Source organism: Diadema antillarum, unplaced genomic scaffold, assembly GCF_040938485.1.
Source record: "Diadema antillarum isolate AM-2024a unplaced genomic scaffold, OU_Dant_1.0 seq00000807_RagTag, whole genome shotgun sequence".
Classification (NCBI taxonomy): domain Eukaryota; kingdom Metazoa; phylum Echinodermata; class Echinoidea; order Diadematoida; family Diadematidae; genus Diadema; species Diadema antillarum.
In genome coordinates this window covers 433,858-578,036 of record NW_027271688.1, presented here as the reverse complement: position 1 = coordinate 578,036, position 144,179 = coordinate 433,858, and the positions used below count along the sequence as shown (strand labels likewise).

General features: G+C 38.8%; 3 protein-coding genes across 3 annotated transcripts in view; all 3 read left to right on the top strand.

The window, feature by feature from the left end:
* Positions 1 to 55,058: 55,058 nt before the first annotated feature.
* On the top strand, positions 55,059 to 92,047 carry LOC139739583 (paired box protein Pax-5-like). Its single transcript, XM_071650187.1, has 9 exons — positions 55,059 to 55,285; positions 70,605 to 70,770; positions 74,076 to 74,273; positions 74,757 to 74,941; positions 88,499 to 88,674; positions 89,106 to 89,199; positions 89,708 to 89,848; positions 90,526 to 90,633; positions 91,602 to 92,047. Exons 1-9 carry the CDS (start codon positions 55,123 to 55,125, stop codon positions 92,045 to 92,047), a joined length of 1,677 nt encoding a protein of 558 aa, XP_071506288.1. The 5' UTR covers positions 55,059 to 55,122.
* Positions 92,048 to 110,798: 18,751 nt separating this feature from the next.
* On the top strand, positions 110,799 to 124,838 carry LOC139739551 (uncharacterized). Its single transcript, XM_071650155.1, has 6 exons — positions 110,799 to 111,720; positions 112,846 to 112,932; positions 115,103 to 116,589; positions 119,404 to 119,601; positions 121,604 to 121,711; positions 122,291 to 124,838. Exons 1-6 carry the CDS (start codon positions 111,159 to 111,161, stop codon positions 122,402 to 122,404), a joined length of 2,556 nt encoding a protein of 851 aa, XP_071506256.1. The 5' UTR covers positions 110,799 to 111,158; the 3' UTR covers positions 122,405 to 124,838.
* Positions 124,839 to 139,919: 15,081 nt separating this feature from the next.
* Positions 139,920 to 144,179, top strand: part of LOC139739561 (novel acetylcholine receptor chaperone-like) — a 6,085-nt gene continuing 1,825 nt past the window's right edge. Inside the window, exon 1 of the mRNA XM_071650165.1 lies at positions 139,920 to 140,086. Coding sequence (XP_071506266.1) covers positions 139,976 to 140,086 — 111 coding nt within the window. The 5' untranslated portion in view covers positions 139,920 to 139,975. The remainder of the gene's footprint in view (positions 140,087 to 144,179) is intronic.

The following is a 144,179-nucleotide window of genomic DNA, read 5'->3' as shown; positions in this document are numbered from 1 at the left end:
ATCTACAGGAAGACAGAACAAAGGGAAAGGATGAAAAGAAAATCGAAAACGGATGAAAGAGAGAAAAAAAGATTGAATGATATGTGTATCGAGGAAATAGTATATTCCGCACTCGACACAGAATAGCGTTGATGGTTGCTGGTAGTGCGGGACGGGCGTACTAATCTTAATTAAGGTAGCGACAGTGATGGAGGGTGATTATACCGGAATACCTCCAAAGATCAAAATCCTATTTGGATTAACGAAGGGTGATGGCGAAGATTAAGACAGTGATTGAGATTGACAGGAAAGATGATGAATCAAGTGCTGTAACACGAAAGATAAAAACAAACAACGTTAAAAACACTACATCCATGCAATATTCATACAAAAAAAATGTAGGTATTCATAATACGTATATCAAATTTGTAGGCAAATGCTAAGCTGAATTAGATATTCATTATAATGTGGCCTTATTTGCATATCAACTCCTCTCTTCAGAGGTCCTCTCTTCAGTCCCCAGGGGCCAGGCTAGTTGGTAGAAGGAAAGATAAACAACGGCAAAACTTAATAGTCCGTGTCACAATGCGGATCATCTCATGATGTATCAAGCACTATCTTCTTTCTACTCCGACCCCTATACTTTTTTTTCCATATCTGTTAACGTTAGCGTGCCATCACATTAACAATAGGGCCGTGTCCTTGGTCTTTACTCAAGGCTCTTGTTGTAATAACCCGTGCGGAAGGGGTTTTTGTGGGTCTTTTTTTTAACGATATGCACTACCGACGACGGATAGCTTATCACTTACTCATTGATTCTTCATCAGTTACAGAGGAAACTCAACATTCATTCAAGAAACCACATACGTGAGTGGAACAGAGAACATAGCAACCATTCCCATGCAGTACGAAAGGTGGTGGTAGTTGTGACGACTGCAATATTTCATCGCCAGACATACACGTTAATCATCTTCAGAATGCTACGTGACTGGGCTTAGGTTACAGCGACATGAAGTGGTGCTATGGTGATTCGGAGATATGATTAGTGCGTGGTTAAGACAATGTTGGCATCTTCTTTATCGTTTTAAAGAAGAGGTTATCTTCCTCTCTTCACAAAGATGAAGGATGATATGCAATTTTAGAGTTCATTAAAGTGATTGAGTCATGTTTCATAAAGATTCATTTATCGGTGGGAATGGTGGCCAAACAAAAACATGACCAGAATCGACAAACTACTAGTACATATATCGCAAATGTAACGCAACCATTCAACGTCACCATCATCTATAACATAAAAATTAGATAAACAAGAAATAAGTGCACAGAAGCATGTTATTCTCGTCTATATGCTACTGACAGGAATGTTTACTTATGGATGTGTATCACCAGTATAAACTCCATCGTCTGTTTAAACAGCATCTTATATTACATGTTGAGTCACCATAGATCTTTTAACTAGAATGTTTGAAAGTATAAATCATACACCAAAATATTTGTAAAAATAGTGTCTTATACAATATCAGTGTGAAATGTGATTGAACTTATACCATTAATTTCTTTCTATTTAAAGCGGATAGGAAGTTTCACTTTTTTGTTTGCTTGTTTTCAGCCCACTTATCAAGTGTTTTCTGCATCATGTTTTTTTTTTTGGTCTCTTTTGGGGATGGGACGTACATCTTATGTGTTCATTCGCAGAATCAGGTTTAAGCACATGGTTTCCGGTTTGCAAATTCGATTTTCGATAACTAGAGAGCTCAAATCTCCTGAGCACAGCCATTTTGCGTCCATAGAAACTCAAAGCGTGTGCTTCATAGACCTGACAACGAGTTGCAGACATTCCCTTATATTATGTCTCTGCCCGAATAGAGAACGACATGAGCCAGTGAACGAAATGATTTTTACGAGCTTTGGGTCAAAGAAATCATAGTTGAGAGAGCAAAAACCGCGACACTTAACGAGCTAATGTTGTTATGAAAATTTAGGCGGCATGACATCACTTTATCACTACATAGTTGGTCAGTTAAGCGTCCACCGAAGAAATCAAAATACAAGTCTCACCCGATTTGCGACGCATATGTTACAATCACCCTACACACACACACACACACACACACACACACACACACACACACACACACACACACACACACACACACACACACACACACACATACACACACACACACACACACGCACACAAAGAAAGAAAAAAAGAAAGAAAGAAAGAAAGAAAGAAAGAAAGGAAGAAAGAAAGAAAAGAGAGCTATGTTTCGCTAATTAATGTTATTACATGCAGTACGTCTCCACGATTCCGTATAGGCACAGCCTTCGGCACAATGATCTTTCGTGGAGTCAATGGTAACATCCGTGGGTGTTGGATACCATCGGAGGGGGAGGGGTGTGGTGAAAAGGGGTATATGCGTTGGAATCATTATCGGACCAACGTGATAGGTTGAATTACCTCGCAACTTTATTCATGATTCATGGTCATGAACTCATTGTCAGTGAGAATGGATGACAGACACCTATATTCAATTTACGATGACAAAAAAAGCGATCGTTTTTTCCACGTCACATAGCGTTCTTTTTTTTTTCTCACCTGGATACATTTTCATAGATTGGCCTCCACTTCTTCTATTTTATCTCAAGATATGATATTGTATCGACACCTCTTCAGAAAAACAAAGTTACTTGCACTAGGATAAATTGTCATTGCTCTTTACTGCCTTACTGCCGATAAATTGTAAAGCTTCTGATAATTGATTTTTTTTTAGATTGTCGTAGTCCTCACAGTTTTACCATTGTTATCATAATTATCATCCTCATAGATATATCATTATCGTCATGTCTATGATATTACCACAATTACCATGGAGGTAATGGAAACGCAGAGCTGGTAAACTACAAAACGAAAGAATGAGAATGCAAAGTATATACAAGATGATAAAGTGAATTGAGGCAAGCAAAAGAAAAAAAATACAATTAACAAAAACGTCATTGCTGGGAAATTATATCAAAGGACAGTGGGATAAGATAGAATTATTTGATAGGATGATGACACCCGCATAGAAGAACAAATCGCCTTTCTTTTTAACTATGTCTATCATTTTTTACCCCCTACTTCCCTCCTGAATCCTGGTAACAATATCTCGTCGACACCACCGCCAGACCCAATGGGCGAAGGGAGCTCCTTCTTTGGACTACGGGTGTTAGCTAGCGTGCGACGTGTGCGGTTACGGGGAGCTGACCGTATTATTCGGCAGCGACTCGCTTCGCGCACTGCTGGGGTGCAGCCGCGCATCACGAGAAAAATGATGTTCGCGTGAAAGGGGGTACGTTTATCCCGATGGCTGGTCTTGAACGGGTCCACCGCTGGCACCCCCTCGGTCAAGGCCAGCGTATAGCTGGTGGTTCGAAATCACTAGTCATCTGGATGCCTGATTTATTGATCACTGCCATTGCTCAGAGAGCGTTGTAGCGAAACGATCAGGGATGGAATAAGAAAACAACAGAAAAAGAATCAGGAACATTTGATACGTATCAACCACTGCTGTTTCAGGGGCCAGAAAGTAAATCAACTGTTTTGATTTCCATGTTTTCGCACCATTACCGGCTATTACGGTGTACTGGCATACGCCTACCGATACTTAACCGCTGACGTTTGGGATTATAGAGTTATCATTAGATGTAAATTTATCTGCCATCAACAATCTCGAATTATCTTTGAGTTCTTGTTTCCGATGGCATGGTAACAGCAGAATTTCCTTCATAATTAAACTTTGCTTACAAAATGGCCGCTGCGTGAGTAAAGGTATGTCTTGTATAGTTCCTTTCGTCACATGAAATTCCTTCTCGACTTTTCCTTTCATTTTGGGCAACGGCAACTCAGGTCCCATAGACCCACAGAAATTTATTGAATCGACCAATAAAAACATTGACAAAATGCGGAAAGTTTGTAACACCGATCATAAGGAAAGGAACATAAACCCTTTACTGTTTAAATGTGGATAATTATGTGCTTTTGCAAAGAGCAATAATCATATTCATAATACCTAACCCTTTGTTTTCTTCCCCCCTCACCTCCTCTCCTAATTCTAATTACATGTATGTACATATAAATATACAGATGTTGGTAAATATAAATATATATACGTATATTTGACCTACTTTTCGAATGATTCGAATTGTATAAGAAAGGAAGATGTCACATATACCAAACATGCACGCACGCACGCACACACACACACACATACACACGCACACACACATACACACGCACACACACATTTACACACACATATGGCACTATTCCCGAGGCGGACTCAAACGTTATGATTTGGCATGATTTTCAGTGCCAGGAAAATGGGGGGGGGGAGGGAAGAGGCGAGGAAATAATATGGTAAGACAAAATAAAATAATTAGGTTTCAGCTCACCGATGATGCGTGACTGCCCGCTATGGGGCTTTAGCCGAAACAATAGGTAAGACTGCATTTTCCACAACTGTAACGATAGCTCTATACTGTTTCATTCTTTTATCTTTGCTTTGTGAACTCGCATTATATGAACTCTTGAAAGCAGTTCTATTCACCCTCCATCTTGCCACATTATATAAAAAACTCCCTTTCTACCTATCCGTACATTTCTTTCTATATTTTTTCTTTCCTTCTATCTATCAATCTATCTGTTTCTCTCTTTCTATACCTTCTTCTCCGTCATCCTACCTTCTCTTTACTTTCTTCTTTCATTGTCTATCTTTGTTTTTTTCTTTTCATCACGCGTATGTAAGTCATCCCATCCTCTTACCTTGTGCAATGAAAAAATGCGATCAGTGGCATAAAAGAATCTTTACCCTAAAAATGACAATCATAATGATAATGCTCTGAGATAAGTCTTTGACAACTGTGTTTAATTCCGTCTTCATCTATAGCTTTCCTTGGCTGCGAAAGCTTTATATTGCCCACATCAGTCACATAATTAGTTCTTTCACATGTCATAATTGCATCTCCCAATTCTGAAGCAATGATACGAAACCAGGTTCATCAAGGTTCATAGTATTTCTCCCACAAAATCTGTAAAATGAAAAGCATATTCCCACTATTCCTCTCATCATTTCATTCCCATCGTCATCCTGCACATACAAAAAACACAGTGTTTTTCCACGTTTTGGTGTTTCATCAGACTGCTATCTTTGATGTGGGGAAGAGCCTCTATCCCCCCCCCCCCCCTCCCCGACATTGGTTGATGACATGAGAGATTAGTAAACGTTTAATTCTGAAAGCTTCTTGATGCAAGGAAAACGGGGGTAAGAAACAACAAGCCCAATTCCAGTTTTGGGTCTCGCCATCAAAGGCAGGAGCTTACCCGTTATCATTGATAACTTCGCGTGTTCTTTTCAAGCCATTGAAAGAAGCGGAAAGTAGGCTTGAGCGATCTCGGGGTAACTGCACTATTTCCTGAGCATCCGCAGTGTGGAGGTTGATTTTCTTCCCCCCCCCCCCTTCACCCCCTTTCCTTTCTTTTCTTTTCTTTCTTTTCATCCTCTCGTTCGGTTTTGTGAAACCGCGTGCTATTTAGGATAGGTTGTATCCCAGTGGCTTCTCGTGTTTTGTATAGTTGTGTCTTTTCTACTCATTCTTGCTGTCTTTTCGTATACCGGTGACTCTGACAATCCGTACCGGGAAGTCTCGGCGGCCCATGTAATGGCGTTGCGATGGTCGAGCTGCCACGTTCAGAAAGACAGCTCTTTATGCTTATGTTTTTCTTTCCCTCTACGACCCAACACAGCCTGCCGGGAGCTGTCAAGAGTCCCTCGCCGACTTGGTCGGCCGAAATTCACTCAGTCGACCGCTCGCTTTTGCTCTAAGCTTCATCTTCACATAATTATTTGCTGCGAGTTGTTATAATATACGGTCTTTCAATCAAACCCCTGCTCTTCATCTATAGCACTCGGCTTATCACGTGATTGGGAGGAAAATGTGTTCTATTGTTTTAACTTATGATCACTACTGCCATATACGAAATCCAGAAACTTACAAAGTGAACCACATTACAACAAGCAAGGACCAATATTCAACAAAAGCATTCATGACATATGCAACTAGTTATGAATACCCCGTTGGTGACATAAACTTGTACATAATCATAAGAAAACAGTTGAAACATAACGAATGGTTCCTAGTAGATGTGACAAGAAAAATTGAAGAACAAAGAAGTCTATACCCATTTAATGTAATCATTGTGGAATAATTCCTGAACCGACAATGATGCCAATTGTAAGAAAGTTCACTTATAGAAAGGTGGTAGCAAATACTTTTTGGATCGTTCAGTATAAGAATCACAATCAGGTATACCGTCTTGACCCTGGCCATTAGAATTGTGGTTATCAAGGAGCATAATGATAAGAAGTCCTTAAAATTAGATCGAAATTGATCCAACTCAAATATTACACAATCTGTGTAATTCTGAGGAAAATAGGAACAAACAAAAGGTGGAAATTCTTAAGGTTATACAATTTAATTTCATTTGCCACAATTAGATGACTGATAATCAACCGATGCTATAGTCAAACAATGCGTTGATTAATTCAATTAGGAAACATTCTCACGAGAGATCAGGGTGGATGTAGGTGTATGAACGAAAGATGAAACGGTACGCCGGGCGGTCTTGGTATCACGGCAGGGATCAAACACAACGTGTATTTAAACTTTTGCCCTTGGCCATGGATATGCAAAGCTACCCTTGCATGCATGCCGTAGAAGTGAATGATTGTTGCTTGAATTATTAGGCTTGAACTATTATTTTTTGTTCATTTCTTTCTGTTGACGAATGATTGGCAAGCCAGAGAATGTGAAATTGAAGACAATCGTTATAGAAACAATAGAACTGGAATAATGCAATTTCGAATAGTTTCAGAACGACCCACGTCAAATCTATGTGAAATTACCGTAAGTGATATGGTAAAGATAACAATGTGTGTTTGTGTGTGCATTTGTGGGTGTATAATATGTGCAGTTCTCAGGTGAGACTTCGATTCTGTACCGCAGAGCTTGTTTGTTTGTTACAAACATACTGGCTTCACTAACACGGTTGGTGAATATCAACATTTAAGCTAAGTAGCATCACCTTGATACTATACAGCTGATATCCTTGAATGAACACAGCTAGCATTGTTTACAAGGACCATGTTAAAGATCATATTATTATAAAGAGAGTCATTTGCACTAATACATCGTCAAAAGTTAACTGCGCCATACATCTAAACGGGATTTCACAGCTTTATTTTGCATATAGAGATACCTGCAAATATGGGCTTAGTGTTTATATTTTCCTCTCTCTGTGTGAACGTGTGCTTGTGCGTTTGTGTATGTTTGTGTATGATTGAAATTTCGGTATATCTTTCTGCAGACAACTTCGAGGAGAAGCACTATACCTAAGATGTATTGAAAGATGTATCCTTCCCTTGTATCACCAGTTGCTGAACAGGCTTCAATGAGAAGCTTACTCCGTAGAAGTAGAAGTAGAAGTAGAATTCAGTTAGAGAGAGAAACCAAAAACAGGGCAAAAACTTGCAACATACCGCAGCAATATATACCACTGCTTTCGACAATAACACAAAGCTGACTTTAAACGAATGCTGCATCATTTATGAAACTTGCAAGAGAGATGCATTAGTCCCTATGTGTTGATAAGGAAAGACAGTGTATTTTGTAAACTGTTATCTCTTTCTTATCATGTAAAAAACAAACAAACAAACATATATAGAGTATCGTGTATTCTGATAAACATATATTGCTTGCAAACACATAGACATTCAAACAGAATATTACCGTCAATGACATCAATTGCAATAAGTAATGATTTTTGTATAAAGAGAATCATTGACGTTCAGCAGCTTGTGAGTATGGTCAACGAACGAATCACAGTTTCTTTTCTCTCTTTTTATTTTTGTCTTTTTATCTTTTTTTTTATTTAAGATATAACACAATATCTGCCTAGCTACCCTCGTAATCAGGTTACATGAGACAATAACAAGCCGCTTTCCCTACTTGTACCATGAAGCCATAATCATGGTGTGGTGATTGGGTATATCAGTGATTCAGTTGCCTAGAAAAAACCTTATTGCCTTATTTTGATGGCATCTATTTATCTATCTATGTATCTATCTATCTATCTATCTATCTATCTATCTATCTATCTATCTATCTACCTATCTATCTGTCTGTCTGTCTGTCTATCTATCTATCTATCTATCTATCTATCTATCTATCTATCTATCTATCAATTATTACGTACATGTATCTAAATTTTTCTCTGTATATGTACATGATATGTATATATTTCTATCTATCTAGTTGCTTGTATATGTATATAAGTTTGCTTTACTCAAAAGCCGTGTTAGAATTTCACATGAAACAGAGTAATTTATGAGCCAAAGGACGATCATTTCTGTCGTTTGATATCAGCGGTAAAGAAAGACGGGGAAAGTAATACAATCGCTACGGAGTGCAATCTGCCGCCAACTATTCAGGAGAAGTTTTCTTCGGATGGTTAGCCTTCTAGAACACTCTAATGTTTGTCATGCACAGAACGCAGTCAGAAAAAAAAACTTTATTTGCAGAAGGCTATGGCAGTACTAGAAATGTTAGAGTTCACACAATTTGGCAACCACGTTGTAGTTTAGCAAGTGGTCCATAATGAACGATGGGGGGGGGGGAGGGGGGGGGCTCCTGATGGATCTTATATAACACAAGATGTAAAATCTCAAGTTAATTTCATTTTCATTTCATTTCATTCAGGTCATTTCATTCCATACTTTGTATTCGGGGAAGAAAGTAATAATATTCTGCTGCCAGAAAGTGATGTATTGTTGGTGAAGGGCCAGAAAGTGATGTATTGCTGATGAAGAAAGCATGAAAGATACAAGAGTAACTATGTACGTAAACTATGAGGATGGATTGAAGGGGGGGGGGTAATTCTACCAGTGTATGGTAAATCGTTCATGTCATTACCCCGCCATTCTGTCCCCCTTTTTCTTTCTAACTTTGTGAAAGAGATGGAAAGCCTTGCTGAGATCTTGTTCATATTGGAATCATTAGGGGTTAACGGGGCCTGCGCTTTAATGAAAAGAGGTTTAATTACCGTCTCATCGACGGCGGCAGCCAGCTCTCTTTACAACCGAGCCGTCCCGATAGGTTCGTATGGGTTTCCCATCGGGCGCCGAATTATTAGATCGGAGGCTGGGGGGATGGAAAGGCGGGGTGGGGGACAGAGAAAAACAGGGATATGATAGGAAGGAAATATTATGCATAATTTAGTAAATTCACCTATACTAGTTTCCGACGTATATCCGAGTCCTTTTTAACAGTTCAATGTGAAATTTTTGTTAAGTTTTTTTTCCTTCAAATTATCACCTTCGTGGTATATATTTTCTTGTACGTTCCAATTACGATATGTTTGTTTTGGGTGGGGTTTTTTGTGGTTTTTTTTTGGAGAGTTCTAATTGCAGTTGTTCGTTGGTCTTTTCATAATTCTTGTACTTGAAAACAATTTGGTTATCTGAGAGACTTTTCGAACAACTTTCCTTGCCTTTTGAAAGCGGCGGGGGGGGGGGGGGGGTCCAATGATGATCAGGTAAACGCTTCCCGGTACTGTATATACAATAAAACATTCTGATTGACAATGGTTTAATTCAGTTATTGTTATCTATTAGTAGTTTCTCCTTTCTGTTTTCCGAACCCCTTTTCGCGTTTTCATTTCTACGCATACAAGTTTGTTATGTCGGGTATCTTTTTATTTCTTTTTTAATGTATGTAAGCTTTGTTAATCTTGTGTGTATAAACAACGTACAGGAGCAAACACATTTTTTTTTTTTTTTTGGTGGACGTCAGCCCGAAAAACAATAATACTGACAATATGGTCGTATTTATCCAGGGCAGCCTTTCAGTATACCAGTATCGTTACCCCAGCACTACCAACTACCCACTTTTTACCCTGGTTCGGGAGGAGGGAGATTATGAGCACTTACAAGTAGTCGAAGCACTAGGATGAAGGCACTGGCTGAGATTCGAACCCGGGACCCACTACACCGTGGTGCTCCCATGCATTATCATCAGGACACTTAGACCTATAAATTATGTCGGTGCGTGGGTGAGTGCCTCTGTGTGTGTATGAGTGTGTGTGTTTTTTAATTTTTAAGCCTTTACACTTGATCTAAAACATCAAAACACTTTTTAAAACAATTTCGTTACCTTATTTTTCTCCCACTCGCGTCAGCTGTGCTGTCTCCTTCTGCACCTCGCACCCCTCATCTTGACTATAGTCTACCAAACCACATCCTCCTTATCCATTATGTCTCTTGTCTTTGTCTAGAATACATCTTTGTCTCTCCAGGAAGAGAAGGACTGAACTGCCTTTTGTTTGTTCAAGATAGAAGATCTCTGTTCAACCTTTCCTCTCCAATCATATTGGATGAGTTTGTTTTAATAAAAAACACAAATTCCTTCATGCGTTCATCACACCTGTCGGGTTGCAATTTTTTCGTCTTCTTCTACTCCTCCAATCGATATGAAAATGAATTCTACTCTCAAAATATATTGTTTGAGTCTTTTGTTTCTTTCACTTTGAGTTACCCCTCCCCGTCCCACCCCACCCAGCCCTCCTCCCCCTGTCTCCTGTTGACGAAAGTCAATCTCTGCCTCTGAAGACTCGCCCCCACCCTCGTCGGATCAAACCCACTCCCGACTCCCAGGACGGGTCCCTCTTCAGTGGTCACACGCATATACGGGCGGCGTTAATTACGATCATCTCTCTCTTGAAGACAGGCAACGACAATTACCCTTTGCCAGCTAGCAACCTGTCACCCTTTTATGAAGTATAAAATCTGATGTGAGCTTGATGGGGATACCATAAGAACTCATGACAACAACAATAACAACAACAATAACTAGTAAGAAATTTGTATTGGAGTTCGAAGGCAGAGCTCGCGTGTGATGGGTTGGTACTCGAAAATACACAGTTATTGACTCCGACACACCCTTGACAGCGAGAAAACTCGAACAGATTGGCACTGTTTTGAGAAAGAAAAGAAAGAAGAACTAACAAGACATTGACGAGGAAAACAGTTTAACTACTGTTGGATATATTCCACATTTCAATGTTTCGCCTAATCATTGTCCGTCCCTCTTCATTTATGCCCGGTTACAATGATCTTGATGATAACGCCAAAGATCAATCTTTGTATGTAGACCTTGATGAGTGAACGCAATTGTTACCAGGTGCCCAATTTGACACCCCTCGACCCATGAGTAACAATGGGCTCCTAACAATGCTATATGGGCGGTATAAACGACAAGGCAGATTCCTCGATAAGAGCAGCCCAAAAGATGGAGAGTTACTACCCTGGGCAACTGTAACGACCACATTATCATCATTTTCATTAATTATTACGAAGGCAAATGTATGGACCACGCCGTCCCTGACACTTCCGCCAACCAGGGTCAATGCCCGGATGCGTGCCCGGATACAGACTCCGCCTAAATGGGGAGTTGGGTGGTCACCAGCGTATAGAATCAATTGTGTGGGCAGTCCTCATGTTTTTTAATTCGATAAAAGGGCAAACACTTTTGCCTTTAGCTCACGTCGTCAGGAACGTTTAGAAGAAAAGCGTATATGCTTACCCTCGGGACTTGTACCCCCGTTTGCCCGTTCCTCTAGTTTGTGGGAAAAAATCGATGTTGTTGATGATCTCTTGACAGTACGGATTTGATTTTTTTTATTCTCAAATATGGCACATCATTTACATTTTTTTTTTGTGTGTGTAGCAAAATCATCCAGCATAATATATGCATATATGGTACTACACTTGACAGAACAGAGTAATCTATATAGTGGCAAATAATGGAAGATGTTAAAATGCAATGACGGATGAATTAGATTCTGATTGTAATTTTCCTCCTCACAGCTAAACCCAAAGGCAATTAGATCTTGTTTGTTGATCGCTTTAATCCGAAACAGTTCGAATTCAAAACAGAAACCATAAACAAAATCAAAACAAAACAAAACATGCAGTGGTTATGGAGATACGATGACAAAGAGAGAGAGAGAAAAAAAAAACGGGGTCTACTCCTGTAACTTGGCCCTTATCTGATGTAACATCAGAAACCGGAAAGAATATTTTTACCTTATGTGTTACTGCCAATCCTTTCATGTTTCTGTGTGCTTAAGCCTTAGTCATTGATTGCGACATCTTGACTATTGAATGTCTTTCTTTCTTTCTTTCTTTCTTTCTTTCTTTCTTTCTTTCTTTCTTTCTTTCTTTCTCTCTCCCTCTATCTCCAATGCAAATAATATCTTTGAAAGAAAAGACAATATGCCTTCGCAATGAATAGAGGCAATCAAATTGAGGAAAAGACGATTTGTATAATTATACCCATCTGCTTTTTGTTCACTGATAACCTTGACAGATTCGGCTTGTTTGCCCTTCTGTAACAAAGTTTTAGAAAGAGAGAGAGAGGGGGGGGGGGGATAGAAGGAGAGAAAACAAAGTAAGTGCCCTCATTATTTGGTAGCTGCTTCATTGTTCCAAACATTAGGATATTAAGCAGCGCGTTTCGCCTTACATTCGATCCTCGACTGCTCCTCTGGTCTCTTTGCTGGGGCCCCTGTAGTCCCACACTATCTTTCCGGCCGACTGTTCGCGACCGGTTCCGCCCCGCGGGCCGGACTAAAAGCTAACCAAGAGACCATAACGAGCTTTAAAAGTCAGGGCCTGTCACAATAGCCCACCATAAACCACGGGAATGGGTTCTCTCCTCCTCTGTCTCTCCCTCTCTCTCTCTGTCTTTATCTCTCTCCCTCTCTTTTTCTCCCTCTCTCCCTCTCCTTTTTCCTCTCTCTTCCTCTTCGTCAGGAGTAAACAAATTCACTGTCTGGAGGTCTCCTGTACTTTTTTCCTCTGTTTTTTCCCCAAGCGGCCGTCCTCAGATACAGAGGCCTTTTCGGGGCCCCACTTAATTGACAGTCCTACTCGATACATCAGTAGACAGCTTCAGGTCCAAACGTGGAGTTACATATGGTCCGATCAAGTCGAAGTTACCCTTCAACAAACTGTACGAATGACAAATTGAGTTGCATGTTCAGATGATACTATCACGGTAATTCTAATAGCGCTCCCAAGCTCTTGAACACCGCCTTTAACATGTGCACAAAATCAAACCGAAAAATGACATTTTTCTGTTTGTTTTCTTTCACGCCTGTATAGCTCCCTGAAGCCAATGTAATAAAAAATACAGTTGATCGATATGCAAACAATTTTTTCTGAGTACACCTGAAGTTGAAAGCATGCCCTTTCATTGTCTTTATACTTGCCCTTGCTCGCATTGGCTTAAAGTTTACAGAAGTTTTCGTCGTTGTTGTGGTTATTGTTGCTGCTGTTTGTTTACGAAGGAATGTACCAAAGCTGCGTGTGATCGTCACAATAAAAGCTGAATGAAAAAAAGAGTTAATGAATAAAATCACAGCAGGGTGTGACTGCTTTGGGATAAGGTTAAAAACAAAGGCGATCGTAGTGAGCTTGATTCTTGCGGCTGTCAAACTATAATTTCCAAGGATCTGCCTTATTGTCTAAGGGGTATTGTCAAGAGCTCCTCGCCTGAGCGTGAGAGGAAACAGCCACCTTGATTCCGGTTGACACTTAATTGTCGTCCATATTGCCTTATAAAACTTTTTTTTACCCCTTGCTCTATTTTGGATGACATACATAACTATGATGTGTTAATGAGCACGTTCCTCCACGCCTACTTTGACCTCTCTGCATGGACATGGAGCAATTCGGCCAGCGCCTCATAATACCTCGCCCCACGGGGAACAGAAGATTGCGAAAAGGTGAGAGGAGAGACATTATTATGTGGTCACTGGCGGGTTTTTGCTATTTATTTAGTCTTCTTTCCATTTCTGCTGTTTTGTTTTGTTTTATTTCTGTTTTGTTTTCGTGTTCTGGTGGCAGAGGTATCGGAAAAATATAAGTCGGTTTGATATGAGGGAAAGACAGAAGAAGAAAAAAAATTGTCATCTGTATCTCTTATAATAATCTGCTGTATTTCCCCCTCGATTCTTGTACTGTATTATGATCTTCTTTGTGAAGAGATTTGCTCGGCATAATTTCGCTTTAGACCTGGGCCGGTTGAGGACGCGTATAGCTTCTAATCCATTTCCCCCCCTCCAGCTCTTCATTATCGACGTGTAAAATAAGTGACGCAGATAACTTACCATTCATACCTCTCTTTTGGAAGTTTCTGCTAATGATACCCACTACAGCGTCGTTTTGGCTAGACATGGCGGTTGCCTTAATTTATGGCTTGTTTATCGCTACAGCGACGTTTCTTTTGTGTCGTGTCGTTGTCCCCCTCCTACCCCCGTCTCTCTCTCTCTCTCTCTCATCTCTCTTGGTCTCTCTATTTCTCTTCCTCTCTCTCTCATGTTGTAGTTGTCACATTGTTACATAATTCATGGGCAATTACTGTGCGTATAAACTAGGGGAGCGCGATGCGGCGGGCTACACAATTCCGTCGCGGCCCCGCCAGCGAAACAATCGTCATTAAAGCGCGGGTAATCACCGATCGTGGGCCAGTCAACCCAACGCACATCGAAGGTTGGGAGTCCAAGTCCGAAGAGATCTTAAAAACCCATCGAAATGAAAGTCATTGTTACATAATCCAAGTCCTATCATCTACCACTCAGTCTGTCTGATAATGTTTTGACATGATCGAAGTAAAGTTACGTAAAATAAGAGGAGAGAAACATGCTGTTGAAAAACAAAATCTGTGACTTACAGAATTTACAGTGAGTTATATACTCTTGCCAAAAACAACAATGTGAAATATACCAATCCCGGAGCGTTTTACGAGCATGATGATAAATCATTCAAAAGGGACCTTGGTAGTTACGGCATAAGTTTAGAAAGTTTTCTGCTTTAATGCTTCTTCGTCGGTTTATCCCTCGGGGTACTGCTCTGTATTATCTGTCTATCTATCTATCTATCTACCTATATATATATATATATATATATATATATATATATATATATATATCCCTCTCTCTCTATCTATCTATCTATCTATCTGTCTTTCCATACATATATTATATAATCTATATATATCAATCTATCTATCAATCAATCTAATATCTATCGATCTATCGATCTATCTATCTCTATCTATCTATCTATCTATCTATCTTACTCTGCTCTGTGGCTGACATTCTTGTCTCCAGCATTGTGATATTATGTGACAGAGCCAAGGCGAAGACAAGACAATATCTCATATAATAAGACGTGTCATTAAGCCCATAGGCATCTGAATGAACATCTAGTGGATGGTTTAGCAGAAACATAATCATCATTTTTTTGAGGGGGGGGGGGGGTTGCGAAACAAACAAAACCAGCTAGAGACAACACTAAGATACTTCAATGACCTGTGTGCAATGTGAAATGCATGCTGACTTATGTTGATTTATATCAACCTGACCATCACTGAAAAACGTGTGGCCACAAGAATATACACTGTATATGTAACCTGAATGTTTCTATGTTACTAATATGATCAACGATATACATCGCATGGAAACGTGCACGTTATGTTCAATCCAGGGGAGGGAGCATTCTAATACCTTTTGTTTAATTAACACCTTTTGTTAACCATATTAGCACTTAACCAGTGGTTGACAGATTATGTCATTGACAGAATCTTGGTTTTGAAGTTTTGTGTGTTGATTTATTTTTTGCGTGTCCAAGTACTCTGGAGAAAAATAGTAAAAAAAGATGAAATGCATGCCACACACTTTTAGACATTCTTTTAGCCTCATAAGTGATGGCAAGGGTAATTCTAATCAGCACAAGTCAACATGCATTAGCACTGGATGGTCATGCATCTACTACTGATGTAAAAACAGTGACGAAAGATAGAGAAAGTGCCATATTGGTCAATTGGACGGATAAACAAACCTACAAAAGAAAAAAAATGAGAGCAGAGGGGAAGATTTTAAACCAAAGGGGTTATAATTGCAGTGAATTAAAGGGAAAAGGAAATAATGAGCAAGGTATTAAGGGGATTATGAGAGCAGGGGATAGGGAGGGGGAGGAAAGAAAAAAGAAGAAAATGCATTTTGAACAGTGACAGCACGGAGAGAGGTGTTTGCTCCAGGCTATGGCTGAAATATTGATCATAAAATTGGATTAAATCGTCCAGGGAAGACTTATTTGAGGAAAGAGAAAGTTGTCGAGGAGGCAGCGCGCGCTACTGTACCCCATAAATATTTTAGCAATTAATTAGCAAATGAGCGGTGCCCCTCTCTATCCGTACTTCTATATATATATTCCGGCCCCCTTTTCATTACGCGCCGTCTTTTCAAATCACTAAAATGCTCGGCAAATTTCGGTTTCAGACGACAGTTGGGATATTGAACCGTCATTTCCTTCAGTTTTGTGTATGAAGTTAATGATGATTAAAATTGTTTGCTTGATTGTTTTAAACGAATATTTGAAAACGCGCTGAGCCCCATGTTTTTCTTATTCATGCTTGAAGCAAGTACTTTTACATTAGAGCGACAATTAGACTAATACACTGCTACCAAAATAGAGATTAGATGGACTGGTTGATTTCCTCTCATTTTACAGCCGAAATGTGCGACGAAAGAAGAGTCAGATCAACATAGATGTTGAAAATGCACGAAAAGAAACATTCGATATAAATCAATAGAATACCTATAACTCTTAAAGGATAGATGAATAAATAAAAAAAAAGAGTAAAGGCCCATCGACCTGTCCCTTATGGGATTCCTAAAGTCCCATAAACCTTTTTGAGGAATACCGGGTTACATATACAAGCATTCTATATATACACGAATTCTCACCTCAATATCCATCAGCACATCAAATGCTTGACTTGAAATGGGAGACCCGAGCGATAAAAGCATAAGATAGACCATGAGTGTTTGTGTAAGTGTCAAAACTTTATCAGAATTCCAAGGCCGCTGCTGCTGCTGATGGTGATGATTAAGATACTATAGTTGTTCCCGTGATCAAAACCGCCATCTGCCTTTCAAAACAGCTGACGTAGAATTTTAGGCAATTTCATATACACCGTCATCATCTATGTTTTCATAAATGAGAGCATTAACATTCTTATTATAACCAAAGGAGACACATAATGTCTAACTAAAGTAATCACCCGGGTAACGTAAAAACAGTACACGCGTGCCTTATACAGATATATTACAACTTATGCTTATAAAGCATTGTAATATTCCAGCTGTTTAACGCAGATTGAGGTACCAGTAAAACAACCGTTAGAAAAAAAAGAGCAATATTGATCAATTAGACGATTAGACAAATGGCATTGATATGGGTATGCAGGATCATAATGACACGATAAAATGACCATTTCATGAATTTGACTCCGATGGCGATGAAAGTTTTGGTGTGGAAACTAAGCTTAACTGTAGTAGTAGTAGTAGTAGTAGTAGTAGTAGTAGTAGTAGTAGTAGTAGTAGTAGTAGTGGTAGTAGTGGTAGTAGTAGTAGTAGTAGTAGTAGTAGTAGTAGTAGTAGTAGTGGTAGTAGTGGTAGTAGTAGTAGTAGTAGTAGTGGTAGTATACTACTACTTCTTACTACTATACGAATGATAAATAACAATGATGATATGCAACGTATCAATGACAACTATGATGATAGAAATCATAATATTAACATTAATATTTCATCGTAATTATCATTGTTCCTTTTGTTTATGATTGCATTCCATGCACCGCTCATTATCGCTTACGTTCCCAAAGTAATATGTGGTCTGTTTGTACCGTGTTTTTGTTTGTTTGTTTGTTTGTTTTTGCGTAAAGTATGGAAAGTATCATTTTATGAAATGCGAAAACAGCATGATATTTGGGGGGGGGGGGATAAAGCAACCGTATAATGATTCTCAAATTAAAGTGCTGCTATAAAAGGTATACATGTCATCTTAGCAAATTGAAGTAATCATATGCTAACGTGATTTCTGTCCTATTCTTTTTTTAAATGTGTTTTGAATGTACTGAATAATCGTTCAACATTTCACGTTATCACTTTTCCAGTCTGTCATGTGTTATCGTTCAAGAACATTATCTGTACCATGATTACGCTTTGAAATTAGGACGGTTACGGGACGCCGTTGGTTTTAAGTCTAAAATGAATCTAAATATGGAAATAATGAACGTGAATAGATCACGCCTGATTTAATTATTTACAAAGATGAAGGTGAATTAGGGAATGGGTGACAGGGAGAGATGCCTCGAGTAATTATTGCTACCATCAGGGGTCGTGTCTTATTTCACTTCCAATGCTTCTCCTCCTCCTCCTCCTATACCTGTATTTGATGTTCCTTCTTGTTTATCCCTTTGATTTCAAAAGGCGCTTAATTACTTCTTTTTTTTAACTTAGAACGTGACCAAGTCGGAAATAGTGAAAAGCGACGTAATTCAACTGACACCATACATTGTGAATTTAACAAAATATGGGATTTAGGTATTCAGCGCTTCCTATCGTTTTCACGCGCGCATATCATTTACAGAGAGTATCATGTCAATTCTGGTATTGGTGGTAATTTCAGATTGGGAATTCCCGTTTTTTTCCCCTTCTCGTGCAAAAGACAGACGTGAGAACCATCCTTAGAAACTGACTCTTAAACTTGTGATTAAAACACTAGTCCCTTATTATGCATACTGTTGACTAACAGTACCGTTTAGTGGTGTTTTTTTTTTCAGATCAAATTGTGTCAACGTGGCAATCTTGTTAGATCAAGAGATGAATCTTTTCTTTTTTCTATCACTTATTATAGTTCAAAGGTAAGAACGTCCATAGTACAAGAAACAATACTTGAGATATTATTGCTTTGTGGTCGTATATGGTCGATAGGCGACCTTGCTGTAACCATTCAAAGCGTCCCTTTAAATAATATACTCGTCGGAGTCGGGGCTGGCACTACTATTGAAAATAGCCCCGAAGACGTGAATGTGCTTTCTAACAGAGAAACAATGTTTACTGCATGTGAAACGGTGGCAATAGTAAAAGCAGATGGTGACAAAGGAACCAAAATACCTGAAAAAAAAAAACCTCAAAAAAACCTCAAAAAAACCCATCGAAATTCTTCTAGTTAGGAAACGTGTCCAGTGCGCGGACCAGACGCCACATATAAAAAAAAAAACATATTTTATTTCATAAGACTAAGTGGCAATTCTAAGTGTACAATCTCGGCACAAAGGAAGCAATTTGTTCTATTCTACAAATGCTGAAATAGTGGTTCCCAAAAATAAATCAATGAATATGTCACTTTGACACGACGGTAGTAAATGCTTAATGTATTTCCCGCACACTGCTGAATTTTCAATTAAACTTACACAATGAACCTTTTTCTTTTGAGAGAGAGAGAGGGAGGTGCAATTATGTAGGGCAGGGTTCGAAGTTTGATTGGGTTCCGACTGGCACTATCCATACATCAAACAAACAAAAGGCATCCTGTCCATAACAAGAGTTGACTTAGATTTATGAAATATTTTCTCTTCTCCGTAATTGTGACTTTCGAATAATTTTGCCCTCTTTTATTTTTCAAATAGCTTAATTACTGTTGATGCATAAATACTCGTCAGACAGACATGATTTGAACATACAATTCTGGGAAACAATATTTTGTTTCATAACAATTTTCAGAGGATTGTGATATTATGTTTGAGTGCATATGTGTATTTGCGTATTTGTGTGCAATTGTGTGTGTGTATAATAATGTGTGTGTGGGTATGTTTATTTTATTATACACCTACCTAGTCCCTCGTTAAAATTCCCATCCCTATCTTTCATATCCACTAAGATATTTTGTTTCTGGCATGCACAGTTGAATATATTCACACACACACACACACACACACACACACACACACACACACACACACATGCACACACACACACACACACACACACACACACACACTCTCTCTCTCTCTTTATATGTATATATACATATATATTCATATATATGTATATGTATATATTTTCATAAATCATCAAGTATAAGGTGACAAGAAACTATGAAAGCATATGACTTAGATCATGAGAAAAATCAGCAGAAAAGAGCAAGAAATTTCCACATGCAACAAACACACATACACACGTACACATACACACACACACATGCACAACAGCAAAGGCATAATGTGACTGTTTTCAAGAAGAAGCCTTTTAACCCTAGACAACAGTATCACGAGGTATAATAGCGCCATGTTTCACGAAGCTTCAGTTGTGTTTCAACTAACAGGAATTCCATCTTCCTTGCAAGATGGATCATGTGCAATAACTTCGTGAAACGGACTCAAAATCGGTAAGCGTATTTTTATATACTACTTCTTTTGGCGCATGACGCAGAAAGAGAAAACAAAATGGTATTTGAGAAAAGAGAAGAGAACAATATCTATAAAATTGTGCTATTGCAAATTGTACCTTCAAAATCATTGTAATACTTTCAACAACATTCACTGACACTAGTTTCCAGTCATTCAGTCTCGTTGACAATACCTATATTATCGCGTTGTTGTGGGTGTATTTTCTGTTTGTATAATTTCCAGTATGTGTATAGTCGTGTTCATGAAAAGGAACATCGATAGATCAAGGGGGATAAGAGCAAGTTATGAAATGGGCGAAATTTGATTGTAGAAGCCAAACTTATAGGTTAGTAGATGACATCACAAAATTAGTGTCATATTTTTTTTCATATACCTTATCATTACTGGATGTCGATTAATAGCTTTGAATATTGAGATAATACAAACGTGTCTCAAGCAGTGAAAATTCAAGGCTATGAAACTTGACGTTCGATTCAAAACTATCAATCAGTCACTAAGCTCGTTGAATTTACAGAGTACTTGAGAAAATTATGATCGTTGTGGAATAAGAACCGTTGCCGGAAGAGATCGACATGTAATTACAGAAAAGAGAGCATACATGTATTGCAAATTAGCTCACTAATCTAGGCAAACATTGAATAAGTGTTTGGCAGAAATTTGCTCAACAGTGACCATGTGTAGACAGAAGAGAAGGCAATACGCGATGAGAGCATAATGAGGTTTACTGTGAATTGATTGTAAAAGAAATTTCGTTAATCATCAGCGTCCTTGCTCATGACGATGTATCCATTATCAAACATTCCCACCCTTTGTCAGGTTTTTGCAATTCCTAATGAGGGCATCATGCAAAAAAGAAGAAGAAGAAGATACATAAGATCCCAGATTATTTGATTTCCGCAGGATGACAGAATTCAAAACACGCAAAACATGAAACCTAATTGAATATTCGCTGAGCAGTCACAGAACTACAAAGTAAAGCTAGATCCCTTTTATAGTCCCTGTAGCAAATGTTTAGCCCGTCAAGTCTCCCAAAATAAATTTATGTGGTTTTATGCTGATTCTTTTTATTGAAATGTTTAACATTCTTTCTTAGTGTTGCACAAAAGGTGCAGTCGCAAAAAAAAAACCCTATCATTTGAATCCTTTGTTCAAACATCAATTATTATTTGTTGTGGTTGCAGAATTTTCAAAAGCCTTTATTCAGCTTGATTTATAAAAGATGTCTACTTCAGCAGTACATTTTAGAGGAAAAAATTTCCTGTTTCCTCTCTAATTCGCATATTTTCTTTACATTTTTTTTTTCTCAGTTTGTGCAAATTATGCAGACAATTTTTGTTTCTTGAAGTTCGTAAATTTATAGGTTAATTCTTTTAATCTAATTTTTCTCCAACATGAGGTTTGCTGCAATGTTGCAAGGTAATTACGACAATGACAAAATCATCTAGAACATAATACACAATCTAATGAGAGAAAAAAAAAGGGGGTGTTGGACGCAGATGAGAATAATATAGGCTATGGTGAAAGTCTGTAGCTTTATATACATAATGGCGCTTTGATCCCATCTAATTAAATCAAGTAAAATTAAAATCAAATTGATTAAACTAAATTCAATTCAAATTCATTTACATCTCTTAAGAATTAAAGGACATCACAAAGTGTAACTGCACACAAACAAGGACAATTGAACAAACAAAACACTACAACCCAATAAATGCAGTTGATGTGGGGACAATCAAAGGTCCTTGACCTGTCTAGACTAATCCCCGGTAAAACTTCTTTTGTATAAACGTCAAAAATTACATAAATACAAAATACTTTATAATAAACTTTAAACATGAAATACTACATTACAGACTTACAACATATGATAACACAAAGCAAAACACGTTACACACTTTTACATATAAAGCAGGCTATTGATTACTTATACTTGTTTAACAAATATGATTTAAAATTTCTTCGAAAAATATTCATAGATTAACATTGTTTCAACGTTACATAAAATGTGTCCCAAAGTTTTAGCCGCATAGATAGTATCGTAGTTTTCGAAAAACTATATCTAAATAAGGCTATACATACAAATTATTACAGGACCGGGTTTCATAACTATTGATATACTTGATGTACTTGATATACTTATTAACTATTGACATACTTATCAAATCATCAAGAATATTAAGTAAAAGACTTTTTGAATATGAATGTATAAAGATTTGTCATTAGAAAATAATAGATATCATACATGTTTAATAAATTCAACTTTAAAAACTTTTTTTTGGTATATGTGCTAAACCATAAGACTCACATATTATACGAACAGGACGTTTATGTAGCAAAAATAAAAATAAAGCAAATAAGTTCCATCAATTTGACACCCCACACAAGATTACAAATACATTAAATAAATATTTAAAAAATCAAAGTTTTATGCCACTCAACAAAAAATCTTAATGAAAACAAATGTCTTACAGTATTTAAAGTTCCAATACACTTGGCATCTTCCTACATGCGTATTCAATTTCATTCAATTCAATAATTTATCTATTTCCATCAAAAAAGTAACTCAAAGCGGTACATGTGTCAATTTGACTTTCATTCGACTGGTAAAGACAGTTCATTGAACACAACAAAAATATATGCACGAATGATATTATAAAAAAAAAAAGAAATAATGCACACTTTGTCATGGTAGCAAAAAAGAAGAAGTAATCTACATTTGATTTTTCTTTCCGTTTCAAATTTTCGTCAATTATTACTCCGAGCAAAATAGGACCTTTTACTCGTTTTGTTAATACATCGTTGATCTTTAATTTCACCTTATTTCCATTAACATATTTTTTTTTCACAATTAAAGTATAACATAACATCTTTCAGAAAATTTATTTACGATTTATTACCTAAAAAAAAATAGATAAACTTTTCCCATTTCAGAATTTAAAACATTATCTGATACCCCAAAATCTATAAGATTTATCTTCAAGATGAAAAAAAAAAAGAAATCAGGTACCACCAGAAAATAAGAAAATATACAAAATATTGCTTACATATTGCAAATTATTAATATAGATTAAAAAAACACCAGTTGTCCAAGGCTGGATCCTTGAGGAACACCAACCGAAATACTTTCATATTGTGACTTAAAAGCAAATATATATAATATGTACATTGATGTTAATTGCTGCCGATCACTTGAATAACACTGTAACCATTGCATTGCACTTCCCCCTATTCCATAACGCTGTAATTCATCTATCACATTTAAATGATCGCTACAGTCAATTGCTTAGAATAAGTCTAAAACTAATCCTACTGCTGTTTCTTTTGTTCTAAAACTTTGGCAAGTCTATTGTAAAAGTAACAAGTGCATGGTTAGTACTGTGACCTTATCTAAAACTGAACTGTTTAACAAACAAAATATTATGTTTATGAAAAAAACAATTAATCATAAATTATTTACTCCAAAAGCTTACTAAAATAGATATTAGAAACTGGTCTGTCTTTTTTTATCTCCACTTAAAAAAACAGATACTACATTGTCAATTTTCATTGCAATGGAAAAGACTACCTACTCAAGTGAGGAATTAAAAATATTGCACAAAGGATAGGCAATTAGATGTATCAAACATTTCAAAACTCCCTCACTAATTTCATCATAACCAGCTGATTTGTTGATATCACATTTCAAAGCAAAATTAATAATATCTGATATCGACAATTGATTATAAAAAAATGTATCTCGAATATTACTTAGTGAAAAAAATACCCACAATGATATACATACTTGGATTCTTTTTACATTATCATGGATTTCTTTCAACCAAACCCACTGACAAGGAAAAACCGTAAGAATATGTAAGATTTAATTCTTTTCATCTTTAATCATACCATCATACTAAATTTACACCTATTGTGTCTGTCACTTTATTTTCTTCAATACTTCATTAATGACCTTTCCTGTATCTTGTATCAAAACATATGTTTGTTTGTTTTTTTACATAATTTCTCTATATCATTTTTATTGATCCGTAGCTTATTACAATTTTCATTCATTTTTCTAAATTGAAATTTAAAATATTCCTCTATGAGAAACTATAATCTTCAAAAATCTTTTCATGATTTCTATGCGACCATCTACTTGTTATTAAACTATGTAAACTACCAATCTCACTTCTCTGTGGCAATTTTATATCGCGGTATCTGACACTATGAAGATGGGTTCTGCGGCATAACATACAATTAAAGTACACGCATGGCATAACATAGAGATATATGACGATCGATCGCACATAACATTTTCGATGCCTTGTACTGAGAAGAATATTTTCTGTTACCAAAGAAAGTGATATCTATATGTTTATGTCGAAAAATGAATATGGAAAAAAATAATTGAATTGAATTGAATTGAATTGAATTGAATTGAATTGAATTGAACTGAATTGAATTGAATTGAAATTGTGACCCATTTAGCGTCCTTGGTGCCAGCTGCGAACTATACATAATATTACCATTGGCAACCATTTTGTACACAATATCAGTAGTGATTCGATTTACTCATGTTGACCGGGTATTCCAAGAAGGGGTGACGTGGTTCTAATTTGGATGAAACTGGGAACATAGTCGGCGCTAACTGACAAGCATAAGGCACACTGGCACAGACACTGCATCGGCGCTACAGATGCATAAACTTTTGCGCAACGAGGTGAGAAAAGAGACATAAACACTTGGACTTACGACAACGAAAAGCAATTTTATACGATTTTGCCACTCTTGGATGTGAACAAGTCTTGAAGCAGATACCAGGCACAGATATATCTGTTATCTCTTAACTATACCAATTATCATTTAGATCACAATCATTAAGATTGTGAATGATTATCATCGATTAATCAAATGTGTGAGTTATATCTAATGGATCAACGCCAGTTGCACAAAATGTGTTTTGAAGAAAAAGAGTTTTTGTATATTATTTGTAGTTTGCTCAGACTAACCCTTCCAGACGAAGCAACAACAACAACAAATGAGTAGGATCAAGATAAGCCAATAACAAATTTTAAAGCTTCTGGAAGTATCGATTATGTATTTCTTTTTGCAGTCAACGGTGTGAACAATATCGATTTCATGTCAACAATGGCGATAATATGCGCTTTAAAAGAAACCCCCAACAACAACACTTCAACACTTTGATAGGGAATTACCAAAATTATCAAACTAGGAGTGAAATGAAAGGAAAAAAACAATCATCACGAAATCGACAAACTGACAATTTGCACGATTTCGTATTATTATAAAGCAATCGTATTATAGCTATAATGTTGCTATAATTGCACTAGACTTCACTATTAGTTGGCGAACGCATCGTATGTGTCTATGTGCACTGACAAAGAACAGATAGGAACACGATGGAGCAATAACACAAATATTTTTTTCCTGTATTTACGTGCAAATGATGCATTTGCCGAATGACTTGTGGTGCCCGTCTGTTCCAAATTTCGCGGAAAATTACCCAGGCATCGATTATCATTTGAATAAAGACCGCCGAATAAGTGGACACATTGGTCTAGTGCCATCACACGTGTTTTTCCCTTTTTGCGAGTGTGTGTGTGTGTGTGTGTGTGTGTTCACTCTAGCCGCCAATTTCTATCACTTATTTGCCACTGTTATATTAGCATCCATTTCCCTCCATACAGCCCCGACTCACCCCCCACCCTATCTCCCATCTCGCTGTCACAGTTTTGGTAAGGTAATTTCCCCTTGATGAACACCGCAAATCCGCCAACTGTCTTTTGCCTTTTGTTCGAAAAATATACATGATTCAGGAAGGGGAAGAGGGGGAAAAAACGATTTAGTATGCGATCGTTTGGGGGGAAACGGCGGGCGAGGCAAAATTTATGGATCTTTTTTTTTTCCGCCCATCTGTTGACTTATTTATCGGATTATGTAGCTGTCTGTATTGTAAGCGGGGTTTGATCTGTTTGCAGTCTAAAGAGTGTTGTCGAAATCACGAGTGAAAAGGGAAAAATAGATATCAGTTTATAACTTTCTACCCTGTGATAAAGATTCATTTACAGTTATTGTCGATTTTAACAATGAAAAGAACAATCTCTGTGGAATTCTTCGGTTGAAATGCATTTCTCTTATACGAATAACTTGATATAAACTCATTCATCTTGATTCCTGGAGAAAGTGATTAAAAAAGAAGTATGACATTTTAAAGGACAAGTTCACCTTCATAAACATAAGAATTGAGAGAATGTAGCAATATTAGTAAAACACATCATTGAAAGTTTGAGGAAAGTCGGACAATCCGTTCAAAAGTTATGAATTTTTGAAGTTTTTGTGCAGTAACCGCTGGATGAGAAGACTACTGCAATGTGTGAATAACTTAGATGTCACATGCGTACAACAATATAAGGAAAATATAAAGAGAATTTCACAAAATTTCATCTTTTGAAAAAAGTACACATTCCCCCGACCCGTTATCGACAAATGTTATGGGTAATATTATTCCCCCTGCCTTTAGAAAGAGGCAAGTCAAGTGCTCTTTTATTATGCGAAAAGAGTGAAAATATGTTGAATTTTCTTTACATTTTCTTTATACTGTTGTACGCATATGACTCACAAGCTGTAGTAGTCTCCTCATCCAGCGGTTCCAACACAAAATTTTTAAAAATTCATAACTTTTGCATCGATTGTCCAATTTTCCTCAAACTTTTACTGATGTGTTTTACTAATATTGTTGCATTCTCTCAATCCTTATGTTTATGAAGGTGAACTTGTCCTTTAAGTATAGCCTGCTCTTACAGTTGTGCCATCATTATTCAGGTGGTACTTGTTTTTTTTTTTTCAAATTTATGCCACAGACCGACCTTGCGATATCAGTTCATTCACTGTCATGATATTCCACCTCAGGGATATGAATGCTCTTTGGAAAGAACAACACGTCCACAAAAAAAAAAAAAAAAAAAAAAAAACCCGACCCTCTTCTGGTGTATGAACATCAGTGATAGTTGCCGAGAGCTACCCCTGCCTAATCACAGACAAAATTTTAGACAATCATACGGATGACAATATTGATGATTGCAATAATAATTAAAATGTTAATGATGTCTATAAGAAACCCTGGGCCCGGCCGGGCGAGGGGTGTGTATAGCGCCGGGAGAGCGCGGTGTCGGGAGGTACCTAATTGCCGAGTTTGATATGCGCGCTTGCCATTGGCATAATATACATGGCCGCATGCAGAACTCGGGAGATGACAAACTAGGCGATATCGCTTGAGAATTGGACGTCAAATTAGCTGTCATGAAGTCATCGAGGGCACGATCTATCTCGGCATGGTTTCATTTGATTTTCATGGAGAAGCACAGAAGACTGGGCATATCAGCCTTTCCCTGTTAGATTGCATTGTTGTACCAAAGAGAGTGTGAGATGCCCAGACGTATACATGTTTAACATATGTCATGCATATAATACATACATGCATGTAATTTGTATTTGTGAGCGTATATATGCATATATATATATATATATATATATGACTAGAAACATTTGGATAACATGAACCAGAAATTCAAACTGAAACTGTCATCGTCATAACACCAAATCGCGACCAGGGCGCTTTGCGTATAGAACGCTGATATAACAAAACAATATCTACATAATGATTCATTATCTACTTCATCTACATAGCCTTTTGTGGTATGATAACAGTAACTACACCCCCTCCATTCAAAAGAGAGAGTGTTGGGGAGGGGGAGCATTGGAGGTATATAAATAGAAGAGAAGGGAGGATAGAGGCATTAGCATGCAGGCACTGCTGTTCGAAGTTATCCTGAATAATTTATACAACAGCCGAACGCAGCGCGGTAAATGGATGTTTCGACCTTTTCTTCAGCCAAGAGAAAAGATAACAACAAGTGTTTATATTATTTTGATATTACGTTCCAGGAAATTAGATTGGTACGAGAAACCATCGACCATGCTAGTCTAATTATGCATAGGTGGCCTGGTCAAATAGAAAAGGATGAATGAATATGGGAATTATGACACGGTTAGTGTAGTACGTAGCAAGAGATATACCTGATAATATGCAGAATAATGTGATGCCCATTATAATTACGCATGCCTGATTATTATCAACATTGTGTATTATACACACGACTAATCATTAAGCTCAGACGCATCTCTCTCCCTCTCTATCTATCTATCTATCTATCTGTCTATCTATCTATCTCTCTCTCTCTCTCTCTATCTATCTATCTATCTATCTATATGTCTGTCTGTCAATCTATCTATCGACATCTATCGATGTACGAATATGTTTAAAATTGTCTATATGTAATTATGTAGGTCCTATATTATGTGAGTTCTTACAAATAATTATTTTGAAATATCTATATCCAAGGTTTGTAATGTGTCTATATAATGATTGATAATATTACATAGAAAGACAGATCTGTTACGAAGGTGGAAAAGGCAATGCAGTTAATTTGCGGTATATATATACATGTAGTGTCTCCCTCTTTATAGCAGTACTTCAGCGTGCAGCTTAGGATTGTTGACGTCCAGATAGGATACGTCCTGGGACACGCAGAGTAGCCAAGATTCTGAGTCCCAGCCGTTGGTTTCACTTGTTCTCTGTCAGTGGAAAAATCTGAAGTTGAAACGGACAAAATAAAAACAAAACAAACAAACAAACACACACACCAGCTCGGTAGCCATTATCCTTTTCGATTCATTCTTATTTTGTCAGTTTGCAGGACACTTTGGACTATTCAAATGGAGGATATGATTTCCCTGTACGACCATCATTCTCGTGGACCTGACAGGCCCTATCATTTTGATTTCTAATGTTGACAAGATCTGCATCCTCCCCTCCCACCCCCAACCCCTTTAATCTATTTTTCTGAAGTCTTTGTCAGGAATTGTCTCTATTCCGTCATTTCCCCTTTGTCTCCCACGCCCCAATATCTCTCATCGGTCTATTCTTCGTGGTCAATAAGCCCATTTCTCTTCCCGTATAGTTTTATGACTCCAGTCTCATGCACGCCCTTTGTTTTAAGGAGCGGGATGTCTCTTTCGCGCGTCCGTCCATCAGCGGTCTCTGTCAGAACGCATTAACCCCAACTTAGCTCCAACAACGGCGCCCCGCTCGTAACACCCCCGCCCGGGTTTTTATCCCGCTGACGCGGCGGAACCATACGTGCACTCCAAGCCGGAGCAGGCGGCTAGGGATTCTGTTACGCTCCCGCTATTATTGTGTGTCGCTTGTGTCTGCTTCTCTCCCGTCGCGGCCTGCCTTCGCCCGCTCGCAGCGAGCTCGCTCCACGGCGAATCTCCGTGTGAATGGGTAAAACAGCCGGCCGCTAAGTGTGCGCACAACCTGTGCTGTTGGTAATGCAATCCCGCGCTAATGCCTGCTACACGGCGTGTCTCCACCGTATCGAACATATACGTCGTTAAAGACCAATTACAGGACCATTAGGCAGTATTTTCCTCCGGTTTTTCTGAAAACGTCTGATTGATGCTTCATGCCGAAGGGGAAATTTGCTTTGTCAGCCGAGATAAACAGACAAGATACACGTAATTAGACGGAAGGTATACCATACACAGTTCAACACCATATACAGATTGGTTGTCAGGTGCGTGTGCGTGTGTGTGTGCGTGAGAGAGGAGAGGGTGAGAGAGAGAAGAGGGGAGAGGGAGAAATAGGAAGATATAGGCTCACAGAACTTGCATTTGGTGTCTGCTTCTTGTTGCAACTTCTCCCACCGGTGATGACAACTGCTATCATCCCGCGGACAGATCTGGGATAGCCAGAGGAGACATCGTCTCCATTCGCCGTGCCTGTCGCTACATCTGCTCTGGATTATCACCGACAAATTAGGATACAATTAAAAGGTCTAGATCCCTGCCCATTTCCAAACTCTCCTCTGCTTTCTTCCCTCTTCTTTATTTTCCCAAGTTAGAAACTTCTAACGAACCAAAAAAACAAAACAAAACAAAAAAAACCCAAACCAAAACAACCCAAACAACAACAACATCACAACAACAACAACAACAACAACAGCAACAACTACAACAACAAATAAAATCTAAAATAGAAAACAAACAAGAAAAGGAAACAGTATTTTTATCTCGGACTCTGTGGAATCTGACACCTCCAAAAAATTCCATAGGGGAGATAAATCAACATTCCCCGAAAGTTAAATATTGTAAATATAGATTATTTAAGATAATATATTGCAGTTTTGTTTTAAACATAAAAACAAATCAGCATACATGACTCTAAGAATCTCACACATCATGCATTTACACACACACCTATATATACTTATGTAATGCGTACGCACTTGTTTATATTAATCTGCATATTTTTAATGCGTAACTATATAAATATTTATCTATCTTGAAAAGTTCATCATGACCAGGAGCACACGTATAACCATGTGTATGTCTGCTTCGGAAAAAGATTTTAATCTAACATCATACATCGCATTCTGGTCGCTGATGAAGAATGCGATGACTTGATAACCTGTTTGGTGTCTTGTTTCTAAAACATGCGCTTCCCCGGCACGATGAAGCGTTTTTATGCCATTTAGGTTTTTATCACATTATGAATGTTTATATCTTGTGAGAGTTCATCATGACCGTAATTACATTGTGCTAATGTCGCAGGAATACTGGTACGTGAATCTCCCCAAACACACATAAAGAAACATACATACATACATACACATACACACACACACACACACACAAACACACACACACACACACTCACAAACAAACATACACACAAACACTTGATTGTTGTTTTATCGACGGTGTATATAGGAATTAACCGTCAAATCATGATAACATGATGGTGTACATAATTATCAAATCCAATTTCCAGAGGAAATCGCATTTTCATGTTTTATTTATCAGGGGGGGGGGGTTAATTTGTTTGTTCTCCTTTTATAAGGCGAGAAAAGAGTGTATACGCAGCACAACCATAAATTACTAACTTCACCATGTGCATGTGCGTGAGCCGTGTTCATGTATGTATGTGCGTGTGTGTGGGTCGTGCAAAATATGTGTTTGTTTTTTTTTTGTGTAAGTGTTTGACAACTTGAGGACCATTTCGTCAAAAATTCATATCGTATTTGGACGGCAGATCATAACAAGAGGAAATTTTAATGGCCACGATTTGCCAGGACCAAGAAACAACGCAGTTTTTACTGGTGTTTGTTTGTGTGTGTGTGTGTGTGTGTGTGTGTGTGTGTGTGTGTGTCCCAGTAGCTCGTCTTTTTAAATGCGTGAGTACGCAGAAGCGTACACACCTATATGTAACGAATGTATGCTGTGTGTCAGGTGGGGATATTGTTATCTATCAACTATATTATAGGATCTGAGTTAAAAGGACATTCCAGACGATTTTCATAATTTCACATTATGTAGTACATAAATCGACAACTCCATGTATAGATTTGTGGAATTTATCGTGGTTCTTGAGCAGAGAAACAATAGTTTGAAAAACCTAAAACAAATTACACTGAACAAGGATGATGACATAGGAGGTTCACACATTTCAGAAATGTAGCAGTATAATTCCATGACAATACCGCTTGCTTGCGATTTCACCTGTGTATAATCTATGCATGCCTTCTTCATTTGTTCTGCTTCCTTGAGCCCCAACTCATGCATTCTTATGGTGACTCTGCCATGTCATCATCATTGTTCATTGCAATTTGTTCTAAATTTTGAAAATATTCTTATTCTTCAACCCAGTTATCACGAATTCTGAAACTCTGTCCTATTTATAGTTGTTCAAATGTAAAAATCTGAAAATCATCCGGAGGTCTCCTTTAACATTTCTCATTTCTCAATCTAAGTAGTCACGTATCTATGACCGGAATTAATGGGTTTAGGTAACATATATGGGGAAGGGAATGCTTTGCATTGTTCATCACATCCGGAATCATCTCACCCCACGTCTGCCACTCGGTTCTTTTCTTCGTAGTTCGACGCTTCCTTTATACATAGTTGAATGTATGTGAGATAAGCCTCATTTGGCAGTCAGTAAATAGGTGTATCTCTGCATTCATTCTTGTTCACTTCTTTTTCGATTATAAGGTTTGCATAAGATCACGATTCAACACAGAACAAAAGACAATGACAGAGTACCTGTCGAAAGAATAAAACGTGCTTACATAATATCATATATACTAGCGTATTAAAGAGTGGGGGATTATATACAAGCAAGAATGACACATAAGAGTGCGTCATGAAGAAAAAGAGCCAAAAAGTCCTTTGATTGCAGATAACTTATTTGTGTAACAATTGTTCAATCATGGCCTTATTCAAGTTCAAGACAATGTGTATACAACATATATATATATATATATATATACAAAACCAGGTCCACCGTTTCATGTAAAATGAATGGCAGGTTAAACCTTTTACATGATTTACAAAATAACTGTCGAAAATTACAATACCATGATACAGCACATAATAAAATGAAAAATATATAAGAGATCATGAAAATACAAACAAAAAAAACCCGAAACGAACAAAGGAAGCAAAGTCATAGTTTATCGAAATACATCACTTATGAAGAATGTCAGAGAAAGTAATCGACTCGAACAAAACCAAAGAAGATAAAGGCCAAAACAAACTCACGTGACACAACACGCAGATTTTACGCATGATATTTTGACACCTGGCAGAGTAAATGTCCGGGCTCTATAAGATGATTTGAATTAAAGATATCGCTGCGATTGCTATGATTGAAAATAGATCACAAAGATTTGTGGTGATGAAGACAGATTGCTTGTAAACTATGTAAACGATCAAAATCAATACTCGCATACGATGAATGACCTGTTATTACATTAAGATTATGCCGATTAAGATGTTGCGTTTCAATTTTTAATTCATTGTTAACACTGTGTGTTTTATCATTGTGCATTATTTCCTATTGAACATAATATGACACGCATTTTTTCACATTTTGTCATGTGATAAATGATCAGGAGGCGATGAATGTTGATAATAACATTTACAGAAGAAATATGACGCAAGCCAAAAGACAAAAGAAAAGTAGAAACATGAGTACATGAATAAACAGCGGTCGTTCCGCCAGAACTTTGTCGTCTGTCATTTTTCTTTTCCACCTCACTCGGGTTCCCATCATTTCACTTCTTGAATGCTGTTAGTTTATTTAGGTTATGCGTTTCATCTCGTGCAAATCACATAGCAAATAGATTGCCTATATCTAGCCACGTGGTGCCAAAAAATGTGCTGCTTTGAGTATAACCAACAGAAGGAGAAAAAGACATGTTGTTACATCTCATGTAAACACAACCACGCACGTGCGCATCTATGTGTGAATGTGTGCAGTTCTTTCTTCTTCGATGTCCACGTGACATATTTAGATGCCTGCGTGCCTGAATGTATTCCTATATCATCCATGCTATATCATGCATTTTAGAGCAAATCTGAAAACAAAGCTTTGAAATCAGAATGTCTTTTTTCTGTCGCTCTTTCCTCTCTCTCTCTCTCTCTCTCTCTCACACATACACACACACGGAGTAACATGTGCAAAAGGAATTCTTTTCATCTCTCACTCTCTCGCTATATATATATATATATATATATATATATATATAGATAGATAGATATATACGTATTAGTAAACATTTCATTTCATTTCCAACAACATTTTCATACACAAAATAATACAACATATCGATACAATGTAGTAACAAAGAAAAATACGTGAAGTTAAAAATGCTAAACATATTTAGTTGTGTTTTATCCTTTTTATTTATCTCTTTCCCTTATCCTTCAAGGCTCTTCGCTGGCACAATCAGCAGGTTTGTGTGTTGTTGTTGTTTTTTGGTAGCTGTTACTATATTGAGCAGAAAATATTCTGATATTACATTTCCGAGGTGATCGTACCGCTTCATGGAATCAAACCTCCGTCACTGACACTTTTCTCTCTCATGATTAAAAAAAGAAAAAAACAAACAAACAAACAAAAAATAAAGAAAAGGGGAAACTCCTTATGCTCTTCCTTTTTCTTTTAAAAAGAACGTTAAGCCTTAGTTGGTGGTAAATGCTTGTCTCAAATCGAGTCTCGTATCGGGTTCTGTTTTTTTTTTTCCCGCCAACCGTTAGAGCCGAAATTGCATCGTCTGACTCTACGGTATTTTGCATTTTTATACATTGCGCGCCCACAAATTCTCGACTATTAGCGCGATGATACATTGAACGTGAAATACGACAAGCACAGCGCGGTGAGATGGGCATACTATCTCGCAGCCAGCTCGACAAAATGTACAAAATGAATTATTTTCCAGCCAACACAGTAGGGAGCAATTTAGTAAATTCTTGAGGGTGCCATAAATCGAAACGTAATATACCGTTTACGTTTGTTGGTTGTTGTCTTTTCTAGTTTTGTTTTGCATTTCGTTTCTTCCCCCTCTCTTACATCAAAGTTCTAAAGGGAGTAAGTTAGCTCGGCCACGGTTGAGGGGGGAAAGGCTTTTTCTCCAATGTTCTTTATTGATGGGCGGTTTGTTTGATGTGGGGCAAAATGTATTTCATAAATAAACAACGACAAAGGGTATTTAGCCGCTAAAAATGACAATACATAAGAGAATCTGTGGCTGTAGGAAATTGCCCTCAGGCGCTATAAATCGGAAATTCTTGTTGCCTTTTTGCCCCCTAGTGCTGGCTAATGCCTATGTGTGCCATTTGCGCCATTTGTGTGTGTGTGCGTGTGTATGTGCGTGTGTGTGTGCGAATGTGTTAGTGCGTTAGTGTGTTAGTGTGTGTGTGGTTGTTTTCGACAATGCAATAGTCACAGATTCAGATCCATGTGGTTTAAGCAACAACAAAAAAAGTCTGTGGAAAGGGTAGACGTCAACCCAGCGTGATAAAATACTTTCGCATCATATAATATTATCCCCTTTCAAATAGCAGGGAAAACCAAGTCGGCGTCATGAAAATGAACAAAACTTTTGTGACACCAGCACAGATAAAACTATCAAAGAGAATGAGATAACGACTCTACTTCGGAGACAACTGTTTAACATCGTTGTGTATATTTCATGAATTGTCGCGATCAAAAGGGTGAAACTTTTCTTTTTCAGCAGATTGTTAGCTCCACTTTGGTTTTTGCATTCTTTCTACCGAAGAATAATTATCAACTTATGACAAGATTTGTCAGTTTCAATGACAACAATAATGATGATAATATATTATTTTATGGGCCATTTAAGGGCTGTAAAGAAATGTGAGATGTTTTTATTTTCGATTTCTTGCGTCTCCATGTTGTCGTCGACGTAATATTTCCCCTGGTCTCTCAATTCATACCAGAGAGACATTTCAAAACGTCACTGAAGGAAAAATAAAAATAAAGTGCAGCTCGCGAGTTGAACGTCGCAACCTCCCAGCAATTGGATCTATATCCTCTTTTAACGATCACATCAAAGATTAAATGCCCGTGTTAACATTTCGTGTCGGCGCAGGAATGATACCGCAATTGCAGACAATTGAAAGTGCAGCAGCCGACTAAAGCTCTTAGATTGGCGTTTAAGAATCATCTCCAGGCAGTTTGGTCTCCCTATATAGCAGTTATCGAAATGCCCTCCGCTGGGCCAATAGGTATTTGAACATTGCTTTGATTAAAACATTCCGATGAATGAAATCATTCTGACGACACGGGCAAAATGTCATGTTTTTCGTATAATGGGCGAATTACACATTTCTCCGTTCAGCGCATGTCCTTTTACTTCTCTTCAAGTCACGATTTTTGTAATCGTATATAGCGCAAGCAGAGGAATTACGATAGGAAATGAAGATCTATTTAATTATAAGGTTAAGTGCGAGTGAGTGTACCCCATATCTCCCTCTCTCTCTCGTTCTCCTTCTATTGACGAAGTGCATGCGTTTATGCAGACTAATCAAAATGTTTTGCTTTCTCTGGTTTTTTTTTTTCAGAAGAAAAATACCGATGAGGCTTTCTTGTGTGCAGTCCTAGTCATTACATTAAGTTTCAAGTTACATGATTTAACATTTGCAATCATACGTTGAAATCGCCACACAACTTTGTACTTCTGTCACATTGAATTTGTCAGTACATGCGTCAGCGCTTTATAGCTGAGTGGGTTTTCGAAGTAATTACCAAATAGTACAGCATAATGAAAATGAAAATGATGAAAAAAAATGAGTGTGAAAAAAATAGTATGCACCATACATAGTTTACACACATGAAAAACGCATAAGTTCACAAAGTAAGGCGCCGTTAAGATATAAGGATGAATCGTTCATACACTTTATATGCTAATAATAGAGAATATATATATATATATATATATATATATATATATATATACACATAGATTTTATATATACATGAATACATAATTATACACATGTATATTTATGTTCATACAATAAAATAACTACCATGTACACGTATATACATGTATTATTTACAATATAATGTATTCTATATACATATATATATATATATATATATATATATATATATATATATATATATGTATGTATATATATATATATATATACAAAGTATGTGTATTCTTGAGATAAAAAAGTTTTTCAATGATGGTTGTATCTTAGTGGTGTTTATAACGCCGAATCAATGTGTCCCCGATCGGCCCTACTGTTATGCGTCGGGCCATGACATCGTAGGTTCCCTGCGCCGCCGCCGTGCCGTATGACAGCATGTGTTTATGCCATTTTCATCGGGGGGCTGAATGAAAACTTAATTACTCTTTTGTTGATGTGCTCCTCGGCCAGCTTTGACGGTAATTGGGATGGAAGTTGTCTGATATTGTCTTTAGACTCTCCCCTAATTCATTTCGCTGGTGCCGGATTCGTGTCCTTCTTGACAGGCCGGCCACCTTGCTCGCCGGCACGGCCAGCGAACAAATTTTGACGAAGAGGAGAAGAAGATATGTATGCGTGTGTGTGTGCGTGTATATATATATATTATATACATGTATACATACACACACATATCGCGACCCGAGGAAAAATGGTAAATAAAACGGCAACCTGCCGAGAGGGAAGCTACGCCAGGCGTGTCGCGGCTCTTCCGATCTAATAACTCATCCCTTCGCCTTGCAATCAGACGCATGCATCTACCTTTAAAGGTGATTGGGTCGAGCTGTATAAGGTGTGAAATTCACCAAATTGTGTATGTGCACTTTTTATCTTTATACACAACAAGCCCTTCTAGTTAGCGCTAGCGCAAACCAAAGATGCAAACTATTGTATACCCTTAAAAAGAGGAAATTAGGGGAAAACAGAAAGAAAAAGAAATATATAAACATTCACGCGAGTATACAAGCACACATTACACACGCACACACACACACACACACACACATTGATACACATATATGCAAAATATTGCATTTAAATGCATATACATAACGTGCGTACGTGCCACAAATGCACGCACCGAGTATTAATGAGTATTATTACTGTTTTACCGTATATTCCTCGCCAAAAAAATCATTAAAAAGAAAACGTATAAAAAAAGCTGGTGCTTGAAGAAATCTTCTTAATGAGCCATGCTAATGTCATTTTTCTTTTGTTTTTGATTTTCAAAATCACAAATATGGAGAGAAATAGGCAAAAGAAAACTAAAGTCATGACAGTGGGTGTGTGTATGTGCGCGTGTGTCTTTTCCCCCTTTTTTCTTCTTTTTTTTTGGGTCCCGCTATCTTTCTCTTTTTTTCTCCGTCTTTTCCTGTCGTTAATATCACAACCTGTCCGCACTGCGCGCGGGGATAGTATCGAGTTATCCGAACCTCCCACAGGGACGGCATAGAATCTTATTAGCTCGTTATTATCTTCTGGTTTACAGCCCTTTCTCTTCCCCTACATGAAATAATCCGTTGGTGCCGTCTCTGTTCCTCGTAATTGCCTTTTGAAGTCTCTAATTTGCAAATCCTTGATGACACGCGCTGAAAGGGGATAGAACAAGAACGGTAAAGGTAGAAGAGAGCTGGTGGTGGTGGGGGGGGGGGGGGGGAGAAGGGCGTTGGCTCCGAATCAGTGAAAGATTATACATCAGAAATGATAACGTTCGTCGGGTATAATCATTTTGCCACTTTTTGCTGATTTATGTAGAAGAAAGTCGTGTCCTCCTTACGTGCACTATGCTGTCTTCTCTTTGATACTCTTATCGTCCAGTCAGCACTTTTAAGTTTCTTAACCGAAAAGACCCATTCACTCATATTCAGACCTTGTATTCACTTTGATTATAAAAGAGGGGGAAACAGTTTTTTAATGGCAAGGGTACTTAAACCATTATGTGATTTTGTGATGGATAATTCAAAGCATGTAATATTGGATGCTTGTCATAGAATGGGAATTTTCTATTTGAAGGATTTTCTTTTCTCACTATCTTATCTAAGATATCTGAAATAATCAACAATTACTTGTGATTTTCCCCTACAATTACAGTTGGGTGTTATGATCTTGATTCTACTCAGCGAATAGCACAGACATCTATGTTTTGTGTTGTTGTTTTTTTCTTTCAGCCTTCTTCGGATACATTGGTCGTATTGGCAATATCAAAGCTTCATTAACAATAATATTGCAAGCAAGTAGGAAAATGATTAACACACATTCAATCACTTCATTGTTTAAATAAATGACTGCCATCTTAGGTAGATCGAAAGTTAAACCGTGGATAGCTGGAAGGAAAAAAAGACGGATATCAAGAGATACAACGAAGAAAATTCTACTGAAAAGGAAAGACATAGAAAAAAAGAGAAAAAGTGTAAGAGGAGAAAAGGCGGCTTAGAAAGAGAATTAGCGAGGGAGATGGATAGAGAGAGAAAAAAAGTTTTGAACGATAAAATGGGCGCATTATATTTTTTTTTTCCCCTCGACGTTTCCCTGAGGTTTAGCCGGTGTCTCCAGTTACCCTGCCGCGGCCGAGGGGACTCCAGCTAATGTCCCCGATCGGGTGACGAGCGGGAGATATTATTTTTATATAAAGCCCAATGAAATAGCAAAGGTAATTAAGAAGGCCTTCTGTTTTGCTCATTACGAAGCTTTTTTGGCGTGATTCCGGCCGAAGTTTGACGTGGAGGGGGGACATGAGATATTGAGTGAGTCAAGTCCTTACTCGGTAAGACATATGAATCGCTGGTTGGTAGGGTGTCTCGCGCTTATAAGGTTGCCACCTGTTTCCTTCGCTCATTTTCGATGACGGCTTGGCTTGTCAGGTTCATGTTGTTGTTGTTGTTGTTGTACCATAGATACGACATCATATCTTATAATATTTCTCTATCTACCTATCTCTCTCTCTCTCTCTTTCTATCTATCTATCTATATATGTATATATGTGCGTACATTGGAACACATACATATATATTAGTGTATATATTAGTGTGTGTGTGTGCGTGTGTGTGTGTGTGTGTGTGTGTGTGTGTGTGTGTGTGTGTGTGTGTGTGTGTGTGTGTGTGTGTGTGTGTGTGTGTGTGTGTACTTGTTCATTTTATTTATCTATAAGGCATGATGTATCTATGTGTGTGGATTGGTTACGTAGGCCTATATTTTCATTTTGTGGAGTCATAAGGGGCCTGAGCTTTCGATCCTTTAGCAGAATCTTCGACGTCTTTTTTTTTTTCTTGCCTCTAGCGAATATTCTGCTAGGATCTAAACCTCAGTCCCTTTTTGACTCCATTTTACCATTTCACTCCACTAGCGGGCTCGCCACTATTAGATTAGCAGTTTTCAACATCCTTTTTTGTTACATTTATGAAAAAAAAATATATATATACATGTATACCAGTATACTAAAAACATAATGACTGACATTGCGAAGACTGTGAAGAGATAGTAATCAGTAATAATTATTATTTTTATTCAATTCGACACTTCAAAGATCAACATCTCTCCTTGTTTATATCATTCAGTAACTACTTTTTCTCTCTTTCTCTTCCTTAATGCAAAATATGTATGCGAGTGTGTGTGTGTGTGTGTGTATGTTTGTATGTGCGTTTGTAAGTGCAAGTACATAAGTATATGGTACATGCCCAATGCCCAATGCAAGAATCGATATCATGTACTAATTTCCCTTACTGTAATATTGCACTTCGAAAAACGTAGTTTTCAGAAAAGCAGGTTCTGTCATGGCCTCCATTATATTGCCAAGACAACATGTTTTATTAAAATACAACAACAGAGGGGAATGTCTATGAAATGTGTACAATATAAGTTTGTTTGTATCTGTTTTTGTGTGTTCAGAGAAAAAAAGTGAGAAATACTTTAACGTCTCTAAAGACACATATTGATCGCTAGACGGATTTTAAAAGAATATTTAAGAAATCATTAACAAGAAGCTAAATTCAATTTGAAAAAAAAAAAGAAATGAAAAGAAAAGGCATTGGGTCTTTGCAGTTTTAAGAGAGCTATATAGTAACTTATTGCAACAATTTTCAAAATGATGGTGTAAAACTTGCTCATTTTACTGATTTTGACAGCATTATTACATCAAGACCGAAAGCGCTAGATTTCCCGGGTACATTTAGCAGATATAACAAACACACTTTCTCCTTTTGATCAACAGTGTGAAATATCAAATCAAGCAGTAATCATAATATGCTTTATGTATTTGTCGTTGTCGTTGTTGTTATAGTTGTTGTTGTTGTTGCTGTTGTTGTTGTTATCATTGTGTTTCATGGCAAAGAACGAGCCAGAGGGGATGCTAAGAGGCATAAATTGATAATTATGTAAATTCCTCATCATTATCTCTGAAATCATATAGGTTTATCCCCAAACATGCTTTTAGCAAAAGCACCATTGGATCTCCCCCCCCCCCCTCCACTCTCAACCATTACACACACTTTCTCTCGCACTCACTCGCACACACACACACACACACACACACACACACACACACACACACATGCCGACCAAGGATTTTGGTCTCGCGGGTTGTTGGTGTGCCACCACCTTCTGTCATGGGTCACTAGCAGACGACAAAGAACCGGAAACTATCGCGCGCTTGTCTCTCTTCACGCACGGCGACCTCTCCCTTTTTGCGGCGCGCGGTATACAGAGATTGTTCTATACAGGGGCAAGACATGATACGGGGTCAGGTGGGGGCCATCAAACCCCACGTAGGGGAGGACGAGCCCTGGAAGAGTTAGGTATAAACCCATAGAAGTGATTGTCTGCTAGTACAATGGGCCATCTTTTCCGCTCACCGCTAGAACAATAACAAGCCAAAACTCCTAGTTTCAACAGCAGCACGAGATGATAATCGTGATCTTCGTGGTTGGTGATTGGTTGAATTGCAGGGGTCACATGAAGGACATGATGATAAATAACTGCACACTTTGGATTAAATTTTACCTCATGTACTTGAAAAGCAAATGGACAGATGAATGAAATGTTATCATAAACAAATGCGTACGAAGGTAAACTTGGTAATAGAACAAATGGATGAATGAACGAATTCATCGATTAATTGATGATCGCGTATATAGATGAAAAGAAATGAGTGAACAAAATGATGAATAGATAAATGAACAACTAAATGAATAGATGAATAAGATGTGAATTATTGTAAAAGTGTCTAGATATACATAGAGTCATGAAATAACAAAAAGTAGGTGAATAATTACATTTTAATAATAATTTCTATCCGGAGTTACAATAAGCTTCAAAGCAGAGTTCTTAACGAAGATTAAGAATGACACAAACCATGAGACTGACACGGGTCGCAGCAAATTAGTATTCGTCTTTTCTTTGTTGTTGTTTATCTTCTTTTTCGTTATTGATCAAGATAACAGCTTTGCTTTGCGTTTAAACGAGATTCATGATGGAGAATAATTGCGACTGCGTAAGTGCCCAGGAGTTCTAAAAAAAAAATCACACACACATACACACAAAGATATGGATAAAGAGTCAACGTGCTAGTGTCTCGAAAACGTATTCACTTTCCACGCCATGTTTATTGTGCACGAGACAGGGTTTGGAATTCAGAGATGGATCGAAGTAATGAAAGAGAAAGTATTTACGTTGTGTTTGAAAGGTTTCAGGCGGACAAAGAACGACTCGGCTATCATGGCAGCCGCTTTTCAGTGTTTGTTTATTTCAGGCTAATTTTAGCATACCCCTGGCCATGTCCAAGGGCTTCAGGAGACAAAAGGTTATTGTTATTGTTGTTGTTGTTGTTGTTGTTGTTGTTGTTGTTGTTGTTGTTGTTGTGTGTGTGTTTCGTTCTCTCTCTCTCTCCCTCTCTTTGTTGTTGTTGTTGTTGTTTTGGTTTTGGTTTTTTAAGTCAGGTAGAGACTTGAGATAGAGATCGAGAGGTATCTCAGCTTGTTTCATTTGCTATAACACAAAGCTTCACCCATCAAAGTTTGGAGATCATCCGTGTCCTAAAGATAAGGATTAACCCCCTTTCCACTACCCGGCTCCCAGCGCAGTATTCCTCGATCTCTAGCAGCTGTGTTTTCGTTTTTCCAGCTAGCTGGCTTTCCGATATAGCGAGAAAAGGGCATATCCTATGGATTATTATATGAGATACCCCTAGCGTAACGCCAATATTACACCATCGGCTGGCTATGAAATGTGCGATGACATTTCCACGTCTGAGTCGACGAGATGAAAATGGGGATCGCATCTTCGCAGGTAAAATTAGAAACTCTGACGCGGCTCGGTGCGGGTCCCCAGACTGAGCCTGTTCGACTTGCCCCACACGTGGCGGCCGTAATGAATCTACCTTAGATAGAGAGATTGGGGGGGGGGGGGGGGAGAGCAGAGAGAGGGAGAGAGAACACGAAATCCGTCAATGTATCTCCCTCACGCTACATAACAAGTCGTCAAACATGCATAAGTCTGAACGGAGACGTCGGATGGTTCAGGCAACGCCGATGGCTAACTCGGTTCTGGCCTGTATGCCTCCATGGTGTGTTGTTTCAAAGTTTATATTCTATACACAGCAACACACAGCAGGAGCAACGTAATGAAAGAGGGTAGAGTAAAAAGGGCTTTGTAGATTAATAGTCAGAGAGGGGGGACAGATATATAATGACAGAGAGAATGAGAGAGAAGGGGAGGTGAGGGAGGGAGGAAGAGACATTAAAAAAAAATCAACGAAAGCATCATTTGCAGGCAGAGCTGAATGCACGGACCAGCACAAATTGGATCATGGGGCATTTTTATCGATATCCTTAGCTGACAGGCAACAACACGCATTCAGAGTAAACCCTATTTACGAACACATTTCTAGCATAGATAGATAGATAGGTAGATAGATAGATAGATAGATAGATAGATAGATAGATAGATAGATAGATAGATAGATAGATAGATATAGAAAGAGGCAGATAGATTGATAGGAGAAATGCATAATAAGAACAACACAGAAGCATTACAATTAATAACAAATAATAACACGTGAGCAATATTCTTTTTAATTCATATATCCATAAAATGATAGCACTGATTGCAAAGAAAGAGAAGTGATGGTAAAAGATATCAAATGTTTCCCTGAAAAGGAGACTGTGATCCAGTTTATGTTCCTTTGATATCTGTATATGAATAGATATGTAAATAGATAGATAGATAGATAGATAGATAGATAGATAGATAGATAGATAGATAGATAGATAGATAGATAGATAGACATAGATAGATAGATAGATAGCTAGATAGATAGATAGATAGATAGATAGATAGATAGATAGATAGATAGATAGATAGATAGATAGATAGATAGAAATAGATAGATAGATGTAAATATGTTGTGTGTGAGAGAGAGAGAAAAAAAGATATACAGATAAAGATAGAGAAACATATATACATATATTAACTTAAGCAAGCAGTAATAGAAAGGAGAATCAGTAGCACCATTACTGATTCCTATCGAGTCAAGTCTCATCTCCCGTCCTTTTCCTCGCTTTGTCGCGTTGCAGATTGTTTTCGGCGTGTCGAGCCGGGTCATCGGGGGACTTGGGGCTGGGGCGGAGGTGCGAAATTCGTTGCCTCGCCAGGCGTGGGGAGCATTTTCGTGCTCAGCGGTTCGCATCCTCCAAGTCTTCACTCCGTCGACCCCCTTTCTCTCCCCCCTAATCCCTCTTGTCTTCCATCTTCTTCTCTTGGAAGATGTCCATCCAACTCCCTTCTTCATCATTTCACAGCGAGAGTCTTTCGTGATCCCGGCGTATAACGAACGGCAATCAACTCTTCAATATCCCTTATACTTACAATGCGTGAAAATTCAAAACACTACCGCCTGTAGAAAATGTACTTGTACCATACAAGTATCAAACGTACAACGCAATAAATCGAAAATTTAAAAAACAAACAAACACCCAAACAAATAACCAAACAAACAAACCATACCCTTTTTCCTCTCTGACAGAGTTTTTATCTATTTTTTACTGAGTTAAAGGCTTAAAAAGGCAAAGTGTAATATTGTAGTTATTTTTGTGGAGAGTCTCAGTTATAGTTCTTTTATTGTGTCCGATGAATTATCGAGTCATTTTTTCTGGTTTTGGTTTATTTTTTTCTCTAAGTCATCCTTTCGCAGTACCGGTGACCGTTGTAGGGGTCCCGCAGGTGTGATTACGTCTTGCACGTTCCCCTCTCAATCTGTCCACCTTCAAGTCTCCCCTTATTCTCCCCGCTTCTTCCCCTTCCTCCCCTCCTCCCCCTCCCCCACAACTTTCCAGTCTCTGCCACAATCCCCCTTCAAGTCCTCCTCAACGCTCTTTAAAACATAATTTATACCGTTGTTCAATGCGACAAATCATTCGAACAGGCTTGTAACTGGCGGTCGCTCTGCATACGGTTTCCACATCGGCGGCGGCGTCGCTTGTTCCTACCTCCCCCCCCCCCTTCTCCTTCCCGCGTATGCAAATGAGAAACCTATTTTTCTCCCATCTCACGTTTTTTTAGAGGGGCAGTCGGTAAAGCGTAGCGAAGTGGGGCATCTCTCGACAAGCCAAAAAGAGCGTAGTAACATGGTATCATGCATGTTTTAAGGGTGCTGTATATGATATCAGTAGTGTCAACGTTAGTCGGGGCTGATGACATAAGATGTTGATGAGAATAGTCGGCCAGCGTTGCGGGAGCCGATTCGTTGTCACATCGGTGTCTCCACGGCACGCCATCATAATTTGTAATGCCTCCCCAAAATAGACTCTACAGAATCGTTTCTAAACAGGCAGGAGAATGAAACAACAGCCAAGAAGAGAGTAAACGTTAACTTTTGTTGTTGTTCTGTCGTCGTGGTTGTTAGCAATCGCGTAACGTTTTGTGAAAGACGGCAGCAGATGCCAAGTTTATGAATGAGAAGTGTAGCCTCCGAACAAGTCTTTGACAATATCTCGTCGCGTCGTCAAACCGTCAAACCTGCCCGGCCGCTGATATGAAAGATGAGGACATTAGCTCTTAGAACCAAATCATTCAAAAAAAAAATCAAATCAAATGTGCGGAATACCATTTGGGGATGTATCTAAGGCCCCACATTTCAGATATCAAGTTGTCCACTTTGATGACAACATCTTTTGATCATGCACTCGAGTAATCACTGTGCAACGAAGATTGAAATGTTATCTTTCGAGGTACGATGTTTACTTTTTTTAATCCGATGGTTATTTGTTTGCTTGTTTGTTTGTTTGGGTTTTTTTTTTTTGCTTATCCGTCAGTCTGTCTGCGTCGATGTTATTAAAAAACAAATGAAAACTGCTTGAACGGCAGCACTGTTGCCTACAGCGATCTATTGACAGCACATCTGGCCATTGTACACTTAAATGTAGCAAGTTTTTGTATAAAAAGTGTAAAAACATGGCAAATATATCCTTCTGCGTACTGGTTTCATTCTCGCCTCTTGTTTGTTTGTTATTGGGTTTTTTTTTTTTTTTTTGTTCTTACCGACCATGCCGACAGAGACATGCGAATTAGAATCTGTGTTGTTTTATGTTCCTGCTTCTGGAAGAGCTGAGAAAAAATGCCGGAGAGCATGCTATAAAGAACTGTAACTGATTCTTAACCCATCTTCTCCTCGTTCATTCGGATGGAGGGAAAACAAAGAGGGGAAATATACCGGCCAATAGCGAGGACAGAGGGGGTGAGGATTGCTTTTCTCGCTATCTCCGCCGGCTCCAAGGTGTCCATCAAGAAACCGCCGGGGACCCGTTCGGTAACCGAAAATTCTCGGCGAGAGAATATCAAATCGCAGGGTCGAGTCGAAATTGGTCGCCATTTGCATAATCAGAGACCGCTTGTTGATCGAACATTGAATTTAAATGACTTATCAATTTTGAATGAGCGCGTGGAACACATGGAAGACGAAACTAACCCAGGCTGGGGGGGGGGGGGGGGGGGGAGGAAGTGGGGGTAAGGAGAAGAGATGGCGTAGAGGGGTGGGGTAGGGAAAGTAGAAAGAAGGCTTCGGCGCATTGATATCTACCCTTGTAAGTCTTCGCTCTTGTTTAAATCCTAAGGGACTTTAAAGTGCGATGTAAATAAAATCGATTTGATTGATGTAATGATTCTTTACGCGCACATCTAGCAAAGCACTGGCTTTAATTATCGCAGCAATCAATTCAACTTATGCGAAAATGCATACAACACACACCCACACACATTCACACACGCCACACGTAATACATGTGAAGCGTGCTCATATTGGCAGTGTGTTTTGACAAGGGATATGACATGAATTACAAGACATATCCTTTCGTCTCTGACACGAAATCAAATGATCAACGAAAATTTCGTTTGACCCTGCAAAAGTACAGCAGCGTAGCAAAAGAAGGACGTCATTGGAACCAATCATATGTTTTATATTAGAGTACTTGGCCCAATGTTGGCTATCCAATTAAAGGGTTCTGAAATGTGTCTAGTTCGATCTTACCCTATTCCTCTCGTTGGCTGCCTCTCGCGCGTTCTGATTATCTGTCTAACTATCCATCCATTACATAGCCAATCATGTACGTGTTATGTTGTACTTCTGACGTGTTGTCTTCTTTTATATACCGTTTTGACGGACAGTTTTATTTGTGTGTGTGTTATTACTTCATACAGCGAGCTACATGTGAATGTGATAAGATTACATGTAACCATATTATATACATTACACACAAACACAAACACACGCTCACACACACACACACACACACACACATATATATATATTCAAAATAATATGTAATATATTTGCATATGATACATAATACTAGTGTATATGTATTAAAATATGTAACATATGTTTGCATATATACGTACATATCATAAAAAATAGAGGTAAAAGTTACTTTAAGCGTTCTCAAGCTGATATTGTATATGGCCAGTTGTGCTATGATAGCGGTCTATCTCTTTCTCTCTGTATATCTTTCTTTTTCCCCTGTCTCTTTCCTCGAAAGGTGTTTCTCACTTTCTTATCGTACGCCGTGTTTGACGTTGATGATAATTTGGTCTGCCGTCTCCCTGGATTTTTTAATTCCAGACTCACCGAGGCCTGACCTCACGCTTGGGCGCTCTCCAAGTCCCTATCAGCCATTTTTTTTTTTTTTTGGTCTTTTCAAAGATATCAAGATGATATCATAAGACGTCATTATGATTATCAAAATCGATTTTGGGCATAAAAGCCAGAATCTCCTTCTACCATTTCATTGAAGAAACTAGTGTTCAACTCCATTCTCCTTTAGCTCTTCTGACTTGCTATCTATCTCAAGCTCTCTCTCTTCTATCTATCTATCTATCTATCTATCTATCTATCTATCTATCTGTCTGTCTGTCTATCTATCTCTCTATCTTCCTAGCAATCTACCTATCTATACTATCTATCTACCTGTCTATCTTTCATTCTGTTTCTATCAATCAATCTATCCATCATTCCCTTTCACTCAGTTTTTAATGCTTTGAAATGTGGCCGGGAGTAAAATGAATCTACATCTACCAAAGATGTTAAAGTCGTGCTAGAAAGAATCGTGACATTTCGAGCGCCAAACGTTTCGCCAGTACCGTGGGTCGAAGTCTATGTTGTTTTCTAATATTGGGCGAGGTGTAACTACACGTGGTAGCAAATAGACCGCTGGTCACACCAAAACACCCTTCTCCATGATTAGGGGGAAAACATGATAAAGGGAAACAACAACACTGTAATCTAGTATTAGATTGCCTTGGCGTGACACTTTATAATCTGTCTGCAATAATCAACTCGCATGGAGACGTTTCTTGGCACGTCTACACGTTCTTCCACGCGCATTATCCGGGATTATCCCTAGATTTGGGTTTTCGGAAGGGATGATTGGAAAATAATTCCGCAATCACTCATCGATATCTCATAACATTGAAATACCAAAAACAGATGCCAAGAACCCGACCCCTTCGCATATACTGCAGGATGTTGTAGATTTGATACATGGCTGGGCGCGTCTCTTCTGCGATACGCCAATACGCATTCATCCCGCAATATTCGCCTATGGTTTATTTATCTATGGATGCTGGCGTATTCTGAAATCCAACCCGTTTTGGGCGATGCTTGGCCGACCCGTAAAATTAGGTCACTTGCCATTATGATCACATTATAGTATGTTCCTCTCTCCCTCTCTCTCTTTCTCTCCTTACTTTCTTGTTGCTCTTTCTTTTCCTTGTCCGTGCATTCATTGAAAAATGATACATTGTTTTGAATAAGGAATGAAAAAAAAACATTCAACAACATTATTGGTAAAAAAGCAAAAACAAAAATATGCGAAATGTAAGTAAAATTGCATATCATTCTATTTCAAGGATAACCACGGATCATTACCTCACACGAGCTGCAATTCATTATTGGAGGTGTCTGAGCCTTCTCCCACACGTCCAAAATAGATTGATATTTCTGTTTCCAGTGCAGCATGCAAAGTACCGGACAGTTGGTATGTTGATGTTGATAAACAAACATTGTAGATGTCTTGGGAAATGTGTGGATTATGTTTGTGTTTAATTGTTCGTGTGTGTGTGTGTGTGTGTGTGTGTGTGTGTGTGTGTGGAGGTCATCTTCATTGACAGGTCTTGCAATGTGGATGTGCAGTCCTCCTCTTCACCTCAATTGACCTTTACAATGAGACTGCATGCTGCAATGGTAAATTTCAGTGATTGGCGATTGTTTGCAGGAAATAGAAATAAGGTTTATATTTCCTGTTAATCATTCATTCTCCACCTAATCTCCCTTCTCTATTTCTTTCTATTTGTAGATATTTTCAACACACACACACACACACACACACACACACACACGTGTGTATCTATATATATATATATATATATATATATATATATAATACAGATATCGCTGCTTATGGAACACATCAGTCTTGCGAACTATGAAATGACAGTTCCGCACCGCTGCGCAGGGTTTAATATTTGATGACCACGGGCCCGGCAGAGCGGCGAGATGGGTCCGCACTTGTCGTTTGCTTTATTAGCTTGTCTCCGCCAATGTTCAATTTTCATCCCCCATCCCATCGGCGAGTCAGAAGTGTAGTCTCCGACCGGCTTGCCTGCATGCGAATCATCGCCCCTCATCACAAGCGGGACTGGCCGTGTTGGGATGGGAACATAAAGCCCGCCGCGCTGGTGATGTTCGCCGAATATTATAGGATGGACAGACTGAAGGCAAGAACGCCTTCTCTTTTTGCCACATCTCATGTTCACGAAATTCGTATCAACAACCCCCATCATTTCATTTCGTCTTGTCCCCCCTTTCTTCCCGATGTATCCCCATATATAGTAACTAGGCAACGCGGAGGCACTATCCTTCACCTCCTCCTCTTCCTCCTCCTTTCTCTTCCTATTCCTCCTCTGCTCCACTCTATGTATCTTGCTAAGAGTCGCAAACTGTCGAGATGCGGCATATGGCGTGATGAAATGGATTTGGGACAATTGCCTGCATTAAAAACAGCCCCGACCTTGCCAATGATGTGCAATATGTCTTTGAAATGTTCGAAATACAGGCCGGGGTATAGCACTTCCCTATAGATAGTTTTGGATTTTTTTTTTAAAATGGGTACCCACGTAATCTCAGATACACACATCTAGATATACATGATTAAATATGTAGATAGATGGATAGATAGATAGATAGATAAATAGATAGATAGATAGATAGATAGATAGATAGATAAATAGATAGATAGATAGATTATAGATAGATAGATAGATAGATAAATAGATAAATAAATAAATAAATAAATACACATGAAGATAGATGATTAATTGATTGATTGATGGATGGATGGATGGATGGCTAGGTGAATATATAGGTATGAAAGATGTTATGGCACACATATCATACACGCATACAAACAGGAATACATACACACATACATATACGTACATACTTGTGCCGTTTTATTCAGATAGCCCTTAATCATAGGGGTCACTTTCATGAGCACAATTATCTCATTTCCTTAATTAAAAGCAAAGACTGTACTGGTTACCATGCCTCCACCCATGAGGTGCAGCATAAACATATAATGCCATATAGGTCCATGCATCTTTTTAATCTATCAAACCCTATAAATATTTTAGCAACGGTTCTGACAGACGGACGATCATGATATTTGGGCATCTCTTGCTCAAATAATATGTCCGACATATTTGATTTTGTTTTTTTCCAATTAGACTTCGTACTCTTTAGAAAATGTTTTGTTTGGGATACAGATTCTCAACGCATATTTTATACATAGATGGATACACGTCATCAGATTTCAATTTTTCGTATAGAGTAAAGCAGTCAGTTTTTCTGTAAGTTTTCTTCGAAGAAAAACGACAGGGTACAAATTCACTATTCATAATTCCGCCATTTTTCTTTCAATCGAGTCTTGTGTTTATTCGTGCCATTGTTATTTTCTTGGACTAAACATACCCCAAAGACAAGTCAGTAGTTTCCTATGGAAGATTTGAAATCTAAAAGTTGATTGAAGATGAAGAAAAGTGATTAGTTCAAAGTACTCTCTCTATTCCATCTCTTCTTAAAGGGTTATGTACGAATGTTTAAGGAGGGGGGGGGGGTAGAGTTGGCAGAAATAACTTCGTAGAGCCCTAACTTTTATCACGATAACAATACCAATAGTAGTGTAATTATAGTATTGATTATGATGATGACATCCCAATGATCACAATGATTAAGATAATGATAATAATAATAATGATAACGATATCAATCACAATCATCATCATCATTACAATAATATCACACTGATTATGTGATGCTGACGAAGACTTATAAAAAGATATGAAAAAGAAATAGAAAATAGTATAATGGCAATCATAAATTAAAACAACAAAAACTGTAATAATGATGATGATAGAGGCAACTTTCGAAAGAGTATAAAATCGCAGAGACACTAGATATTTTACTTCACTGAGTGATGTGCTATCACACACGTTCAGAGAAACAACGTTAATTAGGAATTTTGGCGGCTCGGGACAAGATCAGGCCAAAAAGGGAAAAAAATCTCAATTACTGCTCGGGTAAAGCCAACCAAGGCATGCATGGTAGGCCATACGTGTCCACCTGGCGGGGGAGTTACGGCGTCCAAAGCTCTTGATTGTGCCGTAATATTGGTAGTCACTTGGTTACCAATTTTCTCCCGCCTGAAGCGACATATGTACGCGCCTCACACGTCATCTATATAGACGAAGTTCACTCGCAGACTTTTGAAGAGTAAACCTATGTTTCAGATGTGGTGTCTCATGGTAATATATTATACATATTTTTTTTTTTTTTTTTTTTTTTGGGGGGGGGGGGGAGGGGTTGGAGAAGGGGACGCATCGTATTCACTTTCAGTAATCAACCACCCAACATGCCATTTCCCCGTCAATTTCCTGCACTCTATTTCATTGGCGGTACTACTGTCTCCGATCAACACAAGTAAAAGCATTTCACATCTGTTTTACAACTTTTTAAAAAGAAAATCAATGTTTAAGATGAATGATAAAACATGGTTTTGAATAAATATGATCAAATATATCTATAAGAAAATAGATTCAAATATAGCGTAGCGTGACAACTACAATAGATTTGTATAGTTATGTTAATTTTTGTTCCCTTTGAATATACTAATACTTTGTAATTAAAGTGAAATCAAACCGGGCCAGGATTCCTCCTCCCCCTGCACCTGCATCCTTCCATCTCCTCTCCTTTTGGTGTGTAATTCCTTGATAATAGTTTTTTAGTCGTTCTGTCAGGAAAGGGCTGTCATCTCGTCAAATAACATTGCACATGTTCATTGTGACGGCCCCATGACGTGAAATATGACATGGCAGTGAAAATGCAACAATCTAATGTGTTTTGTTTGAAATATTATTCATTGATTGATTGATTTATTTAATTTTTTTTTTTGGGGGGAGGGGTCTGAACACAAGATCTTCCTAAGATGTTATTTAACCAAAATTTGTGTTATCGTATTTTCGTTTTATATATTGTATTCTTGAAAACAAAAGTTTCAGAAATACAGAGCAAAATTGAAATTGAAAAACAAAATGAAAAGAAAGGGAACGTATTGCTCGACGAATGACAACTTCATTATTTGTCTTTTTCACTCCAGATCTATGAGAGCAACAAATTGATGTCTATTCAGTAGATGAACATCTTGCTTTAAAACTTCTGCCAAAGTTTTGATTTAGAGTAAAGTAAAACATTCTTTGTTTTGATATACTCAGGAAGTCTCATATTCTTTTTTTTTTCTATCACGGTACAAGTTTGTATACGAGTTGACAGCTGCTGGGCTTCGTGATGAGTTTTTTGTTTCCTTTTCTTTTCTACTTCGTGTTCATGTCTCGTAATGTTCACGGTTCATTTGATGTACATACGTAAAAATATTGTTTGCTAAAGTTTAGGCAAAAAAGGTCAGCACTTCCATACAAAGAGTTACAATGTTAACATGTTGAGTTTGAAAAATTCCCCAGCAACATGACTCACCTCACAATTTCGTACCACATTTTATTTGCGGTCTCTCAATGACACTCTATTCTTCATGGGTTTTAATTCTTAATTTGCACTCATATACGAATAGAACGATATTCTTCTTCTCAAGTTTTGTTTACTTTCCTTTTTGAGAATAGTGACTTGGCAAATTGTCAATTGAGGAACTTCCATGTCAAAAATGTTAGCTATACATTTTAGTATATTGGTCACGTCTGTACTGCCAGGTGTTGAAATGAGATTGACGATTTATAGCTAAAACAAATTTAACGTGATTCTTGCTTGATGCAGCGGATACATTTGTCGTACAAACAACAAAATTGTTGTCGTTACAGCATTTCTGCCCCGAAAATCCCTATCCAGTGTCATATTTAGCAAAACGGAATTAAGGGAGGTTGGTTATTCTTCTTTCGAGGGGTAATCAATTTTTTTTTTACTTATCAGAGAAGATAACCTATTGAACTTAAGTCCATAGTTATACTATCTATGCACAGTTGACTTGCTATTCCCCTCCTGTGGTCACTGGTTATACTGTCATGATAAGCTGTGTATTACCGTCTCCCGAAGAAGAACGGAAGTCAATTTTTGCAGTGAATAGACTTTGTGGTAGTGTGTGTGGACTTTCGAATGAATAGAGACCAATTGCTAGTGTAGTGTCTTCAGCACCGTGGGTTTTGTGGGACTGTAAATGGCTAAAAGATTGACAAAAGTGATACAATAGTGGTTCTTCGCAATGATAAAGGAGCGACGTGCGTAGAGCAAGTAAGTCTCTCGGATGAGCGATCGGCATCACTGCGCGACACTCCTACACGTGGAAACTTAATTCATCTAATAAAGTTGCTGATTGGCTTATCATACGTCGCGTAGCCACTCGCCTGTGGCGATACGCGCTGCCCATTGACCAATCAGGCATGGTCGTTGTCAACTCGATTAAGCGAGACTAAGAGCCTCATCCCACAGTCGCTTTATCGGGAAGTGTCCGTGACTCACGTGTTGTAGATATATACATGTCGACAATTTCTCGAGCGGAGCGCACACGAGGGGACTCCGTCGAGGCTACGCACCGGTAACTTCATAACTTGGTAGACACTTCATTGTACCGTAATAATTTCCCGTCCACTGGGCCCAAGAAAACTCTCGCTAGGATAGTAAACTTCGTCACTCACACTATCTTCGTTCTCCCAAGACACTGCCGAGATAACTTTCTCTCTCTCTCTACTCTTGGATAATCGTATTCCAGCATCTCAGAAAAAAAAAATCGTCTCCACAACTTTTTGTGCAGTTGGTGACAATCGGCCAAGATTTTCGAGTTATTTGAAGATTCTCACGACCCAGACAGCGGTGTCTTGGAAACCTAATTAGATGACTCTGCAATCGATAGCTCACCAGATCAACGATTAGGGCCCATTATTTGGCAACCAGCGCTGCATGACAGTACCTGTGTTCAGGGTACGCACGCTAAGTGGCTGATTAAATGAGCTACAGGAACGGTTTGTGCACGGGGTTCCGTATCGTCAAGTACCGGTGCGAGGGCGCAACGATTAGCACTCGCCGACCTAATCGTCCCGCCAGCGCACTCGGCTGCTCAAGCACAGAGCGGAAAGACAACCTGTCGTCTGCACAAACAGTGAGCGCGAACTTCACGCTCTTCTTCCTTCGGCCTTACAGTGATTTTTTGCCCCCGCAACTGAAACGTCATAACCAGGACTACCTGTGAACATTCCGTCGCCAGTGAGTTTTACACTGACTTTGCTCTCATGTTTGGGGAAAATAATCTGGCCACCACGGCATTCCTTCCCAGCCAAGCCGCCTCTTGTCAGAGGCAAACCACCCCGCCAGGAGCGGCGCACAACCCCGTCACCATGTCGATGGTTATGGATTTTCACCGACGTGCGACTCTTACGCACGGTGCATGTAAGAGTAAGTTTTTATTTGTTTCGATCGAGAGAGCAAATCACCTTTCCCCTAAAAAAGGAAAGAAAAAAAATGACGAGATAGGTGGAATTATAATTCATTTTCGAAAGTCAAAAGAGAGAACAAAATTACAAGCACTTGGTATTAGGGCGTTATATTTGTTGAAGTTGTTGTACGTGAAAAGGTGTATTTTGTTTCCGGCAAAGAAAATTCTTTTAGCCGAAATCATATTACTTTCTTTTCTTCTGTGTCAACAGAGTTTATTACGCAACATTCTAAAGAAAAAGGTAAAATCACTCCATTACATCGACTTAATTACTGGATATATGAATCACAGAATAATAGATGACACAAGAACTGACATTCCACTGCTAGACTTGCTTTTTTCTAACCACTTGCGAATCGGAAGCCTCATATTTCAACATAATGCTTTTCATGTCATTTGATTGGGGGAACATGAAAGCACGCTGGTTAGTCAGCATACTATCGTGACTATTAGGACTGGAGACGAACAATGACATCGGGACATTTTGTTTTATGTGCAGGTTATTAGAAGCATCGCCAAGATTTTCAAGTATTAACAAAATCTTTCACTGATATGAGGCGTATATTTATCAATAAGGATATTAGTCTTTATCTAAATGCAGCTTACACAATGCCATGTAATGTGTATCTAATAAAATTATCTGCATAGGGACGATATCATTAAATTATCGAATTGCTCATGTGCCGTGAAAGACACCCAAATTAAGCAGACGAGGAACAGAGGAGAAAATGACACTTGAAGGGCTCAACTTGGAGAATGAACCTGAAATATTGTGTGTACACAGTCGCGAGAAGGAAAATTAAATGTGAGGCGCCGCCTCTTTCAGTAAAACAGAATACATGTATAATGAATAAATAATAATTTGCAGGTGGTGTATGATATGATAATGATACGCTGAACACCTGGCCAACTGTCCTGTTAACATTTCTTTCTCTGCGTAATTCGAAAAATGGCACTGCGTATATTCCCGCCTGACATGTCATAGACAGATCTAATTGAAATTAGCAGCTCACTGCAATTTAAAGTGATTTTCAAAACACTGTTCTGATACAATTTTTTTAATACAATCTTGGTTTATTCTAAAAGAAGCCTGATTATCACACAAATAGCCAGAGGAAAATGTTGAGTTTCTTTCATCTGTCGTAATTTTTGAAGAACACGTTTTCGTGTTTATCTTGGTGAAGTTTCGTCAGAAAAGTGTGAATAGTATGTCTTACTCGATTAATTACATGTTAAATAAGATTGAAGTCGGTGTGATCATTATACTGCAACGGTATTTACAGCTAAAAATATCAAGGAATGTTTTTACAGAAGTAAGGTAGGATTTCGGATGATTTGTCATAGATAATTATTTGAATATACTTATATCACATCACATATACATCTTATTTCTCTTACGCTTATTGCCAATCATTAGTTCGATCCGCTACTAATCATAAGAAAACATACAACCAACCTTAACAAATTCCACCATTCATTTAATTGAATAAAGCCCTAATCAATTCAGTAATCTCCTTTTTTCACAAGTAATTATGCTTCGGTGTGTTTTGGCGTCTCGTTACACGATTAATGAAAGTAGTATACTGTATTACGGGGATAAGTCACGACTATACACGCCGGCGCCAAAGTGCGGGTTATTGATATAATTTCCTGTCTATTCTCTCGTTAATCGATTTGTGTAGAGGTCTGGTCGCGATTCTACCGTGTGTGTTTTTTGGTTTGGTTTTGTTCTGGTTTCTTTTCTATCGCCGACCACGTACCGCTTGACTGTTATCCTATTGCGTAAAGTTGACATAATCCATGGGATTGATCCAGTGTGACTAAACCTGTATTAAAATGAATCTCCACATCATGGATAAATCCTTTCGCTCTTGAGCTGTCCCAATGTAATGCCGTGGAAAGCGGTAACTCGGGGAAAATACCTTTTTGACGTGTAGACTTTTACTATTTCAACATTACACCGTCTGATTACATACCTATTATGATTCGACAACCGTGGTTACATTGACAAATTAAAAATATAATTTGAGAGATCTTCTGCACAAGAGCACATGGTCAACAAGTCGACAGAATAGACATTGAAAAGTCTTTTTTGTTGTTTTGGTTTGCTTTGTTCTTCTAAAGAATTGACGTAATGAGATTGGCAAGACAAAAGCATGATGTAACAATGGAGGGAATGTGTGAATGATCTACACACACGCATCACCTACACAGCGCCCAACGTTTCCTTGTCCGCGGTATTGATTATTGCTCATGTTCTGTTTACATTGCCCGGAATGAAACGCCTGAGAGATAAAAGTACACCGGGGGTCAAACGGACTATTATACTCGACTACGGCTATACCATCCTTAAATGACCTGGAATACATTCCACCTACAATTTTTTTATTGTCTATGTTCTCTTCTAATTCAGAGAATATTAAAAAGGGGGAGCTGAATTCGCGGTAATAATTAAAAACCCTAAGCTGAGAAAGGAATGTACACCCACATTCGCCCACATTACAGATAGCATCACTTTATTACTTTGGGTTTTTTTTTTTCAATGATTGACAGCATACATGTCAGTTGGATTTCAGTTAACCATAAATGGAATACAAAGATGACAATTAGGAGTGCATCTTTTATGGCCAATGTAGTGGCTGAGAAAATACATGTTGCGTTCTACTCCGTAGGTTTTGAGTATGTCAGCATTTTTTTTTTAACTGGGAGCTTCAGAATCATTGCGCTGTTGTTTATCTCCACAGAGAAAGTCAGAATAATCTTTTAAGCGTCTTTAGTTGGTAGCTTCTTTTTCGTTTTGCGTCTTCTTCGTAATCGATGTTTACAAGATATTCGTTGGCAAAGGTGCAAAAAGTGACCGGATATTTGCACATTTTAAAAATTGTTCATTTTTTTCCCTTATATTTTCCGGCTGTTATTTGGTCGCAATCGTGAGCTTAGCGGCTGCTTTTCGGGTGCTATAATAACAAATTGTCCTTGGAACCGTTCGCGTATTTCACAAGGCGCCTCCGTATGTACACTGTTTGCAATATTAGACTTCTTGAGCTCTCGAGTCAACAGCGAGAATGTTAAAGTGGGAAAACAGCCACGCCACAAGAAAAGTTCACAGACTGTATTTATTCAGGGGCACGTGTGTTGGGGAATCAAATCGAAAGATTACTTTGACCAAGTTTCGTGAACTTCGCACGTAAGGGCGATTGCCCTAGCTATAATATGTTGTCAAAGAAAATTCGCTCAATCACTGGTTGTTGTTTTTTTGTATTCCCCATTTCTTGATTTTCATTTTGCCTACTGTATACAGCTGTGCTGTAAGAGAGCAGTAGCCGATTTCTCATTCGACCTTTCACGCACGCGGAGAAAACGGATTTGTCATGAGTGTTACCGTAAACATCACACAAGGGAATTCAAGAAATTCGTCCAAGGAAGCGCTGGCGTATTTTTACGGGGGGGGGGGGGGGGGGGGGGCGCATAAACTCTAATGAACAAACAAACAAACAACAGGAACAACAACTTGTCTGTACGAAGCAACCATTCCGAATTTTGGTCAAGATTTATCGCGATGGGTGGAATAAAGCCAAAGTTATTATACTGTACCTGCACATTCTAAATGCTTCCATTCCCACCTGCAATCTCACCACTACCCCCATATGATATATTGAAACCATGGACTGTTATCAGATACGCTTAACTAGGAACTCAGTCGTTTTTATAATATCTAGGCAGAACAGATCTGTCTTTGTCAGTGAGTCATTCACGCCCTCACAGTTTCTGTCTCTGAGTTTCGATATGATTTAGAGTTTTGTATGCCTAAAAAATATGTTTACCAATAACTTATGCTAGTATATTCCCGTGTGTGTATGTTTGTTTGCTTGTATATATGTATATGTATGTGCTGAATTATTGTAACGAATACGCTTGCATTTTGCAAGGCGAGAAAAGGGGTAAAAATCGGGAGAACAAAAGGATCATCCCGGCACGCAAAAACTAAAAACACATCAAGAAAGATCAGCAAAATCCTTGTAAATTATGAAAAAATACATGCAAAACATCCGATGAATAATGTAATATTTCTGATGAGCAGTAGCAGTACTCATTGTAGCTTTTAATCAGTAACTGGCCCGTGTGTTAATTAAATGAATGATTTTTGTGTACATCATTAATGAAAGAAGTAAATATAATGTATTCTATGTTCATATTGAGAAAGAGACGTGTATATATATATATATATATATATATATATCTAAGGTATATGTTCTCGCACTTTTATATCAACAAACATGAGAAATAGAATCAGGGATGAAATATGGAGGCTGACAAAGAGGTTAGAGACGGCGCTTTGTCATTCACAGGCGAATTTACGGGAAGTAGTTGTCTACGCACTCATAGGATCAGGAGCAGTAATTATCAAAAATGTTTATTAGCGTCATAATCGAAATTAGATATTCAAGGTGACATAACAGCAGCGCGCCAAAGGGGTGTCGTCGCGCGAAGGGGGAAAGATGTCGAATAGATGCATGATGAAGGTTATTACTTTCAGAAGCAGCGAAACACAATTTATTTTCAATACGATATTTTACGCATGTTATTTAAGGCTGGCGTGAGCTTTCTGATCGGGTCTCGATCTCGCAGCGAGCGGGGTTAACCTCCACGCAGGAGAGTTCCGGGGAGGCGATCAACCCTAACTGATCTGATACCTGAATTATAACACCTACTGAGGATGACTACAACTCCTCCTCACCCCCCCCCCCCTCTTCCTCCCCTCATCATTCCCTTCACTCCCTCCACTACCAAAGCCATCGCGATGGACTTTGATTAAAACTAGTCGTTAGTCATGCCGACTTCGCCCATTGTCTCCGCGTTGAATAGTTTCGGAATGATGCGAAAGAAGTTGGATGCAGGTATAGGCTGGGATTAATCTATACATAGGTAGCTGCGCGTCCTCACAGCTCTTCGAATGGGCTTTATTGTGTGCCCAAGAGTAGGCATCACTCAATTTCCTATTAACTTCTCAAAGTGTTTTCTCGCGATAATATACATGTACAGCAGGAGAAGAGATACTTACCTCGGTGCGAGCATGGAGCTACAAGTAGCTCCATGGTGCGAGTATTTGTTTGTGTGTGTGTATGTGTGTGGGTGTGTGTGTGTGTTTCCTTCATGTCGTATGACATTAGAAGCTAAATTAGGAGATGTGAACTCCCACCAATAATAATAAAAAAGGATGAAGCAAGTTAGCAATGAATGAAGCATCGATCACATTAATTAACTGATTAATGGTAGCCCTGATAATATGTTTGTCGTTGCTGTTGTTTCATCTTGACGTTCTTGCCCTTTTAATTCTACTTAAATGAGTTCCTATGACAACCATTCTCATACATCCTCGAATTCGGGGCAATGTCCTCCGAAAGAGATGATGCGCGGGAGCGGAACCATTGGTCGACTTGCTCCGAGATGACGTAACAATAATAATTCACTGTATCGACATTCCTGACAATGCTTGTCGATTTCTGCTGTTCACGAGAAGAATCAACCTATGTGGGTGTTTTTTAAAAATCATACTCATATAGATCTCAGTTGGAAGTGAAACATAAATATTTTTTACTTAATAATATCATGCATTGTTTTATCTTTTTTTTCTGAAGGGGGGGGGGGGGGGGGTATGAAAGATAATGACGAAAGTGAATTCGGTAGAAAGTTTGTTTCAACCGGAAGCTGACCTCTTGACTGACAGTCTGACAGTCGATTCATCTCTCTCTCTATCCGATTGGCTGGGTCTAGCCCACTTGACTATCCATCTGACCGACACGAAAAGGGCAATATGTGGGACCATCACATACTCGACTGTGCAGAACTCTTTTGGAGAGGTCTGCAATAGCAAGGATAAATGCCGGCCATCGATTTTTCTATGAAGTGAAATGGCGCAAGAGGCTGCTCTGTCTAAACGATATATTCTACTAATCAATAGACAATGTAAACCACTCGACACAGGGGGCAATTCAGCGCGGGATTTAATCGTACTTGATCCGGCTTAGGGCTAACAGAAGGAGGGGAAAAAAAGAAGAAAGAAAGAAACAGTTTTCTTTTTGCCTCACCACCCTCTTTTTTTTTCCCTCCCACGAGAGGTACGCCCAGGCGAAGGGGTGACTCGTACTTTTGGTGTCATTGAAGTCACTACTGGCGAGTCGTCTAGTTTGTGTGGAGCAATTCACTTCTGCCTCTTTCTCGAACAAAAGCTGGTGCACACCAAAAAATCCGCACCGTGGTTTCCTTGCACAATGACACAATTGAGACTGCCATTGTAGCAACGTTTATCCATTATGCTGCGAGCATTATTAAACCGATAGCTATATATTGACTTTAGCTGCGTAAGACGCTGTTTTCTCTGACACTAAGAAGTCTGGCAGGCAGCATACAAGATGTTGTCGTTCACTCGTGATACAATGACGAAAAAAAAATCTTTTAGAGTATCAATTTCATGAGTTATTTAGCATCACATAAGAAACAGTTTAACCTCTAAATGCACTCTGCACTGTCGGTGTGCCTACTTTCAAGAGGATAGCTGGCGATTTTAGATGCGTATAAGTCACAGGAGTCACCTGTTTGAGCATCAGCACCTGAGCTTGCTTTGGATTGGGACTAGAGGCTTCAAACCACACAGATAATTACCTCTTAAGAGTTGTCTCTCTTATGTAAAGAAGGCTCTTTTATTTAAGTCCAGACTTCCTGGCTGTGAAAAAAAGAAAAGAAAAGAAAAGATCCTCTCCAATCCTCAATGGGATGAGAGTGAAAGCTATACCTTGGCCAAACAAAACAGGGAAATCGATGAATTTTCGACGGAGAGTTGGAAACATAGTGGGCTGAGCCGAACCAACGGGCTTTCTTTTCTCTTTTCTTTTCTTTTCTTTTCTGAGGTTCAAGTTTGAAATTGGTTTAGGCCGGCTAAGCTGGGATCAGCGAAAGATATCTTCTTGAGATATCGGGCGGCGTTCTTTCATGGCTGCTCATAACCGTTGTTCGCGTCATTTGAAGAACTAATTATGCCATTTAGAACGGCATCTTTCATCCCTATATGTGACTGGAGTGTCTATTGAGTGCCCCGATTAATTTACCCGGCTTAGATCGCTGACGGACTTGCAAAGCTTCCGAATGGCTATGCCTAATTTTATGTCGAGCATACTGAAGAGTCTTCTTCCCTTCTCTCTCTTTCCCTTTCTCTCTGTATGAATAGAAGGCGTAAATTGATAGTGAGCGGGTTTTAATTCGATTTCCCATTTTGATGACACGCGGAAAATTACCTTGCATTCAGGTACACAAACTCATCGTGTAACCTTTGATTAACACGGTGTCCATCCACAACATGGCCGTGCGTTGAGGGGTAAATTGGATGTTTTTTCGTCCGGCAAGAACAGACTAAGGACGAGATGTGTGTTTACAGGGGGAAATATATTCACACTTCTATTCGCCTTAAATTAGGTAAATCGACCCCCCCCCCCCTAGTATACAGTCCAAGTTCAAGGCAGGAAGTTACATTGACTATTTCATTGTGGTTTTCACCCTAACTGTGGTTGAAGTAAAAGTTTACATTTGGAAGTAGCTTTAACTGACATTTTTAAGTTTTTCATTTAGTTTTCAAGATCAATAAATCGAAGAAGAAATGTCCACCCACAAGAACAACAGGCACAAGCCGACGATAATTACCAGACTGCTAGATGTTTCCGTACGAACATTCATAAGAAATCTTGAATAGGTTTTTATGCATTTTTTTTTTTGCATAACCATGGATCTACCACATTCTATACGATACAATTTGAGGAGGAGAGGTGATACCGTATGAACGTTGACCGTCATAATCTTCAATAGATGTCATATACATTTACGTCAGGATAGACATATATATAATGATGATATAATTATTAACATAATATTGTTCGCTGTGCGAAACATTATTGGCATGAACTTTTCAATTCAATTCAATTCAATTCAAATTTAGTTTCTATATTCCCATCGAACAAAAACGTGATACATGGTATTAATTATGCAAACAAAAAGTAAAGAAGTATAAAAACTATAAAGAATAGCACTAAATGTAACTGTGAATGAATGTATGATAGTATAAAGCAAGTATTGCATGCATTGCAAAATTACAAAAAGCAGAGCTTGTAGACGTGGATCCTCGGTAAACAATATACTAATATATAATTAATGTATCAAAAATATATCTAAGCTTAGTAAAAGTCTTTGTCAGTTGTTATGATAGAAGCATATTGTCAACAATACTAATAGTATTAAAAGAACACGTATTCAAAATAAGGTATTAATGTCAGTATTACGGCAATATTCAGACAATATTCATTAAAATAGCCGTGTGTAACAAGTTAGTGATATTGTATTATAACAAGAAACGATATATACATACACGCTTATATAGTACAACTTGATGGAAATATGCAATGTATATATCCGCTATATATCCATTCTTCCCTTTGAACAACAACAACAACAACTACAATGAAGTGACCCTGAGTAAATTGCACATAGATTGTGATTTATTTCAAATATATAGAAGGATCTTTTACACAATATTATAATATTTCACCTCTTCATTTTTTTTCTCTTTAAAAGTCTTCCCTCGCGTAAGTTTTTGCAAAAAGGAAAGAACACACACGCACAAATACAATTTGAAGTTTTCAAGTAGAACGGGCAAATGCGTTAAGGAAATTTATGAAACAGAAAGGAAAATAACACGGTCACAAGTTTTGAGATCAAACTATAGTGTTTCATGGGTGTAGTGTGGATACGTAAACACCAACAAAAATCATCAAAGTAGCATTTTCTGGTTTAGCCAAGATGGCCGAATAAGAGAAAAGAAGACTAGTGAAAGAGAGACTAGAGTGAGAGAAAGACAAGGGGAAAGAAAGAGATAAAATCATATCATTTTACTCCTGCTAGCATACGATGTGCTCGTCAGCGGGACATCGGCGGAGCGAACATTAACAAAGCAGGTAGCACATTGGGGTGTATAGAGTGCGAAGCCAAACAACGCTGCACCGTTCGGCCGCTCGATCCCTCTACAAACCCCTCATATGGTGTGCGCCGGAGCTCTAACGGCGAGCCACCCGTCACGGGCAGGACACGTGCGGCGGAGTCGTCGGTGGCACGGCGTGTGTCAGCGGTGTATCGAAACTCTCTCTCGCGCAAGTTAAAGCTCACCCTCATTTTCCGTGGCGTACGAAAATGTTATCAGTTTTTTTCCTTTTTTATATTGTTGCTTCTTTCGGGCATACGAGATATTTCCCATCAACACATCTGCCATGGAAATCCTCTTTTATTTCGGAGGCTATAATTGTTACTCCCAACTCTTCACGGCATAAGGAAATCACAATTTCCCCTCCCCGTCTTCAAGATTTCATCCACACATTATTTGTATGTTCTTACGTATCGAGATGACAAGGTTGCCATGCATCTCTGTTTTGTTCAGTAGGTATCAATCCCCATCACGACCTGATTTTTGTTGTTGTTGTTGTTGTTGAAATCTTAGTAGTAATAATCTTTGTGAAACACACGCGCGCACACGTAGACAATATTATAGAGATGGGTATGTAACAGATAGATATATAAATAGATAGACAGATAGGTAGATAGATAGATAGATAGTTAAATAGATAGATAAACAGTTAGTGAAATACTATATATTTTAGGGAACTGGTTTCGTTTGCTTTGGGAAATCCCGTGTGTTGGAGCAAACATTCATTTCTTGAATAATGTTTGTATATCTTTTATAGTCTTATGTGACACCCTACCAATATCAAATGGAGATGACAACATTTAATCAGTATATATATATATATATATATATATATATATATATATATATACTCAATGTTCTTTGAGAGTAACGCACGTAAGAAAGATGATGAAAATAATGATTTTGAAATAATCCTAACCCAACGATGGTCGGTTTCAAAGTTTTAAACAGGAGAATATAACTTAACCTATTTACAAGAAAACTAATTTGGAAAGGTAATTGAAAGCGCTTAGCTGAAATGGGAATTTATCAAATTATATCATAATTCATACCAGTATGTGGGATATAATCTCCCAAACACACGGATTTAAAGCGTACCAAGGTGACTATCAGCACCCAGACCCTGAGAAACCCTGCATGATCCAGGGCTTAAGCCAGCTATCGCTTCGCTTAGTATTTATCTTTTCTTTCTTTCTTCTTTTTTCAAAGCCGGCAGCTGAGGCGGGTGAAAATGACGGATGAGAAACAAGATGGCCGTGTGTGTTCGGCTCCTAGTGCACTTGTTTTCTGGTCCCATAGCACACCAGATGAAGGGTGCCTTGTACGTAATTGGCGTTCAGATGCAAGATAAAGATCGTGTCGGTGAATAAATCCATTGAACGCGTGTACGCGTGAGTCTTTGACTTACGAGGCGACGTTGTGGTCACCAGTAACAATGCTGTCTAGGAAAGCACTGCTTTAGCGATGTTAACCGCTATTTATTTGTGTGTGTGTGTGTGTGTGTGTGTGTGTGTGTGTGTGTGTTATGGAGTCGAGATTAGCAGCCATTTTTTGTTAGTTTCACTCCAAAGGAATGTCGTAAGCATGCTCTTTTCAAGTTTATCGCGAGTTTATTGATTCTGATGTTGATTTAATTTCCCAAATGTCGTCGGGATTGTTGTTGTTAATATTATGTGGTAACACAAAGTGAAGAGATGGTAATAAAAAGAGGAACCGATTTCTCTCATAAAAAGCTATCAAAAGATAAAGTATGATACCTGAACTGTCTCAACCAGATTCTGAAAGTTAAAAAAGAGAACATTGTATTGACTGGCATGTCAGATTTCCAACATGTAAACATTAAAAGAGAAAAATGCTGGAGTTTCCCAAACAGGCGTGCAGGCTTTGAAAGAGAAAAGCAAAGAATAGCGGTTCATTCGTTTCACCGCTGTGTTTTCTGTATGTACCAGTTTTCATAGAGACGGAATCAACGCTCATGAACTTGATGAGATAGCATTGGCTCATGGGAGTCAGAAAATAAAGCGACAAAGTCGGTTATTTTCCGTAGACAGATATCTCGTTTTGTGGTTTCTTCTTTTTTTTTCAGGGGACGTCGAAAATTACATTACAAAAACAAATCGTGTTGCGATGACCACTTGTGCGATAGTGAAAGAATATGGAATGAAGAGACATATAATGATGTGGGATAGATGGGATATAGGATAGATGTAATGTTGTAAATAGATAGAATTAAGAAGGCGTCACGATGTAACAAGTATTGTGAGGAATTGATTGATATCAAGTGCATGGCCATACATTTAGTCTATGGGTGTAAACTGACTAAAATGTGAGGGTAGAACGCGCCACAGTGGACACCTAATGTGCGAAAGAGTTCGCGGTTCTGGTCTGGTGGCGGAGCGAGATTTGCCAAAAGTATATAATACACGATAAGGATCAGTCCGTTCTCAGGTATTAAGAGCGCGTAAGCACGAAGGCGTTGGACCGGAAGGTCCCAACACGCCACCAGTGTGCCTCGGCCGTGTTCATGACTAGTCTCTCGCGCGCCGCCGCGGCCGTCTTCCGCTACGCAGCCACTTGAAGTCGCTATGAATGATTCCAGTGATAGTCGACCTCTCTGCTAAAAGAAAAAAAAAACAGAATTAAGCCAGAAGTCGAATCGCAAATTAGTATATGCAGAGATACCCGGGAACGAGTCAGATAGTAGCAGAATCTTTTCACAACAGGAATGATATGATGCACGATAATTCATTACATAATTTATATCCGTACTTTTGAAGTTCGTAGGGAAGTAAGATTGAAGAAATGACGCTAAACCACCGGGTGCCCCAAATCACGAGGATACAAGAGCATTTCATACACTGATATAACCAAGGACGAAATAGGCGAGCTGCTCAATAGGTTAGCTTTAAAAGCATCACGTCTTGTAATCATTTGTATGTTTCGAATATGTAAGTGTGTGCATATGGCTATATCTATATTACAAGCAAGTACGTGTGCATGTGTGTATGTGTGTGTGTATGCATATGTGTTTCTCCTTGTTGAGGGTGTCCTGTCTTCGTGTGCATGTGGCCGTATTATTCATCATTCAAAATGAGCGTCTTGGGTGCCGGAGCCGACGCGGCCAAACCACCGGCACGCACTAGTGGCGGCGGAGTCAGCCAAGTTTGCCGTCAAAAACTTTTCACGGCTTGATGCCCATCTTGCCGAAGATGTTTTTCCGAGAGAAGGGGGATGGGGGTCAGCTGAGTGGGGGAGGAGGGGGAATGGGGGGGGGAGGATCTTTCGCTGCCTAGAAGATGTGCGGAAGTCACTCATCTTCCGTTATAATATATGCACGAGTAAGACCTCATCTTCGTCATAATCAGGTGTTTCAGACTTACAATGGGATCCCCCCCGAGGGAGGGAGGGGTGGTCTTCTATGGCATAATATGAAAAATTGATGCACACGTACATACATGCGTCCATACAGGCCATGAATCTATACACATGCCGACATGTGCCCTGCTGTTAGATAGGGCTGTTCAATTCAATTCACTTCAATTCATTCATTTTCATTCTTCATTTTTTTTTCTTTCAACTAAAACATAACACAAGATAAATCAGGTATTACGTCATAAACAAAAAACATTTGCCTTTGCAATAAATAAATGATATCGATAAACATAAGAGCGCATACTGACAAAAAAAGATAATACAAAGTCATGCTTCAGTTGAAAAAAAAAAGGAAGAAAGAACCACTACACCACTGTTGGTGGTGTAGTGCCGATGAACATTCTGTAGCTCCATAACAGTGACGAATGTCAACCAGTAGCTACACACAAAAAAAAAAAGTAGATAGGGGAAAATGTTGTGCAGTGAATAAAAAAAGTTTAAAGACACACAGATTTCTTAATTTGGGTTTTTTCTCTTACTTATTTATTCATAAAAAGAAAATTATCTAGCCATCTTATAGCCCGTTGTTATTTTGGAGTTCATGTTAAAAAGACTTTTATCTTTGTTGTTGTTACTATTTTCGTTTCTGACTCGTTTCGTCACACCAATATGAAAGTTCAACTGGGGACACAATATGATGCTCGTAGAGGATCACGTTTAGGCATAGTGTTTGCACTCACATGGCTGCGATCTCCTCAGAAATCAATGCTGTCAATAATGAATTCCATCTTAATAATAAACGTTGTCATTACCCCACTTTTTTATCTGGTGTGTATCGACGGTCGGTAACTCGTCATCCCCGGGGCGACTCGGACGGGTATGGCATATTATTTGTATGTCTTGGATGCTAGGTCGCAGCGAAGAGTGAGTTTGTCTGTGTTAGTGTGTCTATGTGTGTGTGTGTGCGTGTGCGTGTGCTTGAACATGCTTGTGTGCGTGCTCGTATGTATTCGTTTGTGTGTGTCAGAATGCGCACGGGATGACGAAAATCGCTTTTCAAGGCTGCGCGCCGATAACTCTCCCGTGTACTTCAGAGACTGGCGTTCCGGAAGAAATCGTGCTAAATCGATCGACGAAGTGTGTCGGATCGGTGACTGCCGCATATCATTAGGTCACAACGGATATACTACAAATGTACTGCTTAGGATTATATGTTTTATTCTTCTCCCCCCCCCCTCTCTCTCTCTCTCTCTCTCGCACACACACAGCGACACAAGATATTCCCCTGTATTTGCACATGGATCACAGTTTGGATACAGTCAACAACCATGTAGCAGTAATTTCCGTAGTGACGTAGACATTCCGATCAAGTGCATGTACACAAATCGAAATTATTTTCATTGTTATCGTATTTTACACACACATCTCACATAAACAAAACACACTCAACACGAATGCATATTTTACCGTGCATTTATTTCAGTGAGTGGCTTTGCCGTTCCTACAAAGTATTTTGTGAAATTAATGTTCTGGCTTTTTATAGGGAAAAGTCAAGTGTTTCATTCCTTCCTATCATACGCAAAGTATGTTTAATCGTAATTTTTGATGATGGCGTGTCATAGAATATGAAAGAAATAATTAAACATTCTCCCCTCACTCTTCATTAAAAAGAATCCGTCAGTTATACAATGCGGTGATGTTTGATAAACAGCAAAAATATAGATTTATGATAGATTTAATTAACTTGTATAAGAACACTTGCTTGACAGTATCCAACAAAAGTATCATGGCGGTCATTATGAGTCAAAATATAACATTTAGTTGTTGTTGTTGATGTTGTTGTTGTTCTCCGGGGAAAAGTCAAAATTTCACTTCCTGAGCCGACCCCATTGGCAAACAAAAACAATTATTTGGCTTCGATGTGTTTGCGGGACGGATTTGTCGCAAGCCGGCCGACAAGGGATATAAAATGTGAGTTGCAAATTTCTTGGCCCGTCTGTTGAGGAGTTTCGTATGTCGCAGCACGCTCATGCTCGGCTGATGTTGCCACGGGTCTTCGTCCGCGGAACACGTCCGCTTATTGTGTGGGGGACGTAAAAAACGGCAAAAATATGGATGAAATGTCGCCAAAATGAGGATTTAAGAATCCGCCGTGAAACCGGAGCCGAAAGCAAACACGCTAAGCGCGTCGCGAGTGAATGATAGGCGGATAGGATTGTTAGCGTTTCCGCTGGCACAGCTAATGCAGACAGAATGCATAATTTGTTTGAGCCAAATTTCTCGGTCAACATCGAATACTGGTAGTTCTCTCCCCCTCCCCCCCCCCCCAAAAAAAAAACAAACAAACAACAAAAAAACAACAAAAAAACGATTTTGGAACCTCCGTCGGAGTTTCTTTGCATTGCCTCTTACGTTTACATTTCAAGTCAAGTTTCTGTAGTCTTAAAAGATACAAGCAATCATCGCTGTCGCACGATAATTATGTGCTCTTTTTGCAGAATGTTGAATGAACTTCCACATTATTATTATTTCAGTAGGTCATTAACTATGATTTTCGAAGTGATACCAATGAAACTGGGGACTTTTTGTGGAATAAGAGTAAAAGTTTCTACGATTTCTCCTTAAGTTGGAATCGGTATGCGTTAAACTTTAAAAATTGTTATTGAATAGTATGAATCGCTTGATTTCAGTGGAATCGCTATTCTAAATGTTTTTTATCACACACAGCTCTGTAGAAGAGCATTTCGTGATCCGTAATGTCGTTACACAGGAAATACAGAGAAATACAAACGTGTATTACCACAGTTGTTTATGCCGTTCAGTTAAATGAAATCGTCATTGCATTGCCTCACTCACAATCTATCACCTCTCTCTTCTCCCTGCAGGTCATGGCGGTGTGAACCAACTCGGAGGTGTCTTCGTGAACGGACGACCTCTCCCCGACGTCGTGCGGCAGCGCATCGTCGACCTCGCCCACAGTGGCGTGAGACCGTGCGACATCTCGAGACAGCTCAGAGTTTCACATGGCTGCGTCTCTAAAATCCTTGGCAGGTACGTATGATAACAACTGTGGTGGGTGAAAACAAAATGATTGACAATGATAATGATTATGATAACATTAAACTAAAAATCAAGCAAACAAACAAAAAGAAAGGCAACAATTTTATTGCGAGTTAAGTAGCTGTGCTGTGTATTGGTTTTTTTAATAACTACCAGCTTTATTAATGCTTGCACACTGGGTGGCGATTGCTAAGTAGTTAGTTGGGTTGTTGTTGTTGTTGTTGTTGTTGTCGTCGTTGTTGTTGTTGTTGTTGTTGTTGGTGGTGGTGGTGGTTGTGGTGGTGTTTACGCCGGGGTGACATTCTGCTTGTATTGCATAGGACCACGTGTGATAGGAGAAAAATGAATCGCCGGAGAGAGAAGTTTAAGGGTGTTTTTCTCGGTAAGAACGCTATGACGCTGTAACTTCCTGACATGTGTAATAATTATGCGTGGTGGATAGATAATGCTTCTTGCTTCGATTTTAGCTATTTGAAAATAAGTGGGCAGATAGTAAGTAGTCCCTACCCCTCCCCGATATCCCGTACATATTTTCATTTTTTGTATTTTTTCTTTCTTTCTCAACTTTCCTTTATCTCAGCCCCTTTAATTTATCCCTCGATCTTCTCACTCCCTCGTCTGCTCTCATCAAGCACACTTGCGCGCTGCTCTTTCTGCGCGCGTCACACCTAAAAATGGTAGCCGGACCATCTGCCTGCCTCGTTTTCGTCTCCAATTTTACAGTGTCATCAATTTCCTTGGAGCTGTCATGTCGACGAAAGTACACGATCATTCCATCTTTTTGGCTTCTTTGTCGCTCCCGTGTAAGGATCTGCCGTAGAGAATGATGCAATTTGCCAGTGAAAAAAAGACGCTATCATGTCGGTGGCAAGCCCTGATGTGTTTATTTTGAAACTCTTTTTTTCATATATAGGTCGATTCCATGTTCTAATTCATCCTGTCTCATGCAGTGTCCCTCTGAACTTACGTATGATTTAATACTGATGTAATTGGCAATAGATACACGTGGTCGTATTTCATTTTCTGGTGGGTAAGCATTGATCACATTATTTTCCTGCTCCGCCGAGCGGTCTATGTTTATAAAATAATAACACAAATAAATTCCGACGACTCACTCATTTCCGCGACGGCTCGCATTGACTGCCAGTTTGTATGGCCCGCTGCTATTCACAGTCGTTATGCCCCGTTAGTAAAGGGATGCTTTCATCCGTGATTTGCGCAATAATAATTCATAAACTGCCATAAAGCTTGGATGAAGTCCGTTGTGTTGCCGTTTTGCCAACCTTGGGCGTTTGATGAAATATTGATTGAAATGCGCAGCGCCCGTGTTAATGGGATTGCCCATGTAAACATGTGTGTGTGTGTGTGTTTGTGTGTGTGTGAGGGTTTATACGAACAATTCCGTTCATCGATGGATTAGATAGTGCACATCAAGCGAAATCAATGTACACTGTATAGTTTAAGCACGTTTCAAAACACTGCTTATTTTCATATGTTGATTCAATCCAATTACACTTTTTTTCCCTACAAACAGAAGATGATACATGATATTAAGTATACATTTGGCAAATCATATTGTTTAACTTTGTAGGGGGCATATACGAACACAGTATAGAGTAATACTTTTGGCCCGTATGTGATAATGTTGAGCGCAAACTTCGTTTTTTTTTTCTCATGGTTGTCGTTGTTAATCCTTTTTTTCTGTTCAACGATGGTGTTTTATATCTTTTCATTCTGGTCTAATTCTTCCTGGTACGGGAAATCTGATGGTTTCATAAACAAATCTATCACGTAGAGGAAGTACTTTGTCCTATCTTTTGTATATCGCTTTCACATAAAGATCGCAAGGTTTCTCCAACAATTAACAATTATTGTAATCATTTCGTTTTCGTATAGCCTATAAGCACTCTATGTCATGGGATAAGATAACTATAATGAACACTTTGAATGAACGTTATACCGTCATGCGAGCGCAAGCACATGAAATTTGCGAACACATGATACGTAGTAAATACTAACATAAAATCTCGCTCGTATGGGTATGGGTATGGGTCCTTTATGATGATAAGTCACGACACTATTCGAGCATGGCAGTATCGTTATAATTATGGTTTTCCTACGCATGTGCGATTGCGCCCCCATAATCAATAAGTTGCCGAAGGAAAGAATACGCTCATGACGGAAACTCGTGTAATAGTATTCAATGCTTTGTCACGCTTTTATGTACAGCAATAAGATTTTATTTAACAAACCACTATCGGGACAGACTAATGTGGAGTCTGATGAATATATAGAGTCCATAATCCATCTATCTTAATGAGTAAAACTGATTGATCTTTAGCCTTGATCAACTGCAGTATGCTTACGAGAAAACAATAACAATAACGACAACAGCAGCAGCAGCAGCACTAACAACAACAACAACAATAATAACAATAATAATAATAATAATAATAACAATAATAACAATAATAATAATAACAACAACAACAAGGGAATGTGACGAATGACTTGAGTTCTCTAAACCAGACTCGAGGGGAAGGGGGTGGGGCAGATTGGTTAAGAAAAACCACACTGTATTCTGCTATCAATACCGCGACAGGTTATAGATCTGATTGGATTTTGAAAAGTTTATGAACAGATTACGAGAAATGTTGACATTCACCCTATGCATCGTTTATGTTCCTCTGTTTGCGTTGGCGTGTGTGAGTGTGTGTATGTGTGTGTAAGGTGTGTCCTTTTTGTGTGTTTCCATTACTTTACCTTCTTTTTCTTTTGTAAATTTAATATCTTGAGAGATCCACGTCTCTAAAAGCTTGTCCTTTACATGGGTCTCTTTTTCCTCCAATAACACAAGGATTTTGAACAAAGAGTTTCATATATATCATTCACTTTCTTATTTCCTTTCCCACTTTGAAATGTATGTTCATATATTTTGTTATAAAGGGATGATATTGCCTTGGTTTAGGTGGGGCTTCAAGTTTCTAAATTTTCTGTGAGATAATTAGAAACCTCTTATTATATACTAAGGAGCATACAATTCTAAGAGGAATACAAAGTTTATTTCATGAAAACCGGTTTTGAGTCACACCTTTTATTAGGATCACTGTGTTTTACTTTTTTTCATCTGAATAACCCATCTCAACCAAAACTCTACCCTCCCTTAAAGTTGATTTGCTGTATTTGTTTTTTTTTTAACATTCGTGGTTATCAATGGCAATAAAATTTGATTTGAATTGATAGAAAAAAAAAGTACAAAATTGACGAAAGTTTTCTCCGCGTGTCTCCATGGGCAGATACTACGAGACGGGCTCTATCAAGCCCGGGGTGATCGGCGGTAGCAAACCAAAGGTCGCCACACCGAAGGTCGTCAACAAGATCGCAGATTACAAGCGACAGAATCCCACGATGTTCGCCTGGGAGATCCGTGATCGACTCTTGGCCGAGGGCGTGTGCGAGAAGGACAATGTCCCCAGCGTTAGCTCAATCAATAGGTACGGTGACGATACGCTCAACCCGATACACTCCGGTACAATGACTTTCTAGTAAGAGTTAGGTGGCACATTCATGTGTGGAACTCTTTAGACATTTGGTTGAGAAAACGGAACTTTTACTTTGAATTGGTACAAACCCTTAGTCATCAGAGCCATGGTAACCCTTTGTATTTCAATGAAGACTGTCCACACGCACTGATTAACTTCTATCGTTTTAAGAACTCGGTGTGGTAATGAAACAATTGCATGAAATAGTGCGTGCTATGTGCTATCCGATGAATCTGTTGTTAGTTACGAATATTGATAGCCATTGCAATCGATATCACCATTACTCATACTAATGGAAAATTGAGGATGACGATGAATTGATACTTCTGTATTGTGTTAAATCTATACGGATGAAATGTGCCATTATTGTTTGATGTTCTAGCATCAGTGTGAAAGGTAATGACCATGTCTTTGTATAACTTCCACATTGATCAGGATCGTGCGGAACAAACTTGGGGATAAGAAGCTGGACGAACACACGGGTCTTGCCACCTCCGGCTCCCCTCCATCGTCACTCATCCACCCCGGGGACCCCGAGAGGACCGGCTCCTCCTACTCCATTAACGGCATCCTTGGTATACCCAAACAGGAGAAGAGGATAAAGGGAGAATTGTATCCAGGTATGTCTTTAATTTTGCCTACATTCATAGATAGACAGGTAGATAGATAGATAGATAGATGAATGAATGAATAAATAAATAAATGAATAAATAAATTAATAAATAAATAAATAAATAAATAAATAAATAAATGAATAAAATAAATAAATGAATAAAATGTACGACTTCATGTAACAACCAGGGAATACAAGTGTTTCTTCCTATCTCTGAATAGAAATGTATATATATATATATATATATATACTATATATATACATATATATCAATGTACTCATATACGAAATTCTCCATACATACGCAAACGAGGCAAGAAGATAACATAGGGAACAGGCAATGAGATGAGATAGTGGATGAAAATGACAATATATTGTCAATTGTAGTTGGTAGGTAACTACATTAATGATGATGAAAAGGCTGTCAGTAGCCATGTTGGGTATCATTATGTGGGGGCACGGTGGTATGGTGGATAAGACTCTTGCCTTTGAAACGGAGGTCCCGAGTTCGAGTCCTATAGCGAGTGCGTACGTCCTTGGACAAGACGTTTTTACCCACGATGTCCTCCCTCTCGACCAAGATGTGAAAATGGGTACCTGGTAATGCTGAGGTAATAATGATGGCAGGTCCCTGGGAAAGAGCGATGATGAAGAGGCTACCCAGAGTAGATAAGACCCTATTGTTATTTTTTGATTGTCATTATCATTATCATAATCATTATTATTGTTATTATTATCAGTATCATTATAATTACTATCAGTAATAGTAGTAGCAGTAGTAGTAGTAGTAGTTGTAGAAGTAGTAGTGTAGTCACCATCATCGTTATCATCATTATTGTCATTATTATTGTTGTCATTATCATTATCATTATCATCATCATCATTATCATTATAATCATCATCATTATTATTATCATCATCATCGTCATCATCATCATCATTATTGTGACTTTATTGTCAATGATACGATGCTCTGTACAAGTTATACGTTCTACGAATTGTCATGACGATAACCCGAACAAAAAAAAAAGTTACTTTTTCATCACAGTTGAAAAGATTGCAATGGCAAAATGTCCACGTATAGTCAGTGAGAAAACGAGCTATATCAAAGCCCAATACAGGAAGGGGATGTTTACTGGTCTGTGTATCTGTGTGCATGGTGTGGGAGATGTACGCTTCCAGTTCTGTGAATTAATAGGATAGATGCTCCCTCGTTGCGAGTCGAGCTTGCCGAGTTACAAGTTGCTCTCTTTCCTCCAAAGTCTGCGAGCATGAAACGCCTCACCTTCCCCCGACATTATGCATAATTGATTTGCATATAACCTCACGAAAAAAAAAATTTGCATACTTGCACGGTGACCCGGGACTGGCCCCAAAACTCATTACGGTGAGTCATGTAATGACTTAGCTCGCCAGAAATCGTCGTCGATAGCCATAAAACTGCCGTCCCTTTAATGGCATCAATTTTGCAGTAGCCATATGAGAGCCAATTTTTCATTTTTTTTTTTCTCCCGTTCCCTCCTTGCCTCCCGAGTAGAGTAGACCATTACACACCCCAGGTTCACGCGGCCCCCAAGTGAAGGAGATAGGGCGGAAATTGGGACATCTCAATGGAAAACAAAAAGAAAATGATAATAGTTTCTCATTAACATAATCCCATCAAAACAATACCGCTATATTATAAGACAGCACAAAAAAGCTCGCAGTTCATTCAATCGGCCGACATGACATCGGGCGAGCAAACTGGCAAGATTTAGACAACCTCAAATGTAATGACATATGAACATTAAAAAAAAAGTGTCACCGATACCTTTGTTAACAAATCATTTCTAATGAATTGCATATCAAAAAAAAAAAAAGCATGAAGGAAAAAAAAAATGACGGAAGCCCGCGAAGTAGCCAGTAGACGTAAAATGGAGTTGAAGTAGGCGAACAAAAGCTATGCAAACACAGATCTTGACTTAAGGCGCGTAGCCACTTAATATCAGCCATTCTGGACAAGGGGCTTGAGATTGAAAATAGATTATCTTTAAACACTTCATCTCTTTTTTTTTCCGAGGAGGGCTGACGCTGAAACGGTAGCCAGACGCATCGGCAAATGGGGAAGGAGCAATGCGCCGTGTCGTAATAATAGCCAATAAGTCAACAGCCCTGCGCTATCACAACACGCCGTTCGCGTCCACTTCATTTTTTTTTTCTTCTTCTTTTTCGTCACCTTACGGCTCCGGTATCGAACTGTGGGCTTTTATACATGCCTGATTTAAAAGTATTTAAAGACTCGTTTCTCTCTCATTTTATCTCTTTATTATTCTCCGTGATGTTCTTTTCTCTCTCTCCTTCTCTCTCTGTCCGTCTCTTACTGTGTATGACTGCATCTTCATAATATCACCCCAGGCAGTAATTTACACTTCAGCCGAGCGTGTTGAGAGCGCAGACCGATAATTCTGTCATTTAGGCGAGATTTAGTATGTTATTAAAGTCAAATCCTCAAGGGTTCTGAGGGCGAAGGGAAAAGTCCCCAGAATGCCGACTCTGTCCTAGCCTTTCCCGACTGTATTTCATCTAGACTGGTGTGCGGGGTGAGATCGTATATGCCCCAGGAAAGAAAAGAGAAAGAGGGAGAGATAGAGAAAAAATACATATACCTTGTGCCTGGAGATTTTTTAGACGGTGAGGGTGGGGCTTGTCGCATCGCCACCACCATTAGCGGTGACATACAGGCGTGTTCGTTTGAGCGTTCACCGCTTTTTCCTATTTTCCCCCCTTGATCAAACATCTGCCAGGACATTCCTGTGTGTAGGATTGAGTCAGAAGGATAGAGTGCAATCAGTTCAATGTCAGGGTTAGACCCACATTCTGTCCCCTTTCTCTCGCTCCTTTAAAAAGAGGGCAAACGCTGCTCTTTACGACTACGAGTCACAGTTCGGCACATAGTTCGGCACATCGAACACGTGTCGAACCCTATACAAATACGCCCTGCCGAATTTCTAGCAATTGACTTACAAAAATCAAAATAGATGATCTAAGTTGTTTTCTTCAACACAATTTTGCATGGGAATCCCGACAACTCGGAATTCCCCTCAAAATGACCAATTGAGTTTGCCAATCTCCAAACACATCATGCTAAGAAACTTAGCAGTGAGTTTTAAGTGGTTTAAAGTCAGTATTTTTACTCACTTTTAAAAAAAGGGGAAAAATGCGGATTCTCGTCACGACCGATCGACAACGTGTTGTAACTCGAACACGTGTATTTGTTACATGCGAACAGTGAGTCAGGAGGAGAGGACAGTCCATCAATCGGTATGAAAATGATATTCCGAGTCATCATACGTCGGAGGTGGAGCAGTGTGCAAAAAACCGGCGGGCATTTATTCTGTTGCCGTTTTGAGGGAGGGGGGGGGGGGAACAAAAAAAAAAAGGAAAGAAAGACAGCCTCAAGCGTGCTGAAAGAATGCATGATTATGACTAAATTGTAGTGAGCAATGAGGGGATCGGGGAGGCATGACTCGCATGCGAGCCGGCGGGTTTCGAAGCTGGACAAGAATATGAAATTAGATCATTACCCGGACAAGCCAGACTTCGATGTTCGTGTGTGTGTATGTGTGTGTCTGTGTGTGCTTTATTATTGGTTCTGTGGCACTTGCCTCCATTGCATTTTTTTTTTTGAATGATTAAAACTGAACATCTCCATGCTTACAAAGCTTGTTGGTGGTGTATGATAGGTGTATATTATAGTATGCATATGGGTTAGCGTGGGAGGTTGCGAGGCTTCCAAAATGATTGGGAATGCGGTGGCCGAATGAAGAGTATAGGCGAAGGGGTAGGGAAACGAGCAAATTGCTGTCTTGGGAAGACGGGGGGAAGGCCTTCTGGCACGCTCCGTAGCTCTGCTGATGAACGGACATTATCACGAGGGAGCCAGCGGAGGGTGACGATGCGACAGTCAAACCTCGGCTCACAGCAGCAAAATTTCGTTTTACACCAGACCTGATGGCTTACACCGTGTCTGATAGACGGAAGTAAAACTGGGTCACATTTTTTATTATATATTATCAAAGAAGCAATGAGCAATTAAGCATAGCATGCCCAGTAAACAAGAACAAAAAGTAGAAGAGAAGAGAAAGAGTTAATAATGAGAGGAAGCATCATAACTGAATGTTGAAAATTATCTGTTCTCACAGCATAATACTCTTGGATACGTTTTGAACACGCAGATGTTGTAACTGACGTAATCTTCTCATCATTTTATCTTTTGGTGAAGCTTGCATAGAGAGGCTAGGTTATCATGAAAAATCTTGGTCTGCTCTTCGGGGACTATGTATCGATGATGCCCACGTGGGGTCAAGCCGCCGAGCCGACCGTTATTCTATCGTTACGCCGACGCTATGGCGATGCGGATCAGTGCGCGCTCCACTAAAGAAGACCTGTAGTAAATCTTGCCGTAGCCACTTCCCGGGTACGAATGAATTGTCACTTGACAACATGTGCTGACCGCTTCAGTTTCTGACAAAACACGTGCTCTTTGAATAAATTTTCATTGAAAACAGCACTTCAATGCTTTCAGACATTTTTCTTTGGCAAACATATAGATAACACAGCGCCGCATTTGATTTTCCGAACACTACACTGTGGCGTGGTTTGGGAGTTCATCCGATGACCTTTTATTCATTTCGGCAGATATAGCATATGCATCTTGGAAACACATCAACGACACGCCTGACGAGAAATTATTTTTGGCAAAACCTGTTTTCCTATCAGTGTCTTCCCTCACCCCCACCCCACCCCCATTCTCATCGTCTGTCTCCGCGTGTGCCTGGCGACCGACGTGAGATGGAGGAGGAAGGGGAGATTGGATGACGGGCTGACCGAGGTCGTGCCGAGTCGTGGTCGGTCCGACTCGGGCTCGTCTTGCCTCTCGTCAAGGCATGCAAAGCAGGAAGGGGACCGGACCGGCGAGAAGCCCTGTCATTTCAATCACGTGGAGGTTCCTTTCACCTCCTCCTCCCGCATTTTTTTCTCTTCTGTCTTTATCTTCCGTTCCTTTTTCTTTTCAACCTACTGCCTGCCAGCCTTCAAAATAATCGACTCTCCACGCCCACTTTGTCGCGTCATTACAAGACGACCCTGTAAATCTTTTTATTCCCGTTATGATATTTTCCGCATAGATTATTGTATTTAGCCAATTCCGTCCCTCTGTCACCTTTACCCAATTCAAAATATTCATGGTTATCGAAACGGGCACTTGTGTGTGTGTGTGTGTGTGTGTGTGTGTGTGTGTGTGTGTGTGTGTGCGCGCGCGCGCGTGTGTGTGTGTGTTGGACAGCAAAAGAATAAAGCTCGACCTAACGCCATAACAAACACCGCCAACGATCGAAACTCTATTATATGCGAGTTATTTTATTTTGGTTATTATAATATTCCTCGTTTACTTATGCGTGTATCTATCACAATATAGACTATAATTGTCTTCGTGACATCCCAAATTTCCCTGTCAATTCTCTCCTTGTGCGAGAATCCAATTAATCTCTTCTCTGATTTTTCTACCTCCTTTAGGAAAATTTCCTCTTTCCTTTTTTCTCTCCCTCCCTCAGCCTCTCTCTTTCTTTCTTCAAGTATTCAAACTATCGAAGATATTCAGTCAGGTCCAGTGACTGTAACACAATAACCCTACTCATTAAAATCCCGTCCCTGGCAATGCTATGAAGAAGAAGAAGAAGAAGGAGAAGGAGAAAAAAAGGACCGCGCGCTCCAGCAAAAGTCTTCCAGCGTCCGTGACCCTCCGCCTCTCGCTGCCGACGCAGCCCCGACACATCTCCCTCAGCGCTCCGAGAGTGAAACCTAAATCCGCGCAAGCCTCTGACCGCCATTACACTCGACTCGGGGAAAGAAGTGTGAGAGCATACGAGCCCTGGGAATCGGCGCGCATCCGCGGACACTATCAAATAGTGCTTGAATTATTTCCCATCCAATACCATTATAATCGTGAAAGCAAATGCGCATAGAGGGAAAACAAAAACAAAAACAAACTCAAAATAAAAGGGGGGGGGGGGGAGAGCATGAGCAATCTTGCTGCAGCTCTGCAGGGACGATGAAAAGGGGCAGCACGGATTGGATGCAATATATTTCCGAAGTTAACAGCCAATGCCTAATTTTACTTTCGGAACAAGAGAAAGAGAGTGGTTCGTCGGTGTCGAAAATAGGCTAGGATGTACAAACCTTCACCTAAAATGTCTTTCTTCCACTAGCGCCATTCTTCTGCCGAGATTATAGCCTGTGTAAGGCAGGAGGCGGTGCAAGATCGTTAAAAAGAGCTCAAGCTCGGAGCGACATCGTTTTTAAAATCCCTACTGGCATCATTAGAACGTTTTCTCGGGTCATTCCAGTCAGCCATCTCCCCGTCTCGCAAAAAAAAAAAAATTATAAACACTAAAACATAAAAACAAAAAAGGGAAATTAAAAAGGCAACCCCTATACGCATTTGAAAAAACAATTTGATGCGATTTGAGACGCCTTTTGAGCAACGTCACGCTTGTTTAAGCTGGACTCGAGACGAATTTCTTGATTTTCTGACGTGACGCTCAACACGTCATAACGTTCTCAGTTGATTACAGTATAATGCACACGCACGCACACACACACACACACACATAGACACATACATACATTTGTGTAGCTACATCTATTTATGTATATTTATATATATATATATATACATAAACATATATATATATATATATATATATATATATATATATATATATATATATATATATATATATAATCAACGTGCGTGTGTGTGTGTGTATGTATATAAGGTCACAGGCTAACATGCTTTTCTTCCTGCCTCTCTCTCTCGTTTCCCACCCTACCAGACTCACGAATAAATATTTTACACAACAGAGGAGATACTCCCTTACCAACATACACACCTGCAACACACATACACACACACATACACACACACACACACAAACACACACACACTCGAACACATGCACACGGATCGTGTTTTTTCGCTTTGCCTTGGATTGTCGTTTCATTTCTCCGATTTCTCATCAAATAATGATTCCGCAACGAAGTGGAGTGTTCATGAAATTAGACATGGATATTTAGCGCTTACGCAGGTTGAAAATGATATCATCAGATGGCCGGTCTCTGCATCCAGCGACATATTATTATCATTATTATATATATATGTTCCATCTCTCTCCGTCTATACCGACGGGATGGTGACCACTTTAGAGTAAAGATCTCAGTAGGAGCAGACAAGAGACAGGGGGAAATATCACTCGGGTTTAATTGATCTCTGTAGGTCAAAGCATTATACTGAGGCGAGGGAAATACAAAGTACTTGGCATGGTCCTTACACTATTATTTGTTTGTCTGTTTGTTTGTGATGGTTCTTTGTTAATGTATCTATTTTATCAGAATGTTATTACAAACTATTTATGACAGAAACGGGAAGACTTCGAAAGGAGATAACTTAAATCTACGGCTAGCTCGACTGTATCACTAAAATCTTGTAACGAATTGAAAATATATTTCATGTTCATCGGTCGTGTCGATTAGCACCATTAATTTGTGAGAACGTGCGTTATGTGTGTGAGTGTGTGTGTGTGTGTGCGCGCGCGTGCGCGCGAGTGCGTTTATGTATTAGTGTTTTGTATATCTGTGTGTGTGCACGAAGGAGGGATTCATTCTATGTCGAAGAGGGGGGGGGGGGCATGGTGTATGGATGAACGAACCGGCCGCTTCTACATTACATTGCAATGTACTTTCTTCGACATAACGTCATGACGTACAAGCGGCACCGCACATTACCCAGGACACGACGAGCAGTCGATAATTGAAGACCAATTATTTCCGCCGAATTAGGAAATGCCTGATAGCCCTTCCGCTTCACTTTTCCGTCACACTCAAAGCGCTGATCGGATGAAGTCCCTCGACCGCAAAGCCGCACGTATCAACACAGTGGCATTTGCATGCCGTTTTGGGGGCAGGCAGCTATATAGCGCGCCATATTGCGCATGCATAGCTATAATGCACACGCGCGTAAGTCAAGTGGTGTTAATTCTACTGGATGTAAGTCAAGTCGAGCGAAAATGATTTCGATAATGAAGGTGCTTGCTTGACCTATACCCTGGAGAAGTAACCTTACTTAATAGCCCTACTGACCTTAGAATACCAGGACGACACTGTAATGTCGGTCACGTCGAATCTCTCCAGAAGTGGTTCGATGTGCGATGTTGCGCGCATGTTTTCTGACGAAATATAATGAAGAATCCGGCTTCCACGGCAACATCCACAATGGCAATGCAAGTAAGAGGATATTGCTCGAGAGGGGGGGGGGGGGATTACGGGAACATGCAGTGCTTTAATCAAATTGATCCATTACCATACTTTTCTTCCCCATTGACAGAGTAGGCCTATTAACCAGCTATTCTTTCGTTATTAAATCTCATGGATTGATCATTCCGGGGATGACATTGATATACGCGATCACACGCACTGAGCATACATGGGTGTATATACGGTGTGGATTTTGACAACGTACGGTTTGAGGATATTACAAAGCCCCTTCAAAAATGCCTCTTTTCTTTCTGGTTTAAACGAATGTATATGCAATTCTATAGATAGAAATTGGAGGGAATTAGGTGAGGGAAGCTATGCTGACGACTAACAACGGCTGAAGGGATAACCACATCATCTGGTCACCCATGGGATACAGCTAGCCGTCGGATTAAAGACGGGCGGAAATTGACGAATCACTCGGAGAATGCCCCTTGGGCGCTTAGAATTTGAGCCCTTTTATTCCCGAGATTGATCTATTGGTTACAGCCTGAGAAGACGACGTAACTGCCGAGAGCTTTTTTTATTGGATAATAGATGGCGTTGATAGGTTAGAACAAAAGCGATCAAACTAAGCCGAACCTGCTTTTAGATATAGAGGAAGGGCAAAATATCTATACGATATCTATAGGTGACCAGATGCTGTGCACAAAAAAAAAAAGAAAACGGAAAAGAAAAAGGAAAAGTAGCTGAATTCTATGCGTTCGTAGGACCAAGACTGCTTGCGACTAAGCGTAGACAGAAAGAAGATAGAGATATACACTTCTTCATTTATTACCACTGACAAGATATATTTTGTTTTACTTTCTTGTTGTTGTTATTGTTGTTTTTTCCGCGTAACTTGGGTTTCCGTTGATATATAATGCATACACATTATTCACGTGTCCTCTATCCGCCATCTTCTGAGGCGCGCACCCACCAAAAGAGCGCCTTTTGAAGATCATTTAAATATCTTGCGACAATCGTCTCGGGCGAAGTGATAAAGTCATAGGTTTCCTTTAGATTTTCAAATTAGTCATAATATACTGATTTGATTTCGTCACAGCGTCCATCGTCTAATAACCCTACTAATATGAACACGGAAAGAACCATCGTCGGGTTTGGTGCCAAGATTTGTTACAATGAGATCTGCTTGAAACTCATTATCTAGGCATTTTCGGAAAAGTGATAATACAAGAATGCTTTCGAAAAATCAGGAGCATCAAAACATGTGATTATAATTATTACGTATAGGTTGCCCCAATGACTTCCCATTGCCGGAATAGTTCAGATTTTTTTTCGCATTTTTTGTGGGTGCTGAGCTTGGGACGCTCACGAGAATTTTTATTGGCTTGTTCCATTCAATCGAATCGTTTCTAAATTGTCTGAGGTTTTCTCGGACACTTCGATTCAAATAGACGCAAGGTCGGCGCGTTGTACTTTTCAAGAGGTCAGAAAGTTACGTGTATAAGAGATCCGATACTGGCAGAATTGCATTTCATGAGACATAATCTCTCTGTGGTATTAGCCAAAATAATTGTGAGGATGTATTTCACGACGATACGTGGCAACAACATCAACAACAACAACAACTACAAAAATCATGGATGTGTTTATACTTAAACCTATTATGCGCGGTATGTGAATATCAAAGCAAATATTCTTCAGCCAAAAGGCAACACATACTTCCTATCAACATCGCCTCGTCACCTCACGTCGAATGTTCATTTCAGTCAAAGTATTCCTCTGGACGACATGATTTCAATGCTCCATGGCAACAATTACTATCTTGAAGTACGTCAAAGTTTAAAGTTCAGAGTTCAAATTTATTTTCTATTCCATCAAATAAACAGAGAAAATTATATACAATGTATAAGCGGAACATATTTGTAATAATTGCAAAAACGTAAATGAACAAAACACATGTGAAAATGAGTAACAAAATGAAGAAAACGTAATTGTATTTTTTTTTGGTGCATACGTACTGTGGCTCTTAAACTGATAACACGACTCCAGAGAGATCGCGCTGCTCATGGGAGACTTGAGGCGAAACGAGACCCTTGTGACACTGGCACAGGACTGGACGGGGAGGCGGCTCGCAGTGTCTCACTCTGAAGCCTTGTCACTCCTTACCTTGGGCGATTATTATGTTAGCGCTTTTGTTGCGCTTTTCTTTTTTTCGTGAAGAGGAAGCGTGGTTTCTGAATGAACTGAACACTTTAAGAGTCCCCTGATGGATTAAGCTCTATGGACTGAAGTTTCATTAATTATGATGCAAATAATTGACTGCGTATCTTTCAAAACAGTCGTTTTTTGTGTGTTATCTTCATGTATGGATGCAGCGCAATAACAAGGCATCACGAGGAAATGTAACTCTACTATAGGGTGCCGATTTATCAAACTATTGCGCAACTTGATTGTTCAAAGAAAAAAAGAGTTGGACTTGCAACATTAGTTGCGATGAGTTTTAAGGGTTTTAAGTGAGTGTGTGCGTGTGTTTGAGTGTGTGTGAGAAAGAGAGATAGTGGGGGGGGATCCTCACTAGGAGATATGCCTAGTTGACTCTGTGAATATACACCAAGAGTGAACCGACCGACGTTCGGAAGAGATCGGTTTTCCTCGGCGCCTGCTGAGCGGACTAACGAGCGGAGCGTGCAGTGGAGGGAGGGAGAGAGTGGGGCATTAGAGGGTGACACGCGCGGCTAATAAACGAACCAGGACGCAACCGTGGTGCGACAGATGTTGGACGGACAATGGGATAAAACAAGGGAAAGTGGTGGAACAGCCCCGTTTGACCAGGGGAGCACTTTTCGGGGGGAATGGTGTCAGTTTAGACGGAAGCAGCTTGTTGGATCAGAGGGGATCCCAAGAGAGTGCGCCACTTCGGCCGGGATATCCCCTAGCCACGTTCTAAGCACCACGTTCTTCCAGGGAACGCTCACGCCAACGATATGCCTCTATCTAGCAGTGGAAATATGAGTCTTGGAACGAAGCTTTTAGTCCCCCGTCCTACCATGGGCGTTTGTGACTTAAACAAATACACTCGATCTCGAGATAAGTGAATGTTAATGAGAAGTTGATGGAGCGGGAGGGGAATTTTGTGAAAGACAAGCTGAATTTAAAGGGCCCCTCATGCCACTACAGGCTGTCTACTTAAGACAGGAATGTGTTGGCATATTGTACAAAACAAAACTGCAGGCGGCCCGCGATTAAAGTTGAAAAACAAAATATTTCTTTGTATAGATAATGCCTTTACCAACATCCATTGTTTGAGACTTGCTTCAGTGATGTTCAAATATCAGTATGATATTTTGCTTAAGTTTTTTTCTCTCCTGGTTTGTTGTTGTTGTTGTTTTTGGTGAAAGAGAGCTTTGAATTTAAACATTCTCTAATGTCGTGACAACCTAACTCAGCCACGAATGTTTCTGCCTTTTACTGATAATGTAGCACGATTAATTTCGGTAATATTCAAAGACAGGCGTATGTACATGAATTCCTTTCACACATCAAGCCAGGACATGCAAAATATCAACCATCGATGAAAAGTTGATTTATCTAAACCCCCTCATTTGCTGGCGTTGATTCCTCATGCAGCCACGCATTAGTGAAGAGAATGAATTCTTCAAACATACAATCTTCAAACAAAATCTGACGGCAAAACATTCGACGTGAAAAAGGTAGGCGGTGTGTGAGGAGAACTCCTGCTTCGCTCCGAGATAAATGTAGAGTTGGTGTTGGTTTACGTTCTGTGATGTTGTGATAGTGTCGGGTTCACGGCAGTCTCCCCCTAACGGCTGGCCCGTGTAATGATAGCTCGACCGTCTGGCGAGGAGATGGAGCGGCGGCGCGCGGCGCGAAAACCCGTTCCAACAACACCATTACTTCATGACAAGTACTGTATATCAACGTGGTTTCTTTACAAAAAAAAAAATGTACGGCAAGAATGCTAACTTTACAAAAATGATGAAAAACGAAAACTAATAAATATGACAACTCCTTCTTTTTTTACGCTAAAACGTTGATAATTTCACATAGAGACGTGCTTCGAGAGCAAGCATATTCTTGAATATCGGCGTTACAAGCGAGATGTAGTGAGGGATCCAGTCGCGATTTCTCCGCATGATCGTCAGCCAAATTATGTCCAGACTTCCATATTTTCAGACGTCCGTCCGTCATATCAGATATGAAAGTGTGCGTGTGTGTGTGTGTGTGTGTGTGTGTGTATGTGTGTGTGTGTGTACGTGTATATTGTAAATATCTTTCCAGTCTTAAAATGATTACGCACACCACACACATCTCGCCATTGTACGTGACCAGAAAACTCGACGGGCGGAAAGAACAGTGAGGGTGTGTTCTGTCCGTACAGGGCCTGCTCCGTTTACTGCTATGAGGCGCATACGCCAAATAAGGCGTGATATATTGACATTCTCACTCGTCAATTTGTAAACAGAGTCCGCGGAATCGCCGATGGTTTAGCTCCGATGTCGGCCAGCCTCCGAAGCGCCGCGATTTCTCGACGCCCGGCGAAGGTTTCGCCGATAACCTTACACGAAAGTGACGCAGGCTGTCGTGAAAGGAAAATAATGCGGTCGAAATATCCGAGAAATTCGATTTGTGCATTTTTAACTTCTTTTACTCTTCTGAGTCCCTGATCTCTACGATATCCATGCATTGATGTCACCTAATGACAGTTCTGTGACTGCATATAGTGTGTAATGTCGATGATTTTAGAAGAGGGAAAATAGCCAACAACTGCACATTTATATGTTAGTGGGTCCCTTAGGGATTTGTTCCAATGAGAGATATTCATTCTATACGTTGGTATGTCTGACGATTCGTAACGCTCATCCTTATCAAGAAGAGTTATAAAAGAAACACTTGACATTTACCATGAGAATGACGTGATCACAGAAAGGCAATAATAAGAATAATGATGATGGTGATTTGTTTTATTTTTCATTATCATCTCGAATAAAAATATTGTCTTCCTCATCTGTGAAGAATAAAGAATTAACAATTTTTTCCCTCAGTGTGGTCATTTTCATTTGTACTATGTCAGTAACATTACCATGATCATCTTCATCAGAACAGTATGTAGTAGCAATGTAGCATCTCCTTTGTAGTGACCATCATCTTCGTTATCATCATTATTGCTACTGATATTATTATTCATTGCTATCAGCAACTATTTCTAACGCCATTATCCCTATCTCAATTATTCTTTCGTCTCGTGTAGAAAGCGGAGCAGGGCACGATACACAGTCGGCTCTGGCCGAAGAGGCCCGGAAGATGATGAAGACAAACAGTGGTGCCTTCTCACCCCATCAAATCGAGGCCATGGAGAAGGCGTGTAACCCTTCCCTCTACCCCGACGTCTACCGCAAAGACTTAACTCAGGATAGCCGAGGACAGGTAAGAGGAAAAGAAGACTACCAACCGAGCGTGTTGTCGATGACGACTGTGATCACGATGATCTCTATATTGTATCGATAATGATGGTTGTGAAGATGCTTGTGATATTTGTCGATGATCATGATAACGATGCTTGATTGCGGTGATGAGGCATATAAAGATAATGATAACAATGGTGATGATGATGATGATGATGTGATATATGATGTTGTTGATGACGACGATGTTGATATTGAAGCTGGTAAGGATGACGACGACGATGATAATGATGATGATGATGATGATGATTGATGTCGATGATGTTGATAATGAAGCTGATAAGGATGATGATTACGGTGATGATGATAATGATGATGACGATGACGACGCCGACGACTATGACTTTATATAATAAGTTGCTGAACTATAATTATTGCTCCGTCTCTTTGCAGGTTGGTATGCCAATCTCGAGTGCGGCAGATTACCATCACGCCAACATCGAAGCACAGCGCCATCATGCGGTTTCATCAGGGTACCATCAATCGGGTGAGTTGACTTAACCCGTTGAAGACTTGTCCCGAGTATATTCGGGCAGGTGTCTATGGGAAATACGCGTTGTAGCAAAATCAGCCTGTCCTCAATGGGTTAATACAAGCACCATGACAAGTAGCGCCAGAGGATCTAAACATGTCATCTCCTGATTCAAAAGAAACCCAGAATTTTGTCGAAATATCTTTTTCTTCTTTTTCTTCTTTGATGGAAATAAATAAATTATTAAATTGAATTGAAAATTTGAAATATCATGTATAAACCATTAGGTCTAAACATATTTCCTTTTTCTTTTCTTTATTTTTGCCGTGAAAAGATGTTAGAGATTGAATCAAACAAATGCAAACGTTGGTAAATATCATCCGATCGTAGATGTCACCACTTTGCTTGAATGCAGAAATTAGTCAGCTTATGCATTGAAGAAGAATAACAAGCTAGGAAAGCAGTGGCTGCAGTAATCATATACTAAGACTTGTATGTTTGATTTCGCTTATCCTTGCAATAGGTCAAGGCAGGGACATGAATGCGCTGCATGGCTACCCAGCCTCGTCTCAAGGCGGCTACTCCAGTGGCTCCGTGACCGGTATTGTGCCTCCTCTTGTGCTTCCTCCTGGTAGTGGATCTTACGGTCACGGTGGCAGGGAAGGTAAGAGGACAGTGCGGCTTGAATGTAGACTAGGAATCGAGCATGCCGTAATATGCAGTAAACCTTTCTAGTAGTATAATCGTGTACGGTTTTCTTTTTACCCTATACGTGAAGGTGTCAACTTATTCATAAACAATAATGTACTGATGTCGAAAGGTAATGTCGGAGTACTATGAGGGGAAACTTGATTCATAGCTGTTCATTAAAAAAAAGAAGAATTTTTTAACATGGATTGGAGGAATTTGTTCAAAGACATTTGTTACCAACATCTGTTACCAAAGCTGAATTGTTAAAGAACTACTTCAAGCATACTGTGGTAATCACGTGCAGATACCACACCAAGCAAAGCAAAGCAGAAACGACTCTTTTACAAAGCTGACTAACACAATATGAAATATTTGCTAATCAGCAATATCATTATCAAACTGAGTCTTGTGAAAGATGAAAGCTAATAATGTTTTAGAAAAACCTCTGGAAAAAAAGACAAACAAACACAATAACAAGAAAAATCACTCATAATATCAGAATAAATACAGTATGAGAAAGATTGAAGTCGAACAAAAGACATGCCACCGAATCGAAGTTGGTAAGAGTTTAACACAGATAAAGTGCGTGCACCAATGCTCTCAACTTAAGTGTGTGCGCCTTGTTTTTTATCCCCATTATGTCTGCATCAGGTGACTACTCGTCCCAGTTTTCTCAGTACAATCATCCCCACTCCCAGTTCTCGGTTCCCGGTCACTACAACGACTGGCAACGCTACGCGGGTACCCAGAGTCTGCTAAGTAAGTAATCCTGTAAGTATTATCGGTTGACGGAATCGAAGACCACGCCCCCATCTTGATGATGGGTGTGGCTCTTGGTTCTTTGTTTGTTTATATGTTTATATGTTTGTGTGTTTGATTATTTTCACTCACTTTGCCTCTCTCTCACACACACATATACTATATCTCATCATTCCTATTTGTCCGTGTGCCCACTCCTTCGTCTGTCCGTACGTCCGTTTGTCCATCTCTCTGTCTGTCTTGTCTGAAACGGTGATAATATGATATGTATAGTAATTTTAGTAATATGATATGTATAGTATATCATTATTATCATAGTATATTATGATAGTTTATCATAACACTATGACACAAATCGTACGTGCTCAAATGGCAAGATGATTACAAACAAACAGACAAAAAATGAGGAAAAGAAAAGCGTGGTTTCTGCTACGTTTGAATGTCGAATTCATTGATGCTCTTTTTAAGTGCGTACCTAGGTATATCTAAGTGCAATAACGTTGAGAAAACATATAGAAATATAAAATGTAGTGGATGGCGGACATACGTATGATATATAGGTATATTCATTTATTTATTTGTTTCTTTTTTTATTTTCATGCACTCGTTAGACCCATTCTTTGACTGATATGCCCACACTAGATGCGATATGAGTGACTGTGTAATGCTTGTTTATTAATCATCCGTATTCTGCATTTATCTCTCCTTTTAATCAGTCTTTTGTGTCTGGTCCTTCCTCCACGTGTAATGTTTACCCTGGTTTTAACGTTTGTATTCTGTTTGTCTCTTTGTCTTTTTTCTTTCCCCTCTCCCCCCCCCCCCCCCCCCCCCCACCTCTCCACCTGTCTTCACACTACATTTCGTCATTCATACACTTTAACAATATTACACTTGCACAGACTATGGCTATCAATAGGCCTGACAACGTTGTATGACGTCACAACCTCTTTTCTGCCCCCTCTCAATAGCAAAGCAAAGCGGGTCTCACGTAGCAGCGCATGTGCAGATGTCATCGCACAACAACCACGTGACCAGTCAACACCAGCAACAGCAGCAACATCAGGCGCAGATGCTGCAGCAACAGCAGAGCCATCAGACCCACCTACAACCGCAGGCGTCATCCCAACCCGGTGTTCTAGGCGATCAGCACGGGCGCGTGGTGTCGCCACATAGTGGCAGCCACCCGCCGCAACAACCCTCCCAACCGCAGCAGCCGCAGATGACCCACAGTCCCATCTCGCTAGCAACCACGATTGCGTCGTCGCCCGACAGCAATGCCATTGGTATTTCCTCGAATCCGAACGCAGAGGCGCGTAGTACGAACGTTCTTGACTTACGCACGGGCGGGGCTACTACCGCAACAGCACCAGGCATCAAGCGACAGAACAGCCCACAGCAATACGGCATCCACTGATACGCAGTTACACTCCAGCGCAGAATATTAGTACGAGCATATATCCTTCGCCTTCACTAGCGCATGCCGAAAACTCCATTTGTTCGTAAAGAACAGCGCTTTTCATTTTTCTCTCATTGTAAAGAGAACAAACTCAGTCAGAAGATATTTTAACAACTGTGGTTGATGCAATGAATATGTATTTCGATTTGTTATTCTTTGTTTTGTTTGGTCCACCTACGACTGTTACTTAAAAGGCTTATTTTGCATTTCTGCACGACGAACATTTTATTTCTTGAAACCTTTAGACTAATCTACGGTTGTTTGCATAGTCATCAAAATATCTGTAAAGAAAGTACTGACAATTCTTATTATTGTATATAGTTTCTCTTCACGAGGTTAGGCTTCTCTGAAATGGTTAGAAAGTACTTCAAATATGTATATTTATTTTTCTTCCTTTTAATATCACTTTCGGTGGTCGTTTGTATAGTATTTATTCCTATTGTTATCTTATTTTTAGCCTTGAAAATATTAACGTGACTTAATTTTTCCCCCAACGGGCAGAGCAATTTCGATAAAAAAAAATGATAATAAAAAGGAACCCACGCAGAACATGAACAAGTAAGTTCTCAGTTTTGAACATAAGAATAAGTTCTAATTTTCGACTCTCACAGTCCATAACAGTGCTAAAGGAAATAAGTAATCGACTGACTAACTTTTTATTGATACAGGCACAAATAGGCTTTTGCGGCATGTCGTACTGGCTTAGTATAATTTGCACTGAAGAGAGAGCAATCTCCTTCCATTTTTATTTTGTATGATAAACCCAAGGGTAGAATTTTGCCTACTTTTGGCTATCAACAGCCTCGAACAATTCGATTTAAATTTCGACACGCTTTAGAAAGCTTTGTTTGTTTTTGTTTTTGTTTCTAAATTTCAAAAGAGAAACCTATCACAAAAAAAACAAGACTGGTGCAATATGAGGAATCTTATAGTCATAGTGATATTATCAATACAGTTCTTATGAATATCCTTATTATCAAGCGGTCTTACAAGAATGGTCCTCGTCGTTAGTCATTACCTTGTTGTCAACCTTATCAATATTATTATTATTATCATCATTATTATTATTATTATTATTATTATTATCATTATTATTGTTATTACTATCATAATCATTATTCAAATGACTCCTCAATAACATTATGATTTGCTGTAGAAAAATGCTGAAATGCTGAATGCACTGGTCTTGATTTAACCCTCGCCCCCAATGTGTGGGGACAGAGGAAAGAGCGGATGATTCTCTAATGAGATTCGTGCGCATGTGCACACCTACGCAAAATTTGCGATGATTCGATTGGTCAGTTCTTGATGACGTTCTCTCGAATCACGTAATTTTATTTCATGTAGATCTATGTTTCCGATGCCTGGAAGCAGTTACGTTAATGTCGAGATGACACGGTTTGAGTTTGAAGTGTCACTCCGAGGATTGTTGTATTTTTTTTTTTATTCTGTTACAAAAACCATGGTCTTACCTCAGGAATTACAGCTTATTACATTTTCATGGATGGACAATGTGACGTGTGGATATTTTGCAAAGCACCTTTTTTTTTTTTCTGCACCGCACATATTAATCTATGTACTCGCTCCATTGAGATCTCTGTTCTTTGTCGTTCGAGGCTTATCACTTACCAGCGGCAAATCATTTTTGTTGTTGCTGTTGTTTCAATGTGGTATTTCGTAGTGGTACAAATTTCTCACCTGCCAGGAAAAAATAAATATAATTATGATATCTGTCTGGTCTTCCTTTCGCTTGCTGTTTAATCTCTCTCCCTTTCAACCGTCTTGGCTGAATGTCGCATGCTTTATAATATCAGAACGATTATCATTGTACATGTTGAATATCATACCTCATTTAACGTAAGACACGCGATTTCGACGTTGGTATTTAATCGTCAGAGTGCTTCTCCCTTTAATATACCCTTGTGAGTCAAATACTTGAAAAGTGGTCTCTTGAAAAAAGAAAGAAAGACAGAAACCCTTTCATTGATTTTGTTTTCACCATACATCTGTGTATTCGAACTGAAATAGAAGAGGTGATTATGACAGAAGGTGTTTAAGGCGCATCTGTGCGTTACAAGTGGTGACTTTGACTAATTAAGGGTGCTATAATCTGTTTGGTTTGTTCTACGTGTGATGGGAAACGTGACATTCAATTAAGGTATGTCTGTAATATAAAATAAGACGGAAACGAAATTTCCATGTAGCTTTACCCATACCTTCCTTAGTTATGCGTCTTCGGTTTGCTTTTAAGTGGAATATTAGAATTAGAGTCCAATAACTGACAAATAGAAAAAGAAAAAAACGGGGCCTTATGTTCTATGAACTGTTGCAGTATAGTAAGATTTTTGGGTGTTCTGGGCGAGAACGGTGAATCGTATACCTCTTATAAGTTAAGCATCGTATTTGATAGGATTGTGACTATTTATTTCAAGAATGTATGATCATACCATAGTGACATTAAATGTGGCATCAAATGATTTTAATTTTATACTACTTATGTAATGCTATTATTTGCGCTTGATGGATTTGGTGCATGACTTGTCAAATGTATTCTTTGTTTACAAGAGTCGGGTTCGTGACACCGTGTACTTATACCTCATGTCGTTTAGATCAAATCAATTTCTCCCTTTATAGTGTCGGCTTTGGTGTTTCAACTTTGGCTTTGTTCTTATACGGATGAATAATAAACACATTGACTATTCTAATGTCTAATATTTGTTTAAAAAAAAGAAACATGAATTCGATCGCCTTACGAACAATGTTCCATTTCCGACTCACTGTCTACGAACCACTGAGTATTTTGACAATTGTTTTGACAATATATATTTTATATATTTTTATTGATAGGAAATCAAACGTCATGGTACCGATGTGCCACAGAAATGGTCAAAATGCTAAATATCTGAATAGCGTCCGCTCGAATTACTCTCTTGCTGTAAATGGACAGACGACTGGCTCGCAAGACCGTACATCATCTCATTATTGTTGGTTTACGATTATAATCGTCATCGCATAAAACAATCAAATTGCGTTCACTTTTCTCTTATGCATTACTGCAAAAAAAAATTGCTCTTGGAGTTGATATCATTATGTTCTTCTCTTCAATGACACATCTCATTTCATTTGCCGGGTTGCTAGTTTTCTACTGACGGCAACGCTCATAACATTTCGACTTCATTCGAATTTTCCGTATAGCAAAATGCTGTAGAGAGTACTTTCATATTGACCTAATATATTGATGAAGTTGTAGAGAGCTAGACGATTTCTCATTCTCTATTTAGTGTATGTGTCGTTTGGAATTATTGTTCACGACAATGTATACTTTGTACATGGTCTTCGTTTGTAATAAAAAAAAATACACCTTGATACTGAGCTGTCGAAAATCGCATTATGTTTGCTAAACAATTGAATTTGTGACTTAGTATGGATATATCATGTACACACACACAGAGACACAGACACAGACACAGACACACAGACACACACACACACACACACACACACACACATATATATATATATATATATATATATATATATATATATATATATATATATATATATATATTAATATATATATATATATATATATATATATATATATATATATATATATATGATAAAAACCTAAAATGGCATCAAAACGCTTTATCTTGGCGAGGAAACCGCATGTTTTAGAAACAAGACACCAAACAGGTGAGTCATCGCATTCTTCATCAGCGACCAGGATGCGATGTGATGTAAGATTAAAACCAGTTTCTGAAGCAGACAAACACACAAGGGTATATGTATATAGATATGTGTATATATATATATATATATATATATATATATATATATCATATATATAATATATATTCATATATATGATATATATATGTATATCAGCTCATTATAGATCAGCTCATTCAATTGTCGAGGGTGCGCGTAGTCGTCAATGTACCTTCTTTAGAAGAAGCGGTTTGGGGCCTTGGAAACTCCTGATAATTTCCTCCTCGATGAGGCCTACGAAAAGGCAGGCATACGAAGGGCCCATTTTAGTTCCCAGGCATGGCAACTTCCTTCTTCTGATGGTAGAAATTTCCATTGAACTGGAAGGTGGGAAGTTTCAGCACTAGCTCCGCAAGGCGCAGGATGGTGGTGTCATTTGGCCGGTCAGGAGACGGGGACTTCTGCAAGAAATGCTGTATTGCCCGTAGGCCCTCGTCTAGAGGGATATTAGTGTAGAGAGAAGAAACATCCATGGTAAACAGATATTGGGGGCCTTGTGCTGAGAACTTCAGAGTTTCAAAGATACGGAGTCAAGCGTATATATATATATATATATATATATATATATGAAGAGTTTGTTCGCAAAACCGATAAGTCCATTTTTGCCAAATGGAGATATTTGCGATTAAAGATCAAGAATAATAAAGAGAATAATAAGAAAATTTCTGCTTCAATTGACCATAACTTCAAAAATATACCTTTATATGTAATGACCAATATATAATTAAAAAGGTATTATTTTGTTCTTTATGACAGAGACCGTACTTCAAAATCTTCAAAAATGGACTTATCGGTTTTGCAAACGAACTCTTCATATATATATATGTGTGTGTGTATGTATATTAAAGAGAGAGAGAGAGAGATACATATTCAAGAATTTTTCGATAACAATAACGGTAAGTAGCTGGCAGGACATTTATGATACTATGTAAAAACAAAAAGACATTAATGAACAAGCATGATATAATTGGCATTAACGAAAAAAAAAAAAAACACCCTAAAGTGATAATGCATGAAACAACGTCTCTTCCTTGCTACAGAAAACATTGGGTTTTGAAATCGACACATTAACCACAATCAAACATGTCATTATATTCAGACTGTCTCGATGAGCGGCAAATTATGACAATACTCATGTTTGTGTTGCTTGATTTGCAAAATGAAAATCAACAACCAAAGACAACATTTGAATCAGGTCCCTTGGACCAGTGCAGTGCCACCGCTCAGTAAGTCGCATGTGTCCATGAACGAAGTCAAGCGTTCTCTCGTTGTCCATTTCGAATTTTCTTCGACTATCCTTCCATTGACTATACTGTAATACAATGTAAGTTCATCCGGAATCAATAGAGCTGTTGAATTCCCGTCTACAGAGAGCGGCAAATTAAACAGTTAAGCGCAATGTTAAGGATTAAATTACTTTCAACATTAAATTGAAAAGGGTCGTCCGATATTCCTCAATATTTCAGTTATTGTATGTAATACCAGGGTCCCTGGTAATATGTATGCCTATGTTGTATGTTTATTTGATTTTGATAATGATACTGAAATTGTTATAATCAGAGTTAAAACAGGCTCAACTTTCCAAAATACGAACGTAAATCGAAAACAAAGAGTGCAATATTGCAAAAATAGTCGGGACCAAAAAACAAAAATTAATGAATAAATTAAGTAATGAAGTAGAAATAGAAAGGGGCAAACAGTTTGGCATAGTAGGCCCTACGCAGCAGTCCTAAGGTTTATTTCACGTCCTCTCGTATGCAGGGCCAAAGTTCATGGAAATTTGAAAAGATAGAGTGAAAATTAATCAAATCTCTCTCACCTGCGACTTCACAGAACGACTCTCTTCAACACAGGTTCTTTTATTATAATCCCATTATGACCGAAAGTGATGAATGTACACATCCCTTCCGAGTGGCTCATCAAGCCCTCGCGTCTGCGCAGTGTTCTTTTTCAATCATTGCAGAGGGCGCTCTTTGCAAATTTGTAGTGTGATGATCAAGACCAGTACAGTCGCGTACCTCATTCACCTCTTGATAACACTCACTAAAGGAGAAAAATATCCCTAAAAAGATATTCCAAAACAAACACCATCATGGTATCATTAATTAAAACATTTATATAAAAAATTGCGAAGATTGTGTAATACGCGCGGGACCGTAAATTATAGTGGAAACAATGAGTATGTCATCCATGCATCTTCATTATGAGCATTCAATAAATTTGTTAAGATCACAAACTAATTATGAACTCTTGTTTTCTTTATGTATACCATACAGCATCTGACATTGGCACAGTAAGTTAGAAAAAAATACGCGGGATAGGAATTGGTTGATATAGTATTGATATCACTCCTGATATCACATCATATGGCAATATAAGCCTACAATCTCGATGAAAATAGATTACTTACAATTCGTACTCATACAGTTTAATTCACGTCTTTTTCGAAATGAACGTTATCTTATATACAAATACCAACACCACCGCCTCCTATCATCAGCTTAACCATATTTTACAAAAAGAATATAACCATCAATATCATACATTAATTTTGATTGTGTGTAGATAACCATACATGTCACAGCTACGCCATTGCCCAGTAATGGTGAATGTCCTTTAAATACAACACACACACACACACACAAGCCAAATCTAGCCACACTCCCGTTATCAAAATTATAATGTCTACTTTAACAATTTTCAGTGTACAGCAAATAATTCATGGACAGAAGAACTATTTCCATTAAATTCAGTGTCAAACTAATCATATAAATTGATTCTAATTGAATTGAACTGAATTGAAAATATTCATCATGAGTAAAACAAGAATGCACATGACCATTATTGTATTCTGTATTACAGTATCTGTAGGAAAAGGTAACAAGTATTCCGAGACATACTAGAATATGATTTTGATCCGCAGTGCTCGCGGGTGTCATGTATGGAGGTACGTTGATTTCAGTGTAAATGACTTATTGAAACGGGTGCACGTCACGAGACCGACACCCATACAGCCTACGAGTTACGCAGCTCATGAGTCATCTATACGGCCCATGAGTTCGACACTAATCCAACAAGGTCCACGAGACCGACACATTAAACCCCGTGTTGTATCTGTCAAACTCGTGGGCTGTTTTTATACCTAGTGTTGGTCTCATGGGCTTTATTTGCCTAGTGTCGAACTCATGGGCTTTAGGACTTGTGGGCTGTATGACTCGTGGGAGTCGGTCTTGTGGGACGACCCCGTTGAAACAGCACAATGCACTTCGTTTAGCGTATCTTAGAAATAGTGGCTTGCTTGCTTATGTATTTGCTTGTTCCTCATTTCCTGAGAGAAGGACTCTCAATCTATACTCTATTGAAAGAAGCCTCAGTTAGTGCAGACACCACATGCATACTCAGGAAGTAAGTTTCAGAATTTTACTATCTATATACTCGCTTGGAAATTATCAGCTAATTGGTTCTATGTGGAACAGCTTATGTGAATGTCCCCTGTTTTATCTTTTGAAGGGGTTGAGTAAAAGGTATCTGCATGGTTTGGCTTGATATAAATGTATAAATATTGCATCATTCAGGAACTTGTATGTGTCCCTAAGATCTTTTGTGATTTGATTCGGATTCAGCTGTCACATATAGCATACGACGTGAACATCTTTTTTCTACCGCCCAAATATCTTTCTTTGCTTAGGAACCCCTGACTAGGTAATGATCAATGCATACCCCAACGCTTGACCAGACTATCCGTAGTGACTTTAACCCTGTCCATGCAGTGAAACCAGCGTCGGAACATTGATAGGTCTATCTTGATTGGCCTTTAATATTTCTTGAACATGCTTACGTATTAGTTAAGTTGAGGGAATCGCTTATAATTATTCTTATTTTCATCTATTTATTCATTATTTTTAGGGGGAGGGTTGGCACATTATAAACACCTGTCAAAGCAGCTCATTATCATGCATAGAACAACACACTTCTCAGGATTGAATTCAAACAACCATCTCTTGGACCATGCAGCCAGCTCATTTGAATAGCTTTTTATGAGAGTCATAATCGGCTTGAGAGGAGATCTTGCGATAAACCTTGGTGTCATCTGCAATCATCTCTGCTGTCGGGTTGATACAATATCAGCAATATCATTTACGTAAGTAGAAAAGGAGGCCAGGTAGAGGATCCAGGACAGATCTGTGAGGAACACGACAGCTGGTCACCATGCAGACTCTTTCCATGTTGACGATCCAATGCCAAAGACAACTCTTTATCTAGGCCCCCTCGGAAAGTCCTCGATCCAGATCAATACGTGACCACATAATTATTCCCTGATGCTCACAAGCACAAGAACTCGATGGCCTTCTGAAATCGAGGTAAATAACATGAAAACCTTCTTGGTTATCGACAATTTATGGTCTAATCAAAAGACAATCTAAGGAATTGGGTGACACATGAACACATTTTTGGGAGAAGTTGTGGTGATGACGTGCTGAAATAAGATTGTTGGTCACTGCATTTTCCATTGTTCATTGTTTATTCATCCGTAATTATATCGGTAATTCTCTCACTACAAGTATAATTATTTTCACTATTTGGCTTGTCAGAGATACCGGACAATATTTGTTTGGACACAATCGAGATCCTTTCTTAAAACAAGGAAGTGATGGAAAGATCATGATCTTTCTAATCTTGAGATATTTTCCTGATGTCTGGAGCGATTTGTTGAAAAAAAAAATACACAATGGCTTGTAAAAGTCGAAATATGTACGCTTACGGAGAATATTAAAGTGAACAAATTAGCCTACATCAGGACCGCAAGCTTTGTTATGATTTAGCTTGTTCTTGTCTACTGTAACAGAAACATCGAAAGTGAATTTATCCCCTGAGACTTTTGATTGGTAACTGTGCGTTCTAAAAATGATCGAATTGTAGCGTATTATAAGGATGCCACAGTAATTATTCTCCTGGTCATCAGTGTTCTTTTCCCCTTAATTCATGCCTTTCAACACTTCAATATTGTTGATGATGATATGGAATGTCTTGATTTACATATTCCTAAATGGTAGAACGTTTTTGATTTACTTTGATCTGGTCGATAGGGTCATGGTTCACTCATAATCCATAACGGCTTTCTTTAAAACTATACGCTGTCGGTGAGTGCAAGTGTTTATTTGATAATATTGATCATTCGATGGGCATGCAGTCATGACTTTTTGGCTACTCTGGTTGAGATGGGGATTCAGGTTTTAACTTTTTTGAAATAATTAGAAACCACTTAAGTATGAAATGTTAGAGAGCACACAGAGTATTATTATTATTCTGTAAGAGCAATTCAAAGTTTATTTGATGACAATTGATTTTGAAATTGCTGAGATATCGAACAATCTGACAGTGATCCGAATGAAAAGCGGGACCCATCTTTTATTACGACCACGCCTCTTGGTTTGGGATATCGTGGTTTCTAATAAGCTCACATAAAGTTAAAACCTGACTCCCTATTATATACCGCAACCAAAACAAGAATTTAAAGGGATGTGTGTTGGCTGAGATGCCAAAGCTTCAGGTCTCCAAAGTTTGTGAGATGCATGACCTCTGATTTAATAGAGCATAGGTCTACAATTCCAAGAGGAATTCAAAGTTTGTCTTGATGAAATTCTGTTTTGAAATGGCTGAGAGAGGCTATCCTAACACAAAGCGGTCCTAATCCGGATCCACCTTCTATCATAGGAGCGTGAATTGTATTTGAATATCTCAGCTATAGTTCAAAGCCGCTTTTCATCAACTTTGAAGTCCTCTTGGAATTGCATGCTCTTTAATATTTCATAGGTGGTTTCTATTTTCTTGTCCACAAAAAGTCAAAATTTGAACCCCTGATATTTCAAAACTATCGCTGGCCCTATGTCTTCCTTTTCTATTCTCTTTGCCCGGCCCCCTTTTTATGCCTCCGCCACGAAGTGGTGCCAGAGGCATTATGTTTTCGGGTTGTCCGTCCGTCCGTACGTCCGTACGTACGTCCGCTTTCGTTAATGCCCCAGTCACACAGTGCTTTGCGATGGGTTACGTCCACCGCTGATAGATACTGATGAGTGAACGCAGGGGGCCGCAGCGTGGACGCAGGCATCCGCAGGGACGTATGTAGACGTAACTGTCCATAACTCATCCGTAAAGAAACGCAAAATGACGGCGCAAAGCCTGCGAAATTTTGAAATGTTCAAAATTTCGCAGAGAGATTCTACCGATGCAGACTTACGCAAGTAACCGTAACCAAGCGTAATTATCCGTAACTGAACGTAACTATCCGTAGCCTGGACGCAGGCCATCCGCAAGAAATTTTACCTCCCGTCCGTGTGCGTTCGTTTACGTCCACCGTAAGTATCCGAAAGTAACCGCAAGTTAACGTATCTCAACACTTTCGTCCGCTTACGGATATTTGCGGACAGTTACGGATGCTGTGGACGATTACGTCCTTCGACGTTTTCCGTTTTCCAGTCGCATGGGAACACAGAGACTCGTGGGAAGCCACACAACTCGTGTTGCCAAGCTGCAGCGCATTTTCCTGAAGGAATGCTACAACACAGTCGGAGCAGTGGAGAAGCAGACCCGCTTGGTCAAATTATGACATTTCTCCTTTCAAAATGGTCATTTTAGGTGGCACCCATATACTCATGACATCGGTGGACCCTTCGTGCTGAACTTTTTTTTTTCCTTGCACTCTCTTTGAACGTATTCTTTTTTTCAAAAAGGCAATATTTTTGGTATGAGATGGGGTGACAGCATATCATTCACTTTTCTGGCCGGGAAAGGTGTGTGACAGCGATAACTATATAAAATTCTCTGTGTCAATGATATGCCAAATTCTTCAAACATCCTCTCTTTCTTATTATTTGCGGATGATAATAATGTGTTTTATCTGATTCTGATTCTGATCGAATATTGATACTTTAAATGGTGAATTAACGAAGTTTCTCCATTGGATAAGAGCGAACAAACTGTCAATAAACTTGCAAAAAACTGCAAAAATAAAAATGCTGTTCAGTAATTCGCTGGAAAATTTACCGAGACATGTTTTCCTGGAAGACACGGTCATAGAAGAAGTCTCTTCCATCAAATTTCTTGGTTTGATTCTGGATAATAAACTTACCTGGGGTTTGCATATTGATTCTGTATGTCGTCTTATTTCAAGGAATATAGGTATTGTAAACAAAGTTAAATTTTATCTTCCCAAAATGTACTTTTTATGTTATATTCTACTTTGATAGTACCTTACTTAAACTATGGTATACTCCCACGGGGAAACACTTTTTCTACTTATACAGACAGAATATCATTATAACAGAAAAAAAGCTCTTCGTATCATTTGTCACGAATCGTGGAGAAGTCATACTAATAGTTTATTTCACGAAAATGATATTTTGAAAATGTTTGACGTTTATCGTTTGCAATTAGGACAATTCATGTAGGCCTATAAACTCACTAACCATTCTCTCCCCCTTGTGTTTGATTCCATGTTCTTAAGAATGAAACTATATCCAACCAGTCAATCCCATGTCGATAACTATCATTTGCCTTTGACTAGGACGGTTTTTGCAAAATCTTTATTTTCCTTTTCTGGACCAAAATTCTGGAATACTCTTGATAATAATACAAAAGAAGCTTAAAGTTTTAATACATTTTCTTTAAAGTTAATGAATTATTTAAAAACTTCGTATGCAGCTAAATAATTCTTTTTTTTTTTTTACTTTTAATTTTCAAAATCGTTGTTGCGTTGGTAACCTCACTACTCTTTGTTCATCAGGGAGCCCGTGCTTCTGTGCCTCCACTGCCCTGGTTATGACCCATCATTTCCCTCTCCTCCCCCTTTCCACCTCGGACTTAGACTACCTTCCTTACTATCTTTCTATCCTCTCATCAATCTTTCCTTATAAGAGAGCCGCTTTGTGTTTGTTAATGTGCGTTGGTGTGCGTGCATGTGTGTGTGTGTATTACTCTGTCTGTCTTTTTTTAATGCTGTTTAGGGAAGTTGTTGTTGTTGTTGTTGTTTTTTGCTATTATATTTTTTTTCTGTATGAGGGGACTGCCTTCTACAAGCCCTGCTTTTTAGCAGTCCCCTCCATTTCCAGCATTGTTTATGCAGTCACCACAGTGACGTAACAGTTATTTGTATCTCTGTTGATAATTTACCTGTATCTCTTTTACACTGTTATTCTGTTCAGCGCATTGTGGTACTGATTTCCTGACATCTGTGTATTCGAGTGTTCCATTGTATTTCTAGTTATTTTGTTTGTTGGAAGTGAAATAAATCAACTTGAAAACTGAGAACGAATTTAGTATTTCTTTATAGTCTTATCTACTTTACGCTCCATGGAATGTGTATTACATTTTTGTATATTGTACTTGGGTGTGGGAGGGGTGTTTGAAAGTCTTGATGTCTTTTTTTTTTCTCTGGAAATTTAATAAGCATTGTTTTATTATAAAAATCTCCTTAACATAACGCAATAAGTCATGGATATCGCTGCACAACGACAACGTAACTCCTCAGTTTGTCTATTCCATGACTGTGAGTAATAATTTTCTTACTGTAATGTTTAAGTTATCGATCTATATTGTGTTATATTTGTGGTATAATTATGTTATGTATTCTTTACATTTATGAAGTTTATTCATATTTGAGTTGCACAAATAAAATTCAAACCCCAAGTTCAAAATTTCATATATCTTTTATCACTGTAAAGCAAATTAAAGGATCACGAATTTTTTCACAACTTGTACGTAATTCAATTTCAGTTTTCCCCAGTCATGCCAGTGTACAATGTAAGACAGTCCAATATGTAATAACCTTGCTGTCATAATACACTGAATTAGCAGGGATTGTCACAGAAAACAATACTGTCCATAACTATCTATAACAATCTGTAACTATCCGTAACTATTCGAAAATATCCGCAACTCTCCGCAAGTGTTCAGAACTATTATGTGCCAATTCGTAAGAATATCCGCAAATGGACGCAAGTATTTGCATCTGGTCGTATTCGTCCGTATCGCCCGCATTTTTCCCGGTATGTTTTGAATAAAATTTCTAGTGACGGCAAAGGATCCGCGGGAGTCCGCAGAAAAACTGACTTTTTTGGACGTATAACTCAGGACGCAGAGCATTATGTGACTGGGGCTTTACGCGATAACTTGAGTAATATTTAGTGGAATTTTATGTTTACGTGATAACTCAAAACTGGATGAAGCAGCTTTCACCAAACTTGGTCCAAGGATGATGTATGATGGGACAATCAGTTGAGTAGATTTTAGTGACATTGGCAAGAGGTCAAAGGTCAAAAGGTCAAGGTCAAATGCTAAAAATGTTGCTATTTCACCCATATCTATGCAATGGCCGCAGTTATTTTCTTGAAACTTAGTGTAGACATGTACTACTGCATAAATATTCTCCAGAGAACGTTTCATGTCATAAGGTCAAAGGTCAAAGGTCAAAGGTTAGGTGAAAATGTTGCAATATCACTTTTCTCGCAAATGGTTCAGTGTATCTTCATGGAACTTGGTACATATGCATGTACGACTGGCAGAGTTATCTAGGGAATTTAGCTAGGGGTCATGGCTCAATAGTCAGGGGGTCAAAGGTCAAGGTTAACTCCTCAAAATGTTACTATACACATTTCCGTCATATACTAGTTTATGCAATGATTGCATTATTAGTTTTAAAATTCAATATGTATATGTACATGTATTACTTAATGGAGATTCTCTTGGAAAGTTCCAGCCAGAAGGTCAAAGGTCAAAGGTTAAGGGTCAAAGGTCAGGTTTAAATGGAAAAAAGGATATATTTTGTACTGTAATTACACTCTTTCTTCATACCTCAGAAATTATACTCAATGCATAAACTTATAATAAGGTCGGTCAGAAGTCAAGTAAAAATTTTCAATTCCCCAAATATGTGTACCTGCACTCTTTAATAGACAATTATTGCAAACCCAGATCATGGAAGTGAACATTCTTGATATTTCTGACAAACCTGTCATTTCGATATTTTGCCAGTTATGTGAAACTGTCATCACACATTGTGAAGACATTGTACTATACACCTATTGGGAGAATCATACAAGTTATGGCGGAGGCATCAGTCGCCATAGCGACATTTCTAGTCTTTAACTAATTTGAATCGTTTTGATCTCATGAAATGTAACTCCCAAAATAGTCCACAAGAATTTATAGAAATATTAATGTCTGCTTCGTTTTTACCATTAATCTCCAAGCCTACCCGCGTCGCCAGCAAATCGGCTACCCTCATAGACAAAATTTTTTGTAATGTTCTTCCACTTCCTGAGTCTGGTATCATCCTCTCAGACATCACTGACCATTATCCTATATTTGCCCAGGTTCCAATCAAATTGACTAAACAAAATAATTATTATAAGCGACGTAAGATTACTGCAGATAATCTTACAAGTCTCCAAAACAGTTTAAAAGAAGTTGATTGGTCTTCTGTATACAACACTACCGATGTCAACTTGTCGTATGACTATCTCGTTATCTATTATTACCTCCGAAATTGATAACCACATTCCCCTGCGCAACATAAAAGATAGATATAAGCAAATTCCAAGACTCCCATGGATAACTCAGTCTATATTACGATCCATAAATAGGAAAAATAATTTGTTTTATAAATACAGATGCAACCCCACTGAAAAAAATAAGAAAAAATATGTTTCATACAAAAACACACTCACTAAATTATTACGAACGCAGAAGAAAAATTGTATGTTAATCAGATAAGCAAATATAAAAATGATATTAAAAACACATGGAAAACATTAAAAAATGCTATGGACACACCTAACAATTCATCCGATATTTCCGAAGTTCGATGGGCAATGCCTCCAGCAACACTCCCTCTGGCATGGCTAAAATATTCAATGACTTCTTCTCCTCAATTGGAAAAAATCTTTCTCAAAATATTCCTCCTTCTAGTAAATCTTTTAGTGATTTTTTAGATTCACCTAACTTCAAAACTATATTTTTCGACCCAACATATAGAGAAGAAGTAACAAAGATCGTGGCCAATTTGAAAGAAGGAAAAAGTCCTGGCCATGACGGAATTGACAACCATTTGATAAAAAACATAATTCCCCAAATAGTGGATCCCTTAGTACACATTATCAACTCATCGCTTACAACCGGCCAAGTGCCAAATAGTATGAAAATTGCGAAAGTAATTCCTATTTATAAGAAAGGGGAGAAGGATGATGTCAATAATTACAGACTTATATCTTTATTATCTTCTATCTCTAAGATTCTCGAAAGAATAGTTTATATCAGGACAGCACGTTTTCTTAAAACCTGTGCAATAGGTATCTTCTTGGACTTCTCCAAGGCCTTTGACACGATTAACCACGGAATACTTCTCGCCAAATTATCTCATTATGGCATACGTGGAAAGGCCTTGGAGTGGTTCACGAGTTACCTATCAAAAAGATCCCAATTTGTACATGTCAACGGCTTTGACTCTCAAAATAAAACAATTGCATGTGGTCCTCTGTTATTCATTATTTATATCAATGATTTTCATAGATCCTCGGAGAAACTATCTCTCATATTATTCGCGGATGACTCTAACCTTTTCTTTTCCCACCCATACCCAAATATCTTAACAAGAACAGTAGAATGATGAATTGAAAAAGGTTATACAATGGATATACGCAAATAAATTGTCACTAAATATTCAAAAAACAAAATTTATGCTTTTTAGTAACTCTTTAGACAGCCTCCCAGGCAATATAACATTTGATACTATACTCCTCTAGAAGAAGTTTCTTCTTTTAAATTTCTTGGTGTTTGTGTTGATAACAAGCTTTCATGGAGGAATCATATCAATAACATATGTAAAATCATTTCACGTAATATTGGCGTCATGAACAGATTAAAATATTATCTTCCTTCTTCTGCATTATTAACTCTTTATTCTAGTTTAATATTACCTTATTTAAATTATGGAATTCTTGCTTGGGGTAATACATATCAGATATTACTAGATAAACTTTTTTTTATTACAAAAGAAAGCGCTCAGAATCGTTTTTAATCTACATACCCGAGAACATACAGATGCTTTGTTTTTTGACCATAAAATACTAAAAATAAAAGATTTGTATGTGTTTCAACTTGGTCAGTTTATGTTTGATTATAACAGTAATTTTTTACCTAAAATATTTCATGACTTATTTCATCGAAACAGTCATGTACATAATTATCCCACGCGACGATCCGATGAATATCATCTTCCATTAATGAGAACCGCATATGCCCAAAGTACATTATTTTATACCGGACCCAAACTTTGGAATAATCTAGACAATAGTTTAAAAGATTCCCCTAAATTCGTCACATTTAAATACAAATTCAGAAAATATCTACTCTTTACTTATAATTTTAGATAATTTATATTGTTTTAATTCATGTTTGAGAGCTTTCACCTGTCCTGATGTCGCAGCACTTTGCGTGTTCTGCATGCGGACCTCTCTTCTTTCTTCTCTCCTCTTCCTTTCCTGTCTTTTGTTCTTCGTAGACTTGTATTGTTACCGTCTTCTCTCCTCTCGGTACTGTCTCGCGTCTTATATGTGTGTGGGTAATGTGCGTACGAGTGCGTTGTCCTTGTCATATTATTTTCTCGGTACACGTGGTTCAGTGAACAGTGTCCAGGCATTAAAGGGAAGATAAACCCCAAGAGCAATGTGGATTGAGTGAAAGCAGCAACATTAGTAGAACACATCAGTGAAAGTTTGAAGAAAATCGGACAATCGATGCAAAAGTTATGAATTTTTAAAGTTTTGATGTTGGAACCGCTGGGTGAGGAGACTACTAGAGGTTATGACGTATGAGTGGACAACAATACCAAGAAAATATAAAGAAAATTCTGCAAGAATCCATTTTTCATGAAAGTTACAAATTCCATCAACTTGATATTGACATATGTTAAGGGTAGCAATTATTCCCCCTGCTTTCTGAAAGCGGTTGGTCCATTGCTCTTTCATGATTGTAGAAAAGTGAATATTTGTTGAATTTCCTTTATATTTTCTTTGTATTGTTGTCCACTCATACGTCATATCCTCTAGTAGTCTCCTCACCCAGCGGTTCCAACACCAAAACTTTAAAAATTCATAACTTTTACATCAATTGTCCGATTTTCCTCAAACTTTTACTGATGTGTTCTACTAATGTTGCTGCTTTCACTCAATCCACATTGTTCTTTGGGTTTACCTTCCCTTTAACATTGATATTTTATATATTTTTCTCCCGACCTGCGTATCTCAATATAACTACACATATATTTTTTACAAATGATTTAAATAATCTATATCAAATATAACAGCTATAAAAAACCCTCGAATAATATATTATTTACTCATTATTTATCTAGCAATCCACGTCCCACAAGCTTTTTTAGTGGATCACTATTTTCCATAGTCGAATTTATTTTTCGCACGTCCACGAAGTATATATGCATTATTGTATATATATATATTATATATATATATATATATATATATATATATATATATATATATCTATATAAACATATGTTGTTATATACATGTAATTTATCTCGGATACTACATGAATCTTTTGCAAATGTTTGAACAATATCATTTCATGACATGTATACTTTGTACTATGTTTTGATTTCTGTTGATTGGAAATTTGTACTATGTTTCTTGATTTTCGTTGAATGGAAATAAATGATTGATTGATTGATTGATTGATTGATTGAATCGTAACCAAGGGGGCATTATGACGTTTATCAGTTTTGACCATCTTTTTGGCTGGTATTATTTGTCAGTACATAGGCCTATTAGGCATCATAATATACTCAGTAAAATAACAGTAGACCTAAAACAACAGACACACTGACAAAGACAGACACACAGAAATACATAAAGACACAAACTTGTCAAGAAAGGAGGAAAAAATGAAAAATCACTTGTTGAACAAATTTTAGGACCAGATTGGAACAAGTTCATATACTATGATATGAAACAAGAAATGTCTTACTGTTTTGCATTAAATTTTTCGTTGAAAATGAAAAATGAAATGCGAGACAACTAGGGCCTATAGTGAAACTATCGTGTTTTCTATTTTTGTGTTTTTGTTCTGCATTTGCACTCTAGCAAGCTTTCGGTGCATTATGGGTACTTCCACGTATCACTTGCCTCTGTTGACTTGCCTCTGTAGTCATCCCGTGTGTTGCATGTGTTATTGAATGTAACGTGCCTGAACGCGAGATAGTTAGCCGTTCGCGTTAGCCCCGTACGTACAGATTCGCGAGTGTTGTTGTAAACCTTCGTGGCTTCGTTGCATTTCTTGGACTTGGTCGCATACAACATCGTGCCATACTCGTACTACCTGTGAAAAACGACGAAGGTGGGAAAAAGTGACTTCTTCGCCGCCCAAATATAGCTTTCTGGCGGTCAGCCGGTCTGAAGTCGAAGCCTCTGCTCTGGCCTCTCATCCTTGTCCGTCCTCCTCATCTAACGTTACTAGTTAGACATCTCTCAGTGAAACGGCCCCTACACTAACGTTAGATCCTAGCTGTTGTCGCCGATAACCGCGATCGTCGTTTTTTGCCGTTGGTAGTAAAATTAGAGTCGCACCGAGTACCGCCTCCGCGTCTCTGCTCTGGTTGGGCTACCTCATCCTCATCAGCTCAGTATAAACTACTAACAGTTAGACTAGGCTGTATCGCATAATTACATTGTATTGTCTGCCAGGGTCTGTAATATATAGTGGTCGTGTAGGTATTTACTTCATACTGGTGGCACTGTATTCTGGTAGGCCTACACTGTATAGTTCTACCTACTGTACTGAAAAATCACCTTACTGCCATACTGGACTGTTGAGCGAAGGAACATAATTTACATGTAGCAAGCCAGTGACCAGTGCAGTGGCAGTGGCAGTGGCAGTGACCCTGACAGTGGTCAGTGCAGTGCACCAGTGTTTAACAGGACTAAATCTAGTGTAGTGGAGACATCTTAATATTAGTGTTTCCCGCTTCACTACCCTTAATGTTGGCTACTATTCTAAGTTCTAACTCCCTAGCATAGGATATTAAATGCCAAACGGGTCCCGCTATTGCTGAGAACATCGCCTATTGATGTTGAGCTAGACACTGGAACGTGGAAGCTTTGACTTTGTAAATTTACAGTGAATGACAGTGTATATGAAGGCCATTCTAACTGTTAGACATCTCTACTGCCGTGACTGTCATTGCATGAAGACTTGATCTGCCTGTTATATCATCTAGAAAGACAACATGGCGATGGTCTCCATATCTTTCTGTTCTGTCGGTGTCATCATTTTGTCAATTGCCTCCTTGATGTACAACGCTGCTTCGGCTCCACTAGAAAATCCTCTAACTGGGGCAGCTCATTCTCCTCCTTGGTGGCAAAACTATGAAGCAACCACACGTTATCTGCAAAATTGTGGTCTCCCCTCTAGTGGAACTGTGGCATTTCTTAGTTCTGTCGTCCCTGGTACCACCACAGGAGAACCCTTCAAGTCATGTTACGACCAGCAGATGGGTCAGATAAGGCCAATATGCCTCGTGTTTGCTTCGAGAGTGCAAAGCCTGTGCCCAGCATACAGGTCAAAACTTTCCGACATGCCAGAGTTTAAAGAGGCCATGGAGTCAGCTTTCATGAATTATGAGCAGCAAAAGAGTGATCCCTTGTCTCTTTGCACCGATATAAAACCAGACCCAGAGGGCCTCAATGGAATTGGAAATGCGTTTGAGAATTTCAACTGTGCTTCAGAATGTGGTGATCCTAGGATCACTCTCATCTGTCGCAGTTATGCATTCTTGTCGACTGTTGCAGGTATTTTATTTTCATTTAGACCACAGCTTTAGTTTCACAATTGCATTACTCTGACATTCCCTTTTGAAATTCTCCTTTATCCCCCCTCCCCCCACATACACACTAAATTTGCCATAATATACTGATCTAGAGACAGAGTTCTACATTGTATAAATTACAGTGAGTTACAGTCTGTACACTGCCCTTTCCTTGTTTATACCAATGTATAGCTTGCATACACAGATGCATGGATGCATGCACATTTTATAATCTTATTTGGACAGCCAGCATCCAAGATCCAAGTTTGCATTATTTTTCTGCTTTGTAGCCATGCGGTCAACGTTCAGTGATCGCCACCGCTGCATTCATCACTCATCCAGTCATGATAATGCACTAGTGTTGTGCTTTCTTCACGACAATACACATACTACTGGGCAACAATTTAATATACACCGACATGGTTAAATGCATGAAACACATACTGTATGCCCAAGGGTAGGGTGGTGTAGACTTTAGAGTAGGGTGGCAAAATTAGTGGGTGGGTGAAGGGTGAGGGACATGAGGAAATCTTTCTGATCAAGATTGGTTTACATTGCAGCAAATAAGTTAGGTTTATATTGTGACAAATGTCCATTGATCTCGAAAGTACCAGTTAAAATAGTCTCAACTTATAATGTCTCCTCAACAATTCTATATTGGTTGGTAGAAGTACATTTATAGTACACGTTTTAGTAGCACCTTGAACCTTGCAAAATCTTCAAAAAACTAGAAAGCCCTTTTATAAAGTCACAGTTTTTCCATTTACCCTACACAGTGGCGGATCCAGGGAGGACCGCAACCGGCGCACGCCCCCCCCCCCTTTATTTTTTTGTTGAAACAAAAGAAATAAAAAATGATAAGATGGATTTGCATTCAATCTTGTTGTGATTGATTTGAATCAATCACAAGTCTTTATAAGACGGGGCCCTGGTATTGAGTCCATCCTGAAGTTTGAATAACATTCAATGTGAAATTCAGACTCAAAATGTCACATTATTTTATTAATTTGAAAAGTACATTCTGATGTGTAAGACTTCAGAAGACAATTCTACATTCCACTTAAAAAATTAATTTTGTATGCTTAACATTCATATCCCCTTATTACAGGGCAAATGCTGATATCATCTGCTGGTGGGGAACAGAACCAACAAGATGGGGTCGATGATAAGGATGCTGGACTTGCCGAAGAACAAGGTAAACTAAAGTCAGACAGAACAGAACCTTTAATGTTTGTCAATTGTCTACTTTTTCAATGTGGAAATGAATGATCAAATTTTAAAATATGTAACTTTGGCATCTTAAAGACATTTAACACCATTTGATTAGTTGAATTTAATAAAGCCAGTAAAATTGGATGAAATTGAAAAGAAGGAATGTCATGTTATAAAAGTTGGATATCATATGGAATGGCAATACAATGTACAGTTGTACATATCACATGTCATGGCTATGTGCTAGTGATGAATGAAAGAGGTATTCATCAGGAATATCTAAAAGCACTTTCAGATGAAAAAAAACATTCTTTTTTAAATGAACTTTGATCAAGATAATAGTCATTTCAGTGTAATTTGACACCCTAATTAAAATGCTAATTTATGCGCATTTTAATGCAAGATTTTGACTCTTTCTTTACATGAAGTGAAAATTTGAACACTCGGCTACTACAAACAGCAAAAAACACATTTTCACCAAGTTTTCTCATTTTTCCCCTGTTACACATTTGCATGCCCTGATTGTGCTATTGACCAGTTATCAGTATAATAATATTTGTATTTGTTGTCATTTTGCTCAATTGACATGTACTTTAAAGTTCCTACACTGTACGTTTAGGTCACTCCTTAGTGACCTAATCTTTCTATGTAACGATGCCTTATTGCTCTGCAATGTGTGTGTATGTCCAGAAACATTGGCTAACAATTGACAAATTATATTTTTCCTATTTTCTCTGTCTCTTTTCTTCTTTTTTTGATTACAACCTGAAATGTCATATCTTGTAAATCTCAGAAAGTACCGGTAGTGAGATATCAATATTTCTTTCAGTCATGTCATTACTTTGGCACCGAAGTGTTCAAATTCACACCAAAACGAATAAATAAATCAATAAATGAAATAATTAGATAAGTGAGATAGATAAGTAAATAAAATAAAAATAAAAAGGTACTTGAGCGGTGTCTGAAAAGTACAACATACTATGTACCCCTCTATATTGGAATCATAAGTGTATTGGGGGAATATAAGATATCTGATGTAGTGAATGAAGCAAAAAGAAAAAGGAACAGCTGCTTTATTAGTACATCATGACCAGCTGCAAAAATAAAAAAATGTAGAATGTTCATTCCCAAGCCTGTGGCACAGGCAATTAATTTGCTGACCCTACACACTTGTTGAAAATAATGCGCATCAAAGTATATTGATTGATGCTTATTAACAGCTTTCTTCAAAACATGATGTAAAGGATATGCAACAGATGAGAAGATATGAGAATTCGTAAAAGTCATTTTGGAAATGTAGATTCCAGAATGCCTTTGAAATAAATTCCACAGTACCCTAAAATAATGGCTAGCTCGCAAAGTTCACCCCTCCCCCCCATTCGATATGGTACTGGAGATGTCTAATTCTCCCAAGATTTCTGACGAGAGTAGAAGAGGACCAGATTACACATAACAAATGTTCTTCAGTATACCTACAGTAGTTCATAAAAATAACCACACACACACACACCACACACACACACACACACACACACAAAAACGAGAAAATATAAAGAATATATTGTAAAATCATATACGTGCAATAATGCCTTCCTGCAATAATCCCCTTTATGCAAATATGTTATATCAGAAGTTTTCGTTTTGTCTTGTTTTGATTTGTTTTGTTTTGTTCTTATTTGGTATTGTGTCATAAGTGTTACTTTGTACTAGGAAGAAGCCTTGACAGGTCAATGGCCTTTGCTTCTTCCTCCACACTCTGTATTGCATATGATTGACATGTTGTCCTGTATTGTTCATTCTCTTTTTTAACCAGTATATTGCTGTGCAAGTTGTGGAAATAAATGAAATGAAATGAAATGAAATGAAATGAATAAAGGCTAAACGGTACTGCAAAAGAGCAAATTTTCGCGTTATAAAATTCTACCTGTATTTCATACAATATGAAACTGGCACAAAAATGAAAGCGCACAGATATTTTTGTTTGTAACATGCAATACTATAAGTGATAATTTATCTGTGATTCCAAAGAACTACACTATATGTAAAAGCATGTGAAATTCAGTTTGCCTGACTTGCAGCAAAGATAATATTGCAGAAATTTTTTATTTTGAGAGTGCTATGGTATCTCAAAATGATCATCATCCTTGTTTCAGCTGCTGCAGGTCAAGCAACTGATGAAAGAGCAGGTGTGTCTGTAAAGAGCCCTGCAGAAACTTTGCAAGAGGGCACAGATAATCAGGCTGAAGGAAATAACCCCTATGGTGATCAGCTTGCTGTGTCAGAACTGAAAGACTCGCAGGGACAAAATCCTGGTGGTGTTTCTCCAGGGGACCAAGGGGCCTTCGCAGCTCCAGCTGCTGATGGTACCAAACAGGAGACGCAGCAACCTTCAGGGGTCGGGGAGAATACAGACCAAGGTGCCACCACTAGGCTGCAAGGTGATGCTGCTGCTGGCGGTGGTGGTGATGGTGTAGGTATGGTGTCTGAGAGGCAGGGAGTCAATCAAGGCACTTACCAGGGGTACCACACTCCTCCAGGACAAGGAGGAACCCCAGCTAGAGGGATGGGTGCTGATGATACAAGGCAACCAACTAACCCGGACTCCAACCCTGTAGTATCTCAAAATCAGGGGACACCTGGTGCACAAGGAGGAAGTCCAACAGGTGGGCACACTGTCTCTGGAGGGGTGAATGCTGGTGATACAGGGCTACCAACTAATGTGGAACCCAACCCTGCAGCATCTCCAAATCAGCCGCCACTTGATAGACTAGGGGGGAGTCAAACAGGTGTTTTTGGACCAGCGGGTGCTGGTGAAACTACATACCAGCGAACTGACCAGGAGTTACAAAATGACAGATATCAACCCAATGGACCTTCTGATGTTCAAGGAGGAAGTCGTACGGGTGGACTGACTGCTCCCGAACATGCGGATGCAGGGCCTGCAGCTGAGATCCCGTCTAATGGACTGAGTGGTATGAATGCACTTGGTTCATTGCCAGGAACTAATCCACAGGATGGACGGTACAATAGTCAAACAGCTTGGCAAAATCGACCACTAATTTCAGAGAATACAGGTGGTACAGGAGATGGACATACTATAATTGAAGTCACAGATCCTAGACTACAAGGAGGTACGGTTGGTGGGCAAGGTCAAAATGGGCCTTATGACTCAGAAGCTGCAGGTCAAGGAGTATCAAATCAGCAAACTGTCAATGGACAGAACGTAGGTCATACAGGAGACGCAGTCCCATACAACGGAGCAGCTGGCGGTGAAACAGGAGTATACGTAGGACAACCTGATGGACCACCTGGAACTAACCAGCAAGTGAACTTGGGCCCAGATGCAGGTGGTAGCAGACAAGAGGAAACCCAGAATGGAGAGCATGGCGACCAGCTGCTGCCCGAAGGAGACTTGCCCGACTCACAAGGTGGGAACCAGCCTGGCATTCAGCAAAATGTCGAGTCTGGTGTTGGGGGTGATCAGCAAGAGGGGCACCAAGAAGAAGAGGGTGATCAGCAAGAGGGGCACCAAGAAGAAGAGGGTGAGTCCCGCGGCGATGACCAAGCGGTGGGGGAAAATAGTGACAATGCTGACAACCAGCCTGAAGAAAGACTCCGGCCTGAGGATGATTACAGCGAGGTAAGGTTCTGTTCTAAATGTTGTTTTTTTTCCAAACATATTTATTAGTATTGAAAAGCAGGTTTATTTAGAATGCTGTACTTCCAATGCATTAAGGCTTGAATAGAGAGCACTATTGAGCACTGAGAAGACTTGAACAAGATTCACATACATTATGTATGTGTGTCACGCACTACTATACAGACGAAAAAGGCAGCCTATTTCGGATAAAATTGATTACCGTTAGTCCAGATGTGTGATTAGATTTTATCAAATTGGATTACAGGCAGTGGCATGTTTATACTCAAAACAGTGTTGCCAGAAAGATAGAAGGCAATGCCTAATTTCTGAATGCATTTATTGTGTCATGATTGTGATGTATGTACAAATGTATGCACCAATGAAAGGCTGCATTGCATTTTTGGTTTTGAAGGGAATGAAACCTAAAATTATACATGTATACATACTGTAAAGCAAGGAATGTTCACATGCATTTAAGTGGGAATTTTCGTGAGAGCCAAGATTCACATATTTCAGAAACTGTAGTAATGTGGTAGTCTCCTCATCCATTGATGGCAGTACGGAGACTGTGAAAATGTACTGTAAAACGAATGTTCGTGTGCATTTTAATTTCGCAAATTTTGCGAGAGCCAAGATTTGCGAAATTAAAAATGCACGCGAAGGCTCTTGTCTACACTATATGCATTGAATGCCAGAGGCACTTAGTGAATATTTAATGCTGTGAAAAAGGACGTCGGCTCCAATTCGCGAAAATTTCATGTTTTACAGTACGCAACTGTATAACTTTTGAATGGATTGTCCAATATTCATCAGACTTTAACTGATCAATGTGTTTTACTAATTATGGCTGCATTTACTCTAGTCCACATTGGTATATGTTTGGTTTTTATTCCTCTTGAGCCCATCAATTAGTGAAATTTACCTGCTCTTTGGTGCTGTATATCTTTGTTATAATTCTGACTATTCATTGATATTGTTTGACAAGGTAGAGAGCCCCAAACACTATGTTTTTCTTGTACAATTGTGTATTTTGTATTTTGTATTTTTTTTTAGTGGCAGGATTTTCAAAAGCCTCTTTACAATTTGAATGATTCCCTGTTTGGCAGCACATTTCAGGAGATTAGCTCTCGGGTAGAATTTTTCCTATGGTTGATTAGATTGAAAATCGTCGGCTTGATATGCTAAGTCTGTATTGTTGCAAATTCCAAACGTTGCAAATTCCAAACACCTCACATTTCAATTTACTAACTATTCACAAGTTTGAAAAAAATATTGCTAGTACATGCAGGTCATCATGGTGGTTTTGGTATGGATACATACATGTATGGGGGTACAAACTACACTGTATTTAAATAATGGCAAATTGCGAGGCGTTGCACTGACATCATCAGCTCACTCATTGTTCAAGAAGTGTGTTGTGAAAGTCAGCAAAACTTAATACAGTTTTATAATTTCCTTGATTTACATGTATACTCGATTTTGATCAGATTTTTATTCCTGTGCTCATAAATTGGAGTTTTACTGATAACACAGAGTTGACCTTAACCTGCTGAGGATGGACTGATTTTGCTGTAACATGCATTTCTCATTGACACCTGAACGAGTATTCTCGGGAATCGTCTTCAACGGGTTAAACTGGTCCAGAATCCCTCTAAAGGCTCAAAATATTGCAGCTGTTGGAACTGGATGGTCCAAGATAATAAACATGTACAGTATTCAATGCGTGTTTGGCCAGTTGTCTGTTTAAAGTGAAAACATAGTTTTGGTAAGCGTTTGAGAACCCGTCTGGCACCATTTCATATTTGCTTGCAATATATCGAAAGAGTCTACAAAGAAACTAACCTGGCTGATGCGATTTGCCGGGATGATGAGTCGTTTTGGAGTATTTTGAGAAAAATAATAAAAGTCGGAAAATCGACTTTTATTCCAGAAGGATCCAGACTAACTCGGTCTCAGGGAAAACTCGACCCTATTTCAGACAATTTACACGCAGTTCGTGATCGCCATATTCTACTGTATAATACCAAACGAGGCTTTACTGAACAGACAGGAAAGTGCGTGCTAATCCTGTACAAAACAAATGGACAGCGCGCGGTCCTCAAGCCTATACGCACATCACCTCAGTTGCTGAGACGCGCTGTCTTTGAAGTTTTTGTTGTTGTTTATCAAGCGTCTTTGATTGTTTTTAGAGGTGCTTGATAGGCGCACACTAATTTTGCATGCACGCCAAAGAGGTTTTTTGATGCGCGCGTTGTAACAGCTCGGACCATTACTGCGAGTTATAGCCAGAACGTGAAGCGCTACTTTATACAGCATGAGCACAGGCCGCTCCCATAGTACAACACTGTACAATCCAGAGGGACAACCAATACAACTAAGCCCGCCGTCAAAGCGAGGCCGAGTTATCCCCGAGTCCGAGTTTAGCCTGACCCCGTTCGGGTAAGTTCTGAGACTGAACCTCTTTGGTTAATATTTCGCATTTTCGTCCTTACCCATCGAATATCTTGTTATTTCAGCGTTATTCCGCACATTTCCTAGGCATATGTTCACATTTGGGAGCGAAATTTGACAACTTTTTCAGGCGTACCAGAACTATGTTTTGGCTTTAATACTGCACAGTTGAAGGTCTTGCCAGCATGTTGTGGCCCATCGCCAAGATTTCATTGAATTACACATGACCCCACCAGATACTCCGACCTCTAATCAATTTGATGTCTTTTCTGGCTCTGTGTGCCATTAAACACAGGTCTGTGCTTCAAGTTTGATATTTTGATTTTTTTTCTTTTCCCCTTCAAAAATGCATGGCATCATTAGAGTGATTATCGTTTGCCACATGGTGGTGATGATAGACAACTCAGTGAAGGAGATGCATCAGTATACGATGGAGATAACCTTGAGAATGACAGAGACTACCAGGGCGAGGACGAGAGCTTTCGAGAGGATGATAGGCAGAGAGAGGATGAGAATGCGAACCAGGAGTCCCATCAACAGGTGCATGAACAGGTGCACAAGGTGGGCATAAGCTTGCTTGACGCGATTCTCCTTTCTGCATGCTTTACATAGGAGAGGGTCGGTTTGTAGTTCCACTTTGCGCGTGAGCAGACAAAGGTCTTTGTGATAACAGGCCATGTTGCCTTTTAAAATTCGCCAAGGTACAGTAAAGCATCTGTGATGTATATCCGTACCCTGTGTTCAGATGATCCCCCACTTCGCGGGGGCAGTTTGGAGAGTTTTATGGTTGGCCGTCCACATGTGCATCAAAAATCTCCCGCTGAAAGGGGGACAAAATCACGGCTGGTGGTTTCAGCTGTATGTTGGGTCACCATACGTGGCGCTGTAGGGCGCGCGTTATAATTCATATTTCAAGCATGCACACTTCTGAGGAAAACTCAGGTGTGCGGAAGATCAAGGTCAGTCCCCCGCCAGAATTTTGTTGCCGAACTTGACAAGCTTGCCCGGAGGAGTGGGAATGTCCCACCGAGCATTCACGCGATGGGATTGCCAAGGAAAGTCTTGGCAAACAGGACATTCCCCGCAAAGCGGGGGATCGTCTGAACGCAGTGGTTGGGAGTCCTAATGATTATTCATGAATCCTTAAATGGTGTTTGCCAGAACAATCACCTGACAATAACAAGAAAATCCTAAAGCTCACATTGTAGTATTTGGCAATAGCAATAGAAATCAATTGTATACATTCATTGCATAGTGGTAACATTGATCCATGTTAATACTTCCACGTAAATGTTAATTGAATGACCATCTGGTCACCTGGTTTACTCAGGTTCACTTGGCACAATCTAGAACTGAGTTAGCAGTCTTATATTATGTGAACGGAACTCAGCACAGGAGCTTAGAATTAATATCGCATCAATTGTAGCAAGTTGAAAGAAGTGGATTACTGAGAAATATACATGTTTATTTATGTGTGTGTATGTGTGATCTTGTGTACAATCTATGACTACATTTCTCATCCGACTTCATTCAACTTGCCATAAATCATTTGAAGATTCTTTATTCCTGGTAATGTGTAAGATTTGTCGCATAATACTGGACAGACAACTTTAGTTTCAGATTGTGCAGGCAGCATACATACGTCGCAATCGCTTGCAAAGATTGAGTTGTTTCGAGTTACGACATGGATACCGACATGTCCCGATAACCAATTTGGTTCAAATTTGTGTGAATGATTGGAAATTTTAAAACTATTATAGTATATATTGTGATTTTGATGCAATACATGGACATTGTATGAGTTTCTAGAACTTGAGATATCTATTTGGATATGGAAGTACATTAGCACCAATTTTACTTGGTGTTGCCGGTGACGTTAGAAGATGTTTGTGAAATGTCATAAAGCTTTAATACAGGTGGTTTGAAAAAGAGCAGTTCACAGACAAAGAATATGCACTGGGCTAAAATGATTGAAATCAGGGGAACACTAGTACAGAGGACTTGATTCTCAAAGTGCATTAAAGTGTGCAATAAAGGTACAAAGTTATATCAGTTCATCTGGACTTACTGTTTTGATTGCAAGAATGGTTTCACATCCAATCCCTGATTTGATGGTGGGAAGGCAGTGTTGCCAATTGTTGGTAGTGCATCTGTGCTGATTGGCAATGACACCTTGCCATCAAATCAGATGAGCTGATGAAGCGTCCAGCATCAGACATGAAACCATTCTCAGCTTAGACATGAAACCGTTCTTCTTAAAATCGTAAGTCCAGGTGAATTTATTTAATTTTGTGCCTTTATTGAACATTACCTGGATGAATCAGAACTTAAATTTTTACACCAATTGACTAAAGTGTACAACAACTCAAAATGTCCCCTCCTGCCATATTGCACTCACATCAAACAATCTCGTTGGCAAGGTTTTAGTTAGGATGTGTGCAAGGAGTGGTGCTGCTACTGGCAATCCTGCCACACCCAAGACTTTGCAACTGAATGTGGCATGCACTGTATGATGCCTTCCTACCCTTTTTTTTTCTTTTCGTGTGTGTCTTTTGTTTTGTAGGATATTGTCTACGAGGAGGACGAGGAGAGCAGCCACTTCCTGGCTTACTCCCTGACAGCAATCATACTTATTCTGGCTACCTACATCATGTATCACAACAAGCAGAAGGTATGTACCTCCTTGCTGTACATGCATTTGTAAGGGTGGAAGATTGAATTTCATTATAGATTTTCAGCTCTTTTTCTTGTTTTTTACTTGGATTTGACTGCAGAAAAAAGAAGGTTTCAATACAAGATTTTGTTGATGACACCATCTGTCAATCAACTGCCAAATCATTGATATGATTAACAAAAGACGTTGGCATGCCCCTTCCTCCAGTCTGAGCATAACTTGCATGCTTCCATACTCATACTTTGATCAGCAAAAAACATATTGGAAATTGAATCATTATAGAATATATGACACATTTTAGAACTTTTTTTTGGCCACTTGAGTGATGATAAGGGTACTATAAGAGGTTGTTTTATGCTTCATCATATCCTGCGAAGAGAAATAGAAATCTCTGTGATTTGGGAAAGATTTTTGTCTTTTGATTGTTACAGATAATTCATTCAGCATCAATAGTGTGATATAATGAAAAAAAAATCCTTCAAACCCAGATTAGACACGATTGAATCTTCGATTTCTGTCAGGAACCTGCCCCTCCCTGACTGATCATATATTGCTTTCATTTGCACCTCCCGTCAGATAATTGCTGTGGTGGTGGAAGGCAGGAATGGCAAGGGAAGGAGACGCCGACAAGGCTACCAGAAGCTGGACCAGAATATCAGTGAGGCGATGCCATCCTTGCAGACAGCCTAGCTCCGGACACGCCCTGGTGACCCAAAACCTCTCCATCCCCATTCCCATTATCTATTGGCCACCAGGTATCTTAGAGTTCAGGGGACTCCCATTATAATGAAATCCTTGTGACCGGCAGTTTTCTTTTGCTATATTGATATTTTGTTATAGGTAAACAGGAAAGTATACATAGATACACAGATGATAATTTGGGGACATGAATTTTTCCTTCGTTGTAACACAGAATGCATTTTGTTTTAACTGTGTTTGTTACAATGGGAGTACACTGCATTGAAAGAAAAGGAAAAATATATTACATAAATGTTAACACTTTAAAAGACTCTGCAGCTATGGGACACATGGATTGATGTCATGATGTCAACGAATATGTGTATTGAAGCATATGGTCAGCGGTAACAGTCGACCCCACTCAAGATTCTTCGGCTGTGCGTGTACTTTAATACGTAGAGATCAGTGATAAAATTGTACACAATTTGTTAAAGGGATTTCAGTTATACCTGATCCTGGCCAGCATTTTCACTCCATGGTATCCCCACGCTACGGGGTCTTTAAAAAGTGCACTCTATATCTTCTCTGAAGTTGGTATGTAGACCAATCATCCTCCTTGATGGCTGATGCAATGTTTTGAGGCTGTCCATGCACTTGCAGAGATTTGAAGTCTGTGCATAACATACCGTATGAACTGTTATATTTTTGCACACAGATGTTTATGTGAATAAGGAGGTTACGGACCATTTTGCGAGATGTTGTTTTTCGCGAATTGACACCGAAGTAATTGTGAGTGCGCTATCTCATAGTGCATGAAAATGTCCCCATGTGCTAGATGATAGTATTGATTAGCACATGGCGACATTTTTGCTTGTTGTGTAAATTCACAGTCCAACAGTGATATGCGAAATTCACGAAAAATGAGCCATCGTGAAAATAACAGCTTGTACAGTATTAATGTCTTTGACATCTCTGTGGATGATGAGAATGCAGTCATTTTATTTTCCCGTAATTTTCCTTTTGTCTCAGAGGCATGATAATGCGAATTGCTTCCAGCTTATTAGAGGAATTTTTGTATGTGTTGCCTTTGATGAGGTAATGATTAGGTTAATTTGGAAAGGCACACTGACCATGATTGGTGTGTTTTTGGGGTTTTTTTTTCTTTAAAAAAAAATATTTGCATTGCAGTGCTTGCTAATAATGTAAGAAATATCACAGTAACTTACCTGAAGTACATAGTGCAAAAAGAGGTCAACATACGTAGTATTGGTAACATGCATTTTGCTGTTTATAATGGTGTGCCTTCCTCTGTTATTGACCAGCTGGGCTTTCAGCTTGGAAATCATCATGAATCGTGTTTTCCTTTAATTGCCCTGCTCACGTAACTCTGCCAATCTGTGTGTGATTCACAAGCGCACGGATATAGCCATCGTGAGTGACACCAAGCCTGTGCCAAGAAATGTGTGTTGACATAATCACACATTTCATGTTGCTGCTTGGATACTTGTGGTTGGGTACTCATGTCATGTAAGTGCCTTCTCGTATATTTTGTCTATTTCGAGTGTTAGCACACGGATCTAATCTTGCTAATATATTGACAGCTGTAGAAAAATAGCTGTGGAATGCAATCAAAACTAATTTCTTAACCATGTGGGGTACATAATGTATCAGTATAATCAATATGTTATATGTTTGTGTGTATGAAACATGCAACAAAGTAAGCTAATTTTATGTGTCGTAAAAAAAAAGAATGTGCCATCAACAAAACCATGATAGCCCTCTGTTCTCCAAAGTTTAAACATCTTGTTTGGTGAGCATTCATTTTCTGTCACTCTTTCTTGTCGGAACGTGTCGTGTACAATAAAGACTGTTACGTGCCTGTGACTTTTCCACCTTCCCTTCAAATTCACTGAATTCAAAGAACAACTGGAAGTGGTTTTGGTTGATATATGAATTTCAGACATTAAAAAATGCTGGTCTTCTACCCTATGTTTAGCTCTTGCTTTACAGATATACATGTATATCATTTTTGTTACGAATTTATAGCTTTCCTTTCTTCACAGATAGCTTTCCTACACCCCATATATGAACATAACACATAGACTATATACATGTGTACAAGCAGAAGGCAACAGCAATGATGTTACAGTTTTTACTCTTAACCTTTTAGAGGTGAACAAATGAATTCAAGTTATGAGAGTCACAGTCACAGATGATAATGAACACCTTGCTGATTGAAGCTGCTAGAAAAAGAGACGGATGTTCATGCAATGGTAGCAAATGATATTATGCCACTATTTAATCTTCAAGTGTGTGATTGTGCACGATAATGAAATTCTGGAGGGAGGTCCATGCATACTATGACCGGCATGTACATAACCATAAATTTTAACAGTAAGCCTAAAGAGTACAGTTTCCCTTTCCAAATTTGAGATCTTTGCCTTGTCGTTTACATCCCTCCCCCCCCCCCCCCCCCCCCCCCCTCCCCATTTTATCAAAGTCCATGCTTGGGGTTATGTGTAGACATTTTACATGGCTTTGACTTTTGTGGAATCCCATATTCATTTTCAGGTACATGTATGATATTCAATTTTGTTAGTACCCATAGTTATCTCAAAACAAAGCTGAACAAAAAAAGAAAAGAAAAAGATTTTTGATTACTATGATAACTTATCAGAGTAATCAAAAATCTTTTTCTTTTTTTGTTTAGGTTTGTTTTGAGAGACATGGCAATTTACAGGAGGATAAAGAATGTGTGTCATGAAAGTAGGATTTTATGGTATCTCATATGCAAAGCTCGCAATGTACACACACACACAAAAAAAGAGTGTTATTTACACAGCTGTACCCTCATCATATTGAGTGGCGTTCGACACATACTAGTATTTGCTTGCAACGTGGTTCTGGCTGTCATTTTAATGACCATGAAATCCTTGCTTGTGTGATGCACTATGTTATTGGATGTATTGGCAGCATGCCCTACCACAGGCTGTTTGTCTGAAATTGGCAGAGTCAGTGAGACTAATTTATAGAGAATAGAGATTGTCAAGCAAAAATTTGGTACATGTTCAGTGAATGCATTCAAACTCGTTTAACGCGTTGAAGACTTGTCCTGAGTATACATTGTACTCGGGCAGATGTCTATGAAAAATGTGTGTTACAGCAAAATCAGCTCTTCCTCAATGGGTTAAGTGAACTTCCCTTAGATTAAACTTTTTTTTTTTTTCACCTGGTGAAGCTCAGCAATAATCTCAAGAGTCGCATGCATCAAAATTTAACGAGGTTTGATGGTATTATGCCCAAGAAAATAACAAAGGTAAATTCCACAGCACCGACGGAGGCTATGATTTTATTGAAGGTTTTGTGCTACGCAAATGAGCAAACAACTGGTTTCACAGTCCAGTTTTTCTTTCGCTACCCACATTCTTAGCCGATTTACTTCACCATTTCTTCAGATCATACACTGAGTGATTAAACCAAAGTGATGATGTCACAGTCTTTCGTTAAAGCTTGAGTTGGAACCAGGTGTGCACATAAACACTTGGGCCAGGTGACGTACGTTGTGTAGAACCTGTTTCTCCGGCAATAAATGGCTATGATATCACACTTGGGTAATCTTTGCTGTTCATTGTTGGGTTTGTGTATTCTACATTCTACCTTGTTGTCGTTGGTTTTTATTTTTTAACCCTAACTAGGCCGGGGGGGCCTCCGAGGCCCCCCCCTCGACGTTCCGCGCGATGTATCGCAATCGCAAAAAGCTATCACCGCGACGTTTCATGACTTTTTCTTTCGAGTCTCCGGCATCTTTTGACACCAAATTTGCGACGCCCGGGCGCGCGGATCCGAAGTTACGCATAAATATGTACATGCATGTCAGACCAAAAATTGCTCAAAAACGTTAATTCGTGTACAATTTCAATGCAAACTGTGCTTACTGGCAAATTTCATAAAAGCATGATTATTTGGGTGTTTTATTGATTAAAATCAATGAATAACATATTTTCTTGTTCGGAGCGATGTCGCGGACAAATTTCATCGAAAAAACAATGAAAAACATAAAGTCGAAAAAACAAAGAAATACATAAGAAATTCAAAAAACAATAAAATACTTAAGAATTTTTTCTGATATCACAATTTTTTTTATTACATTTGCTAAGGACACTAAAAAGAATATTTACACAAAAAATGTGCCTGTTTTGAGCTTATTTTTGTGATTTATACCAAATAGTCTGATTTTATGCATCATCATGCATAAATTAGCATAATTTAGCATAAATGATGATTTTTTTGAAAAATTAACTTCATGGTATTTTAGATTACATCATAAGCAGTGTGTGTGCCAATTTTCGTCGCAATCGCGCGGTCAACGGCCGAGATCTGGAGGGGGGGCCTGGGAGGCCCCCCCGGGCTCTATCAACTACCTACACATAGCCCGGCCTAGTTAGGGTTAAGTCACAGAGACTTTGAATGTCTTCATGTCTTCAATTCTCTAATGTAGGCAGATATCTCAGTACCCAGTCTTTGTCTAGCATTTGAAAGAATATAGTGTTTCTGTGTTGCTTATGACGGTACATGATCACGTGTTTTGTTTTTGTATTTTATTTGAAAACATTCATTGTCTTGTTGATTCATGTGATGCGTGTCTGATACATAAACTGTGCTTCCGTAAATTTTGTGCAGAATTGCAGTTTAGTCTACAAAGTTGTATGTATTTGAACAGGTAAATTAGATGGACTTTAAGAAGTTTATGAACAGTTTTACAAAAGCTCTAGCATGTTACATTTTGTCTTGGAATGAGTATAGGTAATGGTCTTTATGCTTTCTATGAATGTTTACATATCGCGTAAATGTAGAATTTTTGTATGAGTTTAGAAGTTGGTGGAAACATCATCGCATTTACAGTTGGTCACAGGTTGTGTAGACAATACTTTACTACTGTATTGTAAACTGCTTGTTTGTGTGTGTATTTCATTTACGTTTATGTCTACTTATCTGATAGCTCCATCACTGTTTGCTGATGAGAGATTTTTCATTCAGACCATTCTGCAATGCAAACTGTTTGTTACAGTCATGTGGTGATCCGTGTCTCTCAACTTTGAGGCATGAAATCACCAACGTGTTAAAAGCGAACAACACTGAGCAAAGCTCATGTTTTATTGCCAACATTGCAAATGAAATCCTTGAGTGAATGCTCTCTTCATTGATAATGTTTAGGTTGTATCTGCAATAGCTGTCATTTACTATGTTGACTTTGATTCTTTTTGTACATGTCTGTATTCACATTTTTTATGCGCAGGGGGAATAAATATAAAGAAATCGCTGAACTCTAAATGTAGTGGTGTATGTTTTGTCACTACACTACAAGTTATTGTCATATCTATCTATCTATCTATCTATCTATCTATCTATCTATATACATGTGAGTGTGTGTGTGTGTGTGTGTGTGTTGTGCTGTAATGTCTCAGGAATGGTAAACAACTTCAACTTCTCATTTACAAATTGACAATGTGTTTCCCGTATTGATATACAAACATGCATACATACACATCATATCCTTTTTGTAAACATCACAAAATTATATATGGAAATACTGTATGTATGTGTATATATGTATATATACATACATATATATAATTATATATATATATATAACTTACATATATATATATATATATATATATATATATATATATATATATATATATGTGTGTGTGTGTGGGTGTGCGTGTGTGCGTGTGTGTGTCTGTGTGTGTCAGTGTCTGTGAGATATATAAGGTGAAGTGGGCTTGGGCTCAGCCTCCTACGTTGTGGGTGCTACATTATTGTATCCCCCGAACAGAGTTCAGAGAATATATGGATTTGGCCTCGTTGCGCGTCCGCCGCAGAGATTTTCTTGTGAGCGCTCTACTGGCTGCAGTTCTTTTTAGATCATCTTGAAGTTTGGCAGGAAGGTGTATTATGGTAAGAGTAAAGACGAAGAAGCCTATTGTTTTTGGTGATGGCGCCCTAGCTTGTTCCGTCTTTATACATGAAAAGGTAAATTTAACAGGGTCTGCTTGTGTGTGCGACGCTGGCCTTGTTTCTTGACCGATTTTTTTTTTCAAATTTAGTATGTAAATATATGATAGTCAAATCTATACACCTATACCTAGTGATAATACTGCCCTCACTGTTCCACCTTTTACATGGTCAAAGGTCACCCGATCATGTCAAAATTTGCCAAAGTGCTTATTTATGCAATAATTTGATTGTCACTCAACAGATTTTATTCAGACTTGCTAGGGAGGTGTATGGGTGGTCATTCTAAAGGACACAACAGTCTGTGGTGACGGCGCCCTCAGTGTTCCGACTTGGATGCCATGTCACATGTCTTTTGTGCGCTGTATCAGCCACATTTTTATCAGATTTTCGTCAAATTTGGCAAAAAGGTGCATTATAGTGAAGTGAAGATGCCTATTGTTTTTGGTGGTGGCACCCTCGCTTGTTCCGTCTTTATACATGAATTGGTAAATTTAACTGGGTCTCTGCTTGTGTGTGCGACGCTGGCCTTGTTTCTTGACCGATTTTTTTTTTTTTTTTTCAAATTTGGTATGTAAATGTATCATAATCAAATCTATACACCTATATCTATATACCTATTGATAATGCTGCCCTCACTGTTCCACCTTTTACAGGGTCAAAGGTCACCCTGATCATGTCAAAATTGCTTATTTATGCAATAACTCGATTGTTACTGGATTTTACTCATATACAGACTTGCTAAGGAGGTGTATGGGTGGTCATTCTACATGATTCTACAGTTTGTGGTGATGGCGCCCTCAGTGTTCCGTATCATATTATATTTATTATATTCCGCCATATCCATATTATACAACATTCTGGCCTAAAAAGTAATCCAGATGGGGTATGGGAGACGGGTTCGGGGGATACATGTGCTCGAACGGGTCTCCTGTGCGAGTGCTCTAGTCTTTATGTATAGTGTGACGGAGGAATGACTGCTCGCAGACGTTGCAGTATGTTTACTAATAATTATAGCCTCTAATTCTCCCGAGCTTTCGACCGAGTTACCGGTCTTTTTCAAGGGCTTGATGTAAACACAAAAGCAAAAAAGCAACCAATTTGCATAGAATATACATTTGAACAGAATAAGGCAAAAACAAGGCAAAAGGCATTAAAAGGTAACCAGTGTGGTTCCACTTATGTTGGTTTATGTATTCCAAAATGATTTCATTGCAATCATTACCGCTGTTATTGCTTCCAAATACTTATACTGCTACTTACTACTACTGTTCCATTATTTTCACTGCCAGTGTATGTCATAATACTGCAGCTCCGTTGTAGTGGATGTCATGTTGCTGTCTATATCCCGTTTGATTTTCTTTTCCCTTTTTATGCCTAAGCCTCGAATAGTAGAGCAGATAAGCCCTCAAAATCACGAGAATTGTGCAAAATTTGACTAAAGCATGAAACTTTCACCAGTGTTAGTACAGGCGCGCCGGAAGCAGTTTTGGATTGGGGGGGCAAACATTGGAGGGGGCTCAAGATTAGACCATGCATATGTTACACAATATACACATACACACACACACACACACACGCACACGCACACACATCTATTATATATATATATATATATATATATATATGTAAAGTGGCGTACGGTTTGTCGAAACATGGGGGGAACCATAAAGTAATTTTGACGGTCTGTATGCTTGTGCGTGTGTGCGTGAGCAATAATGGGACTACAATACATTACGGAATGTGATACATTCAACAACGCAGTCATTGAGGAACATTGTAAGTTTTCCTCACATGGATTGTGGAATGACGGTGTGAAACAATCGACAAATTATATACTGTCAGCAACATAAGGTGAATGGCATAACAATAAAATGCGAGCGAGCGAATCGAGCGAGCTTGAAAATTTTGATATTCTACAGTTCCAAAACTGGAGTTTTAATTGTAGCTATATATTTCGCTTAGGAAATAAATGAGGGCGCATCGGGCGCAACTGCTGGCAATTATTGGCAGCAACATTAGGAGAATGGCATAACGATTCAATGCGAGCGAGCGAAGCGAGCAAGCTTGAAAATTTTGACATTTTACAGTCCAAAAACTGGGGTTTGTAGCTATATCTTTCACTTTGGAAATTAATGGGGCGGCGCATCGGGCGCAACTGCTGGCAATTACTGGCAGCAACATTACGAGAATGGCATAACGATTCAATGCGAGCGAGCAAAGCGAGCGAGCTTGAGAATTTTGACATTTTACAGTCCCAAAACTCCCGTTTGTAGCTATATCTTTCGCTTTGGAAATTAAGGGGGGGGGGGCATCGGGCGCAACTGCTGGCAATTATTGGCAGCAACGTTAGGAGAGTGTCATAACGATTCAATGCGAGCGAGCGAAGCGAGCGAGCTTGAAAATTTTGACATGTTACAGTCCCAAAACTCCCGTTTGTAGCTATATCTTTCGCTTTGGAAATTAAGGGGGGGGGGGAATCGGGCGCAACTGCTGGCAATTACTGGCAGCAACATTAGGAGAGTGGCATAACGATTCAATGCGAGCGAGCGAAGCGAGCGAGCTTAAAAATTTTGACATTTTACAGTCCCCAAACTCCCGTTTGTAGCTATATTTATCTTTCGCTTTGGAAATTAAGGGGGGGGGGCATCGGGCGCAACTGCTGGCAATTATTGGCAGCAACGTTAGGAGAGTGTCATAACGATTCAATGCGAGCGAGCGAAGCGAGCGAGCTTGAAAATTTTGACATGTTACAGTCCCAAAACTCCCGTTTGTAGCTATATCTTTCGCTTTGGAAATTAAGGGGGGGGGGAATCGGGCGCAACTGCTGGCAATTACTGGCAGCAACGTTAGGAGAGTGGCATAACGATTCAATGCGAGCGAGCTTGAAAATTTTGACATGTTACAGTCCCAAAACTCCCGTTTGTAGCTATATCTTTCGCTTTGGAAATTAAGGGGGGGGGGGGAATCGGGCGCAACTGCTGGCAATTACTGGCAGCAACGTTAGGAGAGTGGCATAACGATTCAATGCGAGCGAGGGAAGCGAGCGAGCTTGAAAATTTTGACATGTTACAGTCCAAAAACTCCCGTTTGTAACTATACCTTTCGCTTTGGAAATTAAGGGGGGGGGGGCATCGGGCGCAACTGCTGGCAATTACTGGCAGCAACATTAGGAGAGTGGCATAACGATTCAATGCGAGCGAGCGAAGCGAGCGAGCTTAAAAATTTTGACATTCTAGAGTCCAACAACTGTCGTCGTAGCTATGTTTTTCGCTTTAGAAATTAAGGGGGAGGCGCACCGGGCTCAACTGCTGGATGCGAGCGAGCGAAGCGAGCGAGCTTGAAAATTTTGACATTTTACAGTCCAAAAACTGCCGTTTGTAGCCATATTTTTTTCCTTTTATTCATTTATATACATATTTATTTTATTTTATTTGTTTATTCATTTATCTTTACTATTATTATTATTATTTTTTTTTTTTTTTTGGGGGGGGCTTTTTGGGGGGGCAAAAATGCGTTTTGCCCCCCCACTTTTTGGATTGGGGGGGGCGGCCGCCCCCCCTGCCCCCCCACTTCCGGCGCCTATGGTTAGTACATACCATTAGATTTATTTTAAGATCGGGAGGTAAGTCTGACTTGACCTCTGATGACCTCCAGAGGTCAATGAACTTTAGATACCAGAATATTGATGTTTGGAGACATTTGTGAATGATACATGTGGTTATGATGCACTAAACATGCATTTATACTACAGAGAAATCATTTTCAGATTCAACAGAGCACTGACAGGTTTTTAACTTTGACCTCTGATGACCTCCAGAGGTCAATGAGCTTTAAATATCAGAATATCGATGTTTTGAGACATTTGTGAATGATATATGTGGTTATGATGCACTAAACATGCATCTATACTTAATGGAAACCATTTTCTGATTCCACAAAGCATTGAAAGGTGTTTACCTTTGACCTCTGATGACCTTTAGAGGTCAATGACCTCAAAATATCATAATATTGATCTGTGATGTCATTGGTTAATGGTAAACATTGTTAAGATGTACAAAACAAGCATATCTGTTTTACAATGAAATTGTCTTCATATTGTAAAGAGCAGACAGGTTTCTACCTTTGACCTCTAATGACCTTGAGAGGTCAATGACCTCAGAATATCATAATATTGAACTATGACATCATTGGTGGGTGATAAACATGGTAAAAATGTACAAAACAAGCATATCTGTTTTACAATGACATTGTCTTTATATTCCAAGGCACACAGACGAGTTTCTGCCTTTGACCTCTGATGATCTCGAGAGGTCAATGACCTCAAAATATCAGAATAGTTTGGCATCATTAATGGTAAACATGATGATGTTCTAGAATGCACTCCTAGGCGATACTTATTTACGAGCCATTACCTTTCGCCTATGAAAATCACACAAGGTCAAAGACCTCTAATGAAATGTGAGGATAATGATATTGATATTACGATAGTTAATAGTAAATTGTTTATAATGTAGGGCTTACAATCCATGCATTTCTGTTACCAAAAAAAGTGGCTACTCATTCCGCTGAACTTTCAGGTAATTATCTAAGCCGGGTATGTGCACAGATCAAGGGGTGTCGATCTGTTTTCATGTGGGGATGGGGGACTTGGAAAATATGTGTAAGCATAAGTCCATGGTGCAAAGAAGTGGAGCAGAGGGAGAGGTGGAGGGTTGGATTTTTGCAGTTTTAGACCTGAAATCAGTGATTTAGCGCAGCTCTTGTTTAACGTGTGCGTCATCACTTATATGGAAGTTGATGGGGTGTCGGCGCATCTCACCCAACCCCCCCCCCTCCGTTTTTGAATTCTTAATCTGATGCATATGTTTTGGGGAACATTTGGAAAATTATGGATTGCCAAAGTGTACCAAGTCTATATGGATGGGAACCCAGTAAGGGCAGCGTTGGTGAGGGTAGGGTGTTCCACTCCCATTCGAGAGAGCTCTGGTATTTTGAGAAATGAGATTCAACGATCTGGCACACATGCCCTTTTGAAGGAATATCTCGAAATTTGTATCAGAAAGGTGTAGTAAGTCAGCCATCTATGGAGGGAGACCAATCGACAGAAGGATGTGGGTGGAGGCATCCCCTCCCTCATTATGGAGCTTTTGCATTCTTTTGTTTGCAATTCAATGATCTCTCGCCACTCTTGGTTGAACTACCATTTTGGAAAAAAAAAATGTTCATCCCCAAATGTGTAGCCATAATCAATGCATGGAGGGGAGGTTGGTATAGCGAGAGGAGGGTATGAAAGGGGCTGTCCCCCAATCCGTCCCATGCGAGGGAGCTTTTGCATTAAGAAATTAAAAAAATAATAATCTTGTATACACATTTATGATGGAATATTTGGGAAATTATCAGTGAAAGGAGTGTACTGAATCTAAGGGTAGAAACCGAGGAGGGAAGGGTTAATTGAAAGATACCCTACCCCCTCCAATAAGAGGGATTTTCTTCAATTTGTTGGAACTGAAATTAAAGATCTAGTACATACTTTTTGATGATATAGAAACAAAATGGTTAATCTCAAAAGCACTAAGTGTATATCGAAGGGGACCTAGCGGAAGACAGTGTAGGGGAGGGGGTATGAAAAGGAAATTTTGCCTTTTAATTTGGTGCATACTATAGGTGAAATGTTAAGACAATTTATTTTCTGTCAAAAAAAGTGAAAAAAAAATCCACATCTCAGGAAATACTTGGAGGCAAAGTTGTATGTCCCCACCACTCCCCCTCCCATATTTTCTCGGGAGGCGGGGCAAATGCCTCTCACCCTCTAAGATGAACACTCGTGCATATATAAGAAAGCCTTTTCATCTTTACAATTCAAATTAAAATATCTCTTTCTTTCATAGAACTAGGGACATTATCAATCAACAAGTACGTTATATCTGTGGAAGGAACCAAGCAGAGGGAAGGAGTATATTGGAAGGAGATATCCCCTCTCATAGAAGGGAGATTTTGCATTTCAGAATTAAATTTCAACCATCTGATGCACACTTAAAGTGAAAAACTTGGGTAGTTTTCTGTCTAAAAAAAGCCCCCCAAAAAATCAACAAAACAAAACAAAACAAATTCCACATCCCACAATTTATTGGGGTTGGGGTTAACTATCCCTGCCACCACCCCACTCTTCCAAACTGATGTCCCGGTATGTGCATGTGTTTTATTCCACTTGTTGAAAAGAAGAGAGAAAATTGTAAGAAACAATATTGTTCAGCGGTCGCTATCCCTGTTTATCAATAAGGTGATTTCCTTCACCTGTATACCTTAAGATGATGTAGGCCTGGTATTTGCTTTGCACATTATTACATCTATTTTTTTTTTGTATTCTCGTTTATATTTTGATGTGAAAGTTGTTTACTCTTGCATGATTATATTTGTACACGTAGAAAAAAAATAATCAAAGACTGAAAATGAAACTGATACATTACTTAATGATTGACATGATGCACATATTGTGTATTTCTTTAGCAATAAAAGTGAGCAACTCAAAATGTGTGTACTCATTTCACATGAACATTAGCTATTATCCTCTGACCTCTGGAAGATATTGAAAGATATGCATCGAAATGTAAGTATATTGATGTCTGGTCTCACTGGTTTGTAATGGCCAGCTCTTTATGAAATAATATACCGAAAAATGCATTCTGTGTGTGTGTGTGCGTGTCCAAAATTGTATGCAGAGTATTCCACACACTGTTCAATTTTGACTTCCATCTAGGACAATGAGAGGTTTTTTTTTTTCTCAACTACATTGTAATATCAAAATCTATTGAAAAAACACGGTGGTGGCTGGGTCTAACACATTATCATTCTTTTGTGTTGGAGATCCATGCCGGATAGCCAAAACAAACATTAAAAAAAAAGATATCTCAGACCTAATTTTTATAACAGAGCATTATATCCTCATAGACCTAACCAACCCTCTATGCCCAGATAATGTACACCACCCTAAGGACTTACTCGGAGCTTTAGAATATCCTTTGCCAACAGAGACATCTCAACCTTTGCAGTGCCGACTAAGATCTACCATGGAACTGATTGGTACTGGCTCTACATCATTGACAGCAGATCTCTTTTCCTCTTCTCTTTCTTCTACTTCTTCTTCTTCTTCTTCTTCTTCACTATACTGTGTAATCTTGTAATATTTTGCCGTGGAGCCTTTTCTTAATTGGTTAAAAAGGGTCTCCAAAGAGCTATAGGCAGCAAGTGAACTTTCATTGTCCTGAGAGGTCGAAGTTGGATATAATGCACAGGGTAATGACCAATATTCCATGGATTGACAAGATTGTTCTATTATAGCATAATGCTAATAGCATAATGCATGATTGTACAGTGTACATCGGGTATAAGTTGACCATTGACTATACAGAAAATATCAATATTCTGATATTTTGAGGTCATTGACCTGTCACCTTCCTCAGAGTTCAAAGGTAGAGATACATGAGTAATTTCTCTTGCTCTGTGGAATAGCAAAACAGTTCAATTGTAATACAAATGAATATGACATCTTAAAGGGATCGTACAGTTTTGGTTGAGACCTAATTTCAGGTTTCTAACATTTTTTTTTTTGTGAGATAATGAGAAACCTCTTATGAAGTATGAACGAGCATGTAATTCTATGAGAAAGTCAACGTTTATTTGATGAAAATTGGTTTTGAAATGGCTGAGATATCCAAAAAAGAGCGATTCTAATAAAGTGTGGGACCCACACTTTATTACGATCGCTTTGTTTTACTTTGTTTTTGGATGTTTCATTCATTCCACACCCGATTTTCGTCAAATAAACTTTGAATTCCTCTTAAAATGGTATGCATTGTACTATATCAAGTATTTTCTTGGTATCTCGCAAAAAGTTAAAAGCCCAATTCTCATCTCCACCAATACTGTACTATCCCTTTAAAGGGATCGTACAGTTTTGGTTGAGACCTAATTTCAGGTTTCTAGCATTTTTTGGCGAGATAATGAGAAACCTCTTATGAAATATGAAAGAGCATGTAATTCCATGAGAAAGTCAACGTTTATTTGATGAAAATTGGTTTTGAAATGGCTGAGATATCCAAAAAAGAGCGATTCTAATAAAGTGTGGGATCCACACTTTATTACGATCGCTTTGTTTTACTTTGTTTTTGGATGTTTCACTCATTCCACACCCTATTTTCGTCAAATAAACTTTGAATTCCTCTTAAAATGGTATGCATTGTACTATATCAAGTATTTTCTTGGTATCTCGCAAAAAGTTAAAAGCCCAATTCTCATCTCCACCAATACTGTACTATCCCTTTCAACCAATTGCACCAAATATCAATGTTCTGATATTTTGAGGTCAATGACCTCATCATAGGTCATCTTAGGTCATCAGAGGTCAAAGGTAGAAACCTGACTTGAAAGGCTCTGTGGAACATTGAGGCAATTCCACTTTCAAAAATTAGATTTAGTACATGTATAATTATCGTGTTTCAGTTACAAGTGACTCATTAAAATATTAATTTTCTGACATTTTGAGGTCATTGACCTCTGGAGGTCATCAGATGTCAAAGGTAGAAACCTGTGTAGGCTCTGTTGAACATGAAAACAATTTCACTGTGACAAAAATTAAGTTTTAGTACATCATTACTGTGTTTATCATTAACCAATGACACAAAATATCAATTTTCTTTCATTTTGAGGTCATTTTGAGGTCATTGACCTCTGGAGGTCATCAGAGGTCAATTCAGACTTACCTCCCGATCTTAAAATTAATCTTATAGCATGTACTAACAATGGTGAAAGTTTCATGCTTTAGTCAAATTTTGCACAATTCTTCGGCTTATCTGCTCTACTAGAAGTGGTGCCGGAGGCATTATGTTTTCGGGTTGTCCGTCCATCCGTCTGTCCGTCCGTATTTTGTGGACAGTGTAACTAAAAAAAACATTTGAGGTATCCTAATGAGACTTGGTATGTATAAAAACATGCATGAGTGGATGAAGTTGTGCCTATCAACTTTTTGGTGCACATGCTCAAGGTCAAAGGTCAAAGGTCAAGGTCAAATGCTCAAAATTTCACTAATTCCCTTATACCTATGCAATGACTGAAGGTATTTTCTTCAAACTTAGTGTATACATGTATTACCCAATAGAGATTCAGCTGGGATTTTTTTTTTTTTGGGGGGGGGGGGGCCAAAAAGGTCAAAGGTCAAAAGGTCAAATATCAAGTGAATGTGCTGAATATCTCTTTTTCCTCCATATTTCGGAAGTGGCCTAAGGTATCGTGAAACTTAGTACATATATTTATGCATGTCTGCTAGACAGTGATTCTCTTAGGAAATTTAGGGTTATTGGGTCAAAGGTCAAAGGCCAGGTTAAAATGCTAACAATCTACTATCTAAAATATGAATATGAATATTAAGTTGCGATCTTAACAAATTTTCATTTGTAGAGGGAGACAAACTGAAGAAACTCAAACCTGAGCCTTTACCCCTCTGAATAATATCTTTCTTTCATTTATCATATGCCTTGTCCGCCTTGGACTACTTAACATATCAATGTCGGAATCTCGGAGCTTGGGTATTTGTTCCATGTTCATCGTGTCACGGCAACCAGGGACAGCCTGGTGGTAGTGTCGCTGCCCGGAAAGCAGTAGATGACAGGTTCGAGTCCCACTGGTTCCTTTTTTCCGACATGTTTGTTAATTTACAGATCAGCAGTTGCGATCTTAACAAATTTTCATTTGCAGAGGAAGACAAACTGAAGAAACTCAAACCTGAGCCTTCACCCCTCTGAATAATATCTTTCTTTCATTTATCATATGCCTTGTCCGCCTTGGACTACTTAACATAACAATGTCGGAATCTCGGAGCTTGGGTATTTGTTCCATGTTCATCGTGTCACTGCCTGCAACCAGGGACTGCCGGCAACCAGGGACAGCCTGGTGGTAGTTTCGCTGCCCGGAAAGCAGTAGATGACAGGTTCGAGTCCCACTGGTTCCTTTTTTCCGACATGTTTGTTAATTTACAGATCAGCAGTTGCGATCTTAACAAATTTTCATTTGTAGAGGGAGACAAACTGAAGAAACTCGAACCTGAGCCTTCACCCCTCTGAATAATATCTTTCTTTCAAACTTTTTTCCCCATACCTTGACAATAACTAAGTGCATTAACTTATAAAAGGGTCAAAAGTCAAGTAAAAGTCCTCAAATCCCCAAATACATACTTTTATAGAAAATATGGCCCACCATCCAATTAAACCTGGTTCAAGGAAAGTAAACATTCAAAGTATTTGTGACAAACCTGTCATTTTAATATTTTGCCAATTATGTGAAACTGTCATCACACATTGTCTAGATGTAAGTATAGACCTATTAGGAGAATCATGCTTTGTGGCGGAAGCATACCAGTCGCCATATCAACACTTCTAGTTTTATTTTGCTTTGTTTTTGCCTTATTGTGTTCAAAATGTAAGCAAATTGGTTGCTTTTCTACTTTTGTGTTTACGTCCCAAGCCTAGCTTGAAAAAGACCTTTAACGTGGTCGAAAGCTCTTGATAATTAAGGCTATTAGTGAACATACTGCAACGTCTGCAAGCAGTCATTCCGCCATCACACCTAGTACATTATGCTGTATATATACATATATATACACACATAGATAATATACACTATATACAAACATAATACTTACACATAGAAAGAGATAGATAGATAGATAGATAGAGAGAGACAGAGAGAAAGAGGTTGAGGGTTTTGATTCTGTTGAAACCTTGCTTTTTATCTCAAATACTTTTCATGATATATGGTACTATGATGTCTTTGAAAACACATTGATGAATTAATGGATTAGTTGAAAGTGGCATTTGTAATATTTAGTGTCCTCTATTTTAGTATCATTTATTTATTCATTTATTTATTTATTCATTTATCCATCTATCTATTCATTTATTCATTCATTCATTTATTCATTTATTTATCTATCAATCTGCCTATCTATTTCTTTTTGAGGGAGTCAGTGGGTGTTAGGGAAAGGTTTGATTTGTATATACTCATTATATAGGGCATACAGTATGTGAGCATTCTCCGTAATTAATCTAAATTTAATTTAGCTTTACCACCTCAAAAAGAGAGTTCATTTAGAGAGGACCTTATTCAGATTCACGATGAAACAAATTGAGTAATACAGAAATGAATGATATTACAAAAGGATGTAAATTTCCATCAGATCCATAAAGTCTCACTGAGGGTTTCAAGCCTTTCATAAAAACAGTGAAACAAAACACACACTGACATTTTTTTTTCTGAAAATTCTCATAAATTATGTAAAAGTTTTGACATTGCGAGGTGATTCCCTGGCCCAAAAGAGGTTGTTATAATAAGAGCCCATACTGTAGGCCCTACAGATAGATCGGAGGTGTCTCGAGACCCTGTAAGCTTACAGGGCCAGGGCCTTTGACAAAGACTATTAACAGTAAACATAGACAACAACAACAACAACATCAACTGTCCATGCATGCGCCTGGGTTATGTTCTCCTTTTCAGTGAGAAAGATTGACCGAAATGGCGTCTAAGCTGACTGTTGTGCTGTCTGGTGTGCTTGGAATGTTCTTCCTGTATGCAGGTATCTGCAAATTATACCCAAACTTAGATCAGGATCTCCACTTGTCCATGGTAAGCTGCAGTAGAAAATCCGGATTGATGAAAAGTCGAAGGTCTTACTCAGTCCCACGTGCTCTCATTCGTGCTGTGCTTCCATCTCTATATCTACATTGTAACGCTTGTTTGTTCTCGTGATAGATCTAGTGCCTAGTAAAGTCGGGCTAAACCATGTAAATTTACCTCCCATGATTTATGTAACAATGCAAATAGCAATTGAATTAATGCCAATGTAATTTATGTGCAATGCTAATGGTTAATGGTCAGCTCAGCCGGCGTGGCCCCGCCCCCGAGCTAAAACCTAAAATTTGTTTTCAACTCGGATTTTGTAGCGAGTAGAGACAGATCTTCTCGTAGATGTTTGCTATGCAAAATTAACGTCATTAGTGTCAAGTAAATTTTCAACCAAAAACAAAACAAAACAAACAAACAAACAAACGCATTTCAGCTGGCCAATACTACGACTAGCTAGCTAGTAGTAAAGTTTAGTAAACTTAAAATTACCTGTAAAGTAAAACTGTAGAACTAGCCCGACCAGTGCCAGTGGGCTGTGTATAGTTAAATTTACCGGGTACTGACTTATACTGTAACATAGAACATCACCTATAAATTTACTGTGACCTAGACCTCCTACATATGCCTAGTATACTTTTAATTGATATTGCGTACCGGTACAAATTTTACTAATTAGGCCTTATCCGAAAAATTCCTTTTTTTTTCCTTGCACAGCACAGGTCTTGCAGCTGCCTTCCAAAATACAGCGTCATTCAATATAATCAACTACATGTCAGGAGTACAATTTTACTATCTATCTCTTTCCCTGAATAGTTTAACTCAACTTGATAAGGCCAAGTAAAAAAAAGAAAGTAGTTTCTCGTCCGGGTTTTTTGAGCAAGGCGATGAGGGAGGTCCTTACTATTTGATATCTTACTATTTTTTCGAGGATTGTCAAAATGAAAGTAATATGTGTTTATATGTGTGATATAAACCACTTATCATTTGAGTGATGCACAATTTAATACCAAATCTGCGTATATTGCTGTTTATGCATGACAAGTATACCAATTTAACTACACTGTGACTGTATTCATTCAGTCATATCAATGGTATGGAATTTAAACATAAAATATACACATTTATGCATCACTTGTTGAACCTATTCGAATCCAACCATTATCTCTGGAAATGCATAGCATTATTTTTGCCTTTCAACACAAAACAAACTTACTGAGTGAGATCTTTTCTCATATGAAAACTTACAGCTGTATTCGCTCAAGAATTTAAAATGCCGCAGACAGTACTACCAATTGTCAACCCTGTGAAACAACCACCTGATTTCCTTTTTACTGAAAGACAGAATACGAACCAGTTGAATACTATTATATTCACTATTTAAAGCCGTTAGCTGTGCACAGGTGCGCTTGAGATCGGTTCTCTCCATCACTCCACGATTTTTTTTTCCAGCTCCAGAACGCATGCTATGCTGGCTGGCTGGTCTTCTCTCCTACAGGGAAACCCCGTTATAACGAGTTCGGTTATAACGAGGAACCGCTTATAACGAGGTGATCGCGTCGGTCCCGTTTTCCTTTGCGTGTAATGGCAGAACGAATCGGTTATAACGAGATTCCGGTTATAACGAGGACAATTTCGGTAAATCATGATAAAGAAAAACATAAGCAATTTGATCGGATATAACGAGGTTCCATTTCTTGACCAAATTGCCGCTTTCAAACACGCGACAAATGAAACATTGGAAACCGAAATCTCGCTATCCACGTCTTTTCCCGTTTTGCAGAGAACCGTTCCTTCCATGTTTTCTTCTTAATCACGCGATAAGACACAGGAACACCTTCCGATGTTCCTACTAATTATTAAACATAATCATTCGGTTTTCTTTTTCGCGAGAAACGCGTGCGTGATATGAGGTCAGACCACAGCGCAACGAGAAAAAAATAGATAACGCATTCAAAAACTTTTCATGTAGCTACAATAAAATTTGACCAAAAATGGACAATTGGAATGCGTGTGCAACTCATCATTATATCCTTTCCAATTTTAGTTCCGACTTCCAGTTCTTTTGCTGGTTTTGAGCAAATATGAGTTTGGATGATTAAAGCCGAAATAATAAAATCATCGCCCCGATCCCGCCGAGTGACAGTAGCGTTAAAATAGTTGAGTAACGCATGTTAACCTATACTTAATCGGTGTTCAGAAAAAGAAGCAAACGCATTTATTAGTTTGAACAGATCTGGATTTGTTCATTATCATTTAACATTAATGATAATTTAAATATTGAGTGTGTATGATCAAAGCAGAAATAGTTAAATCATCGCGATCCTGCCAGGTGACAGTAGAGTAAAAATAGTTGAATAACGCATGTTAACCTACTTAATCGGTGCTCGGAAAAAGAAACAAACGCATGTATTAGTTTGAATAGATCTGGATGTGTTCATTATTCACTTAACGAATGATAATTTAAATATGAGTGTGTATGATTAAAGCCGAAATAATGAATGATATCATCGCGATCTCGCCGGGTGACAGTATCGTAAAAATTGTTGAATAACGCATGTTAACCTACTTAATCGGTGCTCGGAAATAGAAACAAACGCATTCAACAGTTCAAGAACGGATGTACAAAACGCGAAGAGATTTTCGGAAGAAAATAAAGAACGCATTTTTAATCCCTTCGAGCGCAACGATCATACATTGTATAAAATTACAGCCAAATGATTCATGAAATTATCGAATTCCCGCTGGGTACCAACAGCGTAAAATACCTCGCAAGTTAGCGGTAAACAACGCACGTAGTTACTCTGAAATCATCGCGATCTCGCCAGGTGACAGTAGCGTAAAAAAAGTTGAATGACGCATGTTAACCTAAATCAGAAAAAGAAACAAACGCATTTATTAGTTTGAATAGATCTGGTACAGATTTGCGTAAACAGGATAACAACCTCCCACATTCAATCCTGTCACATATTTTCAAGAACGGTCGTACAAAACGCGAAGAGATTTTCGGAAGAAAATAAAGAACGCATTTTCAATCCATTTGGGCGCAACGGTCATACATTGTACATGTGTACAAGATTACAGCCTAAATGATTCATGAAATCATCGCATGCATTCCCGGTGGGCACCAACAGCGTAAAAATACCTAGCAAGTTACGGTAAACAAGGCCTGTATGTTACTCTACAGTATATATTTGCCCCCATATTTGCGCTGGTGTTTAGAAAAAGCTTAACAAACAAGAATTACAATAAAGAATTCACTTATCATTTCAGCCTCTATTTCTTCGTCTAATTCACAAATAATATCCCTTTATTCTCTCAATAATAACGCTCAATAATTGTGTAATAACAACGCAAAGGATATGTTTAAGTTTCATTGATGGGTATATGACGTCATGCTTATGTTTTTCTTTGTTTTTAATGAGTATGGTTATAACGAGGTACCGGTTATAACGAGGTAATATCGCCGGTCCCACGGATCTCGTTATAACGGGGTTTGTGGTTACATTGCGCAATCAATCTAGCAGCACATGAAGCGGGCAACAGCACGAGAGAAATAATGTACAGAAGGTGCTCAACGTCCTGTCTACATCACGACGTACCGAGTGGCTAGTGCGCTGTACATCACAACAGCCCAGGCCCGCCCCCATCCAACTACAATTCAACTGCTTTGAGGGTCATTCCTTCTTGCCGAGCTCGCAGTGTGAAATGCATGCGTTATTACATACGTACTACTGAAGCTACAGCAGTACTACAGCTAAGTAGAGGACGCAAGGCATAATTAGAAATAAGACATCACGATTGGTAGGTGAATTGTTGATTTTTTTTTTCGGCGGCCGAAAAAATAGTAAATATCAAAAAAGTCGATGCGGCAACTGAAAATCGATGCGGGCGGGGAGCGGGCTGGGACGAAAATTATGAATTTCTTGGTATTTTCAGCGCCATTTTGAAAATAGTAAATAGTAAAAAAATCGATGCGGCGGCCAAAATCGATGCGCGCGAGGACGAGAAACTGGTTTCTTTTTTTACTTGGCCTAATTGAACACTGAAGAAGATTTGATCTGTGTTGGCCCTATGACGGTATTTGTGTAGCTAG

What these genes read in the sequence shown, in the direction of transcription:
- LOC139739551 (XM_071650155.1), top strand. Translation starts at nt 111,159, where the DNA reads ATGGCGATGGTCTCCATATCTTTCTGTTCTGTCGGTGTCATCATTTTG. An exon ending in TGGACTTGCCGAAGAACAAG is followed by an intron (nt 112,933 to 115,102) that starts GTAAACTAAAGT and finishes TCCTTGTTTCAG; the next exon opens with CTGCTGCAGGTCAAGCAACT. An exon ending in CTGAGGATGATTACAGCGAG is followed by an intron (nt 116,590 to 119,403) that starts GTAAGGTTCTGT and finishes TGGCATCATTAG; the next exon opens with AGTGATTATCGTTTGCCACA.
- LOC139739583 (XM_071650187.1), top strand. Translation starts at nt 55,123, where the DNA reads ATGTTTGGGGAAAATAATCTGGCCACCACGGCATTCCTTCCCAGCCAA. An exon ending in GTCTCTAAAATCCTTGGCAG is followed by an intron (nt 70,771 to 74,075) that starts GTACGTATGATA and finishes CTCCATGGGCAG; the next exon opens with ATACTACGAGACGGGCTCTA. An exon ending in GGGTACCCAGAGTCTGCTAA is followed by an intron (nt 90,634 to 91,601) that starts GTAAGTAATCCT and finishes CCCTCTCAATAG; the next exon opens with CAAAGCAAAGCGGGTCTCAC.